Below are 144,179 nucleotides of genomic sequence, written 5' to 3' on the forward strand. Positions count from 1 at the left end.
ACAAATAATTTGCAGCATTGCAAGTGAACCTGCAAGAAGAGCACAGTAGCATTTTTCTAAGTTTCTCACAGGCAGACTTTTTAGTGAGCTGAATGCGGGAATGAAGGTATTGTTACTGAGGCTTGGATCTTGCTGTATCAGGCCATTTGTATGGGTTGCAATCTGTCCTGTACTTAAAACAACTGCCTGAAGGAAAATCAATCTGCCTGTAAAGTCGATTCAAATTACAGCTATCCCCGCATGTAGTACGTGCACATCATTATGTATGTGCATGCTTATTACTATGGCCATATGTTCGAGCAAAGGCCCTCCCCGGCGAGTGTGAATATCACTCCGCTGTTTGGAGTCTTGATTAATGCAGACCTTTTCAGATGCATAGAATTGTTCACTCCTCGTCGTCCATCTGTATGCACAACATGCAGCCGAACATGTTCAAAGCAACAGTTAGTGTGACTGTCAATCTCATTATCCCGCCGGGTGTAATAAATCGCTATTGTTCACTGGAATCCTTGTATCTCCACGTTTTCAGCTTTTCAGTTAAAGAAAACAGCTTTATCTGATTCATGACACTGAGAGTTTTGTTTATCAGACGATAAAGGTATCAACTTTTCTTTAGCTCATGTGAGAGTGTTAAAATCGTCACAATTTGGAGATAACAGCTTTTCACACAAAACCATCAATACAGTGTTTCAAGTGATATATGCTGCTATCAACAAATTGAATGTGGAGGAATTAACTTTAGTTTAAAAAAAGGGCTCTCATAAACTAAAACGTAAACAAATTAAGTAATGTTCACTCGTTTATTAGCTATGTATTTGGTCTCCACCAACTCTTAAGGGAAATATCTATGTCTTTAGCTGTTTAATGCTCCACCATGTTCACCAGCTTGTCTCCACTGTGTCTGTCTGCTGTTTGCTGCTGAGCAGGGAGTGTACAGTGACTTTATCAGAGCTTTTTCTCAGAAAACAGTTGCTGATAGGAGCGATTAGACTGAACTAAGCAAAGTTGTGGACTGTAGAACCAAAACAATGAGCTGAGGGACACTAAATGTTTTGTAGAACTGAGGGAACCTGATGAAGTAGGTGAAAATTTTTGGGTGGTTTTGTCAATACAGGTCACCTCCAAATATTAACAGTTTGTAGTTTGTAAGTTTGTGTAATATCCTATGAAAAAGTGCACAAGACAGTGGGTATGATATCCTACAATTTTGTGGTCCACAATGGTGTTAAGTCCCTAACCTAAAGTTACAGAGGTTAGGTTTAGGCAGGTAAAGTTACGTAGATAGGGTTAGGAAAGATGGTGAGGATGTACCCTGAAATGACTCAAAGTTCACAGTGATCCCAATGCCCAACTCCTGGGGAAAGTCTTGGGGAAAATTCCTGTGTTTTATGACACATCTACTGCACCAGCCTGCCTCCTAACTGGACCGCTTTGGTCACGTGTTCGCAGCCTTCCAAAGTGTGTGGGTTATGCACAAATTACTGGCTCATCATTATGTGGGATGTATACGAATTTTGGTAAATTACTTTTTGTCGGAAAATGCATGAACAATACATGAGAACAGTCTGTATAGCAATTTATTTTCGATAGTTAAAAGGCTTCAAAGAAAATCTCTATGGTCACCCATTTAGAATATTATCACTCCATTGAAGGGGCATTATTAGTGGTTTACATCATTGTAGATATGGGTTTGGATGGTCCTGCTACATGATTAGTATGTTCAGAATGCCATTATCAGTGCAATAAATGTTTGTTGACAGCTGTTTTGTCAGGTTTCACCTTTACTTTTGTTTGGCCTTTTGACATTAACTTGGTTTCATATGGGACACAAACCCCAGACTCCTGGGTCTAAGTCCTTTGTTTGACCCATACACCTCCCCAGTCAAAGGCTGTAATTGGACCACCCCACTCTTTATATCAGTGTTACATCAGTTGAATTCTTTTGTTGCCACATAACTTAAAATACAGTCAGCAGGACCCTTACATGTATAATGTTCCATCAATATTTATCCACTTATACGGGGCCGGGTCACAAGGGCAGCAAGCCAAGCAAAGCACCCCAAACGTCCCTCTCCCCAGCAACGCTTTCCAGCTCCTCCTTGGGGACCCCAAGGCGTTCCCAAGCCAGATGAGAGATGTAATCCCTCCATCGTGGGTCTGCCCCAGGGCCTCCTTCCAGTGAGACATGCCCGGAGCACCTCTAACGGGAGGTGCTCAGGAGCCATTCTGATCAGATGCCCGAACCACCGAAACTGACACCTTTCAATGCATAGGAGCAGCAGCTCTACTCGGAACACCCTCCGGATGTCGGAGCTCCTCACCCTGTCTCTAAGGCAGAGCCCAGCCACCCCGCAGAGGAAACTCATTTTGGCTGCTTGTGTCTGCGATGTCATTCTTTCAGTCACTACTCAAAGCTCATGACCATAAGTGAGGGTGGGATGTGAATGGACTGGTAAATCAAAAGCTTCGCCCTCCGGCTCAGCTCCCTCTTCACCACGATGGTCTGGCTCAGTGCCCGCATCACTGCCAACATCACACCAAACCGCCGATCTATCTCACACCATTCTAGTTCTCTCAAATTAATCTCAAATGAGAGAAATTTTAAATTCAATCTAAGGAAATGATTGATTAATTGAAGATTCTGTGCTTTCTGGTTCCATTAAAAAAAAAAAAAAAAAAAATTCACATTTTTAGGGTGTTGTTTGTTCTTAACTATGCCACTCTTGCCTGTCATTGACACAATTGCCAGCTTTTATTGTCATCGAGGACCACAATGGAAATAAGCCTTTGGGCTTTATTGTGTATTTTAATCCTTAACTATTTTTAATTAATGTATATGAAACTGATCTGCAGTTACTCATGTATGTTTTTTAATTGTTGTCAAAATAAACCTACCTGCCTACCCTCACTCATGAACAAGACCCTGTGACACTTAAAATCCTTTGTTTGAGGCAGTAACTCTCCCCCAACCTGGAAAGGGCAATCCACCGGTTTCTCACAGAGAACCATGGCCTCAGATTTGGAGGTGCTGAGTCTCATCCCAACCACTTCACACTCTGCAAACCACCCCAGTGCATGCTCGAGGTCACAGTGTGATGAAGTCAACAGAACCACATCATCTGCAAAAAGCATGAAATTCTGAGGCCCCCAAACCGGAACCCTTCCTTCCCCTGGCTGTGCCTCAACTGGTAATGGTTAATGTCATCACTTAATTAATAAGCATTGTTAGTATTTTTTTCTTATGTATTACACTAAAAAACACTAATAATGTTCATTTAATTGAGTGATAACAATCAGACCTAGTGCCACTGTAGTGGACACCAAGCATGAAACAGTTCAGGATAGATTTTTGGTCAGGTCATCAACAGATTAGCAAGACATAAGGGTTCAGCAGCCCATCTCCATTTGGTCAATGACACCTTTACAACAGCTGCCACCCAGTCACTCCCTCAGGGAGTGATGTCTTCCAAACCAGCTGTTTATTACAGCTGGATAAAAATATTTAGCAGTTTGTTGTATGACATAGACCCACTAACTCCAGTGGAAACCCATCTGTGGCAATACTTGATGCTGAGAGTAACTGTATAAAGAGCGAGAAAGTCCACATAGGGCAGGAGGGACAGGAGCTGGATGAGTCAGACGAAACCAGACTTTTACCAAGGAGACCACAGTTTGTGTTCCATTTGAAACCAAAAGTCAATGTTGTAAAAAGTCAACTGTTTTGAAACATTGTTTAAATATGGTCGGTGCACACTGATGTTACTGACATAATATATTTACCTGTCATTACATTTTGTAACATAACAAACTTACTCATTTTAACCCTAAACATTTTTTTTCTAAACCTAACCAAGTACTTTTGTTGCCTCAGCCTAACTGCTAGTGTTTCACAACATTAACCATGTGTTCCAGCGTGTTTCAGCCGTATGGCCTATGTGCCACTATGAGATGCTGAGAGTTGTAACAATTCATCTGTTCTGGACGACCTGGAATGAGAACTGGTTTGTTATCACATCAGATGAACAGCACAGGAATTATAGACTGTCTTATTCATTATCCCCATATATATTTTGTATTTTAGCAGACATAATAGTTGGATCATCATCATTTTGTAGAATCCTTGTAGTCAATGAATGCAGTTTATCATCCGTAGACATCAGCAGGTTCCTCTCTCTCCTCTGCCAGCCATCATATGTTTGCCTTCAGTAAAACAGGTGCTCAGATGGACTGAGGTCAGCCAAAAAATCTAATGTTTGTCCATAAAACCTAGCTGTATGTTAAGGATCATTACCCTGCCCATTATTATACCTGTATATTCAGTTGTATCAGGGCAGACAGGATGTTTTTGTACAAACTAATCTGGGAAAATTGGTAGAAGTAAAAAAAAAAATCCTCTATTGTTGGGGTAGTTTCTCATTTTTAATCCCACACTATGATTCTGTTGTCCATACATTTCTACATGTTTGTTTTCATTTAAAAGTATGTTTCCCTGTTTAGCACTGTGAGTGTAATTAGCATTTTACGCTCGTGGTTTGTTAAAAAAATGACTAATAAAATAGTTTAGGAGACGTAAATGCTTTTTACAGCATTAACGTTACACCTTTTGACAAGCTCCTTAGTGCCTCAAGACTCTTAAAAATAAAACGTATCCTCAAACAACAGCTAATATGATATCCTACGAATTAGCAGCACAGGAATGATGTTACATACTTAACATAAAGATACTGTGGTTGATCAGGTTTAGGAAAAGACAAATGGTTAGGTTGTACCTTAAAATGACTCAAAGTTCACACAGTTTTGCACACCGCTCTCCTCGGGAAAGTCCTGTGTTTTATGACCCATCCACTACCCCAATCTGTGTCCAGACGGACCGCTCAGGACTGCTTCCTTCCTCCTGTCAGCGCTTCAGTTACATGATGGCAGCCTTACAAAATATGTGGCTCATGCAAGAATTACTTGCTCGTGATTTTGTAAGATATTTGCAAATTTTGGTGCATTACTTTTTGTAGGAAAACATGTGAACAGAATAAAAAACAGTCAGTGAGCAGCTGCTATGTAGAAAGAGCTACAAGTCCTACATTGTTTATCTGAAAGGGGGTGTGAAAAATCTTGAATAAAGCTAAAGGCAACACCCTTAACAAAAGTTGATTTCTCACCCAAAGTGCTAATCTCCAGAGCTAAGACTAGCCAGGCAGTATCTTTTTGGCCAATGTCTTTATAATGACAGGACTATGGGTCATTTAGCTTGGGATATTTTTCTACCTCAACAAGTCTCTCCTTATCCATTCTTTGTCACACACAAGACAGCAACAGAGTTCTCTTCGCATCAGTGGTAAGGAGAGGAGTCGAGCTGCCGTAGGAGCAGAGAAAAAGAGCTGCTGTGCCACTGTGTTTTACATTTAAATCCAATGTGCTGGAGTATGAAGCCAAAACAACAAGATGGAAGAAATGTTAACCTGCAGGGTGAAATCTACAAGTCATTAAAGAAGAACAGACACACTGGAAGTCGAGGTAAGGAAATGTCAGCTTGTACATTTATTTTATTATTCACAGGTGAACACAGCAGAGGCATGGAGTGTTTCATATCCCCTCGGGGGCACATTCAGCAGGGCAAAATGTCAACGAATGATCAGAAATAGAAATATTTAACGCGGGGCCACATATATGCCCCCAAGAGATACAGAGTTTATCACCAACACAGTTTGAAACCAATCAACCACTGATCTCTATCAACTGGAGTTTACTTTTATTTATTTTCTATATTGGTGTGCAAGAGAGTCATGTGCCTAAGAAACAGTCAACGTTTCACCAACAGGCAGAAAGCACAGGACCAAAGGAGCATTGGAATGGATCACACACGAGAATGGGAGAGAGCAGGAAAAGCCCCGTAGTGATGTGACTCCCTCACTGTGGCACTGTACACGGACATGCTTTAGACAGGAAGTGTGTGGGGGGTGGTGGAGGATGGGAAGGGGGGTTAGTGTTTTCAGCCTCGGTCAGTGTTCTTTAAATGGAGTACATTTATCTCCACCTGCTTGTCTCCTGGGCTTTAGTTTGGAATTACCCAAAGGAAAGGTTTACATTTGACAGAATGAAAGAGAAAGAGAGATCCGTCCATTTCCACACAGAGGGATGAAAGAGCAGAGCAGAGTTCCCTTCAAGTGACAGCTCAATCCGCGCGGCTGTCTTCCCTTTAGAGAGACAACTTTTCATCGAGTCAGACAGTGCAGCCGCTTGCTCTGGAAAGCCAGTCTCATTTCTGAGTCTGTGACTGTGTGTGTGTGTGTGTGAGTGCATGCGTGCGAGTGTCATCAGCTCAATCTCCATGGCGATGATGTCCCATTCAGCCAGGCACCTGCCAGGATAAGAGGTGGGGGGAGGGAGGGGGGAGGAGGAGGGGGGCTCAGTCAATCAGGGGGAAAAGAAGCATCAAAATGGCCGCCGCGCCCTCGCCAGGTGTTGGTGTATTGAAAAGAATCAAACTCCCGAAGATTATTCAGCTCCATTTACCTTTTGGGATCACCCAGGGTGCAGCCACCTAGGTGAGACCGAGGTAACCATGGCAACGCATGCCGACAGTGACAAGCTTGTGCATCTGTGTCGGCAGGAAAAAAAAAATAACAAAAACATTCAGCTAAAGACTAAAAAAACACTTTGTAGGAACACATCTGAAACACCATTTCATGTGCTGTAAAGTGGTTCTCAAAGAGTCCAGGAAGTCCCAGGAGTCCATGAGGGGATCCCAGGGGGGGTTGCAGAGGAAGCTCCAGGAAGGTCCAGACGATCCATCCACAAGATATTTAATTGTACAGGCATGATCCCAGTCACAGTGTACAAGAATGAGACAGCTAAATACTAGGGCTGTACCGAATGTTCCTTTTTTTTCATTTACATTTGAGGCTTCTATTGAGATTTTCATGCAAAGCTTCGAATGTGTGCCACCATATTTTATGATGTTGTCACATGTAAAAAAAAAAAAAAAAAAAAAAAAAAAATCCTTTTACAAAATCCTCAATTTGAATAAAGTGAGTAATTGGATATAATGAGTTGTTTTTTGTTATTAAATCAACTTTGGTTAATAAATATAACTCCTCACTTTTGTCACAGAGTGCCCACCCTAAAGCACAGGCATAAACATAAAGTGATCTTTTATTTCTTAATGACTTCAGTAATTTATTATAATAGTGGTAGAGCCAAAATAGATTTTTCTGTTGCTGTCATGATACAAATGTAGCCTAATTTATGGCACTGTTGACCCTCTTGACTGCAGTTAAAATGTTTTATTTTTGAAACCTTGGATTAAAGCATTATATTTCATTAGACAAAAATGAGAATTTTGGAACTGATTACATCTTTTTGTTTTTCAATTTATTTATTAATTTTCCAAATAATTTTTGACTTTTGGATTTTACAATGCTGTGGAGATATTGTAAATGTTTGGAATGTTTGGATCACACATGTCAGAAACAGTCCTACACAGCCTCCACAAATACACAGAAGAATGTCACCAGTGGTTCTTTGGTGTGGACTGAAGCGCTAAAACACCTCTGCCTCAGACAGAACTTCAAGGCCCCTGTGAATATTCTGAGGTTCTCCACTCCACTCCACTAAAATAAACTTCCACCTCCTGTTTAAAGTTGAATCTGACAGGCCTGTGGAGAATTTGGGGTGCTTCTCCTGGCCTTCTCACCTAGATGTGCTCTCATGTACTGACATTTGGCGTTGATGGATTTAACGTAATTTGATACTCCGGTACCCATAAAAGTACCAACTTTGGTATCCAACCCTACAGCTTAGTTCAGCTCACTGGGGACACAAAACACTACATTAAAAAAGCTTTCAAACATGTATTTCCAGAGTAAAACACCTTAAAACAGTGACTGTCAACCATGTTGCCCCCATGTGCAGAGAAATTTTACAGTAAGAGTTTAGGACAGGATAATGAATCTTTAAAGGCAACATTTTGGAAGAAATGATTAATAATAATTCATGTTTTAAGTAAAAGTTTAATTTAGAGGCATATTGACTCATCCATGGTATTATCTAGCATCATTCAAGCTTCACCCCCTAGCTTAAAAATATAAAAGGAGCTGTTGCTCACACTACAACAGGAACTGGGAACTCGAAATAAAAGCTCCGTGCTGCAAATTCACTGTACTTTAAAATAAAGTGTGTTTTTTTCTATAAACTTGACTTATTCACGAGTCACTTGTGGTCCATACAGAATGGGCCTGCAACCCACGTTTGGACCGCGACCCACCAGTTAGGAACCACAGTTTTCTAGCACTATTTGACAAAGGCCTTTTAAAGATGGAACAGGTTCCCCTATGATTATCAGCCTAAGAACCTCTTTTAGGTACTGTAAAGCACCATTTTGCTCAGATTGCTTATAGTATTAGTGTAGCCTATTCTTTAGATGCAATTGTGTAGAAATTCTGGGTTAAACAGAATGACTACACATGCAAAAGAAAAGAAGCTGCATAGCATTTGAATGTTGATTTAGAATTTGAATGTCAGTGAAGCTTCGAACTGTTCGGTACAGCCCTATTAAATACTAAATCAACAGCACAGACATTCTCATATGGATGTGGGCATTTGGTGTAATGCGTTCTTATCTCACCCATCTCTCCCATCAATGTTCCTTGTGGCTAAAGTGGTCATTGTTATGTAAAAGTTAAACAGTCTCACTTCATCTGACCAGCATGGCTTTCAGTGGAGCCAAATGATCTAAACGCAGTTCATAATCTGGTACACATACAGCAGGTCCAGGAGGGTTTAATCAAGCTTAGCACGAAGAAGGAGCTGGGGAAAAAAGCTAACCTTAATGAACAGTATTAAAACACACCTTTCAACAATTCCAAGCTGTCCTTTTATCATGTTTAACATGAACCAGCTTGTTCATGTAATCTTGGCAATGACTGCTTATCAAACAGAGTGGTACATCTCTGCAAAGCAACAGATGGTGTTAATGTGCGAAATAGGTCAATAAAACAATGTTGCACTTTCATTATAAGAATAGAAAACTGGATTCAATAAAATGTTACGGCCAAAATACATGGGAGACGCACACATCTGCTGCAGCATGCCAGTAGTAGAGCGTGTCCATGATAATCAACTAAAGCTGCTACACTGACCATGGAAGCTGAGCTTGCTCATCCGGGCATCGCGTGGGTCCTCTCTATTTCTTCACAGCTGGTCTATTTTTTATTTTTTTTCTCTGTGTGGCCCTGAGGCCCTCCATCAGGTCAAATTACAGAGAACAATGCACAGATAAACCTTGTGGTTGTTTTTTTTTTAACATTTTACAACAATATCAATCAAATCAATGAATCCTATTGTTAAAATTATCCAGTTAATTAATTCAGTATCAGTTAAAGAGGCAACAGATAACATGTTTTCCTAAATATATCATTATGAAAATAATGTGGGTTGCACAGGGTAGTGGCCACAGTAAAATCAGACTATCAGCGTTTACATAGGTTACTTAGTGGCTTTGCAATCTTTGCAATAAGCTTCTGCCACCGGTGCCGAAATTTTGCGAAAAAAATGACGCGTTACAGCAGGAAACGCATCATGTATTGCAAAACTGGTCGGTCAGCCAATCAGGGACTGGAGCTGGTCCTTATGAGGAGCTGGGCATGAGACATTTGAGTCATGAGCACAATGGCAGACGGACAAAGTTTGGAGACAGTGAAAAACGGCCTAGCGAAATAAAATGAGTTCCTCTGTCTGAGCAGGCAAAGAAGAGCAAAAAGGAGAGCGATAAAAGAAGAGGAAAACAAGAGTAAACCTCAGTCAGGCGTTCAAGAGATGAAGGGAGCTCCGTGACCAAAGAGGCTTCAAAACCGGTGTCCAGCTAGCTTTCTTTCTAATGGATCAGTAAGTAACACGGCTAAATGTTAGCTAGACGAGAGAGGACTGTACTGTACTGGCTGCTAGTTAATTCTTAGCTGGCCAGCATCGCAAATCACCGCAACCAGGGACCAGGTAGCTAGTGTTGGTCGGCTGACATCCTCGTTGCCATTCTACGGCAGCCCTCGGACAGTGATACCCCCCTCCCTTCCTTCTGTTCTCTTCTCACGGAGGCAGCTATCGACGGACATCGCCCAGCTAAGTGAACACTGAACTTTGTTTCCCATTCAATTTGAGCTCCAACCGGCCGCATCCTTTCCATACAGTACGGTTTATTCTAGAATCGGGACTGTTTACATGCATATTGGTATAATTCCACTGTGTCTACTGTTGTTTGTACCGATACTGTACATATTGGTATAATTTACTGTGAGTTGTTTGTACTGGTACAGTGCATTCTGGTATAATTATTTGCATTACTGTTTGTTTTTTCTTCAGATAACTCTGATAATTGTTGCTCGGTCTCTTTACTTATTTATTTAGTAGAGTGTCCACACACCTTCTCATTCTACATATACATAGAGGTATACCGGTGGCTTTACAGCCTACTTTTTATTGATTATCTCTGATCCCCACGGTCAATTTGGTCGTTGTGACAGTGCGACGCAACACCACTGACGCTAGGTGGCACCAAGCTAAAAAAAAAAACGAATCCTATCTGTTGCCTCTTTAAGATAGTCTACACTTTCAAACCCTGCACAACCAACTGCATTATCACTTGGCATAACTTAATATGCACAAAGTGAAGTTGGAAGCAACCACATGCTGCAAAGACTGAGTCTGCCTGTGTGATGAGTTGCGTCTGTGCCCCATGTATTTTGGCTGTAAGAAACAATCCATCCACATTCCAGATCTGTTTACCCCACAGTGAGGACAGTATGTTTCAGATGCTCCATCCTGATGTTGATCTGTCACATTTCTATGCTCCATAAATAATGAGTCAGTTATTTCGTTATTTAAATTGTGTTTTTTCAATGTTTGATGAAGTTAAACTGGTAGGTGTCCCCTGCTTCCAGTCTTTTTACAAGGCTAAACATGTAAACTGTTACACAAAGAGGAAATTAATATTCTCTCAAAAAAAGTATGTATCTTAAAATGCCAGCCAGCCGCTTCACATGTAATGTTAAAATACAGTATAAACATCAAATATCAAATGATCATTTCACCCAAATGACCAAAAATAAATAAAAAAATAAATAAATTATAGGGTAATAGGGTCACTGTGAGCAAAAGATATCTGACATTTAAAGAATAATAAAAGAAACAGATGGTTTAACTTCATGTTTTAAAGTCTGATGATTTTCCAAAATAATCAGACTTTTTTTTCCCTTCAATAGACAATTGACATTGCATTTTGAAACTGTATTTTTTCAATGCCAAAATTTATTGGCTGAACCACAAAGGTTGTGTACAATTCTGCGTCACGTACATAAAATAAAATGGCACTGAGCAAATGCTGACTCAATTAGTTATTTATCAGCTACCTTAAAAAAATGTAAACGTGTATGATATACCTTGAACAATATTTTTGATGCTTTACCCTGCCATCAAGCAGCTCTTTCCTTCGGGGAACTGAAGACATTATCTCACATCCAGACGCCATTCACAAAAACAGTAATGTTACATAGCAGAACATGGGAGTTGCTGGTCTACCACTGCTTTGATTGGTTAGTGTGTAGGATTAAGCAGAGAAGATATTCCAAATACAGCGTACACTTAACTGCAAATAATTTTTGTAGGTGGCAAAAACTTGCTTGCTGCAGCCCCGTCCACAGCAGTACATTGCTTAGCTTCCATGCCATACATTTGGTATATCAAAGACACTAGCAGTGCAACACAGGTACTTAATGTTAAAATTATGGCTGAAAATGGCAACAGAAATAAACAAGTTTGCCGATTCCACATGTATTCACAGGTGAAACAAATCGACAGTTGTCCACTTGGAAGTGAGTTTTGCTGTTAGTGCAACGTTACGGTTATTTGGTCTTTTCACCTCCATTGTATCGGAGTGCATGCTGGAATCTCAGAGACAAAACTCGGGCAAATAAAACCTAAAGCATCTGAATGAATAGATACCACTGGAGGTCTTTTTTTTTTTTTTTTTTAATCATTTTAGCATTTAGTAAAAAGTGCCCCCTCGCCCCTCCCTCCCACACACACACACACACACACACACACACACACACACACAGTCTCCTCTCAGTACAAGCTCTTGTATTGTGATGTCAGCTCACCTCTGTGCTTCTCTGACAGACTCCTGACTGTATCATGTTGGTCACCGGTGCGAGAGAGCAGCTCTGGCAAGAAGCATTAAAGCAGATGCTCCATCACCAAAGCTGTTTTAAAAAACAGCATTAGCATGTTTTAGAGGGGACTCTGACTTTAATATTCCTTGAACCCGGTGTAATAGACTGAAAGCAGGGATCCAAGCAGCAGAGAGAGTCAAGGGCAAAAGCTGCAGGAATTCAGTTTAGCGACTGTGACTGTGTGTTTGTGCATCTTTGTTTATCTGCATGCATGACTGAGAAATGGCAGCAAACGAGTGCGTGCGCGCGTGTGTGAATTAGAAATCGAAAGAGAGGGACAGAGGCTGTGTGTGTGTGTGAGACTGTGTGTGTGTATTTGAGTGCCGATGCGTCAGGACCTACAGAGTGTGAAATGGAGCAGGGAGGTTCAGGCTTCAGCCGCGACACACTGCAACACACACACATCTCTCTCTCTCTCTGTTTCTATCTCTTGCTCTCTTGACCCGCCATCCTCTCCTCTCTGCCTTCATTTTCCTCCCCTTCCCCGCTTTTCCCACTCGCATTTTCATCCCCTTCCTCCTCATTTTCTCCTTCTGCTCCTTCCTCCCTTTTCTCCCCCCTCTCCCTCCATCTCTTCAACTTCCTCTGTATCTCTCCGTCGCCGCTTTATTCCGCCGCTTTATCTCTCTGGATAAAGCTCTCCCTGCTGTGGAGTTTGTTTTTCCCCCTGCTCTGCCTTTATCTTCCGTTTGGATGCCGTGTATGTGCAGTAGCATGGAGAGAGACATAGGCAGAGAGAGAAAGGAGCGAGACAGCATCCCCATGTCAGGCCAATGATGGATTAGAATACTAAAATACTGGAGAGAGAAAGCAGACACACTAGACGTTCAAATCTGACATGGTGTGTGTGAGTGTGTGTGCATGCGCATGCTTTTGTGCGTGTAAATCTACTGCACGGTAATAGAACAATAAAAAGAACGCTTCTTTCCAAGCACACACACACACACACACACACACACACACACACACACACACACACACACACACACACACATCTTTCTTCTCTGTTCCTCTCTCACCCCGGAGGCTCTCTCTCTCCCTCAGTTGATTTAACGCATGGCTTCTCTGCTTGTTTATTTCAGTACATATTAATGTAAATCACCGGTGTCCACTCCCTCCTTTCTCTCCCTCTGCTGTCTCCCTTCCTCCCTCTGTCCATCCCTCTTGTCGTCCTGCCACCGGGTGTCGGCCTGACGACAAACAGCCGAGACAACAATTAAAACGAACAACGGGTTCCGGTAAAAGGCCGCCGCTCCGGCCACGCCAATCAGACGCCCGCCCTCCCCTGCTGATCTCAATTAACCCCCAGTATTGGGTGGGAGGAGGTGGAGGTGCTCGGGGGGTTTTGACCCGGCTATCTAATTCTATGTAATGCAGAGGAGGATGGATGGAGGGAGTGATTCTGAGGTCAGAGAACTGCTCATTACCTTTTGAGCTCATTTACTGTATACTGTGTACACTATCGGCTCGCTTTTGTCAGATTTAGAAGAGAATGGCCTTCCTGTGAGACACAGAGCTGGGCAGCCAGTAGATACAGTGCAGTGAGTATTCAGACCACTTCACTTATTATATGTTGTTGTATGACTCCTTTTTACATTCACTTATTGTTGTTTCTACAGATTGATTAGTGTCCACCTGTGGTCAATGCAATTGATTGGACATGATCTGGGAAAGGCACACGCCTGTCTATAAGGTCTCATAGCTGACAATACATAAACCCAAGTCATGAGGTTGACAGAACTGTCTGTAGAGTACAGGGACGGCATTGCAGGGTTTACCAGACATTCATTTATTTGGGGTGGCCTGCCCAGATTTCAACATCTGGCGCAATGTATTGATTTTCTTTCATATTGATTCATTGCACCACACTCTCAAAGCACAGGGTGAACTCTGGGCACAGACGCAGCAGAACGCTAGGCGCAGGGAAACTTAACCATTCATTGCACTTGGTCTAAAAATCTGCATTCACTCGCCTCTGCTCTGCAGCAGCTGCTCCTCTTATCCGTCAACCTGATCTGATCATCTCTGACCGTATCAACTGATCAGTTATCCACCCCACGACTCAAACTCTACAGCCTGCTGCTGAGGAAAAAAGAACTTGTGAAGAGTTCTGCCTGCACTGAGTTTACTGATCTACATTAATCTCTGAACTTACCGGGGGACACAATAATGAAGGGACACATACACAACAAAAAGTGGCTGATCCTCCCCGTTATCAGTTACTGCCACACATATATTCTAATTCTGTGTAAAACACAGGGATTGTGTCAAGGCACAGATCTGGGGAAAGCTCCAACAGAAATTCTTCTGCATTAAAGGTTCACAAGAGTACTTGTATTAAAGTTTGGAACAACTAGGATTCATCCCAGAGCTGACTGCGGGACCAAAGTGAGCAACTGGGAGAGAAGGGCCTTTGTAAGAAAGGTGACCAGAGACCCAGGTGTAACTCTGGCTGAGCTCAAGAGAGCCTGTGTGAAAGGACAACCAGAGGGACGGACAACTGATGAAATCAAGGTTGAAGTGTTTGGCCTCAGTTGTGTCTTGAAGAAACCTAGCAACATTTATTACCTGTCAAGTACCATCCCAGTGGTAAAATATAGTGGTGGCAGTCTCTACTGTGGGGATGTTGACAGAGTACAGAGATATCCTTCGTGCCTTCATGAAAACCTGATCCATAATGATCAGGACCTCAGACTGGGCAGAGGGTTCACCTTCCAACAGGACAATGACCATAAGCACAAAAACAAGATTATGCAGGAGTAGCTTAGAGACAACTCTGTGAATGTCTTTGAGTGGCCCACCCAGAGTCCTGACTTGAACCTATTTGAACATCTCTGGAGACACCTGACAATGGTTCACTGTCCACTGCTGGTCCAACCTGACAGAGCTTGAGAGGATCTGCAGCGAAATGATAGAAATTGCCCCAATCCAGGAATGCAAAGTTTGTCAAGTCACACCCATAAAGACTTGAGGTTTTTCTTTTTAAATCAATATGCAATCATTTCTAAAACTCTTGGCTTTGTCATTTGGGGGTATTTAGTGCGGATTGATGAGGGGAAAAAATAATTCTAATGATTTTTGCATAAGGCTGGAACATAACCAAATGTAAAAAAAAAAAAAAAAAGTTAATGTAAAAAAAGTAGTCATGGCACATCATGTCAAGTCACGTACATATTGTGACGATGTCCAACCAATTCTTTTCTGAAACCTATCCTAACCAGCACTGGTGCTATTGAACCGTTGTATGAGGGTTGGTTCATATCAAGTCATGCTGCACGATTAATCTAATCGCAGTTGTAATCACGATGTCAGGCTGTGCGATTACATAACCACATAAAAGGCTGTGTGGAGTTTGTTGACATTACGCCCACAAGTTGGTGTGTGCAGTACCTATGGTCAGGTGACCACCGCAGTGACCAACATAGACACTGAAGAAGAGCATGAGCACGACCAAGAACAGGCTGAGCTGGTGGTGAAAAAAACGCAATGTCTAATATATGGCAATACTTTGGATTCAGGTACAGCGACGTTGAACAGAAAGACGTGCTGTATAAAACTTTAAAAGTTAAAGTCGCTACGTCCCGTGGCAACACGACCAATCTATATCAGCACTTGAGACAGCACAGAGAAAAGTAGGATGAATGCATGCAAGAGAAAGTCAAGCCGAGTAATGTTAAAGAAAAAGACACAACTGAAAGCCGCCAGAGCCTGATAAAACAACATCCAAGCACAGTTACCCATACATCTGTAAGTGTCACAGGGAATTCATGGACTCCGTAACAAAATTTTGCTTGGGTTCGGCCCACTTGACATGCTGCTGTGTTGTGCTATGGCCTATTCATGTGCTGGAATTTGTCATTTACGTGACAACGCCTGAATGCAACACAGGCTCCGCTCCGCTGTGTGTACAGTGCCGTGCTGCACTGCGGTGCTGTGCGAGCAGTGTGTTTGACTGTGCATAACATCAGTCTTTTTATAACGGTAGGGGAAACACTGTATCAGGCAAGAACACTCATGATACCATTTATGTATTGTATTGTAATCGTAATCGCGATATTGTCCACTCAAATCACAATCGCACATTTTTATCAAATCGTGCAGCTCTAGTATCAAGCACTCTCTACAATCAAAACATATTTTCAAGCACATCTTAATCCCCAATCGCTGCCCTTTCCCAGTTCAAATTACCCTATTTGAACTCACTGGTGTTATACCACATCAAATAAAATTCTCAGACAGAGCTTAACCCCAGGCTTGATATGACTTATAACATGCTGCACCAGTTTACTTCACATTTGGTTTGAAGACACCTTTAAGAGTGCTACACAGCCTGAGAGCCAGGGCGCAAAACTTACTCATGTATCAGCACAGACTGCTGACTTGAAAACTAGAATTACTACCTGGCGATTGCATGCCTCTGCAAACCCATCAAGTTGCAGTTTCATAGTTTATATCCATGTCTATGAAAACATGGATACTTTACACACATCTTACCTCCTAATGCACAGGAGATCTATGCAATGTGCACAGTTTAAAGGTGGGCACCCAAGTTTAGAGTCACCAACTCAGTATCTGACCATCTCCCCATCTGTTCTTGAGATATGATGTTGAATAATGGCCAGAAAAGTGTTTTTGCAGAACATTATGATGTCAGAGTGAAGTTATCCTTTGTCTTTTTGGATATAAAATGTCATCACTTCACCATTTTATACTATTAGACATTTGTTTGAAATTTTGTAATACTTAGCATAAGAATTCTTGAGTTATGACCAAACTAGTATTTTTCAGATATTTTTTGATTGACCTTAACCTTCAACCACTAAATTCTAACCAATTCAGTTTTGAGTCCAAGTGGATGTTTGTGCCAAATTTAAGGAAATTCCCTCAAGGCCTTCTTGAAATATAGCATTTATGAGAATGCAACAAACAAGGTTACAGTGACCTTGACCTTTGACAACCAAATTCTAATCTGTTAATCCTTAATTTAAATTGGATTTTTGTGCCAAATTTGGTGTTGTTTTTTAAATATCTTGTTCACAAGATATGAGACAGATGGAAGGTCACAGGGACCTCTGACCACTAAAATCATATCAGTTCAACCTCGAGTCCGAGTGGATGTTTGTGCCAAATTTGAAAAAAATATAAATAAATAAATCAAATTGCTCAAGGTGTTCTTAAGATATTGCAGGTGACAGACAACCTGAAAACATAATGTCTCTGGCCATGGCTAATGCCTGCAAGGAGGTATAACTAGTACATAATGTGGATGAAATTATTTACTTCTTTATTACATAATTACATATATTTCTGTCACATTTTAAAGTTCTAACAATACAACCGTTCTTACAAAACTGTAGCAAATTTGGGTATTTTAGGTTGTGTTAATCATATGAAACATATACACCCTGTAGAGGCTGAAAAAAGGGGAATGTGCTGTGGAAAAATTGTGTTTCATCTCACTGAACTGGCAAAAATCCTTTCTATAAACTACAGTGTGTGTTTATAATAAAGGAATTCGTCACCCAGTGTAACAGTGTGACTCACTGATGTGTTCTGTAGCAATAATGGAGCTCTATGGCACAGAGGAAGAAGATAAATCAGGCTTTGATACACACACTTGCTAGGAGGGTCAATTCATTGTTGGTGTGTGTCTGCACATGGGGTTTATTGACAGTCAGAAAAATGTAGAATTTCACACTACTTCACACTAAATATTTCTTCAAGGTTGAAGCTGACACCAATTGACTTCAGTCTGATGTTTTAAGGTGTGTTTTGTGTGTGTGTGTGTGTGTGTGTGTGTGTGTGTGTGTGTGTGTGAGAGCTCTCTGATGATCCCCTGTAAAGCTTAATGAAAACACTTCGTTTGCAGTCATTACTATGAATGACTGTAATCAGTATCTTCTGTTAGATGACGGTGCCTGATTGTTGTTTATGACTCTTAGTTAATACTTTGGCAAACTCCTGCTCACAGAACATCACTGTTTACTGTTGAGCCTGCTAAATGTTTAAAGAAGCGTCTCAGGTGAGCCAACAGAGCTTTACTCTGTCTCTTATCGCTGCTGCGCTGATTGACAGACGCTTTGTCTGAGGGGTGTGTTTAGACAGAAAGGCCTTTGAGATTGTGTGTGTGTGTGTGTGTGTGTGTGAGTGTGTGTATTTCACGGCAGTTGCACGCAAAAGTGGTGCCTGAGGAAAGAGAAAGGGAGGTCAAAGTACACTGCAGACCTGTCACCTCTCTTTCTATCTCTCTCCTCATCCTTTCACTCCCTTCACAGTTTGTTTCTTCTGTGGCTTCACAAAGTATACCTTCTCTTCCTCCTTCCGTCCTTTTTGCTCACCCCCTCCTCTTTTCTTCTAGGTGTCCATTTTCTCCTTCTCCACCTTACTCACTGTTATTCTTCCCTTCTTTGTTTCTGCCTCTCTTGTCTCTCCTTCCCTGTTCTCCTTTTCTGCCTTTTCTTTTTTCTTTCATTCTTTTTTCCTTGCTGCCTTCTTTTTTTCCTCCTCTCCTTCATTTTTTGTTTCCTCAATTTGTCTCCCATTCTCTCCATGCTCTCCATTCACGTTTCTGTTCTCTCCTTTTCTCTCTTTCCTCTTCGTCTTGGTGTCTTTCCATTCCCCCTTTCCCATCTTTTCCCTCCTCTGTCTCCATGCCCTCCACCATCACTGGCGCCCCTGCAGATGGAAGTTGATTTTACACGTTCCAAGAAATAGGAAAGGAACGAGAGGAGAGAAAAAAAATTAGTGTCAGCAAAAGATTTATAAGACATAGAAAATCAAGAGCCGGCGATTCTCTCTGCTATGTTTGTGCTCCAGGGTCTTTTCTGTTCTTGCTATAGCGCACTATTTCTATCACTGCCTGATACCCCCCACACCCCAACACACACATTCACACACACACTCCTCCCCCCAGGAGTCTGTCAGATGATAAAGAGATGTTGTCAGGGACTGATTATTAGCCTCCCAACTAAAAACAAGTAAAACATCAAACGCACAAAGACCACACGGGGACTTGGCCTTATTTTTTTCCCCTAATTTCTCCTCCATACATCTCTCTCTCTCTCTCTCCCACTCCGTCTCTAACTCTCTTCATTTTGTCTCTGTGTCGGCGTCAGAAGAAGCGTGTGTTTTTCGCCTGCTGGGGAGCTATTTGATTTGTTCTGCCGTTTTAGAGCTCATATTGTTTCTGGTGTGTTGTTTTTATTATGACGGCTTTATTCATATCGGTGCCTGTGGCAGCTCGGGTCCCGGTCCTGAGTCACCAGGGAGGGAGATAGGGATGGGGATAGAGCAATAAAGCAAGAAAGAGCTGCATCGGCTCAATACATGGCAGGCAGTATGTGTGCAAATGCATGTGCGTGTGTGAGTGTGTACAGCATGTGTGGCTCTGCTGACGTGGGTGGGAACGCTGAAGTGCAAGACTCAAATTATAACAAAAAGCTTTACCCAATTTTCTTTGCAATCTCTCTGCCTGATCCCTGCACGCACACACACGCGCGCGCGCGCACAAACACACACATCACACACTTGGCACTTGATGTTCATTAAACAATGAGAGACAAGTGTGTAATTTGTCATTCAGCATGGCTGTAGAATAGGGACGGCGGCAGGGAGAAGAGGATCACTCCATTCATCACTATGATAAAGTTAGACTGATGCATCATATATCAATGCCCCTTCCCCCCTCAGTCATTGTTAGGATGACCCGTAGACAGGTGAGTCGCAACCAGTGGGACAAATCATCATCCATCAAAGAGTTCAAAAAACAAACAAATAAACAAAACAAAAAGAACAAGGTCCGACTGCAGCCGTCAGGCATTTCTGTATGTGTGGGGTGTTCAGTCTGCTCTAACACTCAAATCCTTTGTTTGTCCTGTTTGCTGGCCCATCATCTGCTTTGACTCCAAAACCATGTAATATACTGTGTGTCTGTGTGTGTGTTTTTTTCTCGTTTTTAAAATAGAAAATATCCATAACATTAAAATAACCAATAACCAAAGGAATTGGAGTTTGAACACACTCATCTTTGTGTAGCTGCTAATGATAGTTTTTTAGCAGGCTTTGGGTTGTTGGATGTTAATTATTTTGACTGTGTTTCCTATGAAAAGTAGCTATTGGTTGATTTGTGAGTAGCTTTAAATCAAAAACAATCATAAAAGAGATGTTCGTCTGTCCAGCTTTTCCTTATCAACTTAACTAGCTAATCAGTTCCTCCAGGATGTTGCGATGTTGTGCTCGCAACAGTTGTGCCTTGTAATTTTGTCCAATCACTGCAACTTTACAGCAAATTTGACTATTTAAAACCTTCCTTTCCCCTTTCTCTCTGTTTATCATGAGACTACTGCTGTGCCTGGGACAGAGCATAGACTGTATAAATAATGGACGTAGCTACCATGACAGCACCTATTGCTTTGTGGACTGCTGTTTTGAAGCCTGGAGTCTGGCATTTCAGCCATCACCTGCTTGGTTTTTTGGAGCCAGAAGTGACCATTGGAAAAGAGGTTGGAGCTGTGAAGGAGCGAGGGGTGGACATGACTCATAGACTGTGGAGACGCCTAACAGCCAGTCACTCAAGTGGCCCCACCCTGACATATGTATGCCTTTGGCCCTTAATAAAATGTAAACAGGTGAGTCATATAAAAATTGACCCCCTGTACAGTTGTCATGATTATTGAAATCAGCTATAGAGACCAAAACCATTTTTTGTACCAAGCTGTAAACATGTTTATTTCTGCTGTAAAGCTGGACATTCTAATATGGGGCTCTATGAGGATTTACTCTGTTTTGGAGCCAGCCTCAAAAGCCTGTTTTTTTGGCACACTGGCTTCATTTTTCAGCCACGGGGGTTGCTGCTTGAGACACACATACAGTGACAGGGTTAACTGTAAACTGTTAACTGTTCACCCAGCTAATGTAACCCAGTGTTTATTAATTGATTTAAGGACAGAATTGAGCCATTTCCATGTTGGTGGGAGATTGCTGGTACCATTTAAGACTCAGTGTTGGATGTTAGCCACTGCTACTGTGTTAGCTTGTGCTAACTGGGCAAAGAGACAGACAGAGAGAGGAGGAGGATTGTAGCAAATGGAGATGGTTTTTCAGTGCTGCTTCAATACATTCTAATTCTGTGGGAAACACTGAATGCTCATATTAATAGTCCCTGCATGGCTACTATTTTTACAGTTTTCACTTGCTCCCGCAATTTCACTGAAAAAAAACAAAAAAAAAACACCTAAAAATATTGCAACATGCATCACAATTTTTAAGAATATCTGCTGTGAAATAAGGCATTTCAGGCCGCAACAATCACAAAACCAGCTCGCGAAATCCTGGAGGGACTGTCTGAATTCATTATCATGCAACATTTGTTTTCTCTATGGCAACACAACATGTACCAATGTTTTCAGATTTTCTGTTTCTATGTTGTAATATAACAGAAAGCCAAAAGAGTCCCTCAGTTAAAATAGGCCTAGCTCAATTGGTGAATAAATAAACTAATATGTTGTATATGTTGTGTAACGTGCTTGCAGCCTGACACGCTATGTTTGTTAGCACTGAAATTCTTTAGAATGGAGAAGTATGTTATGATAAGGTAGTTAATGCATTGTGTGGTATGCAGAATGGGAAAAAGAGGAAAGACAGTTGTTATGACTGGGAGAGTTCACACACTAAGTGCAACACACACCGCAGCCATATGCCGTGCATCAAAACGCCTGCCTCCATTATATTCTATGAACCAACCCACACTGGCGCAGGCTGACGCGCCGCGCCGCTCTGCTTCAGCCCGCTGCTCTATTTCCAGCGTGGCCGGCGCTCATGTCGGTGCTGCGAGAAAAGCCTTTTAAGTACGTCTCGGCCGCCGTAGTATCAACTCTGGTTGTTTCAAAATTTTATTAAGACGACTTTGATAAGAAACTCACCCGTGAAATCCGAGTTGTTGTTGCCTCAAAGTTTTTCCTCTTCTTCTTCCGTTACTAGCAGTTGGCAACTGTTGGCGACTAGTGTAGGTACAGCCACCCAGTGGGCTGGGGTGGGAAATACACGTCGACGGTGCCGCTGCGTGCTGCTGCCAGTGTGTAACCCCCTAACCCTAACCCCCTAACCCCCTAACCCTAACCCCAGCAGCGGGGTGTGTTGCACTTTATTCTAATGCTGCATTTCCACTGTACGGTACAACATGGCTCTATCCTACTCGACTTGCCTTTTTTTGGTTTTCCATTAGCAAAAGTTGTGGATACTACCTGGTACTTTTTTGGTACCACCTCAGTCGAGGTTCCAGATGATACCAAAGGGTGGAGTTAAAACACTGCAGACCACCGATTGGTCAGAGAGAATCATCAATGTGGCACCATTGATGATTCTCTCTGACCACCGATTGGTCAGAGAGAATCATCAATGGTGCCACATTGGACATCTTACTCAAACCTGCCACTTTAGCCAAGCTACCATCATTAGCTGCCGAAGGCCTACACCGCATTGTACAGTTGACGAAGCGCAGATATCCCTGTGTTGCCAATCAAAAGGGTTTGGCGAGTTGAAGAGGATGACATGGCAGTTTCATATGATGCTCCTATGGCGATCAGCTGATACTAAGGGGATGCTACCCATGGTGAAAAACATAACAGAGAAAAGGACCAGGTACCAAAAGTAAGCTGAGTCAAGTCAAGTCCAGCTGAACTATACAGTGGGAATGAAGCACCAATAGGTTCCCTCTAATTACATTGTTTGCACACTAGATGGATGGAAATGTAGCCTAGTTTACTACTTTTATTATGGTACATGGTTTATTTGTAGCTTTTTATTAACAAGTTAAACCAGACAACTGTGAGTTAGTTATGCAGCTCTTTTTTGAATAGTTTATAATCTAAATATAATGTATTTTATTGTGCTGAACTGCCAGCGAGTGCAGCCATTTTGGCACCAGTTTGTGGACACTTGGTTGTTTCTTTTTGGCAACTGGGAGGTATCATTGCTGTCAGAAGTGTATATTCACCACTGATGATTAAAATTAGGACTCAGCTGCTTGCAATTACTTTCTGTTCGGTATGACAAGCCAATATTTCATGCTACTAACACACCTTTGTGTGCCAGTAACCGAGCAAGCCACTTAAATTAACATGTTTTTTCGGGACCTACGACAGAAACAGATACATTGGCAGCATGTGAACACCTACCACACTTAGGTCTTTTGTGCTCCCAGGACATTAATACACCACTGCAGCGGCAGTCAGACCATGTTGAACAAAGTGCCGTTTTCAAAGGAGGAAAGGAAGGAAGCAAGGACAGAGGTGAGGAATCAAGGGGATGCTACTGACAAACGTGAAGTCCATTTCTTCACTGTCTCCTAGAATTTTACAGCGATCAGTCCAGGAGTGTTGGCAGGTCCATCATATGTGAGTGTGCATGTATGTGTGTGTGTGTCTTCTCTATATCCTCTGTTCTACCCCCAGCTGAGGGAGGCAGACAGAAGCAGAAGGAGCAGTAGTATGACTTTCGGAGGGCTGGTGGTGAGGGAAGCAGCCCCACCTGTCCCGGAGGAGCCCAGGTTGGAAACGGTGGCCCTCTCCGAGTACAGCGGGATGACGTCAAACTGGCCACCTTCATCGCCCTCCTCCTCTGTCTGTGTCAGTTCCTCCTCTTCCTCACTCTCCACCACCTGACAGGGAGGAGACAGTGTTAGTGAAAACTGTCGGGGCATTTGTTGATTAGAAAATGTTCTAAGATGATAAAGCATGTTTGAATTCTCCAAATTTAGAAATTTAGTGGGTAGTTTTTTGTGTGTGTGTGTGTGTGTGTGTGTGTGTGTGTGTGTGTTTTTTTGAAAATTCAAAATTTGTATTACATCATTTTGAATAGAATGTATAGTTTTAAAATTTAACTTGAATGTTAAAATTGAAGATTTTATGCTACGCTCATTCAGTAAGTTTGTTAAAAGATGGCAGACCCAGAGCCATATCTGTTTGAGCCAGAGTACACAGATGAGGAACTCCATGTGTTTGATGCTGAGCGGGCGAGAAGAGAGGGTGAATGCACAGAATGGGATTCGGTGCTACTGCTGCCATTGTTGGGGAGATATATCATCAGGAGGAAAAGCGCCGCAGAGAGTGCATCACAAGGAGTGAAGTTGCGTCTTCTTTTCCTCGCAGATGACAGTTGGGGTTCATTCTCTCCTGTTGCGTGGTAAGTGTGGTCCATTCGCAAACTTTATAACTAAAAAAACTTTTCACTACTCTCTATCGACGAACTACTAACACTCTGCTGTTTCCTCCTCCTTCTTCCTTCCTCCCACTGTCTTCGTTGGTTCATTTATACACGCGAAACGCGTTCTCTGGCTGGCTGGATTGTCCACTCGGTCTGCCGTACATACATGGTGGCACAAGATGGCGACCTCTCTAAAGCAAGGCCCTTGCTATATATATATATATATATATATATATATATATATATGAAAGCATAATTACAAGGCTACGAAAACCAAAAGAATTTTATTTTATAGCGATTATACATTTGTACAAACATATTAATGGGTAGAATATTCAAATATTCAGATTCAGATTCAGATTTGACAATAAACCATGCCAAATATTACACACTAGCCCTTTAAACAGATACTTAATTCTATGAAAGCAATAAGTGGTGCATGGTGTGAAGCCATTTTTAGGGCTGGTCAAAGTATTTTTGGGGCCATAGGCAGACTTAATTTTCCACCCAACTCGATATTAAAATCACAGAAGGAAGGAGAATAAATTATCATGATAAAATAAGCAATCAGTAGACTTTTTTTGCATGTAATTTGTATTTTGTAATTTGCATGGGAGGTGCATTATGAAGAAAAGCTTTAATTAAAACAAATGACTTCATGGTTTTGATTTCATTGTTTGGGGGCAGACATTTAGTTACCTAGTCCTTCAAGCTACGTCTGTTATTTTTATGCAGCCCAGCCCACTATACATTGGCATTATGTTCATACTGGAAATTTGTTAATATTGGACGATTCGATGTGATTTACATGCCAACAACCAGTGCCAATGCAGGATGTTCAGTCACAGACATTTGGATCAAGGAATTGACCATTTAGAGCAGATTTTTTTGGAAAGGCTCTGCTCTTTAAGGGAGCTGTCAAAGAACCCAAGCAGCAACAAGGATTCTTTTCCCCTCAACAAACATGTGCATGAACATTACATCTTTTTCAGTTGGATAAATGAGGAATGATAGTTTGCATATAGACTTGTTGATGCGCACTGGACTTTGAAGACAACTTTTTCCACATGCTTTACATATGTATTATATGTAATATGTATTATATCACCTATATTTACTGTATAGTTTGTGGAACTACAACTAGTCCTGGCATTCATACCAGCAGTTAGGGCACGACTATGACTACCTGCCTGTTCAATGTCAGCAATATATTTGTGCTGCTTCACACATTTCAACATGACAACAAACTTCACAGTTTATATTATTAAAATTTATTAACTTAATTTGGATGTTTTTGGTGGCTCCTAGGTGTTCATTATGGTGGCCAACGAGGACAATTGCACTACAACGGCCAAAACATTTCCATTATGGGAAATGCTCTGCAGCTTCAGAAATGCTAATGCTAAATGCTATTTTAGAAACAACACATACGAATACCCAAAGCAAATGTAAGGAAATGTGCTGTGAATGAAAAGAAGTGCAACAGATAAAAATACATCAACAGCAAATAGGCTACAAATGCAGAAAAAAATGCAAAGTCAAGAACAAACAAACCTTGAAAACAAGGCAACAGAAATATGCTGCACATACAGTCAACACAACCAAAGTTCAGAAGGGGGAGCGCTAAGTGGACCAGCTTTATTTTTGACCTGAGACCAGGATAAAGTGTGTTTGTTTTTTGAACAACATTTGCATTGCATTTGCCCTTAATCTTCTGCAATGATTAATAGAGCAACTGATTTCCATAGCTCACCCTAAAGGCATGGAGGAAGTCTGTTGTGTTGACTGGATATGCAGCATTTTCCTGTTGCACTTGTTTTCAAGGTTCAACTTTGCATCGTTACTGTATTTGCAGAGTGCTTCATGTAACTATGTGTTTTCTGCTTTCTGCAGCAGATCTGTTTCATTTAAAGCACATTTCCTTTGTTACATTTGTTTGGGGTTTTTGTATGTGTTTTTGAATTGGCATCTTTTCTGAAGCTGCAGCACATTTCTCCTAGTGGAAATGTTTTGGCCACTGTGGCGCATCTACACTTGTGGGCTACCGCAGTTAATTTGGCTTTCAAAGACCCAACATATTTTACACACTGAGGGCATTTATAGAGAGAAATATGTTATAATAGCAGTGCTATACACCTGCAAGTATGATTTGATGTTACTAGTCAGCTGGTGGCCAAGCATCTGATGAGATCTTCTGACCACTGATGCTGAAGCATGAATGAAGCAGCTAATGCCAATCAGCAAATGCAAGCTGGATGACTTTAGTGCTCTGTCTGAACTGATGCTATAGTCCATTAGGCACTTTATCTAGCAATGCAAAAGAGAGGGGGATCGTCATGTGTTGCATGTCTGACTTTAATGCAGTTTAGTGGAATTCTTTCTACCTGAAGACCAATCATGATGAGCCCTTTTTCAAACAATAACCATGATCTTTCTCTAATCTTAGTGTATCCTTGTACAATTGTTTGTCTGGTTAGGTTAGGTTTAGGAAAAGACTCATGGCTGATGTTATGTATGTATGTTGACTTTTGGTTCCACACGGAACACGAATCCTGGTCTCTTAGGTCAAAGTCCTATGTTTTTTTGATCTGTCCACCTCCTTCCTTGTTGCTCTTCATACTGTGTGATCTGACTTCCTCCTCTGCTCCGTCATATAAGGGATGACAGCCTGTAGCGCATAGTTCACTAATCAAAGCCTCCTGGCTCACTATTGCATGGGTTATGTACAAATTATAGTGCAATACTTTTCATAGGTGTAAGTATGAAGACTGACCTCGAAAATAGCACAACATCAGTCAGTTCAGCAAAATGACAAAATGACACCTGTTTACATTCAAGTGACAGCATCCTCTTGCGCCGTAGTGATTATGACGGGAGCAGAGAAGGAAGTAAGGTGACACTATTTTAGACCATAGGATCCAAACTATGAAGTTGATTTTGTGTCAGACCTAACCAAATCTTAACCATAGCACTGTCACAACAGAAAACAGATCAATTTTTTGTAACAGTTTTCAAGGCCGATTAGAAAATGCTTCTTGTATCCTTCTAAAGGGCAGTTACAAACAATGTTTGTTTTCTTGAGTTTGTTGTGTAGCTGCCATGTGCAGATATTAGAAAGAACTCATTTTAATTATAGGCTTGAATTTTCCAAACATCACTGAATCAATGATCTGTCTGGAAACAGGGTGAGGTCTGAGACAACTTATTCTGAAACTGAAGACTTGAATTTGTAATGCAATGTTGCAACCCAGATGATATTGATATTGACATTGTTGGCAGACATTTTTCTTGCAGACACACACCAACACACATAGAATACAGATCACTGATCAATACCTGCTTGAACAAAGAACTACCAGTAGAAATCTTAGAAATCATAGTTTTTAAAACATGTAAGTGTGTAATCATACAATTTCTTGAAATCACGGTTGACATTACATTGTTGCTTTTCTATTAAACATGATGTCAAATGTGTCATGTGTGTCCATGAGCACTTTGAAGTTAAGTCTTTATTTAAAACTTTAAAGCTGTTGATGAATATGATTTACTGCAGAGTTATGGGTGTTGACGCCAAGCTGTTCTGCTTCAATGATATGCACCAACATCTGGAGGAGCCCAAGGCCCGCGCTAGGTTATTGTGTGCAGATTGTTCTTCTACTGATAATAATACGGCACTCTATCATTTCATTGAAATACTGCCTCTGATACCTGCTCGTTTCATGGCGTTCTGATTTTTTTGACTCATTTGTAACTTTTCATCATCGAGTCTGACAGTTGCAGAGGCTGTAAACAAGGCAGTTGTCTTGCTCTCCTTCAGGGTAGAAATGGATTATGGGTAGGCTCTCCTTACTTTCGTAAAGTGATGTGAAAATAATTTTGTTCATTAGCTGTGAAATAGATTCCAGTATGTATTGTGTACAGTGTTAAACATTCATTTAAAATGCAATGTTAAAAATATGAGCCTGACCAGCATGAAGAGCACCTTCTTTCAACTGTTCTCCAGTCTGCAGTTATTCTTAGTCACTATCTTGTACTGAGAGTCTTATGACCTTTCCTTTGATCTGCTGCTTTTATAACACATTGGTGGGAGGACAGAAAAAGCCTGAAGAACATTGTTAATATCTCTTTGAAGATAATTGGAGTGAAGAAGACAGATTGGGTCCTTTTTTGGACCAGCAAATGTCCAGGGAACTTGAACATATACTTATTATATACAGTGTTGGGACAGCATGTAGGGAGTTGTCATGTTCAGTTGCTATAGTAAAAATAAATATATTTGTTACAGCATTTTGTTGTCAGCCCCATTTACATTTTTTCTGTACCTGGATAATAAATTGAACATAAAAATCTTGAGTACAAATTTTTCAACATTTTTGTTAAATTTCATTGAACTACAAAAATATGTTGTGCTAAGCATGGATTTCTTGATTGTGAGAATAAGGCAAAGAAATGAATTCTGAACAAGGAAATGCTTGTTCAGCACAACTCTGTGGTAGACACTCTAATAAGTACACAGGCAGGAGGTCACTGACTGTGTATACTACTTAATTCATGGTGCAAAATGTCTTTTACCACAACATTAACTGTAACCCATTAGAACCATTGTGAACTACATAAACATTAATCACTGCATAATGGGTAACGTGAGTGATTAAGAACACATTTAAGTACAGTTTTTTTCGGCTTACTGCCTTAAACACATTGTTTCCCGGCACGCTGGGAAACTCCACCCATTTATCCTCAACATACCCCACTATGTTAAGTGCACATTGATTGTTTTTTTTTTTTTTACAACTTTATAACCTAATTCAAATAACTCAAACCTTTTTGTCTTAACATGAAAAAAATTAGGTCAAGCTCACAAGGGATGAGTTTTTCTGTTAGGCAAACAAGTCATTTAACAATCCAGGGCATCTTACTATATAATGATGAAAACTCTGTCTGTGTGTCTGTTCCATGTTTTTCTCCTCACTGACTTGGTCAATCCATGTGAAATTTGGCACAGTGGTAGAGGGTCATGGGAGGATGCGAATGAAGCAATATTACATCAATTGGCCAAAGGGGGGCGCTATAGCAACCGACTGAAATTGCAAACTTTGAATGGGCATATCTCATGCCCTGTATGTCGTAGAGACATGAAACTTTGCACAGAGATGCCTCTCCTCATGAGGAACAAATTTGCCTCAAGAACCCATAACTTACTTACTAAAACTGAGCTTCTATAAGGCAATGAATATTGCGGAGGGCGTGGCTCATCACATAAAAGGTGTATAACATCTCAAGGGTTTCACCGATCACCACACAACTTTGTAGGCATATGACCACACATAATCTGAGGGGCTCCCTCCATTATTGACCCCATCAAACAAAATGGGGGCGCTAGAGAGCTAATTTCTTATCTAGGCCTAACCACCATATCGATTTTTACTAAACTTGGTAGATAAGTAGAACAGGATGCCTCAAGGTGACTGGAGAAATTTAACTCTCATTGGCAACTGGGTGGTGCTATAATAACAGAAAAATGCTTAAAAATGGCTAAAATGCGACCGATCGCTGTGGCTCCCCCTGTGGCCGAATGTTGTTGTTTTTTTGTTTTTTGTTTTTTTTTTCAAATTTTTGGTATGACTACGTCATGGTATGGTATGCTGCTGCAACAAGGGTTAGCCTAGTCTTTTGGCTAACTACCAGTGCGCCACACTTTTAACTCAATACAACATATAAACACTTTAACTATCTGCTACCTCAACTGGTCATGTACAGTTTTAGCCCACTAACTATCCCACTATTGGCAATGGTACTACTGTACTTTCAATAAAGCAATCATACTATCAAATTTATAAAAACTCTGTCTGAATACACTGCTCTTCTTAATGGGTTCAGTTGACTATTTAATCTGTAATTTCCTATGACCTGTACCCCAAACACACACCATGTGAAACTGTACGTGGGCAGCTGTGCACACTCATTGGGTATGGACTAGTTTGTGAAGATTTTATGTTACAATTTTGTGTCCTGGATAGATTAGGGTTTACAGTGTATGCAGAATATGCAGAATTATACAACAGTTAGTTCCGGCCCTGCAATCTGATTGGTTGAGAGACAGTAAAACCGTGATGATATTGGAGTACAACATCACGGTTATTTCACTGTGTTATTTCACTCACAGTTGATTGCAATCAACAATCAAATCAAAACTGACGGTTAGTGTCAGTTAGGTCAGCAGTTGCGTTGTAGGCTAATTAATTCATCCACTGTCAAACAGCCAAAAATATGGATTCATTTCCTAAAATAAGTTTTGAATTGAACTATGAATGGTCATCAGAGGAAGATGAGGGAGAGGAGAAGCTGAATCCATCTGAGCACACATCCAGGTTTGTCAATGTTTCATCAGCGGAGCTCAGTGACTTGGAGAAAAGCAACATAGTGTCAGATCAGAAGGCAGAGTCGGCTGTGCGTGTGAAGCAACAGTCCACCATGCAGTCACCACAGACTTATTTCACCGGCTGCACAATTAATGGAAACGTGCAGATAAATGTGTATAAAGAGTAAGTGCCTGGCGCACCATGTCTGCGTTACATAGCAATGGTGACAGCGGAGTCCTGAGGGAACTATTTTTGTTGGCGGAAGACAAATAAAATGCTTAAATTATCTATTTTGTCCTCATTTTTCAACATTTCTTAATCAGCCTTGCTTATTTAACTGCTGAACTGTTGTATAAAAGCAATATCACACTCGAGCTTGTGATGTTGTGCTGTGATATCGTCACAGCTGTGATTCGGTCGTAGGCACGAGGCCACAGGCCGATATCACAGTTCAACATCACGAGCTCGAGTGTGATATTGTTTAATTGCAGTATGGGAATATGACTGGAACAGCCAGACCACATCTTCAGATGCAACTGGAACTGATTTTAGATCTCAGATTATTAAACATAAACAGTAAAGATGCACTGATAAGAAATTTTGGGCAAGTACAGATGTTTTGTTGTTATTCATGCCCCAATTGTACCATCTTTATCTTATCTAAATCTTTATTATAAAAAAATAACCCAACTGTTAAACTCATTCAGCCCTTCATTATACTATATGCATAAAGTCAATCATACACATTTATAAAAACAATCTTTAATATGACCTTTCACATGAGAAACATCTTTAAAATAAGCGCCTCAAAAACATTTTTACTCAGTATAATTTATCATGATTCCCTCTCCAATATCTTTTTTATATTGCGTGAAATCAACATTTTTTTTCTTAAAACAGCTGTATTTATTCAAGTTTCTCACCAAAAAGTACAATTCACATTGAAACACATCATTATGATGTGATAATGCCCCCTGCACAACACTAATTTTTACTGAACAGAACTTGAATGCATCAAAATGTAACTTGTGTGAGGTGCAACCTCAGTTAACTGTTAGTTGCTGCCACCAGTTGCTAACACTGAACGTTAACCAGCTCTCCCCCTTCCAGTTTCAACATGGATTTGTTGTTTATAATGTAGCAAAACTGAGGAAGAATCAAGGTGTGTCCCCTGATGCATCAATAGGCACTAGTCCTTTCAGAGCAAATGTGTCTCGTGGAAGATCGCTGTTTGTCCAAACACATCTTCTATTGTCCCCAGGAAGACGGGACACTGTAAGACTGCTTAAAAGTGATGTGACACAACAGAAAACACTTTTTTTCAATATTTGAAATTGTGTCACTTCATTGGTTCTCTGATTGTCTGGATAACACACTCTCACTTAAACAAAAATTAATAAATGGGAAAATTAATTGGTTCCTGGCATTAAGAAAAAAAAATCCCACCTCTCTACATATTTAATTGTGTAAATGTAACATTTAAAACAAAGAGCACTCATCTGTGTTTCTAAATGTGACATTTTTCCCCACTGCCTGAGCAGATACTCAGCTTTTTGAAGTGAAACCTTTCAAATTCTGGGAAAAATCACTCTAGAAAACAAGCCAAAGCTCCTCAGAAAGACAAGACAAGCAGCTGAGTGACGGATGGATGAGAAGATGCGGAGCAGGTAGGATGAAGGGGGTGGAGGGGGCACAGTGAGTGAAGGCTTGAGGATGCAAGACCAAATGAACTGAGAACTGAAAGAAAAGAATGAATGAGTAAAAGAGGAAAAGGTAGGATGGAGGAACTGAGAAAAGGACAGAAGGAAGAAAGACAGAGGGGAGTGGGAGATTTGGGGGAGGAAAAGAAAGGGGGAGACATATGGGCATGAATAAATTCATACTAATGAAGCCTGACTGATGCACTGCTTCCAACCAACACCTCATCTAATCCGCTCACTGGGAGAGAGACACAGACGACCACAGAGAAGGAGAGCGAGAGAGTGAGTGGAGGAGGGCAACTGAGGAAGAGAGAGAGTTGGAATCCCCTCTTGTCTGGCGGCCCAGATTATCTCTGGCAGTGAGGCATGCTGGGAGCCAGGGAGCCACAGCCATGGCAGATTGTGGTCTGGCCAAGGTTACAGTAGCCAGGACCGCGATTGGATTGGACCACGTTTAATGGTCAGTGTTAGACAAGGGCGGCCAGGAGCTGTGGTGCTCTTAAAACATATGTGTTCACAGCACATTTCAGCATGTCTGGGTGTCTGCTGCTGTCTGCACATTACAGAGCTGGCAGACTCAGACATGATCCAACAGGACTGAAATCAAAGCACTTCAGGGCCAAGACTTGTCTGTGTGCCATAGCCTGTGTGAACCTAATTGGTTGGGGGAGGACAATTTGAACATTTGTTTGCTTGAGGTTGAGGTCCGACTCTGATCTCTTCACCATCCACCTGCTAAGCACCAAATAGAAGGGAAATGAATGCAGATTGTGAATTGAAGGGTCTTGTTTGAGACTGGAACATTTTCACACCTAAAGTGGCTCTACCTGAAAATGTCATTTAGGTGTGAAAAAGCAACGTCCAGAGGTTTTCAAACTGTGAGGCATGACTGCAGATTCATTCCCAGCACCATGACAGTAGAGGTGGGGATTGAAATATTTACCATTCAGTAATTCAACTCATTGTCAAGACAGCATTTTAACCATGTGGGGAAAATAAGAGGATGTGATCTGTAATAGACATGGACATTTAGCAAGACAAAGACAAGAGTGGAAAACTGAAGTCTCCACCACGGAAAGTCAGAAATGTAAAGCAGCAGCAAGGATAAATGAATTGATAAATTAGAGTAAAAAATTGCACTTCTTCTCTTCACAACTCAGTGAAATGTGAACACAGACATGAAACACATATTGATATCATTCAGTGGGACTTAGACTTCACCGGAGTATCATTATTTCTGATGTTCATCCAGTATAAACATCCAGAAATCAAAGAAAAAGTGGCTTCAGAACCTGACTAAGAATCATCACGTTTTTGAGTTTTCTTCAGTATCAAATTAATCCAGTGATAGTTCTTCAAACATACATGGTAAACATTGCGAACAGGAACAGCTAATGGCTTATTCAGCATTTTTGTAGTGGCACCAAAACTAAAATTACAGTTTCACAGTTATATTGTATGCCTCTGCCAACCTGTCAAGTTCCAGTTTACCTCCATGTCTGTCCAGACTTATGTAATATATGTAGAGACACAATCTAACAAAAAGTAAAAGTGAATTTTGTGGCAAAATGTTCTTGCTTGACAAACATTTTCCCCCAGCACAGAAGATCTATACAGTCAGCACAGTTTTAAAGTGGACACCTAAGATAAGTGTCTTAAATTCAGTATCCTACCAAATGTCTCCCCTTCTGTCCCTGAGTTTTGCTGTTAATAAATGGATAGAAAAGTATTTTTGCAGAACATTATGATCATGGTGAAGTTGTCCTTTGACCTTTTGGATTTAAAATCTCATCACTTCATTATTTTATCCTATTACACATTTGTTTGAACTGTGCATATCAGTTCTTAAGTTATGGCCAAAAATAGGCGTTGTGAGGTCCCAGTGACCTTGACCTTTGACCACTTCAAAATTCATTAAATGATAACATATTTGATGAGGGGCTCTTTGTGAATAAAGCTAGCCACTGTAGAAGTTGACAATAGCTTAGTTTACAAAGCTACTGGACTTTTGAGCCAAATTTAAAGATATTCCCTCAAGGCATTTTTGAAGTATTGCATTCTCAAGAATGAGATGGATGCAAAGTTACAGTGACCTTGACCTTTGAACACAAATATCTAATCATCTCATTGTTGAGTCCAAGTGGACATTTGCACCAAATTTGAGGAAAATCCCACTAGGCATTTTTGAGATACTGAGTTCATGAGAATGGGAGGGATGTAAGGACATGGCTATCGCCAGCATGGAAGTGTAAATATTGCCATTTTTTTCTGAACTAGTCAAATCACCAAGGCAAACTTTCTATTCATTCTTTTTCCATGGGAATGCCTTTACCAACATTTAACCACCATGAAACTAGAGTCCTCACTCTATTACCCGGTCTTCACATGTGACCACACTTAAAGGATTTGGGCCCTGGTTGACAGTAAATGTGTTTAAAGCAAAGATCAGTACAGTTTGTTTGGATGACCGGTAGAAGCTGTTTGGTCTCAGCTTGAAATCAAGTTTCTCCCAGCTGTTGCTGAAAGATGGCAAACTATTTTTATATTTCTATATCCAGCATTCCCCAGGTTTACAGGTGAATAACGTACATCTATTTTTAGTAGTGAATAACTTAAGCTGTATTCCTGAGGCCTCTCCCATCATCTGGACCTGAGCAGTCGTAAAAACACTGCTCCTGTTGGATCGTACACACACTCTGTAAAATCTTTTGAAAGCTTGCCAAAGTGCTTTGATAACTCCTACCCCACAGCTGCTGCTTTGATCTTCAAATCAAATGCTGACGTACTATTGTGTTATACTGATGAGAGGTTTGATCTTCTTGTAAGGATGACAACTGGTAATGATAGCCTATTTGATCAATCGTAACTATTACTGAATGCATAAATACATGTCACTCTTTCACCCTCGTGTCATTTGCACCTTCCCTCAGAACATCTCTCATTTTTCTCAATTTTCATTTGCCTATGAACTAGGTTTGTGAGAAATGTCTGCAATAGTGCACTACCTCCTGCACTGTACAGGAGTGTCTAGCATCTAGAGCTGTGTTTCACATCTTCAATATATTAATCTGTTATTTGTGCATACTAATATTCTCAACCCTTCCTGCTACTGCTTCACAGGAGAGGCCTTACAGTTGCGTAACTGTGTGTACTGTAGTCTTCCTTCTTTCTTCTTCTTCTTTCTGAGGTCTTCATAATAAATTATGAAAGTTAACCAATCATTATATTGAATTTTGCATATAGACTATTTTCTATTTAAATACACTGCACCTCTTAGCATTTAAAGGTGCCCTGTGGAGTTTAAATAAACAAAAGACATGTTCCTGTTACTTTCATTTACTCACCAAAATGCATGGTGTTTCCTTCAACTCGAACAAATGTTTTAAATGCATTCCCTTTCTGACTGTTAAAACATTTCAAGACATTTCTTTAGGCTCTAAAAAATGTTATGGGCATCTTTTAGCAATGACATGTCAGTCAGTCAGTTGATTGGTCTGCCGCCATTTAATGGATTACCATCCGTCTATTATCTAGAACTGCATATCCTTAGAGGATCATGGGACAGATCTCAGCTAAGGGCAGAAGATGGAATACACCCTGGACATGTTGCCAGTCAATCACAGAGACAGCTACTCACACTCACATTCACTCTTACAGGCAATTTAAAGTCACCAATTAACCTACACTGCATGTTTTAGACTGTGGGAGGAAGCTGGAGAATACTTGGGCTGGATACTGGCACTTAATATCTTCAAGGTATGGACTGAAATAACCCAGTACCAATTAGTATAGAAACTTCTCCAGCCAAGTGATACCTGCATTCAACACTTTGTGTACACAGATCTCAGAAAAGACAGTTTGTATGATTTTGCTTAGAGCCAATCACCACAAGTGTTCTTCGATTTAATGCAACATGTGATTGGCCCTTGACCACAGCAGCTACAACCCATTCAGTCTGTAGTTTGGTGAAGTTGTGCACGGTAATTCAACAGAGTTCTTTTTATCATGTGACAGCTGGCAAATGAGGTAGGAAAAAAAGTATTGCATAAAGTACTCTACTGGTATCATTATTACTCTAAGGGTACTGGTATGGGTACTGGTATTGTAATTTTTTTTTTACGATACAAAGTCCTAAAAAAACATGCTATCACTGGAGGACATACAAACTCTTCAGGGAAGAGCCAAACCCAGACCTTATGCTTGCTGCGAGGCAACAGTACTGACCCATGCACAACTATGCCATGGTTTACCATTAGATTCATCCAATCATGGTGCTCAGACAATAAATTAGAATAACTGATTATCTGATGTTTCATCTGGAACCACTATCAAGTTATTATTTCAGTTTGGTATATACTTTGGTTCATGACCAAATACCTGACATTCCATCAGCCACAGCTGTACTTTGTGTTTAGAGCTAATTAGCAAATGTTAGCTTTCTTGCCTGTTCAGCTAAGATGACAAGCTGAATATAGGCATATTAGCATGCTCACATTAGCTTTTAACTCAAACCACCACTGTTGTTTGCAGACTCTGCTGCTAACATGGCTGCAGACACCTTGATTCAATGATTAATTGAAAAACAATTAGTAGTTGTAGCTCCCTCCTTTTCAGAGATAATCTCAAGGTGGTAATGCTTTATGATTTGATTGATTTTTAAGTTTTGAAACTCAGAATTTGTAAAAGTCTGATCTGCCTCCAATAGCATTGTAACTTTCACCAAATTCTAAGCTAAAGTAGAGGTTGTAAAGAACTCATAAAGGCTATTAAGGACCCACTTCAAATGCTATCACTTGATTTAATGGGCGTTATCAGTGATTATCAGCCGCAAAGATAAAGGTTGAATAGTAGGTTCAGAGGGCCATTACCAGTCCATTAAATGGCCATGTCTATTGTTAAGCAGCACCTTCTAATAGCCTTTACTTCATTTTATTTATTTGACAGAAACAGTGCATTTTAATAACATTTCTGAAAATATGCCAGAGTAACCTAGACAGGCAATTTTTCATCTGTTGTCCCCAGCACTACGTAGTAATTATGACAGTAGTAAGGGAGGAAGTCAGATGACGTAACATTAGTATGAAGAGCGAGAAAGTGAAGTATTGGTGATTAGGTCAAACAAACATAAGACTTTCACTCAGGAAAAACTGTTGGTGTCCCAAAAAGTTTACGCTGAGTTATTGTAACTGGTCTATGTAAGTTTGTCACATTACGTTACGCTACGTGACATTGCGAATGTACTGTTATGTTTCGTTCCAGCATGTTAGGTTACATAACAAATGTGCTTATTTCAACCCATGCCATAATGTCTTTTTGTAGATTGTATGGAAAATGGTTTTCTAAATGTTCCCACATATCTAAGGTGAAATGGTGAGATAGAGTAGATGTGGTAGATTATTTGTATCAAATTGAATCAACACAATTTGAAATTTAAAAGATTTGGCAAATATAAAGGAGAATATCTGTAAACACAAAATTCACCTTGTGTTGTCACAAACCAAAAGTTAATAGTAATGGTAGAAATAATATAAGTGATAAAAAAAAAGCCAAAGCAATGGAGATAAAACAAATACAATAAATAAAGAACATACTGTGTGACAGCAACAAGATGAGCTCAAACCAAAGATAATAGAAAAAGCCTTGGGATAAAAGTCTGAAAGGTAATTTAAAATGGGAAGGCGATGAGCGTGATGAGCTGAAGTGTACTCACGATGTTGTTGTGTTCAGGCAGGTGGTTGTTGCTCAGCAGCTCATCCTCCTGAACCAGCGGGGAGGGTCTGGGAGCAGGAGGGGGGGTGATGTCTGCAGGCAGGGAGTCGGGGCTCCCCATCCAACTGATAGAGTTACCTGCACGGAGACACAGCCTCATCACTGCCTCTGCGTGTGTGTGTGTGTGTTCGGCGGGCCTGCGTGCTGCGATGCTGCATCTGGGTGGGCGTGAACCTACATATCTATTTGGCAGCTTTATTGTTTGAGCTGTCAGCAGCTTGATAAATCACCGAGCTTTATGGGAAGTGCATTGACGCATTGATCCAGGCTTTAGTGTTTGGACATACAGGCTCAGTCTGTATCGACAGCTTCATTGACAGATGCTGTGATTGAGTGACAGCTGGAGGGCTTTACCCTGAGGCTCCTCTCCTCACACCTCTTGAGCCACGCAGAAGCCTAAAGCTGCAGATACAGACTGTAAGACTCTTATGAATGCTGAAGCTGGAGCATGTAGCTGACATATGAAGAGGTGGAGTTCAGTTCGTGCTGTGAACATCGCTGCAGGTGTGAGCCACCCAGACAGATTCAGCAGACATTGTGTCAGAGACATGTTTTCATTTATTCCCTTTGAGTTGTTCTTCAGAGCATCTTTGATTGTGGCGTATTAATTTCGTTTTCATAATTCTGGTCCTCAGATATATTATTAAAAACAGGCTTGATAAAAACAATATGAATAGCAGTATGTTTGGTAAGTCTTTTAAATGTGACTATCTATCTCCCCAACAATCCCCAAAGGTCTGAATATTTAAGTGCTTTAAAAAGCATCTGAAACAGCGAACAGAGCATCATAAGACAAATGCCATAAAATCATGAGAAATCATTTCCTTATATTTATTTAGGATATTCCTGATCAGAAAAAATGGTTGCATAAAATCAGCTTAACCTATGTCCTTAGGAAATTCCCTTAAATAAATAACTTACATGCAGTGATGCTCTAAGAAATTCGTTAAATCCAATTTGCACAAATATCCTTAGCAGCAAAAATAAGTAGAGGCTGATATTTTGGGAAATGTGCTTATTACCCTTCTTTCCAAGAGTGAGATGGGATGATTGAAACAGAACTTGTGTCTTTGTGATAAATACAGATCCGGGGCCAGATGCATAAAACTTTGTATAGATTTTGGATTTAACTTCTGTGTACACACAAAGACAGAAGTGTGTATACAGTTCGTAAGGAATGGATGTAGAAACACCCTGAAACATTGGTTTTCATATCGATACTTGTGCCTGCCACACCACTTACAAAACCTGTCAATGAGAAATATGCTAAAGAAAGTGTAATTAGCCCTTCTCTAATTCCCGCCTCTCTTCAGTCAGCGCTCAAATAATGCTTGAGCAAGCTTGCAGCATGGGATAGTGGTCAAAAGTGAAATTACAGTCCCTGGGTCTGTCACAATATGCCATAGGGCCAAAAAAAAAAAAAAAATGTTCCCATGGACTTACATTGTGAAAGAGACATCTGTAAATCACTGGATAAATGCTTTTGAGCATCACAACCCCTGCCAAATAACTCACTTCATCTAGATTTAATCTGTTTGGTCCAATGACTTTTCCGAAGTCTAGAAGGGCTGCACAGTGAATCTTTTTTTCCCCATATAAGGTAGCAGAGCACTAAACCTTAAGTTAGCCACCCAGCCACACTCGACAATGCTCAGCTGCCGTAAATCTGTAGTGCCTTTGCTCTATAGGCACCACTGTGTGGAACATCTGGGTAATTTCATTTCACTTTCAATTTTTGGCTTAACACACCACAGAGCAACTTATATCGGAATGAACAGGGGTCACCTCCAACACTGTATCCAGTTCTCCTTATTGATCCAAATGGTGGGACCTCCGTCAACTTTACCCTTTCCTGTTATACTAGCTATGCTATGTGCTACGCTTGTCTGTAAAAAAGAAAAACAAATTTTAAAGATGGTTGAAAGATGTGGCCGGGGGGCTGGAACAATTTTCACGTACACAATACATTGTATATCATCACTTCTCAAGTTAGCTACTGTTAGCAAAATTCTAGGTAACTAAATAGCAAACATTTTACCACACCAAGAGGAGCTAAATGTCAGATCAACAGCATCACCCAGGTTTGCTTCCTCCTTATTTCTGAGGTAACGTTAATGAGATTTGGAAAAGGACATATCCTTCCATCACATACTGCAGTCCTTGCCGTCGACTTTGTGAAGGTATACCGCCTCACTCCCAGAATATATGTATGCTTGTCCGACCTAGCAACAGTAACTAAGGGGGGCGGGACTTTGGATCTGTCAATTTCACAAACTGAATGACATTGGTAAGGTTCTCCAACAGTGCCAAAACAGTTTACATTACGACAGTTTTCATTACGCACGGCTGTGGCTGTTTGTAATGTCCGTACCACTAATTCATCACATTCCTGTAAACCATCATCATGGTAAATTCTCACCATTCTCATTAACTTCTCATCAATCATTGTTGTTATCAAACGTCAGAAGGATGATCAATGGTCTATTCTTAGAGCTTATGTCGAAACTGACTTTACAATGTGCATTTTTAACCTGTCACTCCAACTTGCCACAGTCCCAACCTGTTTTAAAACCACCACCATCATCCCCATCCCTAACCCAGACAATCTCACCGGCCCATCACTCTCACCCCGGTGGTCACAAAATGCTTTGAGAGACTGGTGTTGGCACGTATCAAGGCATGTATCCCCCCCACCCATGACCAACATCAATTTGCCTACAAAGCCAACAGATCCACGGACGATGCCATTGCACTAACACTCCACACAGCACTAACACACCTAGAAAATCCCAATACCTATGTGAGGATGCTTTTCATTGACTTCAGCTCAGCCTTCAATTCCATTAGTCCTCACAAACTGGTCAACAAACTGCAAACACTCGGCATACAACCCTCTCTCTGTCTGTGGATCCTGGACTTTTTGACCAACAGGCCCCAGCATGTCAGACTGGGCCATCACCAGTGTCCCCCAGGGCTGTGTTCTCAGTCCAATTCTCTATTCCCTCTTCACTAGTGACTGCACCTCCACCCACAACTCAAACCTAGTGGTTAAGTTTGCAGACGACACGACCATTGTGGGTCTTATTAGTAACAACAACGAGGCAGCGTACAGGGAGGAAGTCTGGACACTGTCTGCCTGGTGTAAGGAAAATGACCTCAACCCTAATACAAAGAAAACCAAAGAAATAATCATAGATTTCAGGAAAAACAAGAACACACTTCATACTGAGCTGCGCATTGACAGGGAGAAAGTGGACAGAGTCTCCAGCTTCAGATTTCTAGGAGTCCACATCTCTGAAGACCTCACGTGGAGCCTTAACACCTCACAACTGATCAAGAAGGCCCAGAAATGTCTCTTCCACCTGAGGACGCTGAAGCGCAACAGACTTCCTCAGAAGCTGCTCATCAACTTTTACAGATGCACCATCTAAAGTGTACTAACTTATGGCTGCACAGCCTGGTACTCCAGCTGTACCGCAGCGGAGAGAAAAGACCTTCAGCGGGTGGTTAAAACAGCTCAGTGGATCGTCGGCTCTCCACTCCTGCAGCTGAGCGACATCAACTCAAGCCGCCTCCACAAGCGGGCCTCCAACATCCTTAAGGACCACTCACACCCTGGACATTCCCTGTTCAGCACTCTCCCATCAGGCAGGCTGAGAACCATCCGAGCCAGAACCAACAGACTAAAAAACAGCTTCTTTCCAAGAGCTGTGGATTCTCTCCTCAAACATAAACACACACTATTCTCATAAAAACACACATACACTTACCTGATGAACAGTACAAGTGCAATATCTGTGCATTATTTTATTTTATCTGTGCATTATTTTATCTATGCGTTGTTTATTTATTACCTTAACCTACTTATGCCCTTTTTATGCTGATTTTTTGGTGCTGCAAATGAAATTTTGTTGTGTTTTTTATATGCAATGACACTAAAAATATCTATCTGTCTACATAATTCACATCTAGATCATCTACATCATTCAAATTAAACAATCATAAACAGGAAGAAGATGGCTTGAATGTAAATAAAAGGTGATATCACTCAATGCATCTCATATGTAATTTAGAATTTAATTATTAATGAATGTAGCATTCAATAAATAAATAAATAAATAAGTAAAGCAATCAGTGAAACTGGCAACCAACCTTGTCACCAGTCTCTCCACTTTTATTCAGTCTCATGATATCACCCACAGCCATTTCAGCTAAAACCTTGTGTACAAATATATATGTATGAATGTATATACATATTTTTGCCTGTTCAGCGTTTATACATCTGGCACCTGGATTTGGGAAGTTGCTAGCCTAGTCGCTAGTTTCCGTATAAAATCTGAAACCTGTGGGAAATCAGCTAGCCTGGCTCTGCGTAGTTAAAAACAGACACATACACAAACACTTACCAACAGCTTTAAAGCTCACTGATTAACATTTATCTCTTTTTCTAGTCTATACTCAAACACAGACAGAAAAAAATGTTTTGGAACATTTCATTGACAATCAACAGTTAATCATCTACCCAGCACTTCTGTGCAGTCTCCAGCTACAGTGTGCGTTGCCAGATATAATAGCTGAGCACAGGTTTTGGTCTTTGTACAGGCACGCTGGCACAAATTGGCATTTTTGAATATGATTTTGTGTACAAATTAAATCAACAAGGTAGAAAATGTGTGAATTTTAAAAGGTGTTCTCTATTTGTGTGTATTATTGAACTTGAGATGGAACCAGGCTAGCTGTTTCCCCCCGCGTCCAGCCTTTATGCTAAGATAGGCTAACCATGTCCTGATTCAATCTCTGTACTTACTCCACCCACAACGTGATCGTATATCAATTACTCACCACCTGTTAGCTTAATTTTTTTTTTTTTTTTTACATTTTTCTCACATGCCTCCGTGGGGAACAGAGACTACAAAAAAGGTAAAAATTCTTGATGAATTGATTTGATAACAGCGGCAAAACTACATAAAAACATCTGTTTACCAACTCTCACACAACTCGTGCAGTATGATCCAAGTCCCATTCATTCAGTCGTGTGCTTAGTACTTTCGAAACACATGCATTTTTGCTAAAACATTACAGTATAAATCATCTCAGCATACAGGGGCGTTTGGAAGTACTGAACATACGACTGGATAAATGAGATTTAGATTATACTGCATGAGCTGTGCGAGAGTTTGTTAAAGGATGATATAGTTTTGCTTCTGTTAAACGTGGACTATGATTATATCACTCTAGGCAGGCTGTTGTCATGCACTGTCTGTATGTTTTCCTACAAAATGTAATGCACCAAAATTCGTACATATCACATGTAATGATGACCTAATAATTTGTGCACAACACTATTGTATTTCGGAAGGCTGCAATCAAGTGACCAATGTGCTGATGGGGGTAAAGAAGGAAGCTGTCCCTAGCGGTCTTGTTCTGAGGTAGGTTGAGGTGGAAGATGGGTCACAAAACACAAGACTTACCCACAGGATTTTCCCCAGGAGACCGGAGTTCGGAACCGTGTGAACTTTGAGTCATTTTAAGGTACATTCTCACTATGTTTCTTTCCCTAAACCTAACCACAGTAACTTTACTTTTCTCAGCTCACTTTACATTAAGAATGTAACTTCATTTGTGGGCTGCTAATTTGTAGGATGTCATATGAACTGTTGTGTGTGCTTGTCAGTAGGATATCATAGGAACCACTGTATAAGGATACGTTGATTTATAGAGAATGCTCGCCTGTTTTGGACTCTTCACTCAATGTGGCATGCAAGAGAAACAAACTTTTCTTCACAAATTTGAAGTCACATGCGGTGAGTAACAAGCTGAGTTTTCCTTTAAGACACTCTATCAGACGTTATTCTGAAAATACTGAACCATTCATTTTAGGCACCTTGAACAGCAAGCTATCTCAGCTAATTACTTTTTATTCATTGACCAACAGAATGAAGATGTGCCAGTCTTGTCCATTATTTCTCACCACACTGGTTGCTTCAGACTCAAAGATATTCCAATCAGATTACTTTGTAGTATCTGTTTGTCTTAAATTAGATTAATCTGCAACATACAAGTTTCACCTCCTCAGGACAGCGTGGCTCCTTTTCATCTGATTTTCACCAGACATTGTAATAACCTCAAAATAAAAAAACAACAATAATAAAAATGAGCAGAGGGCCCTTATTGAATCCCCCATCATCCACTCTATGTGAATTAGTGTACACAGGTATCCATCAAGTGCAGTGCACATAGTACAATCCACATGGCATTTTAATTAGATTTTGCCTATAGAGTCTCAGAGAGTCTGTATGAAATACTACCTGGCCCAAGGTCGTTTTGAAATGATTTTGTGGTGATTTGATCAAGTGCAGATTTAGGTGATATTGTGCTACAGTGGCGCATACTCCCAGTTTACAATTAATCAAATTACCACAATCAAACTGACACACTATGAACCAAGGGGATGGTTGCCCCTGGGGATCAGAGAGGTTTTTGTCAAGCTGGTAACCCAGCTTTGACGATAACAGTCTGGCCTGCAATCAGGATTTATTCAGCCTGAGCAAGACAGGTTTCATTTTTCTGCTAGACTTTGAGAGAAAAAAAATGTATGTAAAGTTTTATGTTAACACATCAACTGCAAATATAACTTATATTGCAAATGAAAAAAAATATCAATCTCTCTGAAATCTGATTAAAACATCATTACTAAATCACACACTTTGAGGGACCAATATTCAACAAATACATAAATCACACTTATCAGATCTGTCTCAGTCCAACTCTTGTAAATGACTGTACAGACCAAACATAGTGTATGGTAAGACCAGTAAATGAAACATGTGTATAAAGTGTATACTCACGCAGGCAGGTGTTGTGGGTGAACATGCGCTGCAGTCTCAGACAATCCTGCCACTGGTTGCCACTGCCCTCACAGTTGCACCACAGCGACACATCTGCAGAGCTGTTACTGATGTAGTTTGGGGTCATGATGGTACCTACAGGTCAGAAGGGTCAAAGCACATGTTAGCTTTGGACAATTCAAAGAACCTACGTGCTTCATTTTTATCACAGTGCTTCAGAGATGTAAACACAATTGCTAGAAACAAATGAGGCCATGTCCAAAAAACCTGGAAGCTTCTACTGGCTTCTACACTGTATTTTATTTTGAGCAATTTGGGAGGAAATCAGCTAAACTGCTTTATGGTGGGGCACAGAAAGAGAATATTGTTCTTTTACTTCAAACAAAGCTGAAACGTAGCCTGTAGAAAAACATGATGTCAACTCCGTGACTTTTCCTCGGGGAGCTGAAGGGACATTTTGAAGCCTGGAGTTGGTGTTTTTTTTCTGCTCAGTGCCATCTTGGCAATTTTTAGAGGCAGAAAGCCCAAATTTTGACAATAGGCTGATGCCTGGGTGAAGCTGAGGTAGCAGGCACCTTAGCTGAGTGTGACATACACACACTCCCAAACAATTCTACTTTTACACCTTTAAGATACAGTTCAACATTTTGGGAAATACACTGACTGGCTTTCTTTTCAACGGGCAGATGAGAAAATCAACTCCACCCTGTTGTCTGTGCATCAAATTCAGAGCTGGAGCTGAGGGTCAGTTAGCTTAGCTTAGCATAAACACTAAAGCAGCAGGAGACAGTTAGCTTGGCTCTGTCTGAAGTTCAAAAACAGACCTACCAACAACTTTAAAGCTCACTGATTAACACATTGACCCTATCTGTTTAGTTCATACACAAACAGACATGTTAAAAGGACAATGTGTGGTTTTAGCAGGAGTTGGGTGCATAAAAACGATGTACGTAAAAACCTATTTTCAAAAAACAGCCGGTTTCAGTCTTTTTTTTTTTTTTAATTTTTTTTTTTTTTATTTACATTTTCAATGAATTGAACACAGTAGCCTTAAAGTGATAGGGGGTTTTTGGACATGAAGTTGTGTGAAAGGCTGACCATCTATAGCTCTGATGTGACGGTGTCACTACTCTCAACGAGCCTCCTGCTCTGAGAAATCGCCCATAGCTTACCGGAGAAAAAGTAGTTCTGAAGATGTACGGGGGACACGTAACCAAAAGGTTTTAAGCTACATAAAAGTATGCATGTGTTTTGTTAGACTATTTCAACCATTTTAAAACATCCCTGCATTACGTCAGACCTTGCTATCAATTGGGACTATTTTCTGGCCAGTATCAGTCCGCCGTGCAGGCCCGCAAAACAGCACGGTAACAGAAATCAATAAGACAGTTCATCACCACGCCGTGAAGGTGCGCACGATAGCAACGGCTAACGAAAACTTCATCGGCTGTTTCCAACAGAGAACCAGTAGGCTATTATTAGTGAGGAAAAAGATGTACTAGCCCTATATATACCTACTACTACAGTGCAAACACCGGCTCAGGCTCACGACACACCCTCGTCAGCTGCTGTAGGTAAACAGAGGAATACCAAAATGGTACGAACTTGTGATTTCCCCAGCTGTGGGAATAAAAACATCGCCGGCTCCCAATTCCATCGGTTTCCTGTTACAGATGTAAGCCGTAGGCAACTTTGGCTAACCCACCACCAGAACAAAGCAGAGACTGGTCGTAATCACATATGAATTCACATTTCTATGTGATTGATTACTCATGTCATGGATTTAGCAGTTAGCCTAATATAATAAGCTAAATGCCGATGGTAAAACGAGGCCGCGTATAATGTAGCTACTCTCCACAACACAACAGGCTATTAGTTCAATCAAACATTTTGTTTTACAGACAATCAGTTACAGACATCATTATATAGACTGGTATTAGGTAATATATCTCTCTTTGGGCACAGCAGTGCGGAAATTGCGTTTTCTCTGTCCGTCGGGATCTGTGGGCAGCTGAAGTGAGCCTGACATACACGCAGTTGCTTCACCCTCGCCTGCTTGGTAGCGAGGTTCATCCCAATTGACACAAGCCAAAGTTGCCTACGGGTTACATCTGTAACAGGAAACTGATGGAATTGGGAGCCGGCGATGTTTTTATTCCTGCAGCTGTTCGCACCATTTTGGTATTCCTCTGTTTACCTACAGCAGCTGACGAGGGTGTGTCGTGAGCCTGAGCCGGTGTTTGCACTGTAGTAGTAGGTATATATAGGGCTAGTACATCTTTTTCCTCACTAATAATAGCCTACTGGTTCTCTGTTGGAAACAGCCGATGAAGTTTTCGTTAGCCGTTGCTATCGTGTGCACCTTCATGGCGTGGTGATGAACTGTCTTATTGATTTCTGTTACCGTGCTGTTTTGCGGGCCTGCACGGCGGACTGATACTGGCCAGAAAATAGTCCCAATTGATAGCAAGGTCTGACGTAATGCAGGGATGTTTTAAAATGGTTGAAATAGTCTAACAAAACACATGCATACTTTTATGTAGCTTAAAACCTTTTGGTTACGTGTCCCCCGTACATCTTCAGAACTACTTTTTCTCCGGTAAGCTACGAGCGATTTCTCAGAGCAGGAGGCTCGTTGAGAGTAGTGACACCGTCACATCAGAGCTACAAATGGTCAGCGTTTCACACAACTTCATGTCCAAAAACCTGAACTATCACTTTAATCTAATGTGTTAATCAGTGAGCTTCAGAGGTGCTGGTTGGTGAATTTCTGAAAATTAAGACAGAGCCAGGCTAACTGTTTCCCTATGGTTTCTGTCTCTGTGCTAAGCTAACCACATCCTGTGCTTCCCAACCAACATTTGTGCATGGGGACCATGTACCCAGATAGCCCTAGCATAACCACTTTAGTTAATTCACCCATGTGGGCAGTTGGCATGGGGCCAATATGAAACCTGTGGACAATCCCTTTTAAAGTCCATTTTTCAGCCCATTATTTCCCACATGGGCCCCACATACAAATGTTATTAGAGGCAATGTGGCATTTGCCAAAGCATACCATGGCTTTTTAGATTGAAGAATGCATTTTTCCTACAGGCCAACCTTGTCTCCATGAACACATATCTATGCATACTAATTGGTTTTCCCCATTGTGTTGTATCAGGAAATGTTATTGTTCTTTTTTTTTTTCTAGTGTAGAACACCACAGGCTGCGGTTTGCGATGAGCAATTGCTTGTTTAGTCAACAAAAGCACAGGGGACCTATTCTATATTAAACCAAAACCTTAACCAAACTTCTGAATACTTAAACATAACCATAAAGCAGTTACATATTGTTTTATTTGCTATGAACAAATGTGTTTTCAGTGAATATTCTACTAATACTCAAGTAATACTCATAATCCAGACAGCATTACATTTTCTCAAAATGTTTTTGCTGTTGCAAATTAGATGTATACTTAGACTCAATTTGAGGATACAAGGTTGTTCACGGAACCACTGATGTCATTTCTACAGCAGTGTGTTGCTGCCATGCCAGAAAAACAGACCAGTATCACAGTATAATGTGAAAAGTTTGTTATATTAAAATATTTTTACATTATTATGACACCTCTCATCAGGTTATACAAAAAACTTTTCCTGTTGTAACAATATACTATTTGTCCTCTTTAAATGTGAAACTTTTAATGTTAAAACATAATCACTTATTGTTATGACACAAAACTTTTCCCTTCACAACATGATACCTTTTATTCTTATAACATGAAACGTTTCAAGTTATAATGAGATAAGTTGGTCTTGGGCAGAGGTGGACACCCCGTGAAATGTACTCCGGTGGTATAGTCTGTGTCCATGGAGCCTTCTGTTCCCCTCCAGCTGAGTAATGAGAGATGATGCTACCTCCAGAGGGTCTGACTCATTCTTCCTTCTGTACAGCCCAAGGCATTTCAAAATCCCTCTTAGTTTACCCATACTTATTGCAATATCATTCACCGTGCACAATAACAGCAGAATTTCACCATATCTCAACCCAAGCATGATGTAGAACTAATATAAATGTGTGATAGAGCTATATTCCTACATTTTTCCCTCTCCACCATTGTTTTCTCATTCAAACATAATTTTCACTTATCAACAATATAGGCAAAAATGATCACATTATGGTGTGGAACGTTTCATGTTAAGACAATATAAGTAATCACATTATAACATAAAGGGTTTTGTGTTATAATAATCAGTGATCATAATTTCACATTATAACAAGATAAACAGTATAATGTTATCACAACAAAAGTTTGTGATAAATTTGCATGTCATAATAACGTGAAAATTAGCGATGCACCGATTGTGAAGTTCCTGGCCGATACCTATACCTATGTTTAAAATAACAATTTGGCAGATACCGATGTTGTTGGGGTTGTTGATTTTTTTGTTGTTGTTTGTTTGTTTTTTCATTTTGTTTATGTTATTTATTCCCCCTTTTGTGCTAGGTAAACAAAGAAATCATAAAAAAAAAATAACTGTTTCAAAGCCATTCTGTCCTTCACTACACTTTCTTTGAGCACAAATTCAATCATTCACATATCAACTTTTACTAAAAATGTCTCTAAAATAAAAAAAAACATTTTTCTTAAATAACTGCTTCAAAAGTCTTTTTTACTATGAATAATAAATCATGATTCTATCACTAATGCCTATTTTAAATAGCTGTGAAATCATCAACAAATTGTGCCCTTATTGACTTATTGAAGCTTCTCGCCAAAAACTGCATTTCACGAGATTACATTTGAACACATCATGAGAATATTTTAGTTTACCTTTGCCCAATACTAATTTTTTACCAAAGAGAGCTTGAATGTATCATAATGTAACGCAACCTCCATCAGCTGTTAGTTCCGGCCTCCAGCTGCTAACATCTAAAGTTAACTAGCTCTACTGTTGTTCACAATGTAGCATTATCAGGGAAACAATAGAGTGCGTCCCATGACATATCGATAATGAGTTTACTGCATCATTTCTAGAGCTGTAGTCTCCTGGTCGACTGGTCGATTATTTGATCGATATGATCTCGTCTGACCAAATTGTCATTGGTCGAATAATTGCTGTGACGGCCCCTCCCTTTACTCTGAAGGTGTGTGGGCTTGCTGGTTGCTGGTTGGTCTGCTTTGTCTTTCAGGAGGGACTGTCATCAGCTGATGCGCTGCACCTGGGGCCGGTGAAGCGGTTATATTCTGATACCAGCTGGCTCTCTGGCTCTCTGCCTCGATCCACGCCGTACATGAGGGCACCGCAGTGCGGCCGTGCCTTTTCTGTTGCTTTTGTTTTGGCACGCTTACACACACACACACACACACACACACACACACACGCCTACACTACTGATTACTGACACTGATCCTCACGTATTTCTTAAGTTTATGTTAATAAACGCATTGATTAGTTTGAACCTCGTCTTCCCTCCCGTTTTTTGTTGCAGCCTAAGAGCCGGGTTGTAACAAGTGGGGGCTCGTCCATTGTTAGTTTTCGTACCGCAGGTGAGTCCTGTGGGCTGACTACCGGGTTTTTTGTTTTTTTTTGTGAATGAAGTCCGTGTTGTGGGTAGCGTGACGACAGTGCACAGCTGTTGCTGGTTTGGCTTGTGTGAATGGACGCTCAGCTGATTGCTCGGGAGTAGACGAGGGTAAGTGTTGTTTACATTTTGCCTAGTCGCTGCTTGGGGCGCGAGGTTAAGTGTATGCCTGTTTTGTTTTTGTTTATTTGTTTAGTTGAGGCAGCGAGTCCGGCAGCCAGCCGCGGCCATCGTAAGTTGCCGTTGTTTCTGTCCCTGCTAGGCTTAAGTGCGGACTCCCTTTGGTGTTCGTAATGGGGGGGTTGTAGTGTGGTGTGAACGTGGCTGGAGCTATATGCTCGGGAGCACGGCCAAGGCTGCAGGCGGGGTCGCCGATTGCTGGTTGCCTCGCCGAGCTTACGGTAAATGGTGCATAAATACTCGCCGTAACTAGCACCTGAAGACTAGGGGGGAGCTTAGCTAGTTTCGTTAGGCAGTTAGAGGGACGGTACTGCGGTGACGCTCAGGCTGTGTGGCTGTGTCGGCTTGCAAGCCTTGTGTTTTTTTACGGCCAGGTAAGCAGTGGATTGCGTGAAGGGGAGTAATGGTGAGTGTGGAGGAGTTTTTGGCCGCGCCGTCCGAGCTGGTGCTAGATTGTTTTTCACGTGAGCAATTGGTACGTGTTGCAGAGCATTTTGACCTGGATGTGGGTGATAAGAGGAAGAAAGAAGACATGAAGAATATTATTAAAGTTAATTTGTCCGACAGAGGTGTTTTTGGACATAAAGCACAGGCTGATGGTCAGGGGCTGAATAGTGTGGAAGTGTCTGGCTTTGGTGATACTGTTTTGACTTTTGAGCAGAGAAGAGAGTTATTGCATATGCAGCTGCAGTTAGAGGAACGCAGGTTGAATATGCAGCAGCAGCTGGAGCTAAACAGGCTGGAGTTGGAGGAACACCGGTTGACGTTACAGGCTGAAGGGGCCGCTCGTGCCTCTAATGCCACTGGTAGTTCCGGGTTGGCATTTGATGTTGCCGCCAATCTACGATTAGTCCCTCAGTTTAATGAGCGGGACCCCGATACATTTTTCTCTTTGTTCGAGCGTGTAGCTGAGGCTAGGGGTAGTGATGGTGTGATGAAGCCCCGTGAACGTATCGAATCTTTCCGGCCATTGCTTCGCCAAAAGGCCAATCACACGAAGCCCCGTTTAACAGCTCATTTGGGAGTACTGACATCTGCTGGTCATTTGATGTACAGCAGTCCTACTGTGATATTACATGTGGGCAACATCTCAGTGGATCTGTACACAAAATGATACAAGTATTATGTCAGAATGCCCATAGGAGGTATTGTAAAGTAAGACGAAATTTTATAGATAGATAGATAGATAGATAGATAGATATAGTGTGTGTGTATGTATATACACACACACATATATTTGTTATGTTGTTTTGTTTTTTCAGCAGATGTATGTTAGATTTTATCTTCCTTCGCTTTTTGGGTGGCTCCATTTTCGTAGATATATTCTCTATATTGTCAGTTTCGTCAGTCTCTCACTCAATCCTCTGCACCTCCGAACGCTTCCTGTATTTCCCGCACCTTTTTAAACTCGAATGCTCGAATCACACAACGAGGCAGTCACGTGACCGAAGACAAACGGGGCCTCGTTTGTCTTCGGTCACGTGATATTCTGAAAAACGATACAGGCTTCGACACAGGCTTCATTTGGACACGCCCCCTTTGCTCGACACAGGCCTCGGTACTTCTGCATCAGACGTAACATCACTAGCTAGGGGTTGGGCTGACCCTGATCAGACTCTACTATTGCAATGTGTGTTAACAGGTAAGGCTCAGGAAGCTTATTCAGCTCTGTCAGTGGCAGAAAGCAGGGTTTATGCGTCAGTTAAAGGGGCCGTATTAAAAATCTATGAATTAGTTCCTGAGGCCTACCGCCAGAAATTCAGATCCTGGGAGAAGTCTGGCAAGCAGAGCCATGTTGAGTTCGCCAGGGACCTGGTTACCTTTTTTGGTCGGTGGCGTACTGCTGCAGGGGTTGACACTTTTGATGCCTTGTGTGATATGGTTGTTTTGGAGCAATTTAAAAATTCTATCCCCAGTCACATTGCAGTTTATATTAGTGAGCACAAAGTGAAGACTGCAGCTGCAGCCGCCTCATTGGCTGACGAATATGTGCTGACCCATAGAAGGGACTTCCGGATCTCTGAGAGTGCTGGTACGTATCATGCCCCAGCAAAGTGGGAGGAGAAACGTCACTCACGCCATGGTAGGTCTGAACTCACAACACGGGGGCAGGCTCAGCCTGTGTTTTCAAACGTGTGTAACTTTTGTAATGGAAAGGGACACTGGAAGGCTGAATGTCCCAAAGCTAATGCTCGATGGGAAAATAGCGGGGGACAGGGTAATTCTGGGGTTATGCTGTGTATTTAGATGACGTGGTCATCTTCAGTGATACATGGCAGGAGCATCTGGCCCGTATTGAAAGCCTTTTCGTGCGTTTGAGTGATGCCAAGTTAACTGTGAACCTAGCAAAGTGTGAGTTTGCGCAGGCTACAGTTGTCTATCTTGGTAAGGTTGTGGGGCAGGGGAAGGTGTGCGCTGTCCAGGCCAAGGTGAGTGCAGTGGCTACGTACCCAGTTCCCACCACAAAGAAGGAACTACCGCAGTTTTTGTAGGAACTTCTCTACTGTGGTAGCCCCTCTGACTGACCTGTTGAAAGGGAACACTTGTTTTGTTTGGTCATCTTTGTGTCAGAAAGCTTTCGAGAATGCAAAATCTATGCTGTGCTCATCTCCTGTCCTTGCAGCTCCTCAGTTGGATCATCCCTTTAAGATGTATGTGGATGCGAGTGACGTGGGGGCAGGAGCGGTGTTGCTGCAGGCGGACTCTACTGGGGTAGATCGGCCCATGAGTTTTTACTCCAAGAAGTTCAATTCTTTTCAGTTGAACTACTCAGTGATTGAAAAAGAGACCCTTGCACTGATTTGGGCATTGCAGCATTTTGATGTGTATGTAGGCTCAAGCGTTCCTCTGGTCGTGTACACTGACCACAATCCTTTAACTTTTTTGCATTCCGTCCATTGTCCAAATCACCGACTGATGCGATGGATGCTGGGGTGACGGCCCCTCCCTTTACTCTGGAGGTGTGTGGGCTTGCTGGTTGCTGGTTGGTCTGCTTTGTCTTTCAGGAGGGACTGTCATCAGCTGATGCGCTGCACCTGGGGCCGGTGAAGCGGTTATATTCTGATACCAGCTGGCTCTCTGGCTCTCTGCCTCGATCCACGCCGTACATGAGGGCACCGCAGTGCGGCCGTGCCTTTTCTGTTGCTTTTGTTTTGGTACGCTTACACACACACACACACACACACGCATCCACACACGCCTACACTACTGATTACTGACACTGATCCTCACGTATTTCTTAAGTTTATGTTAATAAACGCATTGATTAGTTTGAACCTTGTCTTCCCTCCCGTTTTTTGTTGCAGCCTAAGAGCCGGGTTGTAACATTGCTGTGTTACTTTCATAAGGAGAAAAGTGCTACATCAATAGCTTTCCAGGATTAATCCATTATTTCCTGCGGTGGGGGGACAGACTAAGTTACCTGTGAAAATGGGGGTGTTTTCAAATCATCTCCTTTGTTTACACAACATTGAACTCACCCACCCTCAGGGTCACTTTGACGCAGACCTCCTGTCAGTTTCTATACAGGCTGACACCTTTTCTCTCAGTGGAAACGAAACTTGCATTTACTTGTATTTGACAGATGAGAAACAATAAATTGTGAAGACAGTAAAGCCTCCACTAAAACAGCATTTTAAGTCTTATGTGTGATTTATCCTTCAGAGATTTATACTACGAGATTTATCCAGGTTTCATATGAGCAGAGTAAATCTCCGCTCGTTGCTAGGCTAATTTATACAATGTCGTATGCCATAGGCTTGTGCTAATAACGTTAGCATGTTTAGAAAACGTGTTTAGTGTGACAGTTGTTTTGTCGGTGAACCTTGTGAGCTGCAATGGAGTCAAATTGAGTGCCCTTTCATTTGTTAAATGTTGCTGTTGTCCCTGGCTTTATATGAGACAAGGGAAAGATCGCTTGCTGCTAGGCTAATTTATACAATGTAAAATGACATAGGCTGGTGCTAATAATGTTAGCATGTTGTATTTGCTTGGAAAATGTGTTTAATATAAGACAGTTGTTTTGTCGGTGAATCTTGTGAGTTGTAATGGAGCCAAATTATGTGCCGTTACCTTTGTTAGATGTTGCTGTTGTCCCTGGTTTTATATGAGAAGAGGAAAAGATCGCTAGTTGCTAGGCTAATTTATACAATGTAAAATGCCATAGACTTGTGCTAATAACGTTAGCATGTTGTATTGGTGGGGAAAATGTGTCCATATAAAGACAAGTGTTTGTCTGTCAGTTCTGCGATTTATAGTGAAGCCAATTTGTATACTTGTGTTTGAAATTGTGTCTATTAAGCCATATTTAATGTGTGTTTTGAATCAACTAAACTTTACAGCACTTAACAGTCCTCTACCTACGACTAGTGTTTTGGAGGTGTAACTGCAGAGTGACACAAACACACCACCGCAGAAGTAAAAATAACGTGCAGATTTTTTTTCCCCACAACTAATCGATTAGTTGAAGATTATGTGCGACTTTAGTCGACCAAGATTTTCTTTGGTTGACTACAGCCCTAATCCTTTCATCTGAATGGTGTCCTGGGGAGGATCTCCATCCTTCCCAAACACATTTTCTATTGTCCCTGGGACAACAAGATGGTGTTAGTCTCGAGCCCTGCTTTTTATTCGGCACAAAATTGATGTGACACAACGGTAAAACATCGGCCACTGCCATTAGTGAATGTCATCTCATTTGTAGATAGGCAAATCGCAGTCAACAAGGAGAATACTGCCAGATACCGATGTGCAGCTGCTAAATCGGTACATCCCTACTTAAAATATCTTGTTATAAAGTGAAAAACATCTTGTTCTTACAATAATCTCAGAGACAACTGGAGCCTGGTTTGGAGTAGTAAACTGTCTTGGAGGACAGAAGCCACGGGCCATCTCATTATTTAAGATACAATATATTTTTCAAGCATATACAGTATGTTTTACACGATTAATCAGCATTCACCTAACAATCAGTGATAGACGTGGGTCGTTGTCTATGCCTTCTGTGGTCAAATGTTAAATGTAAATGTTAACTCCAGTAGAGGGCCAAATGAAACAAAATACAACTAATATGTTTTTTTTTTTATCTTCAGGAAAACAATGCACGGCACTCACGTTTGATTATCTCTGGCAGCTGCCCTTTTGTAAATATGTGGATTATCCAAGTTGTGCCTTTAAGAAAGCTATGAGGCTCATAGAAAAGTCATCCATCATTGTCAGAGTGAGCAGAAAGCCACTCAATGCCTCTCTATCCACATTTCTTGTCAGCTGTCATGCCTCCTCACTTTCTATCTTGCCGCTTCTGCTCCTCCACTTCTGCTCTGTCTGATCACCTCGCTCACACACTTTCTGCCTCCCCCCCATTACTCTCCTGTTCCACTTCTCCTGTATCCTTCTACCCATCCACTCCACTTCAGTCTGTACAGCCACTTTTATTTGGAGATTTGCACATTATTAGCTCTGTTTAAGAGCGTCTTAGGACAATATTATAGATATATAAATTCCCCCATAATCATATAGGCTAGACAAGCTGCCAGGCTTAAGGGAACCCCCAACAATGCTAAAAATAACACCAAATATCCATTTCAGTGTTTGCCCTGTATTCATTCTGCAGCAGAGCACCACTGTGAGTGCATGTTAGTACATGTGAGTCCCTGTGTGTGTGTGTGTGTGTGTGTATCTGAAAGACTAGCACATTGTCTCTGCGTTACACTCATATGGCGGTTTACGCTGATAAAGCTGCACTCACCCAAAACTTCCCCTCCTGGAAGTTATGTTCTGGTGGAGGTGAAATGCAGCCTTTTATTTTATGTAATTCTCATCATACCTCTTTTCTCAACTCCTCCCTCCTCTCCCCCCTTTTCCCTCTCCCCCCTGCATCCCGTACCGATGAGTCCAGCGTAGGCTCGGAGGCACAGGCCTGCTGAGTCTTTCAGACAGCCGCTGGCCGTCAGAGGAGATGGCTGGCAGTTATTAAGGAAATCAGCCAGTCTGGACCTAGCAACAACACAGACAACAACTCAACATCAAACACAAGAAGTGGGCAGGAAATCTGGATGTGTAGGTTGGGGTGTGTTTGCATGCATGTAAATTTGGGTTCAGCAGATTTCAGTGCTTTCAGTCCTACTTGTACATTTAGCCTTTTCTCTGTCTTTTCATATTTACAGTCTTCATGATACCTTTACCTTGGTCCCACTTTTTATCATTTACATAGGACTGTTGGATTTCTATGCATTTTTTGGGCGAATACCAGTTTGCTATTTATGTCATATCCTCAGTATCACTGTTTTTTTTCCCCCACACATTACACTTTGAAGAAGATGGACAGCAATTAAACCATTATGGCACAATAAAATTAATCAGCAATCATCATCTTCATCATCATAAGATCCAGTCACACCATCATTGAATATAGTGACATTTAGGTGAGATTCATTCATTGCAATGCAACCTAAATTAAATTAATTAATTAATTAATAATATATACAGGGGAAAAAATGGTTCAATTTGGATGAACTTTGACTCATGAATTAGCATTGTGAACAGCAAACCATCTTCACAGTGCTGAGCTCTAAAGGACCAGACACACCAAGCCAACATCGAAAAACTAGTGGCAACAAAGGCCGACTGTTGCATTGCCTTATGTGGCCTGTGTCTCAACCAAAAAGTTGCACTTCAACACACCGTAAAAAGACTACAGCCAACAGCCAACTAGCACGTATGTTCTGCACCTGTGAGAGAGGAAACTAATCAGGGGGATCCCTCTTATTGGCTCCACCGCCAATTCCATGTACTGAATCAGCCAAAAAACTACCAACAAGGGAAGAAACACACCGCAAGGGCAACTGGGGCAACTGGGGCAACTGACGCTCACCAACAGCCCAACACTGAGGTACAGACCATCTTCGGCTTGGCGTGTCAGAGGGCCCCAAGGGAATGGGGAGCTGGAGAATCCTAAACAGAGTAAGCTATCATATTAGCTGTCTTGCACCGTCCGATTTCATATACCCCTACTCTGTCAATGAATAAACTTCTCCACAAATAACGATAGAAAATTAACATAGTGATTTATTTATTTAATTACAATTTTGATTGCTAGGTAGCAGTGTTGGGCAGTAGAGTCACTACACTTAGTGATGTTATGAATTTAACAGCATTTCTCAGTAGCATGGTGGTAACGTCACTACTTTCTGAGTCAAATAGCTTTTCAGTCGCAAAGTTAATTAATTGACTGAGTAGTGTGGTAGCATCCACAAAAGTTACACGCTCTTTTTCCCAGGAAAAGCTCTGAAGTGCAGCAGACTTTTTTCTGGGGATGTCTGGATGAAGTAAGGATATTAGAAGTACCGGTTAAGTAATGTGACTGACGGCAGCGTCAGATCGAGGCATATAGACGAGGGAAACACTTCCACATGACATCACATACTAATCCTTCAGATTATTCTGCTTGTTGCCTCCCTATTGGCTTTTCTTGGCAAAACCCACCCTACTCTGCCTCTGATTGGCTATACTGCACTTCTTGATGTGTCTCTCTCATGTCTTCCCCATAGACTGTGTATATTTAGTAGATTTGCAGTGGACACTTGAGAAATAGACACAACAAGGGCCAAGAAAAGAGCTGAGAGACAGAGAGCAGTATTAAGAAGGAGGAGAGGAGACAGAGAGTGACATGCTGATGTCACATGTTGTTTGCAGGACATGTTCATAATGTCCCTAAAAAGAAAAAAAAAGTTTTAATTAAGGTCTGTTATTTTTATTGTTTATATTACTGTCTATTTTCTTCTAGTAAAAAATAGATTTTAGAATTCTGACTCTGAAGTAGTGACAGAGCCGGATAGCCTACTGAAAGAGGCCAAAATAGAGAAATGCATTAAGTAGTAAAAGGAGAGAGAAGGAGAAGGGGCAATAGGCCGACTGATTATGACATGGTATTGGAGGACATGTTCAAATGTCACAAAGTCCTCAAAAAAAAAGAAGAACATTTTAATTTAAGTCTGTAATTTTATAAAAAATGTTTGGCTGACAGTTTTTATTATCACTGAGATAATGCTGGTTTGACATAAAGTAAAAAAGAATAATAAAAGCAGCTACGCAAGTAGCAAGCTACTTCTGCCATTTTCTCGTAGTTTAGCTTGCTAACATTTATCTATGTATATAGCTTCAATGTAGTGAAACTTCATTTTGATGTAGAGTAACTGGTAGCGTGGCTCACTACATTTCCAAGTAGCTTGCCCAACACTGCTAGTTAGCTGCTTTGTAGGATTAGCTGCTGCTATTCAGAACTATTTGCTCTTGTGCATTTGATCTAAAGGTTTACTTACAAAAGCCACTATGTCAGCAAGTTTCCAGTACCACCTTTTCCCAGACACACGGATATATTTTGCTGTGCTACTTGCTGGTTTGACCAGGGACACGTCTGTGGTGACTCTGATCTAAAGCTGAATTTACATGCAGCTGTAGTTATAGACATTCAGTGGCTGGATGATGTTAACAAGATCAAATATCTTAATACGTCTGACTCTGACCCAATAACAGGATATCATTAAAGTGATGTTATTTTGCTGCCAAGTGTTAATTACAAAAAGGCAGCACCTTGGGTGATCAATTAGCCACTGACACCATCAATAAGAAACAATAGCCCACATTCTCTGATTACATAGCACCCAGTAGCACCCAAATACTCCAGATGTGTGTTTTTAACCTCAATACATTATACAGTTCATCAATGGGAGGTTGCAAGGAAGCAGATGGGTTTTGTGACACAGCTATCATTACAAAAAAGATATTCACACACATAAACATAGACTATCAACTTCACAATTAACGTGTAATCAAACTGCCCCATATAACGCCATTTTACAGCCTCCCTACATTTACAAACAGCATCAGCCCCACACATCTGTTTAGGCTTTGTGTCTAACCTGCAGAGGTCATCTCGGCGACAGAAGCTCTGCTGGTGGAGGCAGTTGGGTTGCAGACCCTCCATCTCTTGGTAGGAGCAGGAGGGCACAATAGTTTTCCTCCTCCTTTCACCACACAAGGTGTTAGTGCAGGGGCAGAATAGGACACCCAGGCTGTACTCCTCAGGCACCCGCTCCAGGAAGCGCCGCAGGGCCCGGTGACATTTGTGCTGGTTGCACCGGGTGGTCCCAGGCACCCGTTTGGTACAGGCCAGGACATACTCTGATCGCAGAGAGCCACACTTCTCATACAGGCCGCAGTCCTGCGCTGCCTTCAGGCACTGGTTCTCACCATCCAATTGCATGAAAGATGAGGCTGATGGGGTGAGGAGAAGTTAAATTAGCCAAACACAAAACACCTGGGTGTGCAGAAAGTTGTAAAGAGGGAAATGGAAGTGTCAAGCCTTATATAATAATTGTTAAAAAAAAAGTATCTTGTAGCTATTCAATCTGTGACTTGCAACAAAAGTAGAGGACTTCATACTTTATGTCATGTGTATGCAGTGTTTAAGGAAGAGCAACTGCAAAAGGGAACAGTGGTATGGGTAATCAACCATCAGTTTCAGTAGGAGAGTTATCAAGTTGGACAATGGACTCCCACAGCAGTTAAGGTCCAGAGTTTAAAAAGTATAATTCCGATTGATTAGATTTTTACATTCTGATAATATGGAGGCCAGTGGAAACACTGTGATGTGTTTTTGTGCTAAGAATGACAATAATGGGACTGAGAGTTGTTTCAACTTTGTTTTTCTGAAATACTATAGCCTCTTACTTCATTGAGGATCATCATCCTTCCTCTGTAGAGTTCCTATTCATTTCACTGAACCCAAAGTGATTAAAGGTAATTAACTTACAAACGTAAACAGTAAACTTAAGTAACCCAAACAAAAAATAAAGAAGAATAAACTAAATAATAGTATTAAAACAGCATAATTTGGTGTTTTAATAGAGCTAAATTCATTGGGTTACAGTAAGTATCCCAGAAGAATAGTCTCTTAAGTAAACTGAAGTAGTAATTGCGGTAAATTAAATAAGTCCTAATTCCAGTCCCAGGGGCTTGGCAGAGGTCTCAAGTGGCCTGCTATTTTGGGAACCTCACCAGTAATGAGGCAAGAATGTAGAGCTTACTTTTTCCTGACGGTGGTGAAGGAAAGCTCATGTAGTCTCAATGGAAATGGGTTTATCCTCTTAGATGCATATGCCTATGCATATGTCCAGTAAACTGTGTGGCTCCCCAAAGAAAGAAAGGTCAAATTTTGACCAAATGATCACCATATGGTCAAAGAAACATTGGTTTACAGTGGAGGAGATTGTCAGCTATGAATATCTACAGCAAAATTTGAACAGTCAATCTATGAAGCACTTGTCATAGGGAACTTTGGGAGGGATAGTTGAGTAAATACCGGGTAGTCATAAAATCAATAGGAATGATCCTCTGGACTCTGTCAGTGTCAGTGGTGATCTGTCCTACAGTAGTTTATATTTGCTCTGAACCCAGGTGTTGGGTTTGAATGTCATAGCTGACAACAACCTTGTAGTCAAGTGGTCTACAGTGTTCAAATCCAGCCCAGGGCGTATATTATATTACTGTCCTTAAGAACCTTACAAGTAATCTAATGTTCTCTGGCCCCAAATCTCAAAAACAAGCCAACTAACAACAGCTAATCCACAATTTCCTGACAAAATGAAATCTTGAAAAGTCTGTCGAGCCTTGCTTATCCAACTCCTGCTACCCAGCACCAACAATATGTACAAGGACAAAGTCTGAGGGTGTAAATGGTGGACCTGCCCATTGAAAGTCAAAGATTCAAATCATCAGTCAAAGACCCCTCATTTGACTGAGATTGCTTCAAGTTGAGCAGTTTTTTTTGTTTGTTTGTTTGTTTTTTTGCTAGTTTTGCTTCTAGGGATATTTTGGGCAGACGGCTGCAGACATGATACAGTGGCACAGAGGAGGAGAGACTTTGCACCATAAGGCTCTGACATAACATCATCTTCTCTCTTCTGAGAAGTGGTGAATTTAGAGCTCACAGGAACATCATATGACACAGTCTCTGGCTTTTGTGTGATATTTAGTGTTAGCAAAAAATGTTGTTGCACACTTCTGTGTGTTGTTAGCCCAGTTAGGTTGTTTAGCATACTAACACCCCTGTTCAAACTTTAAAACTTTATAAGGAAAAACACAAATCATGAAATATTCGTATTGAATAACCAAAACTGATTCGACTGACATAATCTAAGTCAGGTACAGCCCTAGTAAATGGATGCTGAGACAGAAATGTCTCAAAAAGAGCAGAGTGTCCTTGGCTTCACTGGCGCACTGGTATGACTCCATGTGTGACAGTGATGGACACTGACTATAACTACCTAATCATAACAAAGACTGCATGAGTGGCTGTGTGTGTGTGTGTGTGTGTGTGTGTGTGTGTGTGTGTGTGTGTGTGTGTGTATGTAGGTGTGTGTAGGTGTGTGTTTGAGTTAGAGGAGTCAGAGTGTGTTTTACCTGCCACTAAGGAAGCCATGCGAGTATCCATTAGTGTGTCATCATAGGGAGATATTTCTAGTTCATCCTCCCCTGGAAAAAAGGAACACATCAGCATTTGGCAAACAGTTGAGTGATCCCTTACAATGTGACCCACAGTGGCTTGGAAGGAACAATTGTAAGACGAACACTGTGGTAAAGAGAGCAAACGCTAAGTGAGAAACACAAATGAAACTCAATGTAACCTCCCTCAAATGCACTGGAAGGAGGTCATCACTGTAATCTGGAATGAGGCTATGAAATGAATTGAAAAGATGAATTAAACAAAAGCATATTTTTCACAGTTGTCCCATTAAAGAAATTGTTTTATTTTGATTATGTTTATTAAGGTCATGTCCACTTTGAGGCTTGTAAATTTAAATATATAGCCAACAATGTGAAAAAAAAGTCCAAACTGCCATCTGCAGGTCATTTTTGAAAAGTTGTTCAGCCAGAATAATTGGAAAACAGCTAAATCTCTGGGGCCTAGGACTGAACCTTGGGGCACACCACAAGAACATTTTTTCTCTTTGAACAGAACCTCCCATTGGTAAAAAAAAAAAAAAAAGGTAGCTGGTTGAAAATCTAAACTAGTCTAAAACTGTGCCAGAGAACCAGAGCCCCAATTAAAACCCTATAACAAATAAAGGCACTGACTGTATTGAAAAACGCAATGGTCTAGAAAAACAAGAACAGATATTTTTCTACCACACAACGCCTCATGATATGATTCACAACTTAGAGCAAGGCTCTTTCTTTGGTTTTTCCAGCACAGAGACCAGTGTTGGGTAAGGGTTACTTTAAAAGTAATCAAAGTACGCTACTGTGTTACTTTTTAAAAAAGTAACCAGTTACTTTACTGCATTACTCCCTGACTAAAGTAACTCAGTTACTTTAAAAGTACTTCCAACGTTACTCCCTGAGAAAAGTAACTCAAGCACTTTTAAAGTACTTTTGAGTATTCTACATTTCCTATTGAGCAATGGACCACAGGGCGCTAAGCCTACATTTTGTTGTCTCCAAAATTAAAGTTATGGACCACTTGCCCTTCACTGAGATCCAGTTCTCCCATCACAGCCATCACTTTGACCAGTAGAAACACAGAACGATCTGCTGCCGTAGACAACTGTATGACAACAAGACCCCAGTGTTTTTAATATTTCCTCTAGGGATGTACTCCACCTATTTAGACTCCACCGTAGACAACGGCAGCATTTCTCCGACCACGTAGCGAGCCACAAGCTCCGTGGCTTCTTTCAGACTGATAGGTTTAACGTTATCTCCGTTATTAGAACCAAACGACAGCCGTTGCTGTTTCAGGGCTGAAGGACCAGTGTTCTAAAAGTAACGGAAGTAAGTGATGTCTTGTTTGAAAATGTACTTAAGTATTTGATTACTCAAACAGCAAACTAACGCATAAGGTTACTCGTTACTGCAAAAACTAATCAAAGTACTCTAACATGTTACTTTTTAACGCGTTATACCCAACTCTGACAGAGACTAGAAAAGAGAGAGAAATAATAAAGATTATTTTGGGATGTAGAATTAGTGCCAGTAAATATTAAATGCAAAGCTAAATCAGGCCCTTAAATACTTTGCTCAAAAACATTAAGGACCTGCACCAAGAAAAAACTTTTCTGTTTTATAAATCAGCATCAGCCTCATTGAAACAGTAACGGCTACTGGCTGTTTTGGCAGTATTTCTGACCTAATGTACTGTAAGTTGTCTTGTCTCTGAAAAAATAAATATCCATACACAGGCAAGTATTTAGCAAGCATTTAACTGGTAAAACGTAAAAGTTTAATGTTTTCCCTTTGAGACTGGAAAGCTTACTCCCATTTTTTTAATTGCACTGTTTTCCTGTAAGATAACAGTGATTCTGGTTGGTTATGTCATCACACAAAGAGCCAAGATAACACTTTATAGGGATATGAGTAAGCAATGACACATAAAAGAGTAAATAAGATTGCCGTGGACAGAAATACAGGAAAGGGATATGACGGTGGTGAAAAATCTTTCAATGATTAGAGGATCATGGGAGTAAACATGAGTCATGTACAGTATGTTTAAATTACCCACAATTATAATGCAGTCATATATGATTGTTAACAGGTGAAACCCAGTAAAACTGGCCCCACCATCATGATGCTCTGTGTCAGTGATTCAGTGATGTATTCTGTTCTATCTCTAAATTAAGTTGTCAGGGTATTTTCTGAGAGTTGACTGCACTGAATTGACATTACTTTATAAAAGCTAATTAAAAGAACAAAGGCCTCTCCTTGCATCCCCTGCAGTGCAGAGGGGTCTCTGAAGTAAAAGCATCCCTTTACACATTCAGACATGTTAGCTTCCTTGCCTGCCTCTGTGAGTCTCCCTTCTTTCTTTGACAAAATATTCTACTATCTATGTAGAATCCTCGATACCCACTGTACAGTTTGGAGTTATAGTTCAGTTCTGGTAGACATCAACATATTTCACTGCTGGTGAAGCTGGATAAAAAGTCAAGGTCTCAACATAGTGATTCATCCTGTGGGGAACAACTGCGCACAATAATAGCACCAAATTGAATAGCAATCCATCCAATATTTGTTGAGATGAAGAGTGAGGGGGTCAGCAAATACATTTGGATTTATCCTCTGGAGACCATGAATGTCTGGACCACAGCCATCACTAATGTACCTAAAAACAGCCCAGCTGGCTCAGACTATCCTGACTGGACTGAGCGCTGACACTGATTGGTCGATATCACCATCATTTCAAAGACAGAGCTGTGTAAGTTTGGGTAAAATTAAGCAAAAATATGAAAAGCATTGCCCAGAGCTGATGTAGATAATTAGACCTTGTTGTGTCCAGCCAGTATTCTGCATGTCAAGTCTAGCAGCTCTGAGATCAGTCACCCTGCAATGCTTCACATCTGATGAGATCCACTCTAGTTGTTCAGGTACGCTATGTAATTAATCTTGGATAACATTTCATGCTCATTATATAAATGGAATTTTAGACATAGTGGACAGCTTTTTCTTAGCACAGTGCTGTGTTTTTGCTGTTAAGTCTGTTTGCTAAGTCAGTGTGGGAGGTAATTATTTAAACACTGCCCAGTGTTAATGTAAAGATCTATAATCACTGCAGTGCAGGATAAGAAGGGACCCTGCATTTTGCACTACACAAGTGACAAGGCTGTCATCCTTCAGTTTGTTTCTCATTAAAAAAAAGTAGTTATACATATTGGGTAAAACACTTACTCCCTTTTTTTTTTCCAAAGATCAATATCAATCTTAAGTCTCTGTTAAGTATGGAGCTGAAGTCAGGACAAGGTTTGCCTAGCTTAGCATAAACACTGGAAAGGATAGGAAACAGCAACCATGTCTCTTTTCAAAGTTTGAAAATAAAACTACCAACACCTCTTAGCTTACTGATAAACATGTTAGATCTCATTTGTTTGATTAAAACTGTACATGGATAAAATAAGCAAATAGAGCCATGGGAGCCAACGGTTTGTTGACTACCATTCTGAAGCTTTGAGTTTGGCCACAAATGCATAAAGAGAATTTGATACTGTTTTCAAAATATTACCAGACCAAATAGATCAGTGAAACTAATCTTTTTGCAGGGGTTCTGAGGCTCAAGAAAATATATCCTCTGATTTACAAATGTCTCTTTTGCCATGTAAGTCTAAGCAAAGAAGGCTTTTTGGGCCACATGGCACCATGTGATGGATGTAATTTCTTTATGTGGCCACTACAAAAACTGGCTTCAAATTGCTCTTCCTGGGGGCCTGATTTTAGCATTTTGGCCTTCACCTTCTTGTTTTTTTGGAGCCAGAAGTGACCATATTTGGGCAAGAGGGTTGAGCTGTATAGGAATGAGGGGTGGATTTGACTAAGAATACAAGGACACCCCTGTGATAGCGACCTGTCAATCAGAAGGTAGCCATGCCCTATGGCATAGCCTGCTTCATAATCTATTTTACTCTAAATGGGACCATAATGTACAAAATGAACATTCTGCTGTCTTAAAGAAGACTTGAAACTAGCAATCATGATCATGAACTCATTAGGAAAATGTTAATTGAGTTAATAAATGAAGTGAGAATTGGACCATTTTCTCTTTGGAATTCTTTTTGTGTGACCCCTGCTAGCCATTGGAAACAATGCAGGTTTAAGGCACTGGTTTCATTCTCAGACACAGAGATAAGGTCTTAATTAAAACAGACAGACACGAACAAAAATACAGAGTTGTAAATGCAATTTATTTTTCTAGAGGGAGTTACATGAGGGAACTATTTTTGCAGAGCGCGGCTAATAACCCCCCAGGCTTCAGCTCTACTTAAAACACATATGTAAGCGTGTTATCAATCTTCTCATCTCTTTTTCCATTCTCCACTTTCAATATAATTTTTGTTTATCTTCATGCACCACAACATCAAAAAACAACCTGTGTCACTCAAACTACAGTCCTTTTGTCATTTAAAACTCATCAACATGGCCAAAATGAGGATACGGAGAGGAAGATAGGTGGGCAAGCCCAAAGTCACCATGTCATCATGTTACTGAAGACAGCTTTTGTCCAGTGGTGAAACCCATTAGCAGAGCCTTGATTGACTAGTGGACGTTTGTTGCTGCAAATTATTTGAACACACTCAAAAGTTCAAACTCAATCAAGAATGTAATGGCATGTAAAGTGTTTATGTATGTAAATCCTATTCTGGGCTATATATTTATGGTAATGACATGCTAGAGCAGCCTAGCAGCGTTAGGAACTGAAGAGTGTGTAATTACACTAATGCTCCGCTGACTAATAGGCCACAGGGGAGGAGGAGTCCACTGGCTAGTGTTAGCTCACTTACTGATGCACACATCACACCAGCACTCCGGATATGCTTCTCTCACTGTGTGTGTGTGTGTGTGTGTGTGTGTGTGTGTGTGTGTGTGCGTACGTGCGTGTGTGTGAGAGAGAGAGTGTGTGTCTGTCTGTCTGTCTGTCTGTGTTTTCAGAGTGAAGTCTTTTTGTCTGGACCTCACTTTTACGTGAAACTGGTTTGGGATGATGACACATTTTAGGGTTAAAGTAGAACTAAACCTGGTCTGCATGAAAGTGGTTAGATGAGAGTTGTGGAATAAATGCACATTAGTGTTTCGAAAGTAAATGTGAATATGTTTTTAGAGCGAGGCATCACACTACAGTGCCCATTCTGTGCTGCTATAGTCATGATCACAGATTGGTTTTCTAATCTACTCCAGGATGTGTCTCTATTTGTCTATACTGTATGTGTAAATTGCAACAAACACTGGTGGGGTCTAATACTCAGTGCACCTGTGCATAGTGTTTTCCACATAATCTGCATGAGGCGCATGCTACAGCTGACTCATTTCAAATGATGCGACACAAACGTTAAGGCCCAATCTCATCTCTTACTGTTACCCCTACCTCTCATTTTTGACTGCCCCTTTGCACCTTAAAACAGAGTTACAAAGTGTAGTAGCTGAAATCTTTCCCTTTGAAATGGGACAACCTTCACGACCCTGACATATCATCAGTAGTTGTCAATGGAGTTTACTTAAGATGCCACCATGGCAATAATGGTATAATCACAATGACAGTCATTATCTGCCGGAGATAAAAAGCATGGAAACTCACGATTAATTCACAGCTTCAGTTGGACGCTATCAATTGATCAAACAAGTCATGAATTAGCCATCATTAGCCCCGTTTACACTGCCTCTTCAGAAGGAATTTTACGCCATTATGCTGCCACACCTCACTCTGTATAAAAGGTACAATCACGTGATAGCTGGACAAAGTGCTAGGGTCGGAAGCAGTGCATGCCAAACAATGTCTGTATAAACAGGACATGGGGTACACTAGTGTGATGTTTTGAAAATGTGTTATGCACACACCACAGAAGATTTAAAAAAAATAGCAGTTAGCAGCTAACACGAAGAAGAAGAAGAACAGCCGCTATATATGTCTGCAAATTGGGAAAATAATGACGTCTGGGAGCTCCTTGCCCTCAAAGGTCAAGATAAGCTGCCATATAACAGGGACGGTATATGGTTGTTATTGACCTGTTATGCCATTGTTATTGTTTATAAAGTGCTGCTGATGCATGTTATATGTCACACTAGAGGCTGACACTGTTGTGTTAAATGTCTTGCATTGCTTCTTTTGATTCCGCAATGCTAGGATGCAGTCTAAAATCACACACTGGAGCGGCGTGATGCTGCCGTTGTTTGGTTCTGTGCAAAACTTCAAAGGTGGCACAAAGAAGGGACTTCATAGCAACCATATGGCACAATTTCTGTGTAAAAAGGGCTTTTAGCAACTAGTACCCTGACAGTCTACACTGATATTAGAGAAGCAGTAACAAGTACAGTGACTTTGCTGCTGGGCTTTAGTAAAGTTTTGGGTGGGAAGGGGGGAATGCAACATGGAAATCTGTCAAAATGCCAAACTGTCATTCACAAATCAGCAATAACAATATAACATTAGCTAGCTTGCTAGTTAGCTACAAAGACATCAGCATACCAGCACTTTTTTCTGTTATGCCTGTTACAAAGAAAAGTACCATTTAAACAACATTAAACTAAGAGAATACAATGGTTGTCGTCATTTTGATATCTTTTTTTTAACCAAGAAAATACATTTGTGGGTTTGTTTTGCTGCTTGTGCAACCATCCTGCCGATGATTTCCAATAACTCTGGGTTTGGAGTGTGCCTCTAAAAATCCCTGTTTGGAGGGCCATCTAGCCCTAACACATCGGCCTATTCCTCTATCCCCACAAATAGTGGGACACCCTACCCCTAGACATGGACATACAAAACATAGGGTTACGGGCAGAATAGTAGGAGCAAGGAATGTATTGGGATTGAGCTTGAAAATCATTTAAAGACAGTTTTGAAGGACAAGGCTGAGTTTCTTATTGTCAACAAATCTGATGAAAATAGCAAAACCAAGTATATACTAAATTGATCCAACTAACAAATACTGTCAGTGTTTCCAAAGAGTTCAGTGGAGCTCAACTGTTGTAAACAATCACATAAATAAGCTACACTTTGTATGTTTCTTCATTACCATGAACACACACACTGCAAATTAATTTGCCTCAAGTCCACATACACCGTCCTGCTGCCACAAATACTCACTAAAGCACCAAATGTGGATTAATCTGCTGCTGAAAATAGTCCCATATGGTTTGGGGCTGAGAGCCACAAACAGAGCAGGGAAGTCAGAAAGGACTGAGAGTAACAAATTGTTGATTTGGGTATTTTATATGGGATTTTTGACAAGTAGAAAAAGAAAAGAATATGCCCAGCTTTATTCATTAAAGAAACCCAATATATATGTAACTTAAGATGAACAGCAGCCACTGTGGCCATGGGCTGGGCAATTACAGGATGCATGAAGAAAAAATAGGGAGTGCCACACTGGGTCAATAAACTAGATGGTGGTGATAGTAAAAAATCAGGTGCTCTTCCCGGATAGGGCAAGTAGTCAAATAGGAATAAAAACAGTGACTGTCCATCTTACTTAATATATAAGTCCATAGTATAGGTTGGCAGTCTGACAAGCATCCAGGGCATTGTGATAAGTGAAAATCCTTTAATAATACATGGATCACCAACAGGTTTCGACTAAACAGTCTTCGACTTGCCCTTTCAGATGCACTAATACTGCTGTTTGCTTTTTTTTTTTTCATCATGCACTTTTGACATAGTATGGTCTTAAAAAGTTGTATGGCTAACTCATTAGCATACAGTTAATTATTTCCCCACTCAGCAGACACATAGCAACATTAGCATTCATTTGAAGTTGTGTTTGTGTCCACCTGATGAATGTAAGTCTAATATTCACTCTTCTTTTAGCTCTGTTTTTGGGCTCCACCAACTCCTGAGAAAAATTTATGTTCCCCAGCTAGTCTCTAACTTTGTGTACCTGCTGTTTGAAGCTGAGCAGGTTATGTACAGAGGGGTTATCAGAGCTTGTTTGCTATAGGCATATGCTTGGGACACTGAACCAACAAAAGTTGCACACTGTTAAACCAAACTGACTGAGCTGAGGGGAACTACAGAGTTTGATAATAAATCTCAGTGACTTCATCACTAGAAGCAACCCCTTTCACAGTCCACACAGTCATTTGAGCCTTTGGTTATAGAAATATTGTTCAGTGCATCTTAAAACCCTGTCATAAGCTGGCTGCTTGTTCAGAGTGAGCCTCACCTTGTATCAAATCAATACTGGGATTGGCTTTAGCCACCCATGACCTTGAACTGAATGAGCTGGTAGAGATAATGAATGGATAGAGACTCAGCGTTAGACATGCCCCCACATACAGACCTGCATGCATATTGCCCACAATAAGCAGAGGCCTTACTGACCTGGCAGCAGACGAACACTCCAATATATGCGCAGGCACTGCTCCTCCTTGCGGAAGCCACGCTGGCACTTGCAGGCCAAGAGAGTGGGGTGTTTAGCCAGCAGAGCGTCCTGTCTCTCCAGACACTCGGCTGCTGCCTGCTCCCCCAGTGGGGTCACTGCTGCGTCAGCCGCACACAGCTCTAAGCCCCGGTACAACGCCTCGCACCGGGGGTCGGCGGAGCACACTCGAAGAGCTTCAACACAGTCAGTGGGGGAGGGAGGGAAGGGGAAGACGGGTGCTGAGTATGGCAACACACCTAAGAGGAGACAAAGAAGATGGGGAGAGACATGTTAAAAGAGTAAGAGGGGAGGCAACCATGTGTCAAGGCCTGGTAGAAGCTTGGAGATAGTAACTATATTCACAGGGCGAGGTCATAAACTGCTATAGCTGGCGAGCTAAGTTCTAACTTGCTTTGTTGGCTAGGCTAGCTCTAGTCAGTCATGATATCTCTAGAAAATTACAGAAGTTTTCCCTCTTTTTCCACTTAGCCTTGCTTCCAATTTTTCCCAATGGCCACTTACTGTATAGCAATGAAAAATCCCCTGCTGCCCAAAAAGCATTTTTCTCACAGACCACCATTGTAAAGGAGATGTCAGGAGATGCTATTTAAATCTGACTTCATCACAGCGTAAAGTCTGTGAGCCGAGCTGGAACTCGTGGGCGGGGCCAGTGGGAGAAATATTACTGCATATAGTCAGTGGCCCGCATACTCTGAAAGTAAACCTGGGAGCGAGAAACTTTTTTAAGCGTATGTGCCAGCAATGTCATGTCTGTCATTGAACAAATACTGCAGCTCCTCAAGACCTCAGTAAAATACGCATGCCTGGCTCCCCAACTACAGCATGAAGTGAACAGGCTATCCCCAAAGTGAACATCAATTTAGGCCCTGGAGGCAAAACAAGGTCTCCACCACGATCTGGAAGCTGAAGCAAAAACTGCTAACATATTTAATATTTCCTGTTGCATCCATATCACATAGCCCGTTTATTTCTGTTAAAACAGGCGGCTGCGCAAATTGCATGCAGTAATCAGTAACCAGGAAACTAGTTATGTATGCGGGGATATGAATAACCAGATGTCTTTGTATTCTGTGTAAACATGATATCCTGGATATGATCAAAACCAGGCTTATTCTCATAACCAGGATATTCATGTCCATGTTAACACCCCAAAATACAAAGGTGTGTTCATACAGAGCGTGAAGCAAATATTAGATTGAGCGCAATTCCATATAAAATATATTTATTGGCCAAGTATGTGTGCACATACAAGGAATCTGACTCTGACTCTGGTCTCTTTTTGCTGAATGAAAGTCAGGGGAAAGTTGAGCTTTATGAATCTACTTCATAAACATACAGACGGGAGGACATGGAGACAGACTGGAGAAAAATAAATGAAAGTACTGGAGTTTCTAGCTACAGCTAATGTCTGCATTGGCTGTTTGGAGCAAATAAACACAGACTGCAATAGCGTTTTTTAATTTCACTGGAAGATTTCATTTTTGGTTGTTATTTTTCTCACAGTTCTGGTTGCATTGGATTAAGGAGAGGATTTATCTCAACACCCCTGATTTTCTGATAACCTAGGTGCATTATTTTATTTGTGTTAAACAGCAAATGGGTTTCATGGTGTTGTAGCTGAGAACATTGCTGAGAACATTAACAGTAACACAAGCTGAACACTGTGGCAGTGGGCTTTGTGGTGATTTGAGTGGATTAGAAAAAAACAATTTCTGATGACTTTATGGAGATGAAAAATGTGTTGATTGTAGTTTTCAGCAGAAAGGTTTTATTTGAACTAGTTATATTAACCCTGGGAACAGCTCTGCTCTGTGGCTTTTCAGTGTAATGGCTGCAGTCAGTCCTTCTATGTCCCTCAATGACAGTTGTTTGTTGGATTCTGATTGTTTGAGTTATGAGATTGACATGTTAGAATTTACCGCTATGTCACATCCAGGCAGTGGTCTGTGGTTGGTCCTTTGGAACATCAGTAAAAATATCTTATAGTCAGTGTAGGTACTCTATGTTCACACTAACTTTTTACAACCAAGAAGATTAAACATGGACTGACAGGTATTTCATTCATTGGGCAGTTTTGGTGATGTCATCTTGCATCATCAGTTCTACATGGACCCCCGGGTAGAAATCAAATTATGGTGACCCACAGCAGGTTATGCTGTACCTCACTACACCTTATGTTTTATTCATTGTTCTGATGTCTTGACGAACTCAGGAAGAAAAATTTGACTGTGAGCATTATTAGCTCCTCTAACTCAGTGCAGTTGCTCATTCAGCATTTCTTTCATTGGTCTTTTTTGAAACAAGACTAGGATAAAACTATATGACCATGTATGGGGGCTTTTAATTTGATCTAGGAAGTGGTGGCATTCACTCAGTCATAGTCTTTACCCTGCTGTTGTGGTCCAGCCCAGGCCCCCAGGAAGTTTGCTGGGGTTTGAGGCCAATTTTCATAGGGGGCAAACAGTAGTGTTTCAATTTATGGGGTCTGTCACATGATGGATGGGCCCACAAGTTTTTTTCCCCATTGACCTACACTAGGAAAGACATAGCCTACATATCAGTGGAAAAAAAATTGATGAAAAAATGACGACCACAAATTAGCTGGTTAGCAAACTCGCATTAACATTGTCGTTTTCGTTTACTGCTAAATTAACCCAATAAACATACTGCTGGCTTATACTCGACAACAACATAGTGGTGCTTAGTGCAAAAAACACTGTATTTGTACAATGTAGCGTCTACAATGTAGCGACGTTCACGGTTGCCAAGTCCTCTGCCGCTATTTCCAGTTTGAAAAGTGGTCCCTCCCCTTCCACTACATAGCCAAGATGGTGACCATTGACCATTTTTCCATACTTCTCAGTATGACTGCACTTATGCACTCAAAAGTGTAAGTACAGAAGTACGCAATTTGAGACACAGCACAGGTCTCTTAATACTTCCATGGTCCAGCGCAAAAAGACAGTCACATGGCAGAAGCAGAAACCATATTGGCCACTATCAAAAAAAACCTGTTGTTATCTGTTCCGCTGATAACAACAGTTTGTAAGACATCCTAGGGATGCCAGTTAATTGACCAAACCAACTGATTTGTTGACCTCTAGTAATGGGTTGTCACTAAGGCGGTGGCGCTCGTGCCAACATTTTATTTTCAACTACTCCTCATAATGGTAGCAGTACCCATTCTCATATTGTAACACACAATAACTGTACTGGTAAATTTTAAGCCTTTTGTGTCACACAGACACAGCTGCTCCTCAGACAAATTGATGAGGGTATCCTCTTTGTCCTCCTTCCAAAAATGGCTGGCTACTTAGCTAGCATGCTAATTCCACCATGCTTATGCTAACATTACAGTGGTTACAGACAGTGAGCCGAACAAAGTTGCCACTCAACTTATAATAGCGATGTGCTTACCTGCGATGTGATGCGAGGGTGTGGCTGAAGTATTAAGTAATTTAACTAATGACTAATTTAAATTTAACTAATGAAGCTGTTGGCTAGTAAGCTAGCTAGCTTGCTAATTCCGCTATGCTATCATGCTACTTATTTACAGAAAATGAGAAATACAGTAATACAGGACTCTCCATGCCTGTTCATTTTGAAAGCGCAATGGCATCATCACACACTCTGACTAATGGTGTCACTCGTTTATGGCTGGCCTAGCAGTGTGGGGTCCATGTCATTGGTTCGACAGCCCATTGGTCCGACCCCCCTGATAATTTACAATCACCGCTTTATAATTTAGGGTCTGTCCTTTATTCATCCAAGGAAGGGGTTGGCAGGGGTGTGACTTTGTTTTTTTTCTTTAACCCTCTCTATCCACCATCACCAGCATGTCCATCCACTGTACATTAGTTCAAGATTTTTAAAACTTAACCTTTGATGTTTGAAAGTTAAAAGTTAAAATCCTGGAGTTGAAAAAAGTCTCAGTTTTTCACTCATGTCATTCATGCTAGTTAGTTTGTGCAAGCAGTTTATTTTTGGCCAAACTTTAAATGAAATGTAGAATAAAGTGATTTAAATAACATATTACTATTTTAAGCTCAGATTTGGTTGTTTTTCTCTGACAGAAGTGTTTGTTGCACATTGTATGTCCAAGAACTATCTGTAATTTGAATTTCCAACAATAATTTCTGTTTTCACAGTGTCTGGCTGTCGTAAATAGGGTAATTTTGGCGACTTTTAAAGAAAACATGCCTTCCAAACCTGTGGGTTTTCTTTAAAAACTGAAGGTAAAATAAATACATAATACAACCACTTAGAGTTGTATGCCCCTCCATTAAGCCAAAAATATATATTAAAAAAAAACAAACAAAAACAAAACATAAATTCCTCCCCAGTGCTTAAAAGATTATTTGACATGCCACCTCCTTTTTGGACCATCCCCTCTCCCCTCATAAATAATGAACAGTCTCTTAGTTTCATCCATGTATATAAAATTCTCAATCTCTTTTTAAGTCATGTTTTCATCTCCCTGCTTGTACTTTCAGCTGTCTAAAAGTCTATAGCTTCAGTCAATAATCTCACAGGATAGGCCCTAACATAGATCTTAGGACAGCACTTCCTTTACAGTTCCCATGCTTATTAATAAATAGCAGAAACTGAATATTTTAGGTATGAATTTGTGCTCTATTCCAGCTTCATCCAACCTCTGAGTCTATAATTGGTAGTCTTCACACCACAAACAAATCACACCACAGTTTGACTGTAAGCACACCGACACTTTCAAGCATCCTTGCTGTCATTGGAGCTCAGTTTAAAGCTTTCACATCAGCCTAAATGAACTGAAATAAACAGTACCAGAGTGTGCTTGAACCACTTGGTATGAAAGCACTTTAACAGATCAGAGAACACTGCGGGCCAGACGTCATGCCAATAGTCACGGACAAAGCGACAAAGCACACAGGTTTCTTCCACTCATCTAACTTTGAATGAGGAACATCCCACTTTTGCTTTTTTGTCCTTTCTGTCTTTCCTTTTGTAGCAAACTACAGTAGATGCTCTTCAGCCTAGATATTCAAGCATGGATGACGTTCTAAGCTAGTTTTGATTCATTAAAAACAGAGATTGGATTGAGCGGAACCCAAAGTTTCTCCAACAGGAACTGTTGATTTCTGAAGTGTGGCTGCTTCGATTTGCAATAGCAAAAAGGAGAGTCTCCCCTGGTAAAATCCAATAGCTGATACTCACAGGGGAAGTGCAGAGAAGTTGTATGAGGACAGCAGAAATGTCATACGGGGAGGAGAAATAGGGGAACGGAAAGATGGTTGGAAAAAAGGAGAGGTGGGAGCTGAGGAGAGGGAGAGAGACACAGAGGCAGAGGCGGAGAGCGAGCGTGCCAGTGTGAACCTTGATGGGTTGGACACGCGCACAGTATGAGGCACAATCAGCATGCACCACCGAAAATGATGTTCTTAGAATCACACAAAGGTGTACACACACACACACACACACACACACACACAATCACTGAAAACAGCACACATACACACACGCACATGGCTGCCCTGAGAAGGACCCTTTTATGTGTGTGTCCTGCTGGGAGGGAGACTGGGAGGCACAGAACCCATCATTACTACCAGAACACAATACTGCACAACCACAGGGGAGGGGGGCGGAGGGGGCAAAGCAATCTGTCTAAGACACACACATACATACTCGCATAGACTTGCACACACACATCTCAGCGTCAGAATAAAGTGGCTGAGAGAGCATAAACAGCTTAACATTCAGTGCCGGATCAGTAGACAGTATGTAAATTGAATACTGAGTGTGCTGATGAAAGACTAACCACATACATAAAACATTGTTGGTTGAACAAACAGCCTTTGTGGAGCGCCGCATCCCGACACTCCGCCGCAACTCACTTTGTCCACACATCAGACCAAGCGCTCAGCTTGATCCTGTCCACCTCTCTGACCAGAGGCTGTCCTGTCTCACGCCAGCGTCACATCATCAAACTATTACAAATATTTTCATCTCTGCTGCAGAGGATTCCTTTTATTTCCTTTTAAACCCAGTGTTCCGATGGGGTCGTGACAAGCTCAGGTCACACACATCATGTCTGACAGAAGTACACACAGTTTGAGTCCCAGTTGAGCCGAGCTCAAAGCAGCATGAAGTCTTATTTTCCTGTGCAGGGTCATCGCAGTCATCCAGGGATACAATGCCAGTTCAAAATAAAGCAATACTCTGCTTCACATTTTTAGACCAACACCAAAAGGTGTTTGATTTCACACACAAAAAAGTTCAATGGAGTCACTTCAGTGGTTTGAATAAAGAAACTCCAATGGAGCCCACCTGGTGTCACATGGGACAAATAAATATTGGCATTGAGATCAGCTGCTAAGCCGAGGCAACAGATTAATTAACTGTGTGAATGGACTGCTAAACTGAATGCAAGGTGTAGGTGGAACTTTGAAATGAGGCTTCCAAAATATGCATCTGGCATTCACAATAAAAGCATGTAATCAAGTTTTGTAAAAAATAAAAAATAAATAAAAATAACAAAAGCAGCATTTAATCATCATACCAGTTAATTAAAGGAGCAGACTACAGAGGTCTGCAAGATCACTTTCTAACTCCAAACCTCCAGATTTTTTACTTTTAAAACTTTCAGTCTTCAGACCCAACAGACGCTGACTCAAGTGACATCACTTGAGGACATTTATCAGCCTTCACACAGCTCCCTCTGAAGACACTAAAGATTTACCTCTCTCCAGTGGTGGAGTGGTATTTGACAATGTGGGGGTACTACTAAATACATGGCTAAATTACCGAGGAGGAAGTGGGTAAACTCTCCCATATATTCCAGTGGCTTTTTGGCTGATAGGTAAGTATACAGTCAAGTGTGGGTACATGTTGTATACCTGTGTATACCCTCCACTACACCACTGCTTCTTTCACATATTAGTACTCTTTAGTCAACACATTCAGACTTGACACATCAACTTTGGGTCATAGACTGTTTTGTCTGTCTGTTTTCAAAACACACTTCCGCTTCCACAAAAATGTACAGTTTGCATACAGTCTCTTTCAAAATATATGCACTATGTTCATACAACACTGCCAATTTTTCCTTCAACAACAAACGTACATGGTTGTATCTAGCCAACATGCACACGTGGTTGGGTTTAGGCAACAAAAGCATTATGGTTTGGAAGAAAAGAGCAGTGTTTGGCTTTATAACCATGTGACAAGCCAACACCAGCCTCCTGGGTGAAAGTCTGTGGCTGTTGGACCCATCTACCACCACTCCCACCCACCATACTCAGACTTTCGTTCCCTTAACTTGCCCAGCCAGGTTTCTCCCTAATGCTGTATGTCATGCTGGTGTGAAAGGACGTTTTTTTTCGTTGGTGTCTGACCCAGGAAGTCACTCACCAACTGCCACTACCCGACAATTTCAGAGTGAAACCAGGTTGTTTAGTACACATTAAACAACCCAGTGATCGCACGTGAAACACTTTCCCTTTAATTGTTAAAAGAACAGTTCAACATTTAGGAAATATGCTTGGTCGCTTTATTGCCAGGAGTTAGACAAGCTTCATAACACCATAATATCTGCACACTGAAGAAGCTTCTTGGATGAGAGGGGAAACATCTTCAAGAAACACAAGCAAGTCCACTTGCCTACGATATAGCATTTACGATTACCATGACCTGGATGACTGAGAATCTTCACCGACAATATCTGCACAGTAAATGTGAAGTTACCAGCAGCAGCTAGCTTAGCTTAGCATACAGACTTGAAGTCTGACTCTGCCCAAAAATAACAAAAACCTCCTACCAACACCCCTAAAGCTCACTAATAAAAAAAAGTATAAATAGGTAGTGCAACCGCAAGGGCAGAGCAGGCGACTGCCCCAGGGCCCACACTCAGTTGGGGGCCAGCTGAGCTACCTACAGCTGGTCTCAAGAAATTGAACAGCCACCTCATCAATGGTTAAAACTATAAAACCAGTGCATGACAAGTGGTAAATGACAAACACTAACAAAAAGCAACATTTGAAACATTTTAAACAAGCCTCACAAATAACTTAGTCGAGCAGTAGGCATGATGGGAAATATGGGCCCTCATGACAGTATTTTAGTACGAAGCTCCAATTTGCAGTTTTCTGTTATTTTAATCTAGCTATGCAGTAAAATGGAGAGAAAGTACAAATCAAGTGTATAATAACATGAGGAGCGAGAGTAAGGTAAGTCTAATTGCATCCTGTGCTCCTCTTACACAAAGTGAAGATTTTTAAAAAGGACTGTGATAAATTCATTAACTTATGTGAATTATTTTGTTCTAAGGAGGATGGTGGAAAGGCTACACAAATAGACCACACTAAACTACAACACTGCTTAACAACCGGTGAGTGAAACATCCATAATTAGTTTTAATTGACTTAATTAACTTGAAGAAATCATTTAAAATCTGTTGCCATGTTTACCACATCTCAGTACCTGTCTGAGTCAGTGCCTGTGGTGCTGGAGACTATTTCATATCTCAGTGGGCATTCTACTGTTGTAGATGGCTGTGTGTAGGAAAGACATGGTACTGAGCGACGTAAGGTAGTTACGAAGGGCCCTAGTGCACACTATTATAAAGGGCCCTAACACACGCTATCAAGCATTTATTGTCTCGACACAAAGAGACACTTGACATTGGACAACATGCACACTACCCAGCATCCATCATTGCATATCTGACAAAAATATCAAATAAAGTAAGAAATTAATCATTTAATTGAACAGATTTCATAGTATATTTGTAGATTTTATAGCTTATATAGAAAAAGCATATCATTTTGTTTTAGATAGCTACTGACTATTTAAAAAAGAAAAAGAAAACCATGACCATGACACCATGAGGACATATACAGCAAATGGCACTGTTTTTAAATTAGTATTTTTTTTTCTTATATGTGAACACAGCTATATTTTCAAGGTGGCAATTTAAATCACTGGCAAGATCCACTCTCTTTACGGGCCTCTTCACCCCAAAGGCCCCAGCGCAATTGCACAGCCTGCACTGTCTTTATTCACACTCTTAGTACTGAGACAGTGCACCTGGTCTCGCTGTTCAGCCAACTGAAGTACTGTACTCAAGTACAATATTGAGGTACTTGAACTTTACCTGAGTAATTACATTACACTGAGTCCTTTTACTTTATTTGTACTTAAATAATATTCTAAAGCTTACATTTTTACTAAAGTAATATTTTAAATTCAGGTATAACAGAGTATTTCTTACTACATTTACTGAGGAAAAATACAATTTAGTTCTTCAACCACTGCCTGTTGTTATCTGTCAGAGGTGGCGCTGCTGACCCATGACTGACAACCTGTTTTATTTTATTCTATTTTATTTTATTTTTTTTCTTCAGATAAAGCTCGTCTAACAAAGTTTTCTTAGGCATAGGTGTGCTTGGCTAAATATGTGCCAATTTGTGTTTATGGATAAGATGAATTTCAAAATAACCCATCAGAAGGGACCGTTGAGAATACGCCACCCTCTCTGTGCTGAGAGTCTAGCTTTGCCCCTGATGTTATACAGTGGCATGCAAAAGCTTGGGCACCCCTGATCAAAATTTTGTTGACTGTGAATAGTTAAGATGAGGTAGAAGATAAACTGATCTCCACAAGGCATGACGTTAAAGATGAAACATGTTTTTCAACATTTTAAGCAAGATCAGTGTATTCTAATTGTTTTGTACAATTTTAGAGTGAAAAAAATAAAAGGAGCACAATGCAAAAGTTTGGGCACCTCAAGATATTTGAGCTTTCAGACTTTTACCAGTCTCAGACGTTAATTAGCTTGTTAGGACTATGGCTTGTTCACAACCATGGTTAGGAAAGGCACATGTCAAAACTTTATAAATACTCTGACTCCTGAAACCTTGTCCCAACAATCAGCAGCCATGGGCCCTCTTAGTAGCTGCCTAGCACTCTTAAAACTAAAATAACTGATGCCCACAAAGCAGGACAAGACTATAAGAAGATAACAAAGTGTTTTCAGGTAGCTGTTTCCTCAGTTCGTAATGTAATTAAGAAATGGCAGTTAACAGGAACTGTAGAGGTCAAGTTGAGGTCCGGAAGATCAAGAACGTTTTCAAGAGGGCTGCTTGCAGGATTGATAGAAAGGCTAAGCAAAGCCCTGTTTGAATGCAAAAGACCTGCAGAAAGATTTATCAGACGTTGGAGTGGTGGTGCACTGTTAAACTGTGCAGTGACACCTGTACAAATATGACCTTCATGGAAGAGTCATCAGAAGAAAACCTTTCCTGCATCCTCACCACAAAATTCAGTATCAGAAGTTTGCAAAGGAACATCTAAACAAGCTATATGATTTTTGGAAACAAATCCCTGTAGACTAAAAACAGAACTTTCTGAATGCAATGAGCAAAGGTACACTGTATGTTTGGAAAGAAAAGGGTGCAGAATTTCATGAACAGAACACCTGTCCAACTGTTAAACACAGGGCTGGATGGATCATGCTTTGGGCTTGTGTTGCAGCCAGTGGCACGGGGAATGGCTTCTACAACAGGACAATGATCCTAAACACACCTTGAAATCCACAATAGACTAGATCAGGAGGTGCAACCTGAAGGTTTCACCAGATAGACCTCGCAAGAGCAGTGCATGCAAGACAGCCCAAGAATCTTTTTGCACTTTTTGTAGGAAGAATGGGTTAAAATTCCCCAAACAAGAACTGAAAGACTCTTAGCTGGTTACAAAAAGTGTTTAGAAGCTGTGATACTTGCCAAAGGGGATGCTACCAAGAACTGGCTATGCAGGGTGCCCAAACCTTTGCTTCAGGCCTTTTTTCTTTTTTTGTTATTTTGAAACTTTAAAAGATTGAATGAAAAAAAGGAATTTTGCTTAAAATTTTGGAGAAATGTGTAATTTTTAGCTTCATGCCTCGGAAATCAGGTCATCTTTAAAAGGACATTGTGTAACATTTCCAGTTGTTTACTGCCAAAAATCAATGTCTGCATTCATAAATATGTCTTCATTGGTGTATTATTACCTCCACCAATAATCTGACTTATTCTCGTAAGGAGAATTTCGGATTTGTTTGAACATTGTGCAGGTAAGTCGTCTGGGGGGGTTCAATGTTTCGCCATCTTGAGAATACATCCGCCAGCAGGGGACATACAGCCCCGCCTTCGGTGTTTTCGTTGAGAGCCATGCCAGCGCTGCATGACTGAGAAGCTGAAAAAGAGGAGCAAGAGGCACTTCGCTACTACCCTGGGACACAGGCCAGCGCCGCTGTTAGCTGTTAGCCGTGGCTAACAGCGGCACAGTGATGCAAGGAGAGGGATGAGGTGTGTCAGGTTGAGCCACTTGTCGCTGGCCTGTGATTGCATTACCTTTCTCACTCAGCAGCTCTCTCCACCTGGGAAAGGCTACCCCGATGTTAACCCTCGTTTTTTGAATTTGCCGGTCACGTTTTCTTTTTGATTCGCTTTTGCGCTTTCTTGGCGACGTGATGCATATGCAGCATCATGTCTCCCGTGATGCTGCATATGCATGATCCTGCATTATGCTCAAAGAGTGGGACTTTGTTATGCTGCAGCAGTGCGGGGGTAATAGTGACGCCGCTAACAGCTTACAGCCGATATCAGCTGTTAGCGGCGCAGTGATGCTAGGAGAGGGATGAGGTGTGTGAGGTTGAGCTACTTGTCCATTGTCAAAAGACAAGACGTGATTGGTTTGTTTCGATTTACACAACAGTCCTACGTTGTAAACACAGCCAGCATGGTGAGGAGGGGGTTTGTCAACTCGCGTCACGTGTGTCTGTGTAGGAGCCTGAATGAATACTCCATGAAGTATCAGATGACACGGTTTCATTAATGTTAACATAGCTTTTTGGTACACAGCAGCTACCGTTGTTGCAATACGCGTTTGAAACAGTGAGGCGCTAGAGTGCGCTATCCGTTTGAATGCAAAATATGAGTTCAACGTTAGATGGGAGAAATTCCTACAGACTGTGACTTTTAACTTACTTACCTACTCACAGTAAATGAATTTTTGACCAGGGGTGCCCAAACCTTTGCATGCCACTGCATATCTTGTTTTGCAACACTATAGGACAATCTAAAAAATATTAATTTCAAACAGATGACAAGATAAGAAACTAGGTTACAGAGAAATCTAATTCAGAAAAAAAAGAAAAGCAAAACTGACATACTGTTATTCATTCATGGATATTTTTCCGAAATAGACCATGTAATACTTTGACGTTTATATTTCTATATTGTGATGCTAATCAAAACAGCTTTATTCCACACTTCACAGATGAGTGAATCCAGCAAAAGCAGAAGACTCCGGCTCTGTGTCACTGCTCCAGACGGCCTAATACCACATCAAAAACACAGTCTGCTGGCCTTTAACTGAGCATTCTGTTGGAATAGACAGAGGAAAGTACAAGAAATGTAAGGACACCATCTACAGTACAACCACTGCAAAAATATATATTTTTTAAACAATATCTTTTTAATGCACCCTTCTTATATCGACAAATGGAGTGAATCATACAATTCTCCACAGAGTAAGGTCAGTAATTTGCATTATTACAAATGTCAATGTAATTTTGAATGAGGTTTTACATTCTATGATTGTCCTCTCCATCTCTATGCTGGTGAAGTAAAAAGTAAGTTAATGCCACAGTGGCAAACACAGAGCACAGTGCCAGTTAGAGCCAGAACCAACTTTTTTGCTGTGCTCCTGTGCCTTTTTGGCCACAGTGCTCTGTGACAGGATCCCACACTGAACCAAAGTAAGTCCCACTGAACAAAATGAGGTAGCCAGCACTTTTGTTGCCTAGTGATTGTAGTCATAGGCTCCTTTAGGAGTTTCTCAAGAGGAGTTCCCACAGGAAGTCCAAGCCACAGCGTGTTGCCAAGCCAGAGGGCCAGGCCAACTCAAAACAGGGCCAAGCATGGAAGTGAAATTGTTTAGCTAAACCTAACTTTGGCAGTAAGCCTTTTTCCTCTCAGACTCTAAAACGTTCAGTCAGAGGAAGAAAGCTCTTCACTAATTTATCTTCAATAGAAAAGAAGTGGGCGTACATGTTGATAAATAAATGTACATGCCTCCATTTTGGTAGAATTTTCCAAAACCTGTTTGTCATCAGTAGACGGCAGAAGGGAAGATAAAACTTTTGTTGCCATGCTGCGTCTGCAGGCTGTGAGCAGCCCTCTCCATCAGTGCTGGTGGAGTTTATCATTGTTTTCCCATTGAAAACAATGAGCATACAGTACGCCATCTGCTGCACACCAGCACTGTGTGAATACACAGAAGAGTCTGGAGAGCTGCTTTGAGGAAGGCAAGCTTTCAGTCCGAGCACGTTTGTTTAACATTCATTCGATCCAGCTACCCCAGGTCACGTTTCTTACCAAGTGTTCCAGGTTTAGAGCAGAACGTGACACTTTATTTGGCCTCGCACTCTGACAGCTAACATCTGTACAGCTCGTACATTAGAGAATTAAAACATACTGCAAAATACACTCTAAGAGTCCAATTATCACAAATAATACAAAGTCAAAATTTGTGTAGTGTTCAGTCTGAACACACCTTGAGAATATCACTAAAATACCTGATAGTAGTGCCATCTCTTCGATCCAGTGATTGAAGCACCGTCTTTGCCTCAGTGTAATTCTTAAAATAGGATGTTATATAGGATTTCCTGTGTGTCACCAGGATTCTCTTAGCAGTCTGATATATTATGTGTGAAGGACAGATAAACAGATAAACATATAAACAAATGTATCTAGACAGACACAAGGCAATAAGGTCAATACAACATCACCTGAGTCAACTTCAACCATCATCAGTGGCCCCTTAAGGCATAGGCTTACCAAGCTTATGTCCAAGGCCTCCGACCATGTACCAGGAGCCTCATGAAACATGAACTTATAATATTATATATTTGCACTGCCCCAAAGACCCATGTTGGGCCAGGGAAGTCACAGAGGTTTCTCATGAATGGCTACAATGATCAGCACACTGTAGCATAGAACAAAATATATCTATGTTTTGTAATTCCTCAAAACACAAACCAGGTAGCTGTAGCATTGTGACTGGGCTGTGTGCTAAGAAGAGGGAGGAGAACTGGAGGGTGCAGCTGAAGGGCAGAACGCACTCATAAGAGACCTCTCTGCTGCTGAGGAGGAAGAGGAGAGAGGACAGAGGACTATGTGCTCAGGTAGAGTGAAGAACGTTTTGTGTTGCAGCTGTACACAGCCCTACTTAGTTAAGTAAAATTTTGAGGTACTTGTGCTTTACTTGAATATTTCCATGTTATGCTATATTATACTACTCTACTACATCTCGGAGGGAAATATAGTACATTTTACTTGGTAACATTTATCTGACAGTTAGAAGTTATTTTACAGATTCAGATTATTAATGGAAGATATAAATTAATACATAAAATATGATGTATTATTATTAGGGCTGTGTATTGGTACTTGATACCTTTAAGGTATCAACCAAAATAACCCTGTATCAGGTAGTACTGAAACTTCTCTGGTTAAACAATACCTGCATTTGATCCGTTTGTACCGATATCTGCAAAAAAATAACTATTTGTATTGTTTTGCTTGCAGCCAATCAATGCAAATATTCTTGCATTGATTGGCCCACTACCACGGCAGCTACCACCTGCCTGTTCTCACTCCCAACTCGTCAAATACTGCCACTTTGTCAGTAATGTTGGTGTCAGACACAGATGCACAGAAGCACCTTTCATTCCAGTATGATACACACCAGGCGGAGGCGGTTGTTTATGAAGCAGGCAACAATCCATTTCTTTAAAGACTACCAATTTGTCGGGGACGTCGGCACACAGGCACACTTCAGGGAGGTATTACACACAGCCAGCGGCAGCACTTTCTAGCACCACCAGTAATTACTATGGTATAAAGAGTAAGATGGTGAATGGGTCAGACAAAGCCCGAACTTTCCAACGACAACCCAAGTCATCAAATATTGCCGCTTTTCCACTGTCCTTTTGCATCTACATATTACACACCAGGTGTCCTCCTACGTATGTCGATGTGTGTTCCAGGACACTGCAACCAGCGGCAGGACATCAACAAAAACACAAGGATAGGCAACAAAAGCAAATGGTGACTAATGCCAGGATGTCATCAATAGCACATAGTTAGGCTGAGAAAAATACATCATGGTTTGGCTCTACATTCATAAGGGAAGCGAACACTATGCTCTCAGTTGAAAGTCCAAGGTATGTAGGACCCATCCACCTCCACTCACGCCTGCCCTATAGGGACTTTCCTGCTCCTTATATTACCTTGTTACCGACAGCGTTTCAACCTGACGCCCTCCAGCGGTGTATCATATCACCACGTCAAGTGCCATCCAGCTACGTTATTAACTGTCCCCACCCGTTTTTGTATCATACAGCCATGACAGGTGCCATCTGGTCCACCAGCAGCATATCAAAACAACGCAAAAGGGTGTGTCCGGCCACGTTACGAACTGATGCCACCTGCCGGTGTACCATACCGCTGTGAAAGGTGGCCTTTGGCGCCAGGTGTCTGATGCTGAAATCACTGACAAAACAGTGGTATCTGATAACTTTAGAGTGAGAATGTGCTGGACTTTCACCAGGGAGCCCATTGTTCATTTCCAATGTGAGATCAAAAGTCAGTGAAGTTATTTTAATATCAATGTAGTGTGTTACGTGAGTAAGAAGCCTACTTATTTTAAACCAAGCCATGATTTCTTCTTTTCTACTACACCTAACCACGCACTTTTATTGCCTAAACCTAAGGAAGTTAACCTATAAACGAAGTGTTTTCATGAACATAGTAATTTTAAACTGTATGCACATAATGAAAAGAAACTGTATTTCCTGTAAAAAATACACAAGTGTATTTTGAAAAGACACAATACATGTAACAAGTGTAAATGTACATGTCGTCACTGAATGTCCAGAACTAATGCAGGAGGGTGGCTAGCACATCATATTTTGACATTTACGTCAAACTGACAAAGCAGCAGCATTTCATGAGTTGGGATGAGAATGTATTGCTACAACCCATACAGACTGCGGTATGGTGAAGTCAAGCATGGTGTAATTGACTGAGTTGGCAGTTCAGTGTGCTGAGATGCCACTAAAGGCCCATTTATGCTCCCTTTACATACGAAAATGCATACGTCCATTTCAAATGATATTACCGTCACTGCCCACATACTTCAGTGCATCCTTTACATTGGAATGGATGTTAACCAATATATCCACCAGGAGGCAGCCCAGCGTCAAAAGTTTATGACAACAACAAACTCTAAAACAAACATGGTGACTGTGGAGGAGATATTGATAATGTACCGCTTGCATAAAAGACAAAACAGAGGGACCCCAGTCGGAGGGCGTGAGGGTCGGCCCTGGGAGCGGAGCGGAGCGAAGCCGGGAGAGCGGGTGGGCTCCGCGGGGAGGGAGGCCTCCATGTTTGAAATGGGAGCGGGCGCCGGGAGGTCGGACACTCCCAGAGAGGGGAGAGGGAGAAATATAACAAAATAAGATGAAATAGGAAAAACCTGTCTCCCTCTTTTCTTTCATTTTCAGCGTTTCAGGCGAAAAAGTTCTGCCATTGTTATTTCTTCTTCGTGTCTCACTAGAGCTACGTATCGGGTAGTGACAGCAACACTGCCCCCACGGTTTCCGGTGGTACTGCTTCGTTTGGCCTGTATCCGTAAGCTTTATGGAAACGTGCAGAAATATGGACGAAATTAACGCGGAGCACGGACATAAGGCTCCGTCCGTATCCTGATCCGGATCCGTATTTAACGCATAAATGGGCCTTAAGACGTTAAAGTATTGCTACATGCCTGTGCCGTCCACTGGCAACTGAATACTTCCAATCACATAATGGTATTGAATGAAGCAGAAAAAAGATACTTATTGTTGACGTTATGTCTTATACTGATGAGTTTCATATTCTGTTTACTGTTTAGAAGGGCACTCTAATTATTGCTGACCACTGACTAGGGGTTGTGAATTAATGTAGATGTGGCATATTGTGAAGAAAAGCCTCCATAACGTCTGCAGCCCCAGGGCCTAGAGTAATATTACGGTGCCTCTGCCCATCACAGGTAGCAGCTCCAGTACTGGCTCATCATCTAATAATGATTCACTTCAGTATCAATAAATCATTTCCACATAAATTCTGAGGTGGTAATATAATTACCACAAATAAACAGCACCAGCTCCTCCCAGCCTTTACAGTGTATATTACACTGTGTGCCACAGGGTTGGATTTAATGTGAAACCTGCTGGATTAGTTTACAGCACAAAGCGCTACTGCAGCTAATCCACAGTGTGATTCCCTTTCAATTATTACAGCTGCACAGTCTCACTGACTTACCTGGTCAGAATATCCAGGCTGTTATCAGCTCTGATCTGTCTCTCTGTACAAATATCTCCCTCTTATATTTGCCACACACAGACTCAGAGCTAGCTGTGGTGAAGAAACAGGGCAAAAAAGTGTTTCCCTGGGTGAAAGTATTCCCACTACTGTGATGAAGTGGAAGTGATGCGTTTCACATTTCGGGTTCATTTGGAACAAAGAGAGGAGTTACAGGATGGGTTGAATGAGAAGTGATGGTAACCACAGCCAAAGGAACAGACAAAGAGAAAAACAGACTTACATTGAACATCCAAGAAAAACAAAACTCAAGGGTAAAGCAGTGACCACAGTGTTTGATGGAAAACAGAACTCTACAGGGTGCTAAGAATCGAAGAGACAAACTAATGACAAAATCTCATGGATTCTCATTGAAATGCCATATCAGCGTCAGATGGATGGAATCAACATTTTGGGGACTGAGGTAATCAGTAAATGACCAGAAAGCTAGTTCAGTTATTTATGAGCAAATCACTGTACTATAAATCTGACAGTTTCTATTTGAATTTTAAACTACCATTTTAACATGAAAAAGTTGAAAATCGCATTAAATTAAAATTCCAAAGTATAAATTTGCCAAAGTGTCTTCTTCTGGACAACAAGATCTATTCCATACCCTGCTGCCCTGTCAATACACTAGGCATTTGTTAAAATAACCCTTTTTCCAGAGCTTTTAACCTTATTGTACCTTTTAATCAACAGAGGGAGTCATTAGTTGTCTGCTTAATTTTCACACATGCCGTCTTTCGTGATCTTGGAAATAGCCTGGAACTCAAGGTCTCCTTCTGTAGCTTTAATATTTAAGTTTCCAAGATATTTTTTACCTGAATTCCAAGTTCTAAATGTGCAAATGATCATTAAGTATTATAACCAATATAAAGTCACCTTGCTTGTCACTCAAGTTAGCAGATGATGGGGATACAGAAAGGCTAGTAATTGGACCCTAAGTTGGGACTGCTTTATTGAATAATACCCCTTTTTCCAACCAAATTAGAGCATGTTTGAGGGTTTTAGTCTTAGTCTCTCTTTCAATCTCAGATCAGACTAATTCAGATTGATGTTTGAGTGCTGCTGAGGTGGAGATGGTTGGTGTTTTGTGGTGGTGTGTCATTGCATCTCACCAGTTAAGGGGCTAAAATTGGCATGCTCATCTGGGTGTTGTGTTTTTATCAATGATGATCTGAGCTGGAGCCAATAAATACCTGTGACTACTGCAGAGTCATTTGACCTGTAAGTGAATGCCAATTTAAACCTTTACCATTAGCTTAAATATCCAGATGTTAGAGGGTGTTTTGCGTAGTGGAAAAGGGGCTAAAATAACTTTTTGCAAATGTGAGGGCTGGCACCTAGGTTAGAAGCACCACCCCTTGTAGGTAGGGTGAGAGAGAGCCCTCCCTCTTTATAAGTGCAGGTGAGAGCAATTAGTGCCTCTTGTCTGTCAGAATGAAAAAGGTCCAGAGGAAAATGTAGGAAAGAAGATGTCACGTTCACTAGGATAAGACTAGGACAGACAGGACTAAACAGTACACTGTTTATCATGAAAAGAGAGAATCAGATAAATGTGAAACTTGTGGACTTAGAGAAACTGTTGAACATGTACTATTTGGATGTAGGAAATTCATTACAGAAAGGAAAAGGTTGAAGGATGGTGTGGTCAAAATGGGTAGGGAATGAAGCATCAAAGGGCTCCTAGAGCTAGGAGAGAAACAGGCTCAGGTTCAAAGGGCAGTTCTTAAGTACATATATGAAACAGGATTAATGTCCAGAATATGGGTATTTATTATTGATGTTATGTTTTTGTTTTGTTTTTTTTTAATCTATGAAATGAACCCAGTATAAAGTCATGATGTTACACACTCCGATAAAGTAGGTGGCGGCATGCACTTTTAACATTGGTTTGTAGCCCGTCATTAAAACAGAAGAAGAAGAAGAAGAAGAAGAAGAAGAAGAAGAAGAAGAAGAAGAAGATGATGATGATGAAGAAGATGATGATGATGATGATTAGTGCCTCTTTGGCCCAATTCCAATCCAATCCCTTACAGACTCACTGACTTAGAGGCGCGTTCATGTGAAGTGCGTGAGTGTGTGAGGGCTGTCCCATTGTCAAATCGTCAAGTCAGTGAGTCAGTGAGTGAGCCCTTTATGCCCCCTTACCGTAGGTCAGCATCGATGCAGACTTACGGTAAGGAAATTACCCACAGTTCATAGTGTTGTGACGTCAAATACAGGGGTTGTCCTCGGAACACCGGAAGTAACACGGTCGGCAGATATGCAATCATTAACGTTATGGAAGGAGAGCGAAAAAACAGATAGATAAACAATGAAACATTACATTAACAAGGATTTAAGATGGTACATAAACACACATGAAGTCAGAGGAATACCAGTGGTTATATTCCACACACAAAGAATATATATCTATATAGATAGATAGATAGATAGATAGATAGATCTATCGATCTATAGATATATATAGATATATATTCTTTGTGTGTGGAATATATGATGACAATAACCGATAAATGATCACGCCCAGAGCCGCCAATGTTAACAACATTTTGTAGAGAGGGGGTAAGTGCTGTCCCATTCCTATTTGTAGCATCCAGAGCCCTTTCAGACTCTCACACTCAATCACTTACAGCTGACGTCAGTTAAGTCAGTGAGGGTTCAGGGCTTGAGTCTTTAGGGGCCGGATTGGAAGTGGGCCTTTGTCTGAGGCCTGCTAGCTGTGTGGTGGGACTGCTGTGTCTGTGCAGGTAAGGGAGATTTGGAGAGAAATCTAAGGTTGAATTTGATGGGAATCTAACCAGTATTCTTGCACAGAATTGTGGTGTAGCTGTTTTTCCTTTTGACTCAGTTTGATGAAGGCCCTGTAGGCCCATGCTGAAGAGGTAGGCCGCTGATTAATCTGGCCTTTAATTTCACAGTACCTCAGTATTATTAGTGATGTGTCCAATTTAACCCTTTAGGACATGAGTCAGCCTTCACCTTTCTCCTGATTGAGTCGCAATATAGAGCTCCACCGGTGCCAGTCTCTTACAGGGTCAAGGCTGGAGATGGTAAAACAAACTGTTGGTAATGTAGGAGGGTTATTCCCTCCGAGGTATGTTTGCCAGTCTATTTAATGGCTGTGTTTTCCTTTTTTTTTTAATTTAGTGCCAGACTGCTGCTTTGATTGGACTAATGTGCCATGCGGTCCGGTTGACATGTTTTAAATACTCTTAATATTGTGGACTTTTACTCAGCTCGTCATAAGTTGATTACTGCCATCCATCTTTGCTTTGACGTCTGATTTGTTCCATGTAATCTGACTCCTGTTGAGAGAATTTGTGCCCCAGAACCAACCAAGTATTTATATTGTACTTTCTTTTGTTTGTTTTTCAGGCAGAGGGAGGATCTGCGGGGAGTACACGCGGTATACACACCCTTCCTTGCATGCAGTGTGGTAGGCCTGAAGTGTGGTGAGGACACAAACTAGTCTGTAGATTTACCTCAGTTTGCAGTGTGTGTTGCAGTGTTTTGCAGTGATCACGGTGTGCACGTGGTGAAGTGATATTGGGTTTTGCGATAGAATCTCCCCGCGGTGAGTACCCTGCCTGATATTTTTTTCTTCAGCAGGTAGTGTATTCCACACTCCTGCTTGTTTTCATCCATATTGTAATCTGTTGGTTCAGCTACTTTGTAGTATTAAATATTAATAGTGTAACATTAAAAATCTTTTCTTAAACTGATTGTCCCTTTTCTTTTATTTTTTAGGTCCATTACTGCCCCTTTAATCCCCCTTTTTATAATAAATACTGAGTTTTTGACTTGAATGCACATCTCTGGCTCTTGTACCTGTGAAAGAATTTGTCTGTGGGTTTAAGTAGAGACCCTTATTGTACACTGGGGTGGGCCACACAAAGACAAAACAGAGGAAACAACAAGCCATCCAAACAGGTGATCATGACACCAAACTATCTCAAAGGTAAGTGAGTGAGGCAGCAAAGGAGTTGCAAGTGGTATGGAATGATATATGTGGACATGCACACGACATTTTTCAATTATTATAGTTGGTCAAGCCACAATACTGTCATTCAAAACAAAATGTCCTTTTTATTTATTATTGTGCTGTTCTCGTTAACAGCCAGCGCATTGTTGGCATGGAGATCACAGCCCATTTACACGTGCTGACCAAACCAAAACACACAGTGAAGGAGTCACGTGTTTAGCTCGCAGTCTGCAAATGGGCAGCACGCTGTCTGCAAATAGGCGGCCCACGGTCCGCACATAGGTGGCTCGCGGACCGGATGCGGACCATGGGCCGCCTATTTGAGGGCCACTGATCAAGTATTGTACCTTGTGCCAACATTTTTACTACCACGGTTATTCCATACAAGATGCTGCAACTCAAAAGTGGGAAAAATGCTTAGGGTGGACATTCGGCATTATGACAGTAACACCAGCCATTGTCTGGCTAATGACGATTTGGTCGGAAAAGTGCGTATCGACCAATTAATTAACCAACCCTTGAAATAACAAAATTAACTTTACTGCAGTTCCACTACATTTCCTGGAGCTTCCAAAAAAGGCAAAGAATCGTTCCCAAGGTCAAATCAAACCTCACTTATCAACAAATTTATTTTCCTTACATTTGAACCAAATTCTTAGAACAAAATAACAAGGTGCGCTTGACGATTCTTCACTATATTAGAGAGCTAACAGCCCTAATAGGGCCCATTTTAACAAAAAGTCACACCTGAGGACTCTGAGTCATCTTATGATTTCCTTGGAAAACTACAGAACAAGCAATTATCAACTTTTTGTATTGCATTATGGGTGTTTGACAGCCATAGAGATTTTAAAATCATCTTGGATGCTCCAACCTAAATGGGAGACCAAAGTCATTCAGCAGTGGTGCAGATTTCATTAATGCCACAAGAAGGGTCCGCTCATGGGTAATAGCTGAGGTTTGAGGGGCTCATACTGAAGACAGAGTGAAGACAGACTGGGTGTTTTCAGCCTGTTATTGGAGGACATCTGAGGGTCACTGCATGGACTTTGGCTTCCTATTCTGTGCTTCCTTAGTAAAAGCTTAAGTTGAGAGCCAATAATTGGAGTCTGGGTGACCTTTTAACAGAGCAAAAACTCCATCATATTGGTAAAATTAGTTCTGCAGCACCAGGGTAGGTCAACCAATCAAATAAAAAATAAATGTGGGTGCAAAAGCATGTGGAGCAGTTTGCAGAAAATCAACGATATGAGCTGAGCTTAGGTTCCCCTCTCTGCCAGAAACCCGGCACTCTTCCCCCTCCGAAATGAGCCAGAATAATTCGTACAAAAGTCAGTGTGTCACCTGCAAAATTCTAATCACATTTCACAGACACTCAGAGGCTCTAACTCACTAAGCCTCTACATTCTAATTTCCTTCACTTCCTTGTTTATGAGAAAGTGAGGTAATAGAGGAACTATAATTAGTGTAATTGTGATCAGAGAGCAAAATAATGAATAATGTCTGAATGGTTGCAAAGGTCTCAGACAGTGATGAATGCCTCCCATTTTTATTTGCATTATGCAAAGGAACTCCTGCCGTGTCCTCGTGTACTGAAGGAGCTAATGCATCCAGTCTTTATGTTTCAGCTAAGTGGGACTTTGCTCTGTTTGTGGTTTTCACAAGAATATGTCTGGAAAATAGTCAGCTGAGGCCTACTGGATAACTGTTGGGGAATTGTGATGTCAGGCTTTAAGACAGACTGTAACGCTCCGTTCACACATACGAACACATACACTGGAGACACAACAGGATGCCAACTGTCGTGAATTGAACCTCAAAAAGCATGCTGGCAAAGCCCGCTGCTGCTCAAAGGCTCAGCAACTAAGAGAAAAGAAAAGGGTCAGATTTTTTTCAACTCAATGTAAATGTATTGAAAGAAAAAAAAAGCTGAGAGAAAGCTGAGTGGCAGTTAACAGCTTCTGTTCATTTTGTGCAAGAAGACTTTAACACTCATTTCTCATTCCCAGAGGATGAACTCTTTGTATTGTGTACACTGTATGAGCTTCCCGTTGGTGACATCCAAGGATAAATTTTACACTTTCCCCTTATCTCATGAATTTATATCTAGGTTGGTTTGTTAACCAATGACGTTGATGATACCCAGAGGATCCCCCATCCTCTTTAAGGCCCATTTATGCTCCCTTTACATACGAAAATGTCATGCTCTGCGGAGAGGGAGACCCGAGCCTCAGGAGTACGTGCGAGGCCGGGAGGGCGGGCTCCGCAGAGAGGGAGGCCTTCGTGTTTGAGACGGGAGCGGGCGCCAGGAGGTCGGACGCTCCCAGAGAGGGCAGAGGGAGAAATATAACAACATAAGATGAAATAAGAAAAACCTGTCTCCCTCTTTTATTTAATTTTCAGCGTTTCAGGCGGAAAAGTTCTGCCATTGTTATTTCTTCTTCGTGCCTCACAAGAGCTACGTATCGGGTAGTGACAGCAACACTGTCCCCACGGTTTCTGGTGGTACTGCTCCGTTTGGCCTGTATCCGTAAGCTTTATGGAAATGTGCAGAAATATGGACGAAATTAACGCGGAGCACGGACAGAAGGCTCTGTCCGTATCCGGATCCGTATTTAACGTTGAGCATAAATGGGGCTTCATAGTTAAAGAAACTAAACTATTATTTAAACAGTTCTACAAAACTGAGCTTGAATGTTAACAGCTTGAAATTGCAGCTTGACACAGAATTCTTAAAGGAAATGACCACTTTAGAATGAAAATAAAGACAGTACTTACTGACCCTCATGCCGACAAGAAGTCCAGTGTAGTTTTTTAATCCACAAAACTTGTTCGGGGTATCGGAGGATAACAGCTACACTTGAAGTGCACGGAACCCACATTTTGAAAATGGAATAAAACTCTTCTAATGCTTTTCAAAAATGTCAGAACGGCTTGTCCGTCATAATCCAAGTGCCCTGAAGCCGCGGCATGCAAAATTGACTTGAAAAGTCGCGCAAGACTAGCTGATGGCTAGTGGTGGTGCTAGTTCTCGAGTCTCGCGCGAGTTGCCATGTTAACACAGCATGCCTGCAGGGCAGGCTAACTGACCACGGTGAGAAATTATGCTATTAAAGTGGAGTAAATTATGTCTTTCCAAGTCAATTTTGCAAGAAAGAGGGAGGAGAGAAGGCGTGGAGTGGGTTTTACACACATCACACCAATCAAATGAGCCCCTCTCCTCGCCCTTAAATGCGCCGCGTGAAGGCGTAATGAGAGTTTACTCAATTCGCCATTGCAGAAGAGAGCAGCAGCGTCAGACGGCCAAACTTCTCCCAGGAGGAAACTGATGTTTTGGTCTGGGAGGTCCAAGCTCGCAGTGTCCGAATATACGGAACTGCGAGCAGACCTCCACGGGCTGATGATGCAAAGGTAGCCTGGGAGGAGGTCACCACAACTGTAAATCAATGTTGCGTTTCTCTCGTGCGCGCTCTCTCTTTCTCTCTCGCAGTCTCACTCTGTTTCTTTTCTTTTGACTTTTCTTTGACAGATGCTGAATATATACTCCCTATCTGATGCTGTGGCTGTTTGTGGTTGGCTGAGAGGGATGTGAACTCATTAGTTTGCAGCTGTGTTAATCAAATCAAGTTGGGTTTCCATTACGCATGCCAAACGTGCCAAACGGTGCCAATCCCCTTTGATCTGACATCAGATGTGACGGGACAGTCGATATAGAGATACATTTATGTGCTGATTGCAGATAGTTGCATTGAATAGTGGTTTTGGGTATTTATTGCATTATTAATGTGCCTGATATTCTGGAAACCTGCCTGTGAGGTTTTGGTGACGTGTGCGCACTGTCCGCCGGTCAGCCAAACTTCGGCTTACACCGCCTGCACTCCCCCTGCGCTCCCCCTGCACTGACAGTAGACCTGGATTCAGATGGCGAGCTTTTAGCGCACCTTCGGCGAAACCTTTTGGCATGAAACTGTCACTGCACCAAGCCGGATCTGTCGACACCTCCCCCTGCTGCGCCGCCACACCCATCTCAGTGCACCTCGGTCTGCCAAACTACCAAACTGAGTGCGCCTCGGGTTGCGCTGCTCGAAACTAGCTCTGCGCGGGGTTCGCCACCCTGCGTCACCTGCGCTGCGCCGGGAAACTAGAGGCCTAAATCTTAAAGAGTTGTCAAAATTAACACTGCTGTCAAAAACAACAGCGGCTCTCTGAGCTGTCTCCCTCCCTCTGTTTGTGTGTGTGGGTGAGTGCTGGGCGGGAGGTGGTCTGATGGTTCGCACTGAGTGAAAGAAATTACAGCAGGAAGAGTAGAGGAGAAACAGCAGTGCAAAATAACTCCTTTTGTTTTTCCAAAAGGGAATGAGTTATCCTGTGTAGTACGACTGATAATATGACGTAGCCCTATAGGCTACATTTCTCTGAAGCGTGACTCCAAAACAACTTAAAACAATAAACCACCAGTTTATTCTACTATAACCCAGGTAAACTTCTTTAATCACAGTGGAGACAGACAGACTGGTAGACAGCAGTAAACATATTATTCCTGCCATGCATGGCGAGAGAGGAGAAACAGCTGACAGAGTTTACTCAAAAATGATCTGAAGCTCAATACTGAGATTATTCCGTAAAAAAATTCTCATAAGTATTAAATGTAATGACTTTTGATCAAGCAATATCAATATTTGGTTTAAAATAACAACTTGTGGTTTCTGTCACACCATTTCCAGGTCAAGCCCCACCTGCTTTCTGTTCAAACTATACAGTTTGTGTACAGTCTCTTTCAAAATAAACACACTCTATCAGTGCAACACTGCAAATTCCCAATTTTTTCTTTCAACAAGCGCATGTGGTTATGTTTAGCTAACACACACATGTGGTTAGGGTTAGGCAACAAAAGCACTTGGTTGGTTTCAGGAAAAAAGATTAGAGTTTTTCTTTACAGTCTTACGGGAAGCGGACATCAGACTCCCGGGTGTAGATCAGTGGTTGTTGGACCCTTCCACCACCCGTCCCACCAACCCTGCTTGGACTTTCGCCCCCTTATCTTAGTTGTCACGTCGTGTTTCCCCAGACACCGCTGGGCGCTGTTACACAATAACGGCACCCAGCCACGTATCATGCTGACGTGAAAGGACAGCTTTTTTGTCAGTGTCTGAAGCCAGAAGTCACTGCATAAGTGCCGGTATTCAACAACTTCAAAATGAGATGTCACCTGACCTCCTCCTTTGATCTTGTCAGTGCAAAGGTCACATGATAACAGCCTCATGGTTCATGATAATGTGGGTTATACATGAATTATAGTGCATTACTGTACTGTTTTTTCAAAGATTGTTTTTTGGGCATTTTGCTTTCAATAGATGGTACGGCGGAAGACGGACAGGAAAGGTGGGAGAGAGAAGAGAGATGACACACAGCAAAGGGCCACAGGTGGAATTGAGCTTGAGCTGCTGTAAAGGACTCAGCTTATATGGGATGCACTCTCTACCAGGATAACTAGGGTCGCCCCAGTGCATTACATCTCTAAGGTGGGTAAAATAGTGAATGAGAACAGCCTGCATGGACACACACACACACACACACACACACACACACATACACACACACAAAGCTTGTAGGACAGCTTTGCCAGGCCAGATTCACTCATCATTAAACTTCTGATTTAGTCCCACCGATTCTATGTTAAAATGTGTTTGTAAATTATTTACTTCCCGTGAAGGATGCCTCATATCCCTCTATATCACATGGTTTGGTGCTTCCTACTTGTACTGTCAAAAAGCAGAGATGAGAAAACACACTTAATTCAGTGTGTCTCCAAACATATTTAGGGTTTGAGAAACCAAACTAAATGTCTGGCAGAGGTCCTCCTGCCAACAGGGAGGGCAGTCTGTCTGAGACACTAACTGGGGATTGTGGGTGCAGCCACAGATCTGAAGCCAGTCTCTGACACATCTGTCATCATGATAGCAGATGGGCCTGAGGTCAGGCCGCGGCTGACCTGGGATCAGCCCTGGCTCTGACCACAGAGAGCAGCAGTACCTTCAGGGACCACTGACTCGTGTCCGACGCTGAGTTTGAGTAAGGACACACCAACACACACGCATGCAGCCCCACTCAATCTAACTCCTTCACACACTTGACACACACACACACACACACACAGCTACGGAAGCAGGAGCCAACACACCATCTGCCGCCCCTGTGTTTGAGTTCCAAATCCCAGTTATCAACAAAACACACAGAAGACCTCCAAACTACCCCCTTGGATACACCATTCCCTTTGAGAAGAACGCTATCACACACACACACACACACACACACACACACACACACTCACACATGCACACACCGCACACACACACACCTCTGCGCCCAGATCAGATGGAACCAGGTGGATGGAGGCCAGGTAAGTTACTAATTTTTCATTAAATGTGACAGAAGAAGGGAGATGGATTTCCTCACTTCTTTCACCAAGTTCATGCACCTCACACACTTCTAATCCTCTTCATCTCTCCCTCCCTCTCACACACACACACTCACTCACTCACTTTCTCTCTCTCTCTCTCTCTCTCTCTCTCTAGTGGGGTTTCCATCCAAACATAGCGCAAAGTTTGATTGAATTTTCAGAAAATCCGCAAAAGAAAATGCAAATTCATGTGCTTCTCTATCCACGACTGTTGTGCAAATATTTGTGAGTTGGTTTATCAAGATGAGCAGTAGGTGGCACTAATTCTCCAGTGAGGTGCCACTAAAGAAGAGGGCAAGGGCGCCAGTTACACCTCAAATGAAGGAAACAATGGATGTATAATAACAGAGATCAAACTGGACAATGGAAATAGAGAGTTTTGGACAGCTAATATTACATCTATGTGCTCTTAGAAGATGACTGGTACCAGCTCTCTGTGCAGACATGAGTTACAATCATTGAGAGATGAATAAGAGAGCTTACAGTGGCCTGTACAATGACATAACATTGCGTCATATATTCAGTGAATGTGTTACCAGTGCATTACCATTAGTCATATTTACCTTTTATTGATACACCAACTTGTTCACCACAACAAGCATATTTTTTTTGTTTGCACTATTTTAAGATTTTTTTTCATTTTTGGTATTTCCTCTCCACGCAAACCAAAATTATGCATAAAAAAACAGTGGATGGAACGCACTTTCTCTCTCTGCTTCTTAAAGTCAAGGATGCTTCCTTGGTAGAGCAAGTCCTTTCAAGCAGAATCCTTCCTAGCATTTGGTAAACACACATTGGAACAGGCTAGTGAGTGCCCAGGTGTGTCATTGAAGAGGCCCCGCCTTCAATTCCGGCAAGTTTGGCGCAAAGAATTGTGGGTACTCGATGCTTGCTGAGGACACACACGTTTTCTTATATGTCTTTGAAGAAAGGACTCTGTCCTTGGTAGAATTCAAAGGATCCTTGACGTTGGAACAATTGTTCAGCAGGATTCAAGTAGCCTCCTTGAACTTGAACTTGGTAGAATGTTGAATTTCATTTTTTGGTTAAGAGAAGTTGCCAATTCATTTAAGTAGGACAAGAATAATTGCATAGAGGACACAGATGTGATTCTTTATTATTTTCAACAGTCTAGTTAGAGCATGAGTAATGTTAAAATATGAATGTCAAAATGGAGAATTTGGATGTTTATTTAAATGTGCAGGACTGTGAAGGCTTCTCTTTAAAGGATTTGGAAATTACTTTTTAAGAACTGCTGCTTTAGTTAAATTTATTTATTTTCAGTTTCATATTGTAGTCTGTGGTTGTCATTGTTGGAAACTATTGGAAATGTAGAATCATTTTTATCTGAATAAATGATTTTTTTTACAAACTCAACTCTCTCTCTCTTATTCTCTCTCTTTCTCTGTCCCTCTCTTTCTTCTAACCTGGGATCATCGCCTCTCCTTTTCCGAGCAGCTTTTTCCACTTATCATCAAAGCAGGTTTATGATGCTCATTTTTCTGGCCTCATTGCTCTTCATAGACGTCATCGTCTGTCACTGGAGATCAATACAGATAAGACATTCTCTCTCTCTCTGCTGACTGGAGGGACTCTTGTTGTTCAAAGCACACAGCCCTGCAGTGCTGTGAAATCATCAGTAATAGGTATGTTAGCACGGTGAGATAGCCTACAGCCTACACTTTCATACACCTGACACCTGTGTGTGTGTGTATGTGTGTGTGTGTGTGTGTGTGTGTGTGTGTGTGTGTTTTATGTGCTATAAATGGAGGTACTGTGTTTACAGTAGAAGAAGTAAGGCCAATATTATTCATGTATCAAAATATCAGCTGATATTTTCCTTTTATTCAAAGGGGCATTCCTTTCATTTTTTCACATGCAGCCTAGTTTACTGGTCATGTTGAATGCAACTCAACCTGTGAAAAATAGTTGTATAAAATCTTCCTCAAGTCTGAAGGCCTGATCACACCAACACTTAAAAGTAGGAAATTTCCTGGCAAATTAAATAATTTCAAATCACTCGCAGCTGTCAGCGGATTAGTTTAAAGATTAGTGGATGTGCACAAGTTTTGTGTCAACTTGGAGGAACTTTCACCTGCTTTATTTTCCTTCTTCAGTCATGTTTAATTGAATAAAACTGTGTGCACTGGTGAACAAAATGCCAGGACAGAATAAACTGAACAAAAAGAGAAAGGAAACAAAGCTCTGAGAACTGTTTTGAAAGATTAATGCTAGCCCACCTGGCTAGCATGTTAGCAGTTGGCTTGCCAGCTCTATTTGTTCACCAACTGACATATGACTAAGTCCCGCCCTCAAACGCGATGAGCCAGTCACAGTGCGTATAGCCATTCCCATACACTCGGACATTCTCTGCCTGGACGTTCATTGAAATGCATTACAGAAAGTCAGTTTTGTTCGGTTTTATGAGCTTTTTCTGAGATTTGAAGTTTAAAAATGGTCAAACAGTGTGCATGGGGTACATGCAACTCCGACACAAGGTATCCTGAGAGGCTGGGTGATGAGGTGTATATTTTACACTTTAAACCACATCTCAACCGAGAAAAGTGTCTCCTTTGGATAAAGTTGTGTGGTAACGTTAGACCACAACATCAACTCAACGTGAATAACATTAACAATGATGTCTACATCTGTTTTAAGGTAAGTCAACATCGTGTTTGAGGCAACATATTGTCACTTTGCTGGAAAGAAATATAAAGTTATCTTTAACATCTCTAGCTAAAGTTAGCTAAAGGTAGCCTAACGTTAGCTCCTAGCTGCGTTTCATGGGGTGCCGTTTGTAAAGTGTCTCACGCTGAAAATAACATCAACATTTTGCCACATTTAGCTTCAAACAATGTTTAAAAAAGTATTGTGAATTTTTTAACGTCACCTTTTACCACATTTACAGCAATATTTGTTAACTTAGAAATATATTAAATAGTTAAATCTAAATATTAAATGTGGCACCTAAATGTTAAATGTTAAATCTAAATATTAAATCTAAATCTAAATCTAAATGTTAAATCTAAATGCTAAATCTAAATGCTAAATCTAAATGTTAAATCTAAATGCTAAATATAAATATAAATGTTAAATATAAATATTAAATCTAAATCTAAATGCTAAATCTAAATCTAAATGTTAAATGTTAAATCTAAATGTTCTGTGTGAAACTAAATATTTAGCTAATATGCAAATTCACACTGCCGGTCACCGGAAGTACCAAAATAAAAGCTTGAGATGGTCAGACTGTTTATAGAATCAAATAATGAATTAAAACCAACTTATCGGGGGAAGTGAACACTTGAACATACATTTGCGTGATAATAACTATCTAAAATAACAAGAAACATGTTTGGAGAAATTTTATTTGACGTGTACTTTGAGTTGTTAGTGTCCCTTCGGAGGGACTAACAACCTAAGCTAAGCTAACAACCATTAGCTCTTAGCACCATTAGCAGTGTCTGTAATGACTCATTAACTCTTAAACAGTCCATGAAAAAAATATTTTTTCCAGCGGATGTCTTAATTACAACATGACTGAGCTAGCAAAGCAGTTTTGTGTTGCGATGTGTGGTATTTATTCAGTTTTGGGAAATCACGATGTCTAGAAAGCATCAGTGGCTGCAGCAACAGCAAAGCTAACATCAGGACGTCATCTGTTAAAAGCCTCCCGTTGTTGGATACGACATGAAACTACTCCAGTTAGCTCAATCATGTTGTAACTAAGACATCCGCTGGAAAAAATATTTTTTTTCACGGACCGTTTAGAGTTAATGAGTCATTACAGACACCGCTAACGGGGCTAACAGCTAACGGTTAGCCCCGCTAATCTATGATAACCATGTTATGAATTTCAGAACGTGACAGTAATGTTTGTTCAATCATTGTGTTTATAGACTTTACAAACATCAGATTAGTCTAAACGGTGATATAGTGACGTGAAAAATGTGAGATATTCATATATATTTAGCTAAATTCCGCTGGTTTTCTACCCGGAAGTATTTGTAAACAACAAGGTGATTCCCTCCGAAGGGACACTAACAACTCAAAGTACACATCAAATAAAATTTCTCCAAACACGTTTGTTGTTATTTTAGGTAGTTATTATCATGCCAATGTATGTTCAAGTGTCCATTTCCCCCGATAAGTTGGTTTTAATTTGTTATTTGATTCTATAAACACAGTCTGACCATCTCGAGCTTTTATTTGGTACTTCCGGTGACCGGCAGTGTGAATTTGCATATTTGCTAAATATTTAGTTTCACCCAGAACTTTTAGATTTAACATTTATATTTATATTCATATTTAGCATTTAGAGTTAATATTTATATTTATATTTAGCATTTAGATTTAACATTTAGATTTAGATTTAGATTTAATATTTAGATTTAACTATCTAATATATTTCTAAGTTAACAAATATTGCTGTAAATGTGGTAAAAGGTGACGTTAAAAAATTCACAACACTTTTTTAAACATTGTTTGAAGCTAAATGTGGCAAAATGTTGATGTTATTTTCAGCGTGAGACACTTTACAAACGGCACCCCATAGCGTTGTTCATCCTGTCACCTTGTTTGCTGGGAGTTCATTAGCCTATTTTGTTCTAGTTTTGTACTTTGGTGATCGTACATCATTGTTAGCCGTTGTCCATAGGGCTCTAGTTAAGCTAACGTTAACTTCTGGAGCTTAGCGTCATTAACTTATCTGTAATCACAGAGATAACAAAGGATATGATTCAGTGTTGTAGCACCAAACTAACGGAGAGACACTCTTGGTAAAGATGGTAAAAAGGCCGTTATCCTTTTCTCATATTCTGAGCCAAAAACCTTAACTTCAGTGGCACTTTAACTTGTTGTCTTTGATGGCGATGGTAACGAGACGTGGTTCACAAGCGTACACTGTGACCTGTAAATTTTGGGTTGTAATTTAAGCTTTTCATCGACCTTCTCAACAATAAAATGATGAATATATCCCTCCAATGCGTAGTTTAGGCCCTTTTGGTTACTTCTCAATGACATCTGATTGTTATGTCCCCAAAAATCATCAACTGCCTCCTGCGAAATGCCGTGTACTGTGACACCTGCCATAGCACCGGTCACTGAATGTTGATAATTTGTCCGAGTGAGTGGAAGGGGGCGTGGCTTAGCCATAAGTCAGTTATCCCAGCCAGTAGAGACTATGTCACAAATCTTCAAAAATCCAATATATCGTAAAGGTTTGCATAATTTTACCCACAGACTGAATAAAAGTGGACGTGGCCATTGTGACATCACCCATTGGTTTGTGAAATACTATTCTTAAGCCTCCAGTTTGGCATTTTGACCATATCGTAGCTTGTTCCACAGCGATTTATAAAATGACTATATCGCTAACCATCGCTAACCATAAGTATAAATTGTCATTTAATTTTTTTTTTACTGGCATGTGACTCACTATGGCACTTTCTTGCTCTCTGCTATGGCTCTCCTCCTCTCACAGACACACACACATACAAGGAAAGACTCACAGACAAGGTGTGTCACACACACTCCCCCACCCGTCCATATCACTTCTCCTAAACGATGATGTATAAGCAGGCAAGGCACTGACTATTTAGTGGTATTTAGCAACCATGGAGCCCCAGTGTGACATGCAAATATTACTAATATATGAACTGAAGAGCTAGAGCGTTTCCAGCTCACAGAGAATCAATCCTCACAATTAAAGGCACTACAGTAACAGTTCTGCGAACATCTAACGTTCAACCAGAAGCTTCAAGTTCACAACCAAAACATCAACATTCGGCCTGAGATGAGGCAGATGCTTCATAATAAAAGCACCAGTGGTTGTGCTTTGATTTTTTTCAATTATAACATTACTCCGTTTAACTTAATTTAGTATTTTATTAAACCATATTAAAGCAACACAATGAAGGATTGCGCTTTTTACCTCACGGGTCCCCCTACAGATGAAATTGTCTGTTACAACTGTGGCAAAAGTCTTTCTGCGCGTGCATTTGTTGACAAGCCAACGATACCAGTGAACTTCCTAAAGCTGGCCGTGTAATGCGCGAACATCATGTCTTCAGAACAGGTAAAATATACTTATGGCATTTTGTACATACATGATTAGGCCGATTGCTTTATTTATTTATTCATTTTCGAAACTCAGAAATGAGCTGCTTTCTGCATGTCAGGGATGCCTCCTTCTCACAGCGTGCGCGCACACACACACACACACACACACACAAACTCAACAGAGTGAAGTCAGACAACAGGAGAGAGGCCGTGGTGCAGATGAAGGGATTAAACTTCAAGATTACTCTAGTTGACGACAACTACGCTTGTTACTGTGAGTAAGTGCGCTAAAACCTCTGCCAGACAAGCCAATACTTTATCAGTACATGTGATTAGCATGTCGACAGCCATATTTCAATCTGCTCTGTCCGCAGTCTCTCATTCACCACTATTATGATTTAGGATCGTGGTCGACACAAGCACATCGCGCTCGTGGTGCTAACAGCAAAGTGTTAAAGACATACTAAAATGAAAGCTGTCTATATGTAGGCTAACACTTTATCTGAAGATGCACCTGAGGCAGCCGACCTGCAGACAGTGAGTCTCCTCAGTAGAGGGAAACAGCAGTAACAGCGCCAGATCACCATCGGGCATCCCTACTCCTCTTTCCGCTCTCACCAGTATGTGAAAGCCGGGCCAATATTAATCCTTGTTCGAGCTCTTGTTTTATCACTCTCCCGTTTTCGTTTCTTTGTCTCCTCGGACAACACCTTCACCTTCTTCCTTTTCTTTGTCGCTTCAGCCATGACAACCACGTCTAACTTTGTTCACCTCGGTTCAGCTACGCTACTCCAAAGAGAGGAGGGGGATATAACGTATGCCATAAAGCAGCCAAATTTTGTAGTCATTTTTGTGTCCGGGTTCCTACCCGAACCCTGAAACTGCATAGAACCAGTGCAAGTGAAACAGATGCTCTCAAGCAGTGACGGAGGTGTCATCCAAGCTATTGTGAGTTGATGTACCATCACAAGGATCTTGGATATATATTTTGGGTCCATATCATTGGTCCGACAGCCCATTGGTCCGACATCCCATTAGTCCGACGTCCCGTTGTTCCGATATGTGATTATACACATACATGCCATACTGTATTTGTGTACCATAGAGGATCAGCAAACGCAACAAAAGTAGGCTACTGGTCGAGATACTAGTGTCATAGAGAGGAGAGAATGAAACACCATAACCTCCTGTTATTAACTCTGGGGTCCGGGTTGTGTGGGGAGCTCTCTGTGGTGCTGAACAGCTCCCGGCGGGCGTATTTCTGCCTTGATGGTGCGCCGCGACTGGCTCTGGGTCAGCTGGGAAAGGCTTGAGGCGAAGCAGGCTCACAGCTTATGTGTTTGTCACTTTCTTTTTCATTTTAACCCACACCATGATCTTTTCCTAACTCTAACCAAGTGGTTTTTGTGCCTAAACCTAACCAGACCTTAACTACAGGGCATCATGATGATTTCGGAACGGACTTCGGAACAATGGGTTTAATATGGTCGGAACAATGGGCTGTTGGACCAATGGGCTGTTGGACCAATGGGCAGTTCCCATGGATATATATTTTGAGGGCTCAAAAACTCCATTGTTTTGCTTTAAAACAGTACTTAACTTAGTTATTTGACAGTAGCTACTTTATTTATTTAATAATTTTGTATTTTAGTAGTCCACAGTACTCTACAGGAAATGTCAAAATATCATATATATCGTGTATTGCAATATAGCCTAAGAATATTTCAATATTATTTTTGAGCCATATCGCCTAGCCATAATCATGCTGTACTGAGGAGAAGACGACTTGAAACTAGTGACTGAGACTATGAACTCATTAGAAAGTTCAGGTTTAAGGCACTTCAGCATTGGCTTTAATTTTCAGATGTATAGATAACCTCTTGGCTGGGCCACCTCTAGTGTGACTAGACCTTCAGAAAATAACTCTGACGATGCCCTTGTGATGTCATCGGGGTTATCTCACTTTGTTCTCAGAGACTGAAAATGTTAACAGAAAGCTTGCATTACAAACTGGAGAAAAACAGAACTCATATATTTCTAAATTCACTACTTTATTAAAACTGTTTCAAACTTTAACTTTAACGCAAGCAATCCACAAGCATTGCGGCAGCACACGTGTATTCACACCAAAACTGAACAGACGTGTTGCGCAGCGGCCGCTGCTGTTCCGTCAAAATACAAACCACACCCGAACAGTTGGTGGCAGTAGTGCACCGTGTTTGCAAATCTCCAATAAACCCCAAAGAAGAAGAAGTGAGTTCTGACCCAAAGCCCAGGGTGGGCAGGTTCGCATGCCAGTGATTATTCCAATGTTGGAGAATTAATATTTATATTACCACTACAAATGGGTAAGTACATGAAACATGTGCCTGTCAGGTCTCGCTTGGTCAAGGGGGAGATGTCTACGGTGGCTGAGAGAGGTCTCAACACACGCAAACTCGTGTTTTTTGTTGTCGTGTTTTTGACTCGAGCAGTGCGTAGAACGGGTGCGGTGTGAATGCTCTAACCTGTTAACATGCTCGCCAAAATGAAAACAGCGACCGTTTGCTTGCGGTGTAAATGAGACCCTCTCCACACACGACTCCTACTACCTGACTTTTCAACAAGTAGAGGTGTTGTGGCTCCAGCAGCACTTGTAAAAGCCATTGTTTCTAGCGAAGACAATGGAGAACACGCGTTCTTCTTCGGCACTCGTCCTCGGCACTGACTGACGCACGTATACTGCCCCCGTCAGTTCCGACAGGAATCGAGACGGCCTGCTGAGGGCAAAGTTGTATCCGGTACCGTAACTACCGGAAAAAAACAGGTACCTACGTATTTTTTGCGTGTTGGTCTCGACTTGGTACCAAAGTATCGGTTCTCATGACAACCCTACTATAGTCTCATACAAAAGTAACCCATCTCAGTTGTCATTTATGACGCGCTGTGTGGTGGTGTATTTATCCCGAGAGTCCTTTGCAGCCCCAAGCAAAACAGTGACCAAATGAGGTCGGGACTTTTTTAAAAGGTATCGACCAGGTAGTAGCAGCACACATCAAAGAGAAAGCTACAAAAATTGTAGACACAGTCCCAAAAAGAAAGCAAAAAGCAAATATAGCATGGCAAAACATCAAGTGGACAACGTAAGTTCCAAAACAAGTGAGTCTGGGGTTGGCTTTCACCTCACTTTTGCTGGCAAGCTCTGAAGGAGCAACAAAGAGTTCCTGTGGTTAGCTTAGTTAGCATGCTTAAGTACCAGCTTTTCCATTAAAACAAATGTAACGTAATTACAATATTACAGCAAATTGCAGTGTGCGTACAAGGGGAGGCAGGGCCAAGTTTGAAAGTTGTGTTTACAAACAGTAACAGTAACAGTAATTCCTGTATACTGTGCCTGTAAATTACGAAAAGGCTAGTATAAAATCTTATTTTTTTAAATATAGTCATGCATAAAGACGTAAAGATCTAATTTTAAGTTGAAAGGAAAACATCTTTAGGTATTCACAGTTTAACATTCAAACTCAACTAATCTTCTTGCACTGGTGCATCTTGATTTACCTGAGATGATTCAGATGTTGCTAAATTCTGATTGGTCACTGGGAATATGTGACATAACAGAGCCCCGTCCACCTCACACCAGTGAAAAGAGCCTGGACAAAATGCCAGTCAAAAATGTCTCAATTTAAAAAACCAAACCTGTTCAAACTTTGGCCCCTATCACTGTGAGTCAGAGGCTTATTCACTTTACAGGGAACCAGACTGGGAAAAAATGTATGTTAAGGGGTTATGATCTGAAGGAGAAGGTAAAAATTCTCTGTGGGCAGCTTCACTCCAAAGGATCAGTATCAGTATAGGTCTTCAAAAAGCCACTAGTGGTGTCTAGGCAGAATGAGCCCTGTCACGCACCCTCCCACCCCTAAAAATACACACAAACATGCACACCTGCCTGCGCACCGATAAGACGTCAACCACCGCCGCTCCAAATGTGTTTGCACACCGGCGTCGGTTGACTGCACTTCCTCATTGAACGACTTGAACAATTTATTCTGACGCGCCACTGAATCCGAGGGGGAATTTAGATTGAGATTGAAAAAAAAAAAAGGAAAATCAGACACGACCTGAAAGCCTTGAGGGAGAGAGAGGAGGGGGGACGGTGGTAAACCTGAGGCGCAGAGACAGGGAGATATATGAGCCTGTCACTCAACATTACAGTGTCACTACAAGCTGGACAATCATTAACACGGCTAATGAACACAGCGGGGCCATGCTGCAGTACAGGCTGCACTCACATAAAGCCACTGTGGGGGAATTTCATTAGTCCTGCTACAGCAGTGATATAATCCACTGATTCCCAACCACAGGGTACATCTGCTGTTACCAGGGGTACCTGAGGGGATGTGGAGTGGCTCAGTGAATATGAAAAATTGAAAAAGTAGAAATGATGATTTGATAATACATATCCACGTGTGTTTCCAGGGAGGGAAATAAACACACAAAAATGCTTTGAATGTGGTGTGATCCTCAGTATAGTCATTGTCTCAATAATTTACCAAATGTATTAGCAGCCCAGCCACCACAAGAAAGTGTTGGCATACTATGTTTCTGCAATTCATGAATTCATTACATTGGTACAATCATATAAACATTTATAAAGTGACGTAGTATATGAGCTGACTTTCGGGAGGTGTAGGAGAGGTGGATGGTGTGGCCCCTGCCAAGCTGCAAACCACTGTTTGAGACCAACAAACAACTAAACTGGTTGTGATTTAACGAGTCACTTCTGCATTTCCAACAGCACAAAAAAAACGCTGAGTTTATTGAGACATTGCTGCCTTTCCTTTGAGAGACACCGAGACATCACTGCTGGGATTGTGCTCTCAAACAAGCAACCCTATCTCCTAGGACTTTGCTCATATGTTAAGAAACTGCTTCCTTAATTTCATCATTGTGGCAATATAATCGCTGCATGGATTATGTTCAGAGACAACTTTTCTTTCATGTTCCAATACACTACGTTCATGCACTGCATAGGCATCAGAATGAGGTGGTTGGCAAGGAAGGCAGGTGTGCAAAGTGTATGATCTTGACGTCCGAACCTCCGATTCACATTCAGACTCCTGTCTTAGGTTGAGGCAAACAGAAGCACTTTGGTTAAGGTCAGGCCAGCTGTTATGAAATATGGGCAGGGGGACAACATTTTCAAAAATGGGCCTCTAAGCCACACCGGCGGGGGAGGGGGAGAAATGACGATATAAACATCACCATGCAAAATTTGATATGTCCTGTGAATATAATCCAATCAATCATATTTCCATGTGTATTTTGTCTTTTCTCTGTGTTTAGACCTTATTTTCTTATTCTGAAAAGCAGAGGAAGTCACATGTCTGTCCTGGGCTGAGAAAAATGCCCTCCAATGAATGATGATTGATGATTAGAGAAAAGTCAAATCAAACATTGACTGACAAAGTTATTGCATGGTATTAAATCACAAGATCAAATCATGAGTGAACCAATAATTTGTTTTTTCATTTATCAGTCTTGAGGCTACTTTAATCATGTATCAGTTAAACTATGTGCAGAACTAAAATAGTGTAGAGAGTATATGGCTGTTAACTCTATGTTTTCCAGTCATCCCCAATTTATGTAATACCAAGACTGTTCAGGGACCCCAGTATGCAGTAATATTTCAGTGGCACTTCTGAGTTTTGCGCATCGCGTACCTGACCCATGTCAGATGGACCGCACCATTTCACAACACCTGTGTGGGCAGGAGCATCTGATGGATGTTTAAATGTGTTTCAGTGCTAAAAAATAAATGTATTTATCATGTAAAAACATTTATCTTGTATCGTTAATGATATAAGTCAGTAAGTAAATTGTTGTACTTGATCCCATTTCAGGGTCAACCATAGAACTTTTTTATGGGTCCTCCCCCTTGGCCTTGGGCAGGGGTAATCTGGACCCTTTGACCCCCCCCAACAATGCCAGCATTTTTTTCAGGGTTTTGGATTATTAGTCTGACTGTTAAGACATGCCTCAATTGTCCAACGGACCTGAATCAGTTTTAACACTTTCTAAGTTGTCAAAGTATAATTGCCAAGAATATCAAAATCACTGCAAATGAGTGTGTTCTGAAGCCACAGAAAGTGAAACCAATCCTACAAAGGAATCTTTCCATATCCCATATTACAGATTTAATTCTATGTATAGACATGTATTAATACAATTAAAGACACTGAGTAAAGTGTTGTAACTGAAGTCCACATCTGAGAAGGAGTGAAGGCAGTTTTGGCACATAAAGTCATCTGAAACTGAAACTGGTCATCCTGTTAGACTCCACCCTTTTAGTGATGTCAGGTGACTTCCCCCTGTGCTCCGTCAGCTCTTGTCCTGTTTTTGTCTTAACGCCAGGCATAAAGAAATAAAAACAACAGCAGCCAGACATGGGTGTGTCCTGTTGAAGCACTACTAGTGAGCGCTCAGAATCTGATTTTAAAAAACAACCTGAAAAGAGGAAGGCTGAACTCTGAACATAGCACCAGATTTTAAATTTGCACTCAAATTTCGTTTTATGCTTATACATTTCTCCCTGTTTGACCTGGACATTGATTACAAATTAAATCAGTTTCATACGTGTGTCTCTAACAAACTTCCAGTGGTTTCTACCCACAGTGTGTGGAATATGTTGACCAATCCGCTGCTGTTATCTAATCTTCACGCCTTAGAATGATTTGCATAAGTTCTTTGCATGTTGCATGTTTGCAAATTCTTTATTGTCAGTGACAAGAAAGGTTTTTGGCCCACTGACCTGGGTGCGACAGACTTGCGTTCCCTCTACATTTTATGATCTTCAGTAACAAGTATCAAGCAGTTTGCTTTCGTGCTGTTCAGTCAGGATCACTCCCAACATCAAAGAGGTATGCATCGCTCTCTATCTCTTTGTCCAGCTTTGATCTGTTCACTGACCCATACTGTATGTAATAAAATACGGAATAAAGAGCCATGCACTCTTGCTAAAATGTCCTTTTAGCTCTTTAGCTAAAACTGCCTTCACACTTGTCCATGACAACACAAACTCCACCGTATCGCACCACAAAATGGTTGTTTTAGGATCTGACCACAACCCAGCATTGTGCCACAAACAACAGAGAAGTTCTGTTCGAGTACGTTTATGGTGCTGTAAAAAAGCCCCCCTTTTTCTCTCTGTTTTCTTTTCATTAACAAGCTTTGAGTGGCCACACACAGGCTCCTGCACACACTAACCTTATACAAAGCACACACACAGACAAAGGAATAAACTGAACAAGGTCATTGTCAGGACAGTACCACGCTCACAGCCAGCAGCAGGTCTGTTCCTTACAAAGTCGTCAACACAAAGCAGCATAAACATCAATACCAGATGGTATATTCAAAAATGTGAAGAAAGCCCAATTTTGCATTTGGTTTGAGATTTTGAACTTTCTGAGAAAAGCGTTCCTGTGTGTGTTTAAGAAACCATTTCATGCAACGATCAAGGTATTTTCAGTCTTCCTTTTTTTAAAAATTATTTTTAACCATACCCATTAATAATACTGTTCCTACAAATGAAGGAAGAATTGAAGCGTTCTCTCCACATTATAAAGCAGTCACGACTCTATCAGGGAGGATAGTCCTCATTAAAAAACAATCGATGGAATAAAATGAAACATTTTGCAAACTGTACTGTAGGTCCAAAACAAGGCCTAGTGGTTCAACTGCATATAAAACATTTACTGTAAACAGATATAAAGAAACTTGATAAAAAATAATGCCCTATAAAGGTTCTCTAATAAGCAAGAAAAATATCTCTGGAGCTGTAAAGAGATCCATAAGGGCGTATAAACTGCACTACTACTGTAGGTCCGAAACAAGGTTTAGTGGTTCTAGAATATCTGAATAGATAGCCTACGAGAAACTTGATAGAAATGTTGTTTACTTACAACAACCAAGGAAAAAAAACATCTGGGACTGTAAAGAGCTCCGTAAGGGCACATAAACTGTAAACACAACAGGAAAAACATCTCTTCATGTCGTCACGGTCTCTTTGTCCTTGTATACACACATCCAAACTATGGGCCCCTAAAATAAATGTATTTCATGCCCCAGTATTTTCCAAAGTTAGCCAAGATAAAGTCGTTCAACATCTTAAAATCTCTTTGGGGATCACATTTTTGGACACTCTTATAGCCTACTTATATCTATAGAGGCATATGTAGAAAAACAGCTATATATACATATGTATACACACACATACATACATATAGTAGTTTGTATGCATTTTTGGTCGTCTGCAAATGGGACAAAATACAACATTTGGCCCATGCAGGATCAAATTCTGTTCATTGGCCCTTATTGTTTTCTGGAACTTATAAAGCCTAGTCATATCTATACAGACATATACTTATATCCTATAGGCTATATTAACTGTTTTTCTTTTCATGCCTTTTTTCATCTGAAAATTTCATAATTGTATTCTACCAATAGAGTGAAATCAAATAAAATGGGACAAATATGGCTTTAAAAATGCATTATTTCAGAACTGTCATAAATCTGTAAGCTAATTTTATGTTTAAAACGTTGTAAAATGTCCTTTCTGTAGGCTGTTTTATTATGACAAATCAGAGGGATTCTTCGAGCTTCCATAAATCTATAACACAAACACCCCAAACAATAAAAAACAGCTGTCTTTCTGAGGCTCTGACAGTCTTTCAGTCAGCATGTTTCTGTCATCATTTGAAAGTTTCCGTGCAGGGCTCGGAGCTGGAAGGGCGTAGCCTAGTGGCGCTTTGGATAAAGAAATAGCTGAGATTTAATATCTTGCCTGAACTCAGAGCACAGGACCGCAGCCAAACACTGATATATTGGGACAATATTATACTTGGGGATTTAAATGGTCATAAGATTTCTTTTCACTGTGCTTAAAAGTTATTAGGAAATAAAACACTCTTCTTTCCATCCCCGTGGCACCAAGAGCGTGAAATTGACCAAAGGAGCCACAAAAAAGGCAACTGGGAGTAATGGGAGTAGATAACAACAAGATGCAAACACATCTCTCTTTACTTTGGAGCAAAATGTGAGGCTACAAATGAAGTGCGACTCTCCATCCTCATCTTATCTAACTTGCGAGTCAAGGAGACAAAGACTGTGATTTTTGCGCGTCACCAAAAACATTAAATCCTTTCTTCTTTTTATTGTAATAGTGAAATTAGTGAACGTACCTGAGAAGAAAAGAGCGAGCACAGTCCCGAGGAGAATCATGTTTGCTGTGTTCGGGACACGGGGGGGTAAAACGGGGATGTGGGACGGGACTTGGTGCGTTCTCGGCTGGTCCAGCAGCACCGCTGTGCGCCCCGCAGACAGACACCCAGCCTGCCTGCCGCTACATTCACCACACTGACACTATCCGTCCGACCTTTTGTTTCTCTGCCTGCGACGGTAAAAGTCGCTCAAGTTTCAAATCCCCAGATAGAAGGAAGGAGAAGCCTCGGAGGAATGTGTCGGAGCAAAGTACGCGCCGGAGAGGCAGCCTCTGAGTGGTGAGAGTGTGCCAAGGCTCCAGAATCACACCGCGCGGCTTGGGGGAATCAACTACTGGATGGCAGAGATGTCAAGCGTCACTAGGCTGCAGCTCTGCCCGCGGACAGTCATCACGGCGCGGCTCCGCTGCTGAGGGGGTCCCGGTACATTCTGCGATCATGATGCTGACAGGCAGGGGAGGCTGAGGTTATTAACTGGTGATATCCCTCCTCCTCCTCCTCCTCCTCCTCCTCCTCCTACTTCCCTCCTCCTCCTTCTCCTCAGATCATCATCACCTTTAGGGACTGTGGGGATGAAAATAGGGCTGTAGCTACTGAGGTCATTATAACTAAGTAGCAAGATATTTTATTTACTTTTTTTATTTTTTTTATTTATTTTTTTTTACATTCCTGTAATCTGAAAAACTTTCCAGTTGATGCAAACCAAGTAGCATTTTAAATCTGCACCCGAGAGCAAAAAAATATTCTAACCCTACTGCTAAAACCCCAAATATTTTGAGTTGTTATAGATTGTTGCCACTAACCCAAAAATTAGATCGGTCTTTCTCAAGGATTTGGCAGCAAATTAGAGTAATATGTTTAATGTTTTGCTCACTATATCATGTTTCTGCACCACAACAACATCAGTGAAGTCTAAATCTCTTACAAAGATAAGCAGTGTAGTGAAAAGCACCATAGTTCTTATTTTTCATCTGAATTATATTATGAATATATATTAATTATGAAACACACAAAGAAGTGTGTGCGTTTTTAACAACTGATTTATGGTCATTAGTTGCACAAAGTGGTTATTTTGGCAGCAACACAGTAACATTTCAACAAATGCGCATTATCTTCATATTTTGTAAATGAATAAATCAAACTTTTCTCGTGATGAACACCTCACCCCAACATCACTCAGTCTCATCATTTAAAGCTGCACTATAATCAAAATGTTTCATATATTTTTTATCATAAGAATTGATCAAATGACTTAATGTAAAATGAAAGGTGTTGCTCGTAATGACAAACTTGCAGAGGACTCGACTTCAGTTCCCTTCAGCACAGTGGAGTGTTTGAACAGCCTGCTCTCACACCCAGGGCATCAAAATTCACTGCTCGGGCAGAGTTACCCTCGGGACACCCTTTAGTATGTGTGTATGAGATGCACCAGGTTCCATCATTGTTAGACATTCAGAGCTATTGATGTGGTAGAAAAAGTGCAAAAGTACTCTGGTGGGATGTGTCGAGCAAGCACAGGACCCAATACATTTTCACTTTGACCTCGCCACATATAAGCACGGTCTCACTCTGGAGTCGTCGAAATCCGGCGCTTGGGCAGTGGCTTGCTGCATCAGAAACCAATGAAAAAAGGCAACCTTTAACGTGGGCATTATATGCGGTCAGTTGCCATTATAGTTTAATGGCGCTTGGCAACGTCAGGGGGAAATGGGTTGGGACAAGGATGAAAGTTAAGGCGGCGAAAGTCCAAGTGGGGCAGGTGGGAGGGGCAGTGGATGGATCCAACAACCATCGTCTTTCACCCAAGAGAGTGGTGTTTGTGTCCAGTAAAATTCTAAAGCCAAACCCTGTTCTATTTTCCTAAACCTAACCACTTCTTTTTTGTTGCCTAAACCCAATCATGTGTGTTACTGAAGGGGGAAAAAATTCAGTTTGCGGCTTTGTACCAACGTAGTGCATTTATTTTGAAAGAGACTGTAAAAGAGACCATTCCTGTAAAAACAGAAGTAATCTTGAAAGAAGACAAAGCATGTAACAGGCAGAACTTGACACAGTGTCCCAGAATGTCAACAACCAACGCACCCAGGGTACCTTGCACGTCGTATGTGGACGTGAAAAGTCCATTACCAAACATCTATATGTGACGAGGCTGGAGTGAGAATGTGTTGCATATATCAATGTTTGGTCATGGACTTTCCACGTTCTGGGACATCGTGTCAACTTCAGCCTGTTACATGCATTGTCTGTTTTAAAGATACACTTAAGTTTTCACAGAAAATGTAGAGTTTACATAGTCTCTTCAAAATACACTGCAAATTTACATTTTTTGCTTCAATAACAAATGCACATGGTTACATTTAGCCAACCTACACACACATGGTTGGGTTTAGGAAAAAATAACAGGGTCTGGCCTTAGAATCTTACGAGAATCAAACACCAGCCTCCCAGGTGAAAGTTAACGATTGTTGAACTCATCCATCACCCCTCACACCCCCCCTGCCCTTGTTGGACCTCTGCCACCTTAACTTTCGTTGTTGTTCCACTGTGTTACCTCCTGATGCTGCTGGGTGCCGTTAAACAGCAACAGTGACTGGCCACATATCAGGCTGACATGAAAGGACATCTTCTTTCATCAGTGTTTTTGATGTCTTCGGAGTGAGACCAGGCTGTAGGACAAGGAGACCAGGGTTTGTGTCCTGTGTGATACTAAAGGTCAACACTGAGCTATTTTGTTACATCAGTTGTGAGTCACGTGAGCCCTCACATCAACCACAATCATTTCCTAACCCTACCCAAGTAGTTTTGTTGCCTAACCCTAACTGCTGATCCTGTCTAAGTCAATATATCCTCATACAATGGTTCATATGATCAGTGTTGTGCTAGTTACTGAAAAGTAGCAACTAGTTACCGTTCCTAGTTACTTTATTAAAAAGTAACTCAGTAAGTAACTCAGTTACTTAAAAAAGAGTAATGCATTACTGAGAAAAGTAACTTTTTAGTTACACCCCCCCTTCCCCCCCCCCCAAAAAAAACCAAAAAACACTTGACTTGACTTAGGACTCTTGTCACGCCATGACCTTGACGCAAGCGCACAAGTGTCATCTATACTCTGAGTACGTCCTGGCTGTAGATGACTGAGTGGGGACGCTAGAGGGCACTAGTTGCTTTTCTTTTTTGCAGTGTAGTTTTTCTAAGCCACAAAGAAGACAACGTTGCTAAGAAGGATCATGTTTCGGGAAACTCAGCCCTGCAGCCCAAAACATTTCTTAAGTGTATTGACTCGTAGCTACATCACCTTAGCGACAGTGGATGGAGTTTAACCAAGGGACTGTTAGACTACAACTTGACAGAACAATTGAACAGTATTGGAAACATGCAACCGTCTTCTACAGTGGAGTCACTCGCTGTCAGGCAGCTAAACGTTTTACAACTAAGGTAACGTTACTTGGATACAAATATGGAAAATGAGCTAAAGAGAACATTTGCAGAGCTACATGATTGTGTCGAGTCTGTCACTCACCGCAGACATTGTCTGTCCGCAACAAAAGCTTCCTCGGGATAACAATGGATATCACGTCGCTGGATATAACGTTATTGGGACTAAAAATCTGCAGAAGCGCTACTGCTTAATGTAACGTAACAGCACTGTGGGGAGGCCAGCAGGTCGACAGTGACTTCAGAGATGGCGACAGACGTGTTTCATTAAGATGCTCTGGTAAAAATTGTTCATATACCTCTATCTGACTTGACTGTCTTTTATTGTTTAGGGCTAAAATGTTTTAGTGAAAGGGAACTTCAGTTTGTGAAGGAATACTGCATGCTGTGTGCTGTTTTAAAACCTGGCCAAAAATAACGGTGTAATGTACCGTTTGGTAACGGTAACTGAGTTACTGAATTTAAAAAGTAACGCGTTAGAGTATTAGTTACTGCCAAAACTAACGGTGTTACTGTAACACGTTACTAATAACACGTTATTAGTAACACGTTATTAGTAACGTGTTACAGTAACGCCAACACTGCATATGATATCCTACGAGAATGCACACACAAGGGTTCATCTGATATTTTACGAATTAGTGCCCCACGATTGATGTAAAGTTATGTAATTAACATAAAGTTAAGGAGGTTAGGTCTAGGCAAGTAAAGTTACTGTGGTTAGATTTAGAAGAAAAAGAAAAGAAGCAAGGTGAGGATGTAACTTAAAATGACTCAAAGTTCACACAATTCCAAATGCCAGTCTCTGGGGAAAAGTCCTGTGTTTTGTGATCTTCCATTACCCCAGCCTGCCTCTTAACTCAATCGCCTGGGACTGCTTCTGCTTCCCTCTTTACTGCTGTCAGCGCATTGTTCATGTGATCACAGCCTTCCAAAATAAGTGGGTTAATGCAGGTTAATGCAACAAGGGCTCATCATTACATAGGTAATGTATGAATTTTGGTGCAGTACTTTTCATAGTAAAACGTGTGAATGGTGCATGACAACAGCTTGCATGAGTTGACCCTTTTCTGCTTGTCTGTTTCTGTTAATCATAAAAGGCTTCCCCCTGGTGTCATTATAACAGTGCTGGTGGTTCCTGCCCAAGTGTCAAAATATGAAGAGTAGTGATCAGATCATGTTTGTTTTAGCATCTTTCAGCACATTGCTTTGGTTGTACAGCTTGAAACTTCACTGTTTTGGTTCACTCTCATCTCTCTCATCAACCCCATCTCCAGCAGCAGCTGTTTCACTGAAAGAGCTCTGATAAAATCACTGTACACTACCTGCTCAACAGCAACAGACACAGTTAGAGACTAGCTGGTGAACATAGTGGAGCATTTAGCAGCTAAAGAGAGATATTTTTCGAAAGAGTTGGTGGAGACTAAAAATAGAGCTGAAAGATGAGTGAATATTGGACATAGATTGTGCTTATTGTGTTCTGTATCGGTTGGGTGTGTGAAGAGTGCTCCAGGAATGAGTCCTGAAACCCAGACATGAGCAAGCATTTTTGCACTCCCGGTTCCCTCATCTTAAAGTGAGTGGGTTTTTGGTTAGATACCTAAAATAAGGTCTGTGGTTAACACAAGCTGAAGAGACGTTTTGTCCTATGGCATAAAATATGTCACTTAATACCCCAAGCATTGATTTTTATGTATCTTTAAAAAGGCGGTTGCAAACAAGTGGTTAAATGAGACTATAGAACATCATCACGCGGAACACGGGTTTACAGCCTCGTTGTGGGAGGGCTGTTTAGTCATGTGACAGTGTGTAGTTTATTTATAACCTTAACGTTAGCTTTTTACTTCTGGTGATTGCATTTGGGCTTCATAAATACTAAAAGTGCTGTTCATTTGTGAAAATTATCTTGCTGAATAAAACATGTAACTACTATAAAAGTTTGCCACAGAGCTTATTTCCTGCAATCCAATGGAAAAATCCCACAGTTTTTTCAATGAGGGAACCAAGGTGACACCAACTTCCGCATCAGCCTACAGAAAAACATCATCCCCAGAGCACTCTGTAAAAGCAACTGTTTACATTAGCCATATCAACATTTATGGTAATGTGTCAACATTGTACAATACAATGCAATTGCTTTGTTGCTACAAAGTGAACAAAGGAGAAAGAAAGACATTCACAGCATCAACTGAAAAAAGAGAACTGCTATAAGCCTAGTCCTCAATACAAATGACATTAAACATCGCTGAATTTGATAGTTACAGAAGCTTTGTGTCAAAAACAACAAATAACTACCAGAAGCTATCACACTGAAACAAAACAATACTAACTTACTCAAACACTAACTCAAAACATAATTAAAATAAAAGCACGACTAGCTATTTGTGGAGTGAAAATATAGATATTGCTGAGTACACAAGCTGTGGTTGCTGCTGTTTGATAATAATGTAGCTAGAATTTCACTAATAACTTTGTTGAAAAAAAAACACGAGTGGGACATGTATTATCACTTAGTTTATGTGGAGAGTTGGCATTTGTATTTGTTAAAATCTAAAGGATGGATGCAGATATTCTCTGCTGTGATGCCTTCCTTCTGCAGCTTTAGGAGAAAGGCCATCCTCCCATAATACCTTTCTGCTGTCTTCTTCTTCTGTCACACATCCTGCAGTTAAAGCTTAATTCGGGCGGAACACCAAATTACGACATAATCAAATAACCTTCTTGCTGTTGTGCAAAGGTTCACTTTATCTCTATGCAACATAATCATGTTTCACTATTGTGTCAACTGGATGTGATTTAGCTTAGAGTGTTCAACTGATGCTTCATTTTTCACTGACTGCAGACACATATTAATTCCCCAGAGGAATATCTTAGAAATACACACTGAATGCACATACAGGAATATGAGGACCAATTTGAATGGCTCGGGTGACAAGAATATGGTAGAAACCATTAAAGGAAGCAAATTTAGGAGGATTATGCAATAATACAATATTTCCCCTCGTGTAGCCTTCAGAGTTATTTTGTCGGTCTGAAGCAGTGGAGTACAAAGTGGGGTCATTTAGAGGGCTGCAGGGGCTTCACCTGTTAAACCACTGTAGCGTCACTTTCATTTCATTTGCACATAAGACCACAGAATAACAAACGAATGACACTCTGACTGCCTGCAGTATGAAAACGTCTCTACATAGTAAAACCAATTCATGTGTCTATCTCTTGTGAAGTTCCTGCACTTTTAACAGGCTAGGATCAGCTCCAGACTCTTAAAAAAGAAAGATTAGTTATTTAATTGAAGTAATATCTTTTGTTCTTTTAATTATTCATACTAATCTTTATTTGAGGTTCTGTATTTTTATCTGTACCGCTGCTGAAATTTTCCATATCTTTATCAGCACCAGTGCAGTCTGCTGTATGGGTGAAATGATTACTTTGCATTTTACAGACATTCAAAATGGATATAACTGAATTTGTTAACATGTGTCCCAAATTAATTGTGGGATCCTGATCTCAAGTCAAATATATGCTTATATACAGTTATAATACTTCAGTTCTTTATCTCTGCACATGTGGGATGGAAAAAAAAACCTGCGGGCTTGTAACAAGGAGCCCACCTAACATAAAAAATGAAAGAAAGCTGTACATGCTTATCACCAATTTACAAACAGACACATTTTTTTTAAATATCTTTAAAAAAAAAGGAAAATAAAAAGAGTACAAATTCCAAACAAGAAGAAAAAGGACATAAAATACAAATTCTAAAAAAAGAAATACTAGAGGTAAAAAAAAAAAAGAATAATAAAGATTGAAATAAGAATTACACTAACATATACATGCACTGTTTTTGTGTATAACTTACATTACTACAGCAAAGCACAACCTCCAGGGCTGAAAAATTAAGCTAATATGGAAGTGCCAAAAACTGCAGTCCCTCAAACAGCCACTTGAAGCCACCTCCAGAAACCAGTTAAGCCTTATAGACCCCTACGTTAAAATGCAAAAAAACAATTTTGGTCTGTTTAGCTAATTTCAACAACTACTTTCGACAATTGTCATTTTGTTTCTATAACTCACCCATTTACATTTTGCCAAGGCTTAAAGTTATACATATTTAAGGACAGGGCTGCTTGAGTGACAGGCTGTCTTCAAGGCGTTGCTACAGATTCAGTCCACTCCTCATTCCTCCACAGCTCCAACCTCTTGTTAGAGTATGATCACTTCTGACTCCAAAACATCCAAGATGGCAACAGTCGAAATGCTGAACTCGAGGCTTCGAAACAGGAGTTCACAACCAATGAGTGATGTTATAGTAGCTACTTCTGTTATTTTTACAGTCTATTGCTGCAGTCTGATTGCTTCAGACAAAGGACTCGTCTCTGTACTTGTTTTATTAGATCTTAGTGCGGCGTTTGACACTATTGACCATCAAATTCTACTGCAGAGACTGGATCACTTAATTGGCCTAAAAGGTTCTGCACTAAGCTGGTTTAAATCTTATTTATCTGATCGTTTTCAGTTTGTTGACGTTCATAATGAGCCATCCTTACGCAAGGTTCTGTGCTCGGACCAATCCTATTTACTCTATATATGCTTCCTTTAGGTAACATCATTAGAAATCACTCCGTAAATTTCCATTGTTATGCGGATGATACACAGTTTTATCGATGAAGCCAGAAGAAAGTAATCAATTAACTGAACTTCATAATTGCCTTAAAGACATAAAAACCTGGATAAGCACCAATTTCCTGATGTTAAATTCAGACAAAACTGAAGTTATTGTTCTTGGCCCCAAACAACTCAAAGACTCTTTATCTGATGACATAGTTTCTCTAGATGGCATTGCTCTGGCCCCTAGCACTACCGTAAGAAGCCTCGGAGTAACATTTGATCAAGATTTGTCTTTTAATTCTCATTTAAAACAAACCTCATGGACTGCATTTTTTCATCTGCGTAATATTGCAAAAATTAGGCCTATCCTGACCCGAAAAGATGCAGAAAAATTGGTCCAAAATTGTTACCTCAAGGCTGGATTACTGTAACTCTCTATTATCAGGTAGCTCTAGTAAGTCCTTAAAAACTCTCCAGCTAATTCAGAATGCAGCAGCACGTGTACTAACAGGAACTAAGAAACAAGATCATATTTCTCCTGTTTTAGCGTCGCTGCACTGGCTCCCTGTAAAATCCAGAATTGAATTTAAAATCCTACTGCTCTAAATGGTCAAGCTCCGTCATATCTTAGAGAGCTCATAGTGCCATATTATCCCACCAGAACTCTGCAATCTGAGAATGCAGGGTTACTCGTGGTCCCTAAAGTCTCCAAAAGTAGATCAGGAGCCAGAGCCTTCAGCTATCAGGTTCCTCTCCTGTGGAATCATCTTCCTGTTACGGTCCGGGAGGCAGACACCGTCTCCACATTTAAGACTAGACTTAAAACATTCCTCTTTGATAAAGCTTATAGTTAGGGCTGGCTCAGGCTTGCCTTGTACCAGCCCTTAGTTAGGCTGACTTAGGCCTAGTCTGCCGGAGGACCCCCTATAATACACCGGGCACCTTCTCTCCTTCTCTCTCTCTCTCTCTCGTATTCTATTACTGCATCTTGCTAACTCGGCCATTCTGGATGTCACTAACTCGGTTTCTTCTCCAGAGCCTTTGTGCTCCATTGTCTCTCAGGTTAACGCGTATTGCAGCAGTGCCTGGACAGCGTGACGTGTGTGGTTGTGCTGCTGCCGTGGTCCTGCCAGGTGCCTCCTGCTGCTGTTGTTATCATTAGTCATTAGTCATACTTCTACTGTTATTATACACATATGATTATTGTCACACATGTATACTATCAGATATTAATATATTATTTATATTATTTATTATAATATTATTACTTTCATTAATATTGTTGTAAGCTACTGTCATTACCATCTGTCCGGCATCTCTCTCTCTCTCTCTCTCTCTCTCTCTCTCTCTTTCTGTCTCATTGTGTCATACGGATTACTGTTAATTTATTATGCTGATCTGTTCTGTACGACATATATTGCAGGTCTGTCCATCCTGGAAGAGGGATCCCTCCTCAGTTGCTCTTCCTGAGGTTTCTACCGTTTTTTTTTCCCGTAAAAGGGGTTTTTTTGGGGAGTTTTTCCTTATCCGCTGTGAGGGTCATAAGGACAGAGGGATGTCGTATGCTGTAAAGCCCTGTGAGGCAAATTGTGATTTGTGATATTGGGCTTTATAAATAAAATTGATTGATTGATTGATTGATGTGCTAGAGCCTATGTCTGAAAGTAAGTAAAAAACCTCAAATGAATAGTTCCAATTTTCAGAAAGTATTATTTGAGGTGATGAGTGCGATATCAGTCTGCAATCTGTTCTTATTTCCAGGTTGTCAAATACTGATGCTTTGTCACAGCCCTCAGCATCAAACAGGGTACCCTTTAAAGGGAATTTATGGTCGTGCATAGACCCTACGCACATAGCCTATGCACGTCGCCTATGCCGTTGTGAGCATCTTTACTTCTGCGGTGGTGTGTCTGTGTCACTCTGCAGTTACACCTCCAAAACACTAGTCAGCAGCAGAGATTTCTGTGAAGCACTCTAAGTTTGATTCAAAACACACCCGAAACACACATTAAACATGTCTTAATAGAGACAGTTTTAAACACAAGTACACATATTAGCTTCACTACAACTGGCAGCATTCACAGACAAACATTTGTCTTTATCCGGACACATTTTCCCCACAAATACAACATGCTTATGTTATTAGCACAAGCCTATGGCATTTTACAGTGTATAAATTAGCCTAGCAACTAACAATCTTTTCCTCTTCTCATATAAAACCAGGGACAACTGCAACACTTAACAAAGGTAACAGCACACAATTTGGCTCCATAACAACTCACAAGGTTCACCCACAAAACAACTGTCTTATACTAAACACGTTTTTTAAACAAATACAACATGCTAACGTTATTAGCACAAGCCTATGGCATTTTACATTGTATTGATTAGCCTAGCGGCCAGTGATCTTTCCCTCTTCTTGGATAAATCCCTGAAGGATAAATCACACACAAGACTTAAAATGCTATTTTAGTGGAGGCTTTATTGTCTTCACAATTTATTGTTTCTTATCTGTGAACTAAAAGTAAATACAAGCTCCGTTTCCACTGAGGGAAATGCTGTCGGTATACAGCAACAGACTGGAGGTCTGCGTCACCGCGACACGTAGTTACAATTCTGGGGAGATGCATGTTAGGCTACAGCGTAGGCTACGGCGTAGGTTACGGCGTAACCTACGTGTCAATTTGACGCAGGACTATAAATTATGTGTTAGGGTATCTATGTGATTCACAGCTGACACACACTGTAACACGTGGTTAATGTTGTGAAACAGTTGCTGTTTGGTTCAGATGATAAACTTAAGTTCGGTATAAAAATGGATCATGTTTTTGGTCAAAATAAGTATGTTGTGTAACATTATGTCGTGTACGTATGTTTTGAGCAACATCAACTATTGGTTTCAAACAGGACACGAACGAGGTCTCCTGGGTGTTACTCTTGTTTTGTCTGACCCGTCCACTTCCCCTCCTCCTGCCTGATGTGGACTTTCTTACTCTTCATACTATGATGGTTGCTCCAACACATTCTCATCCCAACTCTCCAAATACCACTGCTTTGTCAGAGGACCTACATATAACACTATCCATCTATCTTCCTGCGTCTGTTTTGGACACTGAGGGACAGCATGTCAATTTAGGCTTGTTACATGCATTGTGTCTTTTCTAGATACATTTCAGTTTACACAGGAAATGTACAGTTACAGTTTGTGGCATACATACAGGGTTTTTTTTATATAAACTTATAACATCTGTAAAACACTTTGATTTTTAGGTTTATTTTCTTTGGTTTAGGTAACAAAAGAATGTGGTTAGGTTTAGAAAAAAACATCATGGTTTGTCTTATAATTCATACAGGAAATGAACAGCGGGCTCCCTGGTGAAAGTTTGAAGTTTGTTTGACCATTTACCTCCCCTCCCGCTCTCCCTATGGACTTTCTCACTCTTTGTCCATAATCCCACTGGCAAACAGAAAAACAAACCCAACCAAAAACATAATCTCCTTGGCAGAGGTAATAAACACATCAGCAACAAACATCAGTCTACAACACTGTGTAAGCTTTGAAAAGTACTGTAAGATAAAGGGTGAAGGACGATTTGATGGAATACAATACGCAGTTTGCTTTTTATTTGCAATACTGATCAAATTCAGGAAATGGAAAGCAGGTGCTGCTGTGCTCCCCATCCACAGCGCTGTGGTGTGAGCCGTTAAGGTGAACTGCTAGACTAGATGATTGTATAAATGGAGGAGAGAAAGCTGGAGGAGACACTTTTATGGCTGGCCAACCATAAATAGCAGTAACACATAGGCAAAGCAAGTAGCTATGCATGCATATGTGCAACACTCACACAGTTACACACGGTCTAACACCATGTGTGCTTGAATTCTCTCACATGCAATTTCTGTAATTGGTGGTGGAAGCAGCAGAGATGGCACACAGTTTTATGGGTGAGCATCTGCAAAATGCCAATGCCTGGGTGTCACAGATTAGTCTCACTGACAACAGGAGAAACGAGATAATAGAATTAGAATTTCAACCCAACTATCTGTTTTTGTTTTGCACAGAAGCACAAGCATGAGATCAGCCCACGCTGTAGACAGCAGAGCATCAGGGAGGCCACAGGGACAAAGACGGGCAGGATGCTTTTGTTCATGTATTAACAGCTTTTTCAGCTCCACTTACAAATCACAACTGTGATCAGTGAGTCCATTTAATGATGACAGGCACACACGCGCATATATACGTACTGTCACACACACACCAACAGTGTTACAACCTTGTCCCATCAAGCAAATTACATGGCTCTCTGTTCACCCCCAGAGGTCATTCAACCTCATGGCCTGTTGGGCAACAAGCTGTTCTGCTAATCAGTGGAGAGCCGCCCCTCTCCAGGGAGAGACATATGGTGAACAACACTGTGACATCACAACAAATAACAACCACTGTGACATGGCAATAGAGGCTTTGTGACCACATCTGGCTCCACTGCTGCCACACTGGCTATAAGGTCTTAATATACAGCTACAAGGCAAGAAGGATTCAGACATTTAGTGCAGACATTCATGTTCTGCACAGAATGATTCGTAAAAACGTTAATGATCCTGTGATTTTTCATCTTGCACCATCATCAAGTAAAATTTTGAAGCACCAGCTCCACCTCTCCACCCTCTAAGAACTGGGTATATCAGGCTCTGCACTCTCCCTGTTCACATCCTAACTCAAAGAACGCACTTACAGGGAACTCAGAGAGAATCTGTGTCTGAATTCAATTCAATTCAAAACACTTTATTTGTCCCGAGGGAGCAATTTGCAGAGGCAAGGATAAGCTGTACACACACACACACACACACACACATACACACAGAGAGAAAAAGACAGAAAGAGAGAGTAGTATTAGTGCAAAAATGAGCTGTACACATTATGATAATAATGATTCTGATATAAAAATCAGTCATTTATTTATTTTGAATCATACAAGGTAAAACTCCAGAGAGATACAATCTAATCAGCTCCTTTAACTTGTGCACTGTAATTTAGTCCTTTTTTCCCTTTTTTTAACATCATTGGCTGCTGCTTTATAATTCTTCATTTTGCTAAATGACTCTGGTAATCCATAATTTCTGGTTGTGGAATCATCTAAAAATCCAGTGTGTAGGATTTAGGGCCATCTATTGGCTGAAATGGTTCATAATATTGCTAAACTGAGCATAGTGTTAGTTCAGGCAGGCCATGTTGACAAGCTCAGCTCATGTCCCAGCTACATCAGCTGATCACAAGCAGCCCAATCAGCTGATTCATTGCAAGGAGTCAGCTGATGGATCACATGATTCCTTTCTACGCATCCAATTGGCAAATCTCATTTAAGGCACCCTGTTTAAACTGCTTTAGCCTGCCATCTGTTGCTGTGTGCTCTGGAAGCCTCTTTGCAACCCGCCTCCACCCCAGCTCCTCCTTTTCAGGCTGAGTCTGACTTATCAGTGTCATTTCTGTTTGTCATTGATGCTGCTCTGTTCTGTTCCAGGGGGGTCTTTGCTGCTGTTCTCCCTGCCTTAGGGGCCGTACACATGCCGCATCTTTAACCGCCTGGAAATCACAAGGTCTGGGTGCTACTTTTGTGCCTTTTTTGAGCTAGCTTTCAAGACCGCAGTGGTAGGTTGTGTCTGAGGTTGCTAAGCAACCTTAACAAGCACTGTATAGCCTATTTACCTGAAATCCTGAGTGCAGAGTTGATCTTCTTCCAGGTGCTGTTTGTGTGTAGGCCTATTGTGTGCGGGCATATTGTCCGTGGTACAGATGAAAAGCTCTGGTAGCCCGGCCCTAAAATGACCAACCTTTCCATATTTACTACAGACTGATATTTATAGAAGAAGGGAAAGATATCTGTCAGCTGTGATTGGCTGTTCCTTGTAACATGGCATGTTGTGCGCACTGCTGCTTTCCAAAAGTTGAACTTGGTTTATCTCAAGGTGCGGCTGTTGCGCCCTGAAAAAAGGCAATCATGCATGCCGTGATGGCATTGCTCTGGCATTGCTCTGGCATTGCTCTGGCATTTGAGTGTGCCTGCCATGTGTCTACATTGAAAACAATGAATTTGAGTGTGCAAAAACTGCGGCATGTGTACAGCCCCTGGGGCCTCTGTGTAGGCACATGAAAGGGCAGGGAGGTTTGCTCTGTCTGCCTCAGACTTTCCTCACATGCGTGTAAAGTCATTTGGCCAAATATCAAATAGAGATACTTTTCTTTGACTAAAGTGGTCCTGACTGAATTATATTGTCATTAGGTTTTAATCATCTGAAAATTAGATTCATTGTGTTTTTGCTTCCTTAGAATGAACCGTTTATATCTACATCCAGAGTGGGTCCTCTTCCAAGAGTCCGCCATGTTTTTTTTTGAACAGACAAACCAAACACTGGCTCTACTTAAAGCCATTTGCATTTTCATGTTTTAACATCGGCCACTGTCATTTTCCTATTGTTTGACAAACGGGAGTTTTAGTTCTGTAACCTCACCACTAGATGCCACAAAATGTTACACACTGGACCTTTAACTGTAGTTTTGGATACAGTTGTTTCATTTGTTTTACAAATTAATTTCACTACAGACTCCCTAAATTATTTGATGTCATCAGTGACATCTACAGTGGTGTCCTGAAACATCCTCCTCAGTCTTATTGGCTCCATCTCTTGCATCACTGGGAAATGTATTGTAGTCTGTAAACACATACAGACCCCAGTGAGATTGCTGCATGGCCGCTCCTCCCAAATAGGGACTGTCACACCAGTCCTCATTCACGGTAAAAACCCTTGCCCCCTTCCCTTTTCACACCAGAGTCCTCTGCTCTATCAGATCCACATGAAGAAAAAGAGTCATCTGGTTGAGTTTCACTGAATCAAAGGTTATTACAGTTCCTGATATCCCAAACCCGAAACTGATGCAGCACAGACGTCAACCAGTTTACAGTGGCCTTCTGTACAATGGTTAGCAGGATGCTAGTACATTACCCATCTTCTCCATCTTTTCCATATCAGCAGGAGGTATGGGGTGCCGTTTGTAAAGTGTCTCACGCTGAAAATAACATCAACATTTTGCCACATTTAGCTTCAAACAATGTTTAAAAAAGTATTGTGATTTTTTTAACGTTACCTTTTACCACATTTACAGCAATATTTGTTAACTTAGAAATATATTAAATAGTTAAATCTAAATATTAAATGTGGCACCTAAATGTTAAATGTTAAATCTAAATGCTAAATCTAAATCTAAATCTAAATGTTAAATCTAAATATTAAATCTAAATCTAAATGCTAAATCTAAATCTAAATATTAAATCTAAATCTAAATGTTAAATCTAAATGCTAAATATAAATATAAATGTTAAATCTAAATATTAAATCTAAATCTAAATCTAAATGTTAAATCTAAATGTTTTGGGTGAAACTAAATATTTAGCTAATATGCAAATTCACACTGCCGGTCACCGGAAATACCAAAATAAAAGCTCGAGATGGTCAGACTGTTTATAGAATCAAATAACGAATTAAAACCAACTTATCGGGGGAAATGGACACTTGAACATACATTAGCGTGATAATAACTACCTAAAATAACAAGAAACATGTTTGGAGAAATTTTATTTGATGTGTACATCCACAAAAAAGCACCACCAACACTTGCAAAATAGAAATAAGAGCATAAATTTAGCCCACACTTCATGGAACTGATGGAGAGGCAACTGGAAACATAGGCGCCTGCACCATGGTTGATTTGTGCAATAAAGGTGTGATGTAGTATACACAATATAAGTATAAGGGTAGTTCTATAATATATATAGTTGTATGGTGATTCAATGAAGATTGATAGATGACCGGGAGTTGAGGAACTGAGCAGCCTTGGCGACAAAGGTTGCCCTTCTCCTCTCTGTGCTACAGGTATCGCCTGGGCAGCAAAGTCAGCATCCTGAGGAGAGCCACTCAGACACAGGGAACTGGACGTGTGAGGTACAGGATCTGTGAGAGGTCCTGTAGAATTTTGCGAGCCGACTTTAGCATCAGCTGCTCACATAGGGTGAAGAAGACTCTGACAGGAAGTCTGTTTTTGAGGCTGATGGAGTGGAACCTCTAAAGGTCTCAATGAAGGTGTAGTCAGATGTTGCAAGGATGTTCTTGCTGACCCCCGAGGAGTTGAGCTTCCTTGGGAGATACTAATGCTCCTGGCAGGGTTTATTTATTTATTTACATTTATTTATTTGTGGCGCAATGAACAACATAGTCATAGAACAAACACTACAAATCACAGCAGACATTACAAAAAGTGGATACAGTGCAACATATTACTCATTACCTATTACAGTCAGTGTGTAACCCAGGCTGCCTAGAAGCGTACTCTGCTTTACTAAGTTGACAAACTGCAGAACAAATGAGCTCCTTGACCTGTTCAATCAAGCCTGTGGGACTCTAAATCTTCTTTGTGATGGCAAAGGCTAATATTCCTCAAATATTGTGAGAGGGATCAGACATATCAGCCAGACAACATTCTTTTAGTATGCACAGTCTGGAAACTTGACTCAAGCACTTGGCCCACAAATCTTTGAGCAAATACTCAGCAGTCTAGCTAGTCTAGCTTTAAGCTTAACAAAGAGACATCTGTATTGTGCACTCTGTATTAGAGATTGGAAAAACAATAACATGATCTGTTTGTTTGCTCCAAAAGACCTGAAGAAAGTAAATGTGCTGTTGTACTTGACTACAGATGTGATCTACATGTGCACTGCAGCACAAAGCAGCTTCCACATGGATGCCCAGATATTTATAGGAGGAAATTTGTTCAATCTGTGTGTCACTGACAGCAACTAGCAGAGGATATGAATTCACTGGAAGACTAAAAATGACCTCTTGTGTCTGCTTTGGATTAATAATGAGTGAATTCCTCTCATACCACTCCACTAGTCTGTCACAATATTGTTGAATACTAGGAGCAGTAAAGCGCCAAGTGCACTGAAAGTTAAACTTCACCATTCCTTAATCATATAGTTTTAGTGTTGTCTGTAGTTTTCCAACCTACTTTTGACAAAAGTGGGAAAGCGGCTGCATTCCCCTGGAAACTACACACTCCGCAGTCCAGTGAGATCCACCACACATAAAATATATTCCTGTGGGAAACACTGCCTGGCATTTCCTGAAGATTTCCTCTGATTTGGAGGCAGATTTCAGCAGGTTATCAAAGAATGTGTCCAGATACTTCTACTCCTCAACAATCTGTACAGGCTTCCTGTGATAGCGGTGATGAGTTGTTCCGGCTGCTTGCTGGCGGTCACTACTTTCTCCTTGACCTTGTTGTGACATTAAATTCAAGGCACCACTCCACAAACTCATGAGGAGTTGAGCTGTGTAGCTGTGAGCGTCCTGAAAGCAGAGACAGAACTGTGCCATTAGTATACTTGACTAAATATGACTTAAAGAGTAACTTAACCCCAAATCCACTTATTTCGGTTGAAAACCAATATACATGGGTATTCAGTAGTGTTGTTGATGATTAAAATTTAAATCTTGACATTTGAGTGCAAAGTATTTGAACTTTTCATTTTGTGTTATAAATATGCATTATGACTGCCCTCTACAGGTTCAAACCTGGCTATTGCAATAACATTTTGCTGTTGGCTGATCTGGAAGCAGTGAAGGCAGCTTTTATCACCAACTAACCCCCCAGTGCCAAAACTTGCTCTTCCAGTGCCGATAACAGGACCACAGTCACAGCAGTTGCCTGCTGTCAGCACCGGTACAAAGGCTTTTTTTTTTAATTGATCGGGATCAAGTGCTGCGGGTCTGGAGGTGGCATGAAGGAGTTGTTGGAGTTAGTGTCAGTGTTGCTTGTTCATGCTGCAGTGTCGTAAATTATCCAAGGACTTCAATGCTGTCATTTGGCTGCAGCTCTGCCCACATTCAAGCATTTTGTAGACTGTCCAACAAAGGTAAATAAGACACTGGACCTGCTGTATGCTTTTGTTAAAGATGCATACAACTCCATGGCCCTCCCTCCCCTCAGAAGATCAGACCACAACCTCATCCACCTTCTACCCCTATATAAGCCTTTAGTCCAAGCCTGTGACTACTAAGACTGTAAGGAGATGGCCACAAGAGTCCAATCAGGCTCTGCAGGGCTGCTTTAGAATTACAGACTGGGATGCGCTTTGTAGCTTACATGTGAGGACACTGATGATCTCACATCTAACAGGGCACCTCAACTTCTGTGTGGATAATGTTCCATCAGAGAATGCTAATTACCCAACAACAAACCCTGGTTCACCAGAGACATCAAGGTCCTTTTGAATGAGAAGAAGAAGGCCTTCAGAGACGGGGGCAAGGAGGAGGTAAAAAAGAGTTCAAAGGAAAGGAATGCTATAGAAGGAAGAAAAACTCTCATTTATAACCACTGCATACACACAATAAAGGGCTTGAAATGTCTGCACGCCACTTTGTAAGCATTGGGATTTAAAAATAACTTGACGAGGAAATGTGCATAAATTAACAGAAACTTTGACCCATGTATATCCACATTTTGGAGATAGGGGAAAATTGGCAACGCAGATGTTGAGGTGGAGAATTGAAGCTTAATGTGAGGGGAATCAGTGTACGTATAATGATGCCTCACACACTTTTAATTTCACTTCCTATCACACACACACTACTATAACACATTACTTTTAGATCCACTTTATCATAAACCTTTAAATGCAGCAGTGTTATTTGTGCCTGTGCTAGAGAGCCATAATTATTCCATATGCAATTTGCAATTGTGAAAGATATGAGCCAACAAAACTCAAATCAAATTCAGCTCAATATTTCATGAGTGCTGGCTCAACATCACACAGTCATATCGTTGATTTGGGATTTTTAAAAGGAAACTGTGGACTGGCAGGCATATGCTCAGTTTTTAATACTTTTTAGCGTACATCCTCATTTGTGCGTATGCAAGTTTAATAAATGAGGCCCCAGCAGAACCACACAAAGGATGTACTGAGTGGCATGAGAAGCCTCACAAGCTCCAATCTTCCCCCTTCAATTCTAAATTGTTCTCTCCTGCAGCAGCACCATATCTCCAGGTGAACTGTGCAGTCTCCACTGGAGTAAGGCTGTGGGTCCCGAGGTTACTCAAAGTGTGTGCTGCCCAGCTGTGTGAAGTTCTCCACTACATCTTTTACCTCAACCTGGGTCTCAAGCTGTGCTGTGGAAGACATCCTACCTGGTTCTTGTATGCACTCTAGTGTCTCCAACAACTGCAGACCAGTGGTGTCGACTTCTGATGAAGTCCCTGGAGAGGTTGGTCCTGTCACACAAGTTTCGTATGTGGGAGTGGAAGAAACCATCATCTTCCTGATTCATTGTGCCTATGCCTACCTGCTGCCCTGCTGGGGAGAAAGCTAATGGTGATGAAGGTAGATGCTCCCCAGGTGTTCTGGACTGTGGACTATCTACCTGATCAGCCACAGTAAGAATGAGTAAAGGGGCCTAATGGACTCATTCGTTGATTGGTGTGAGCTTAACACTAGTAAGACAAAGAAGTTGGTGGTGTTCTCAAGTAGGTGGAAAACATCCTCTACATTTATTTATTTCTAACAGTGTGTGGTAGGACAACTTCAGCATAGTACTGCAAACATTGGATGACCGGAGCCTCTGAAGGACTTCTTGTACTAAGTTTGTTGTTCAGATGCATTCCCAGGTACTTGTAGTCCTGTGCAGTGTCCACATCCACCCCCTGGATAGAACATACATGATAATCAGGCAGGGTTTTACTGTTCTGGGTGTAGAACTTGATTCTTTGGTGGTGGTGTCTTGTGAGAGGAGGATGCTGCACAAATGGCAGAGCATCATGGACAATGACTTTCACCCTCTCCACTACAGTATGTGCTGGTCACACACAGGAGCACCTTCAGCAACACACTGCTGCCACAGGAAATCCTTTCCTCCTGTTCAAACTTTCGGACTCATCTACCTCATGCAGAGAGATGGACAGCAGAGACATGGAGTGCTGACGTGGCTCCAGCCTCTATTTTAGATCTGTTCTGCTCTGTTTGATTGTTATCTCCCCCGCTCTACCTCGCTCCCTCCCCCCTCCACCGTTTCTCTCTCTCTCTCAGGGGACAAAAGTGCAATATCATGGACATAATTATACACATTCTATATTAATCATGCACTCTTTGTCTTACACTACCCACACCTCAGATGTGATACTGTACATATACTGTTTATCTAACCTAACCTTTATCAAACTAACCTATATTTAACCTGATTTTGGCATTGTTACATAATGTAAAATTTGTATGTTTGCACTCTTTCTATTTTGTATGGTACCTGCTGCACAGCAATCTCCCTCTGGATTAATAAAGTTTTATCTTATCTTTATTACTGGATCTTAGGCTCTGTCTTGAAGAAGGTCGCTGTGTATGGAGCAATAAATAAATTCCTCAGTGGGTGCTACACTGACAGGGAAAGCCGAGATCGCAGGTGGAAAATCTGTTGTTCGTCCTGTATCCAGCAGCATCATTTGATGGTAAATGGTAAATGGACTGCACACATATGGTGCCTTTCTAGTCTTCTGACCACTCAAAGTGCTTTTACACTACATGTCACTTTCACCCATTCACACACATTCGCACACACTGGTGGCCGAGGCTACCTTACATGGTGCCACCTGCTACTCAGTAACCATTCACACACTCTCACACACCAGTGGAGCAGCCTTTGGGTTGAGTATTTTGCCCAAGGACTCTTTGATACGTGGACTGGAGGAGCCAGGGATCAAACCTCTGATCTTCAGAACAGTGGACAACCCGTTGACGACCCTTTGAGCCACAGGCACTATTTGATGTGACAATGAGGCAACTGGAGGCAGGAAGAACCAGGAGGTGTGTTCTAGATGCAGCTCAGAAACAAATTTCACTGGAGTTCTCTTGGCTTGTATTGCACCCCAGCCATATTTCCAACAATGCATCTCAAAATATGCGTGAAGAAGATATGAATATTTGAAGGAGTTTCATGAACAAATTAGTACAGCAGATTCCAGAAACACATTTTTATGCAAATTGTGCCCACCAGGTTTGAAAAACAAGTCCCAACAACAGCCACACCTGCAACAAATTTTTAAAGACACACTGACTTGAAGCATCTGACCACAGACACTATTAAACAAGGTAATCAAGGAAAATATTTGTCACCTAAAGGCTGAATTTTCTTAAGTGGATGCTGTATGCACAACAGCAGATGGCTGGTCTGCTGTGAACAAGGCATTTATAGGCATCATGATTCACTGGCTCAACAAAAATGATGTGACTCAAAGAAGTTCTGCAGTACATTCATTATCCATAAATGCTTATCTTATTCAGGGTTGCGGGGGGGGGGGGCTTGAGCTATCAAGCTGATAGATGACATTAGGTGGGAGGCTGGGTACACCCTGGACAGGTTGCCAAACTGTCACAGGGCTGACACATAAATAACAGACAACCATTCACACCTATACGGGCAATTTAAGCCCCATTTCCACCAAACACTTTCAGTATGGTACGTTTGCAACCAACAGTAACCCTTCAGACATGGACCTATAGACCCTAGAGTTTCCACCGCAAACTGTGGACGGGGTTGTTGGCACTCACTGCTCCGTCCAGCACTCATTGTACTATCTCTTCACGGGGGACACACAGCAAAGTCTGCACCTTGTTTACGTCCACAGAATGAGGTTGCATGCCGACATTTTCAGAACAAAATAAAACAGTCTGCAGTGAGAGTCTCTCCAGATGAGATATTTGAAAATAGCGGGTTTGTCCAATTAGTCCTTCTCAGGCAAGCGCAGGGGTTTAGTGGTCACATGAGCCTCAAAAAGTTTAACTCCTCACTTGGACAGGGACATGCTGGGGACCTTCTTCAGGTGCCTAAAGACAAATTAGAATAGACAGCCAAGACCAGCAGAGCTGAGAGGGCAGACGTTTTTGCCACCTTTTGGTTCAGAAGCTTGTGTGCAATGCATCCTGGTACATGTAGGCGCTGCTAGCACAGCTCCACAAGCAATAGAACTCAGCCTTATTGGTCATTATAGCACACACAGAAATGTATTGCTTCAATTGGATACATTTACCATTAACACTGAGTGGTCATCCACATAACAGGTGAGGAAATATCCCCCCAGGTTCCCACACATTTTCATGTGAAAAATGTCAAAGCTTTTCCATGACTTTTCAAGGACCCAAAATACATCTCTATTACCATTCACAATGTATAACACAAACATTGCTCTATCTTTAGAATTCAGTTCAATTCAAAAGTAGTAGTGGGGCAAAACATAGGTATGGTAACTTTGGGTGTCATGATCCTAGATGGTAAATTATTCTGTCACATTATTTTTCTTTTATTTGAGAATATCAGATTCAATTTTTATTCAAACATAATTCCAGCTAGCATACATGGGTGGAGAGACAAAACATGGGAGAAAATGAAGAACCGAATGTGATGGTAAACAAAATGCCACACACATATTACAGCCACGTCAACTGCTACAGAAAATATTTAATGTTAGTTACGTTACATTACATGGAAGTTTATCCATAGAAGATTGCCGTAACAATTTAATTTCACACAAAATTCCATGACTTTTCCAAAACTTTCAAGGATAATACTAATTCTATGATTTTCCCAGGCCTGGAAAACCAGATTGTGAAATTTCATTGACTTTTCTAGATTTTTCATGACCGTAGGAGTTTCCCTCTAGTTACTTTCTTATTATCTGAGGCCAAGTAGTATACAAATAAAGATTTTGTACAGTACAGTGCTAAAAAGGTGGGAGGAGTAGTGGGGTCAAGGGGGACCCAGCAGCTAATTTTTGCTAACACCATTTGCAATTATCTTTTTTTGCTTAATTTCATTCTTAGTTAAATAGGAAGTGAACTAAATTAATGTGCTTTATAAGCATTATAGCAAATTTTAGCACTATTTTACAGTATTTGGCAACAAATTATTTCACTTTACCCATACCTGATCCTGACCACTTCTGGAGGTGGTTTGGCTAATTCAGTCAATTCCGTCCTCAATGTGTTTTGGGTGCATTTACCCATGTTATTTCAAGTGATCAAACACTACACAACTGCAATCCAATCACCCAAAACACATTTCAGTGCAAGTTGTGAAGAGGAACTTGGTGATTTGCAGCAGTTGGGGTCTTGACCAGTCTTAAAATAAAAACCTGAGTCCCTATGTCTGAGTCCGAGACAAAACCAAGACCTTCAAAAAGTGTTCTTGAGACTGTTTTCAGGAACAACAACATTGCGCACAGTTTGTGTGAATTTAGTTGTGCCTACACTCCTTGGCATGAGTGAAAAAGTGGACATATTTCTAAATTGCTAATTTGATTTTAATTTCCTGACACACAGTAAGCTGTCTTGTCTTTAGCTTAAGTCTCTGCTGAAGTCCAATCATCGTAATCAGTGTAGATGTGCCTCAGCTGATTCATGTTAATGGCCTTTGTTGTGTAGTGAACTCTCTTAAACAACAACCTTGGCATGTACGTTGCTCAGCTAATACTCACAGTGTAACAAAGTAACCACTGTCACAAAGGATGCAATCATCTGCAATCATTTTAATGCAATTATTTTAATGGATTTGTCCATATTTATAAATGGTGATGATGTTGTTGTCTTCAACAAATGTTATATTTAGCTGTCTAGCAGACGGTGAGCATGGCTTTGGCTGGTGACAATATATCTTGGACTAAATTTGACTTTTGTCAGGTCCTTCATGAAACTCTTTCAACTGTCACTGCTGATGGATAAAAATAATTGAAAAGCTCTCTGAAATAGCAGTCACAATATAATATTAACAAATTTTATTACAAGCAACAACAGAGGTACAGACATAATATAAAACATGTGCCCAGTGTAGACTGGGTGCTCAGCAGCAGCACTGGTTTGAGTCCAACACAGAGCCCTTTGCTGCATGTTGTCCTCACTCTCACTCTTCCCTTTCATATCTACCTGTCCTAATCAGTAAAGGTAATAACCAAAAAAAATCATCTTTAAAAATACAACATTTTTATTACAGCAGAAGACTGGGGGAAAGCCTTCCAATTGCTTTCTCTTCACCACAGAACATAACAGAGAGGCTTTGAGGGACTAAATTCCTTCCAACACCGCTGTGTAAACCTCATTATGGCCATCACTAAGTTTTCCATTATTAAGTTTCATTGTTGCTATTGTTAAGACGTTCATAGTGTTGAATGGAAAAGAGAATTAGTGCAAGAGAGGCTCCTCTCTTATCTCTCCATACTTGGCCAATCCCAGCCTGAAGTGGGTGTGACCAATGTCAGATCACCCCATCTGAAGACACAATAAAGGCCAATTCAGTTTGTGCACCCGCAAGGGTCTCCATGACAATTTTGTTATCCCCCCATGTCCACAGGTCCATGTCATTGGTCCGACAGCCCATTGGTCCGACAGCCCATTGGTCCGACATTCCATTAGTCCGACGGTCCACAGTGCTGAACGTCTCCTGGTGGGTGTATTTCTACCTTGATGGTGCGCCGCAACCAGCTCTGGGTCAGCTGGGAAAGGCTTGAGGCGGAGCAGGCTCACAGCTTATGTGTTTGTCACTTTCTAAACCTAGCCAGACCTTAACCACAGGGCATCATGATATTTCAGAACAACGGGACTTTGGATCAATGGGTTTAATATGGTCGGAACAATGGGATGTCGGACCAATGGGCTGTCGGACCAATGGGCAGTTCCCCATGTCCACACAGACTGCATGCTTCCACACTGCAGCAAAGTTATTCTGAAAATGAACATTGGACAGACAATCACTATGGACCCAGCCATGACTTCTTAGTTTCAGTTTCACCTGATTTTGGCAGTAGAAGGACAGTGAGCTCACCGCCCAGCTCTCCGTTTAACTGCTGGGGGCTGACACGAGGGCTGTCGCCTCCTGTTGGTTGTCGATTGGCTGGTCGACATACTCTTATGGGACCAAATTCTCATTGGTCAGACAGTAGTTAGTTCTATTTTCATAATGCAGAGTGTCCACCAAAGCATTTTTTTCCAGCTGGAAAGTTGTTGTTGCTCAGCACTTGTATTTGTCCTGTGTGACAATTGGTCTTGGGGTACTTGTCCTGCTCCTTCTTCACTGTGATTGGACAGATTGACAGTAACAAGTGCAGCATTTTACCCAAAGTTAAACATTTTTCAACTCTCATTTTTAATTGGAAAATGGATAAATCATCATAGAAAAGATTCAGTGTTGGATTTATCAGTACTGATTCATTTTACTAAGCTTCAAAAAGGGCACTGCCGTTCAAGGCTGGATTTCAAAGCTTCTGAAAGGGATACAATCACACTGGAATCTTTGTCGGAGTGGTGGGATGGCTATTGTTATCCTCTGGGCTAAAAATTGTAAGTCTCTCTCACATCACCGTTACAGAGAAATATAGCAACGTTATGGTGTGTATGACATCATCAATCTCAGAGTTGACCTTTCTAGCATCCAGTCTGTCAGATTTTTCTCATTAGTCCTTTTCGACGCTTAGTTGTGAGACAGACTCGCACACACAGCTCAGGTGGAAAAGCATTACAGTGCTCAGTTTAGTTTCATGTAATATTACCGATCACATTCATTTAACACTGGAGACATTCCACTTGCCTGAACACAGAGTTAACTTGCCCTGTGCAAGGGTTAATGTTGAGCCCCATGACAGAAAAAAGAACATTCAGAGATAAGGTGCAGATTTTTTCCATGATCAAACAATTGATTGGTTGAAGAGTAGGTAGAATTTTAGTTGACCAAGATTTTCCTTGGTTGACCACAGCCCTGGCTGAAGCAGACCCTCAACTGTACTATGAATGGGACCGTGTTCATGTATGTGGATGTTCAGTGTGGCAAGTATGTCTGAAAGTATGTCTGAGACTTATGAAAAAATGGAGACAGTCATACATTTTAGACTGATTGCATCAATGTGCCAGTCAAGTTGCCATAAAAAAATTGTTGGCATTGCACATATCTGCTCATCATGAATACATTTCATAGTATCATATCGACATTTCTAAAATGACATGAGCTGACTTTGTCATTTGAAGGTGGAGGGGATGATGGATGGTGTCTCACCTATAGGCTTTTTAATCACCAAACAGGGGGTTTTCTCAGTGACCTGTTGCTGTTTTTCCTGCTGGGATAGTGCCACGAAAAATGATAGTCTTTTGCCAAGACACTGATGGTTTCCACAGCCATGACTGTGCCATCAAAACCAAGTATTTTAAGCCCAAACCTAAGCAAATGTTAACCCCAGTGATACTATAAGAATTTATTCTGCTGATTGGGTTGCATGTGCAGGTAGGAGGTTTAGTTCTGAGTGAAGTAAATAAAAATGAAACAGCCTCTTTGTCGTCATGGGTGTCACTGCCACAAGTTTGCCACTGTTTCTCACTTATGTTTACCTATGTTTCCCAGTCCTCTTGTGTCCTCCATGTCCCTGGTTTGCCCCCTTATATGTGTGTGTGTGTGTGTGTGTGTGTGTGTGTGTGTGTGTGTGTGTGTGTGTGTGTATGTGTGTGTGTGTGTATTTGTGTGTGTCGTCCCATCTTGCCACTCACCTGGATCCTGCATACCAGCATACCTGCCTTCAATCAGCTCATCAAGCCTCCATTATATCAACTCTGGCTTCTTTCCCACTCTTTATCAGATCGTTGTTCTAGTCCCAGTGGCAGTCACGCTCAGGCCAAGCTCTTGTGCCTTTGAGAATAGTTTCCTTGTGTGGTTGTTACCAATATTAATGCTTCTTAATACTCTGCATTCATGTTGTCCATATTTGTGCACATTTTCTAAAAGCTTACAGATACGGCCAAACTGGAGCAGTACCATTGGAAATGTGGGAGTAGTGTGGCATAGTTCAAGTGCGATACAATCATAGGACACGACCAAGACATTTAAAAAATGGTGGAAAGAAACAAATCAACAATATAGCAAAAAATAAATAAATTAAGACGGAAAGAGTTCTTCCATCAAAAGAGAAATACATGTAATTTGAATGGTTTGACTGATCAAGTGTGTCTGACTGCACAGCTGTAGCCTCATTCAAACTTCATTAGTCATTCATTACCTGTTCCACATGTATACATGTTAACCTTGAGGTAATCTGACTGTCCAATTCATCATTGTTCATCGCTCAGGCTGTTGTTGACAAACCATTGGTTTCATCACAAGATAAAGCCTAATTACAGATTCGTAGCATTAACTGCCTGCTGAATGGAAACCACAGGCCATGTATAGTTAAGTCATCCAATTTCCACTTGATAAGCAAACAAATATGCCTTGGATGGGAGGAGAGCAGTTCATTGGGTTGGATCCAGGCTATGGCAGCTTGTTCCAGTGATTGCTGCTGCAGTGACTGCAACTCAATAAGCCTGAATGGGAAAATCTGACATCAAAGTGAAAATTCTCCACATCTATGAGCTATCAGCCGGGTCACTGAAAGACAAGTTATGTAACGTGTGTGCTAATATTCAGTTATTTCATGTGGTTTATCTATAAAACATGCCGCCCCCTCAAAACTTCTAAACAAATGTAAATTCCCAACAGGAATCCCCCTCCTCTGCTGTGACATTGCTTCATGCCTTCTTGTTTTCTGCTCCTTGTCAAGCCTTGTGTTTGATGATACTGATCAAATGGAGAGTGCTACTGGTGCAGAGAATCGGCCTAATAAAGTTATTAACATCAGATACACTGTGTTGTTTTCCTTTGTTTCACATTCATTTTATAAGCTTTGTCTGTTTGCTTTTGTCTGAAAAGAGGTTTATGACAGGCCCTGGAAAACAATGCTGAAGTTTCATTTAAAAAAAAATAGTAGTACTTTGATGGAGTTGAGTCAAAAAAATATGTTGAGACTTTTTTGGGTTCAGAAGCACCAACATCAGTCCAAACTTCTACCCTTATATCTGTGATAAGATATTCTGTACTCAAGGTTCACGTAGCAGCTTTTTCCAGATTTTTCTACGTCACCCATGACTTTCAGCAAATGCAACCTACCCAAGGGTCATGAATACCATTTAGCCACACTCATGTGCTGACCTGGCTTGGTTTGACTCAGTATGTTAACCTGGTACAGCAGGGATTTACTTCTTTAACTGACAGCTTCTCTTGAGTTGATGGTGCTTAAAAGTGGCGGGCTGATCCAGAGCTTAAAGGGATAGTGCACCCAAGAATGAAAATTCAGTCATTATCTACTCACCCATATGCCGATGGAGGCTCAGGTGAAGATTTAGAGTCCTCACATCCCTTGCGGAGATCCAAGGGGAGAGGGGGTAGCAACACAACTCCACCTAATGGAGGCTTGCGGCGCCCCAGATTTTCAAATGTGTTGCTACCCCCTCTCCCCTTGGATCTCCGCAAGTGATGCGAGGACTCTAAAACTTCACCTGAGCCTCCCTCGGCATATGGGTGAGTAGATAACAGCTGAATTTCCTTTTTTGGGTGCACTCTCCCTTTAAATTTTTTTTTTTTTTTTTTTTTTTTTTGCAGCATGTTTTTTCCATCACACAGCACAGCAGGTAAAATTAGTTTACCACTTTTACTGATGAAAAGCCACTACTGAAGTCCCCAAATAAGCTTTTATTGTGAAGCAGCAAGATAAGGAAATGCTGAGTTTCCATCAGCAGTAACTTAACACTATTCCTATTCGTGACACAGTAAAATAAAGCAGATATATACAGTAAAAGAGGACGCAGGAGAGAAACTAAACTCTAAACCACAGAGAGTCAGTTAAAAGCTACAAAAGTACTGAGAGCTGAACGCACAGACTTTTAAAGACATTTTTTTTCTCTGGTCTCCTGCACAGACATCAGTTGAGTGTTGCAAGACATGCTTGTTTTAGGGGGAGAAGGGGGGTCGTCAGGGTTGGCTGCAGTCAGTGACATGTCACGCTACCCGCTTGGAGGCAGGTGGGTGGGCATGTTTTTGGCCCTACTCCAGGGACGGTCCATCTGGGGCGCTGGTCAGCATGTTTAAACTGACAAAGTAAATACAAACCGGTGCAGCATGGTTTGACCTGGCACGACAAAAAGTGCTGATAGACAAGTCCAAAAGTGACCTCAGCACGTAACCTGATTTGAACTCAGTTATGATCATATTTAAAATATGATGTTTACATGGAACACAGAGAAAGAAGGTTATTCATATCCATATATATATATATATATATATAAATACTCTACTGTCCTGGTTACTGATTACTGTTGTCTATTTGCACAGGCGCTGTGAAGTTAAAAGAACAACCTGAAACCTACAGCACACTGTACATTTACCACATGACAATTTTACTTCTAATGTCGTCTCTGCTCCAGCAGACCGCTCCTGAAAGAAGCTACACTTAAAACACTATCCTCCACTTTGAGCGGCCTGTCACTGTCACTACCATCGCACAGGACAGGGGAGCAGTGGAGCAGTATGCAGCCTCTTGGAATAGAAATATAATAGAATAGAAAGCTTCATTGTCAATTTATATATAATGAGATCACTCCATTAGTGCTTTTAAAAACAAATAAAACAAGACAACCAGCTAAAACATGACATATACACAGCTATATATTAGCTATATTAGCAAATGATAAAATAAATAAAAACAATAAAAGACAGTTGTTATAAATATGGCACTGTGTAGATATTGCACATGATTATTGTTTATTTAGTGTTCTTACAGCCCAGAAAAAGTACCTGTTCGTTGGTCTGAAGGTACAGGCTTTCAGTGACCTGTAGTGCCTGCCTGAGGACATCAGGTCAAACAGATGATGGGCTGGATGGGAGGAGTCATTGAGGATGGACATTCTGAGGCAGCAGGAGCTAAAGATCTCTTCCAAAGAGGGCAGAATGCAGCCAGTAATCTTCTGAGCTATGTTTATGACCCTCTGCATAGCCTTCCTGTCTGTAGCTGAGCTCGGGAGTGATAAAAGGTCCCCAGCAACTTCTGATCTAGTTTATTTTTCCTGAGAATTCTCAGAAAGTGTAGTCGCTGCTGGGCCTTCTTCGTCACTGCCTTGGTGTTCATAGACCAGGAGAGCTCCTCTGAGATGTGGATTCCCAAGAATTTGAAGGATGCCACTCTGTCTACATGCCTCATTGATGTAGAGAGGGGCATGGTCAGCTGAAATCCTTTGGAAGTCTATGATGACCTTC

The 144,179-nt window shown here is 41.1% G+C and overlaps 1 protein-coding gene across 1 annotated transcript; it reads right to left on the minus strand.

Moving 5' to 3' along the window:
* Positions 1–18,759: 18,759 nt before the first annotated feature.
* On the minus strand, positions 18,760–114,394 carry gfra3 (GDNF family receptor alpha 3). Its single transcript, XM_049585645.1, has 8 exons — positions 113,913–114,394; positions 70,703–70,999; positions 62,308–62,379; positions 59,766–60,120; positions 56,732–56,841; positions 45,099–45,233; positions 38,192–38,328; positions 18,760–23,874 (listed from the first exon to the last, which is right to left on the minus strand). Exons 1-8 carry the CDS (start codon positions 113,950–113,952, stop codon positions 23,659–23,661), a joined length of 1,362 nt encoding a protein of 453 aa, XP_049441602.1. The 5' UTR covers positions 113,953–114,394; the 3' UTR covers positions 18,760–23,658.
* Between the last annotated feature and the right edge of the window lie 29,785 nt (positions 114,395–144,179).

This window comes from Epinephelus fuscoguttatus, linkage group LG9, assembly GCF_011397635.1.
Source record: "Epinephelus fuscoguttatus linkage group LG9, E.fuscoguttatus.final_Chr_v1".
Classification (NCBI taxonomy): Eukaryota; Metazoa; Chordata; class Actinopteri; order Perciformes; family Serranidae; genus Epinephelus; species Epinephelus fuscoguttatus.

Coding starts and splice junctions, on each gene's coding strand:
- gfra3 (XM_049585645.1), bottom strand. CDS start 113,952: ATGATTCTCCTCGGGACTGTGCTCGCTCTTTTCTTCTCAG. Junction 60,121..62,307: donor CATGGCTTCCTTAGTGGCAG/GTAAAACACACT, acceptor TCACCCCATCAG/CCTCATCTTTCATGCAATTG. Junction 45,234..56,731: donor AGCCTACGCTGGACTCATCG/GTACGGGATGCA, acceptor TCTGACCTGTAG/GTACCATCATGACCCCAAAC.